At 35.6% G+C, this 122,477-nt stretch overlaps 1 protein-coding gene across 2 annotated transcripts; it reads right to left on the bottom strand.

The window, feature by feature from the left end:
* Positions 1–6,329: 6,329 nt before the first annotated feature.
* Positions 6,330–116,281, bottom strand: LOC128857302 (solute carrier family 41 member 1). Of its 2 annotated transcripts, XM_054093000.1 has the most exons (9): positions 73,685–74,002; positions 30,332–32,022; positions 27,181–27,527; positions 19,365–19,689; positions 16,325–16,471; positions 15,393–15,540; positions 10,216–10,421; positions 9,993–10,141; positions 6,330–6,648 (listed from the first exon to the last, which is right to left on the bottom strand). In XM_054093000.1, the coding sequence occupies exons 2-9, from the start codon at positions 30,837–30,839 to the stop codon at positions 6,445–6,447; spliced, it is 2,034 nt and encodes a 677-aa protein (XP_053948975.1). In that variant the 5' UTR covers positions 30,840–32,022; positions 73,685–74,002; the 3' UTR covers positions 6,330–6,444. The 2 variants fall into 2 exon arrangements, with proteins under 2 accessions (XP_053948975.1, XP_053948976.1); XM_054093001.1 differs by lacking the exons at positions 30,332–32,022; positions 73,685–74,002 and adding an exon at positions 115,262–116,281.
* Between the last annotated feature and the right edge of the window lie 6,196 nt (positions 116,282–122,477).

Raw genomic sequence — 122,477 nt, 5'->3', positions numbered from 1 at the left:
GAGTGGTGAGGCACACTAAATAATGTTTTCCGCCACCATTTCCTTAACTTTGTCGACTTTTTCTTCCGTTGAAGACGTTGATTGGCGACCAGATCGGGGCGAATCTTCCACGACTTCTCGACCCTCTGCAAAAGCTTTATACCACTCGTAGACTCGTGTTTTTGATAGAGCACACTCGCTATAGGCTTTCTGCAACATTTTCAATGATTCGGCACTCAACATCCCGTTTAAAACGATATTTTTATCCATAGAAAATCGCAAAGCACACCTGCGGTTGACTGATATAATTAAATGCCAAAAACAAGCTAATTGATGGATCAGGCTCAAACTCTGCGCCACTATAAAGGACAGTTGTACCAACATTCCAGCAAAAAAAATTTAGACTAATATGTAACGCGAGCTTTTTAAATGAACAATGCTCGATATTTTTTTGGCAGAATGTATTTGTGGGGTTATGTAAAGTCTAAATGCTTTGTGGATAAACCAGCTTCGAGTGAGACATTGGAAGCCAACATTCCTTAACACTTTATCGACCGGTTGTGGTTGAGGCTGCGACTCAGTAAGTACCGGCTAAATTTCCACTATGCATTGTGTTGTGCTTATTCCTTTTGTTTTAAAGTAATGGAATTTTATTGATATTTATACTTTATTTTGTATTTGTTTTATACAATTTATTGCCTGTTTCACTTGCATTCATGAAATAAATTCAAGGTAACAGTAATTAAATTTTTTAATATCTATTTAGAGTGTGGTATCTCTCGTAACAGTATCCCTTATGTAAGGGAATATTACAAAATTTACATACGAAACATGTTCGACTTCTTATCTTTTTCGATGCACATACTCTACATTGTTTTTGGGGGTTTTTGCATTTACCACTTGTCTCTATTCTTATCCGTTTGTACCTCTTTATGCATGATAATCTTTCTGGATGATCTGATTTTGATGCTCTTCTTGTAGGCTCTGAAGTATATTGGTGGTTATTTGAGCATCTAAGCAAAACTCTTCATCTGCACTTTCTTTATCCATTAGAAACGGTAAAAAACTATTATATTTGTAATTGATAAAAAATTGTAGAGGTCAGTACAAAGCTGCAAATAATTAACGACGTTGGCGCTGCATAGTTATAAAAAGAGCAACCCACTGACAAAAACCGTCGATAACCAAAAGCCGATTAATAGGCTACCGGTCAATAAGCGTTGGCAATCGAAAAGCCTATAAATAGGCTACCGGTCGATAAAGTGTTAAGTTATTCACGAGATACTGACCGAAGTCCTACAGCGAATTATTCAAAATTGGTGTTTACGGATGGCCGAGTTACGGTGCAGTTGCGGCCAACATTTGAAAGTGATTATCAGTACAAAATAAATGCCATGAATGGTTCTACACAAAAGTAATATATATTGCCCAATCAATTAGAGTTTTCGTTGTTCTATTTCAATTCAAAATCCGATACCTATAAATTGATCAACCTTTACTTGCATGATTTTTATGTCGTGTCGCTTTTGTATATTTGTTTGTAGTTGTTTTCAATGTTAAAACATCCATCTGCCGTTCGAAGTCGGTTTACACCTGCAGGTCGCTCCACTTGTGGAACAATATCAAGACGCACACCACAAATGGGAGGTCCGCGGCCAAACACCCACAAAGAAATTCATTATTTTGCGCAAATAGTTTAAAACTGTTTTATTTTCTTTAGCTTATTTTTAGCTCCTGGACAATGCTATGACTACTAACATGCCGGTCAATTTCGATTATTTCTGTGATTTTATTGACAATTTTTCACTTAATTCCACGTAATTAGCTGTTACAGTACGAGTATCAGCACCATAAACACCTTTCACAATTTCAGCGGCCTGGCTTGCATTTTCGCCTTTTTTGCCTTTATGGGGTTAGGGGTAGTCAGAGGCTCGAAAAAATGATGATGATTTTCAATAATTTTTTTTGCTAGTCAATTGCTTTATTTTACAAAAATAAAAACATAGCATTAATACATCGGGGGCTTGTTCGAGGACAAGAGAAATTAGTTTTATTAAGAAATAATTTTGTGTCCAATAGAAGCTTTTTTTCAAAATTAACAAAATGGCGGCCTCAGGAAATATTTTTCAGGTTTTCGAGAAAAAACCAACAATTAATTATTTAAAAAAATCGAAATTTCGGAAAAAATCCTTCGATCAGGCACAAGTTTTTTATGTTTTTCAAAAGTAGTATACATTTTATTGAAATCTATCAAGCGGTTTTTAAGTTACAGTGATCACCAGTTCAAAAAACACCTGAGCGCCCGAGCGCCCTTTGTTAATTGTTGAATAACTCGAAAAGTATTTGTCGGATTAATTTCAAATTGTGACACAATATTTTAAAGATATCATATTTAAGAATATGTAAAAAAAATCCAAGTTTTTGAAAATTCTGACTACCTCTAACCCCTTATCAAAGAAACACTGTAAAATGTATCGAATTTTCTCTTTGGTGGCTTCCTTTGTTAACGAACGACTGAATGGAACAAAAAAAAAACAACAAAATAAGTTTTTTAGTATGAAATGTCGCCTTTACAAGGAGCACAGACTCCAAATTGTTTGATCGATACTTTACGAGATATTGTTCACTACAGCGAGAAAATAATGGATTTATTTTTCCACAAACTAATATATACAAGGTGAAGTCTAAAATAAACAAGACTGAGCTAAAATAGAAACGACAGGAGTTTTGTTCTGATAACTTCGAGTTTATTTATTCATTTATTCGAAATAGTCCCTTCTGTCCTCGATACACTGTTTTGCACGATCTAAAAGCTTTTCGAAAGAGTGTTTCAGGTCATTGACCGGAATGTCCTTCAGGATGTCGGTACAAGCCTTTCGGATGGCCTCTACGGTCGCAAAACGTTTTCCATTCATGGCCAAATACAATTTTACGAATAGGTATAAGTAACTGGAAGCCATATCAGTCGAATACGGTGAGTGATTGATGGTTAAAATGTCAAAAAATCAGTCAACAGAGTCGACCGGTGAGATGGTGCATTATCATGCAATAAACGCCAGCTTCCTTCTTCGCGGTATACAGGGCGAATTCGACGAATGCGACGCAATAAACGCTTCAAAATGCCAAGATAGAAAACTGCATTGGCGGTTTGGCCCACTGCCACGAACTCCTTGTAGACAATTCTCTTGGAGTTTGATTTCTGGCTTCTCCAAACGCGATTTTTTGGGTTGTGGCTCGGCACTTGAACACTTAGTTTCAGGTTCATGTTGGAAACACCACGTTTCCTCACCAATTACAATGTTAGAAAGGAAGTTCTCGTCTTTTCTCGCCTCTTTATTAAGGTCTTTCGAATGTTGAATTCTAAGCAATTTTTGGTCCTCAGTTAACTTGTGAGGAATGAAACGTGCACAGACCTTTCGTTAGCCCAAATGATCAGATAAAATGCGATAAATCGATGTTTCGGAGATATTCAACTCTGATTTCATTTACTTCAATGATGATTTCGGTTCATTTTTGATAAATTTACGAACAATTTCGATGGAGTTTTCGGTGATTACTGCTTTTGGGCGGCCCGTCTGTTCATTGTCATTTATGTCCTCACAACCATCTCTGAAACGTGTAAGCCGGTTATGAACTCTGGCACGAGATAGACAATCATCGCCATAAACTTTTTTCATCAATTCAAATGTTTCGATAAACAGATTTACAGATTTTAAAACAATATTTGAAATTAGCTCTTTGTGCGAAACTTATTTTTGCACCGATGACACAAACATATATATATATATAATTGGCGCGTACACCCTTTTTGGGTGCTTGGCCGAGCTCCTCCTCCTATTTGTGGGGTGCGTCTTGATGTTGTTCCACAAATGACACAACATACTGACACTTTAAACGCAATAACTTCTTCTTCTTCTACTGAACCGAATGTCCCGAAGCTTTCACTGGAAGTCAGCTAGTGGTGTAACTTCCAACGCACTAACTAATTAAAAAGATGGCGTCATCAAAATATGTTTATGCACCAAAAACTTGTAAAAACAAAATAAAAGAATACAAATTTCTTAATCATGTTACGCTTACCGTATAGATCAAATTCCGATACTGCATGCTTTTCTGGCTATTCGATTCGTTATAAGAAAATCACACACAACCCTTTTAAAATGTTTTGCACTTTAATTTATTTCGCAATTTAAATTATTGTTCTAACATTTATAGTTTTATTGTTTTCGCATAACTTATTATATGTAAATTAAAATAATTACACAATAATACATAATTACAATTATAAATACATAATTTACATATACTATATAATTAATTAATATCGATCACATTTCCCGCAAATCGTCTCTAAATCACTCGCACACGCTTCACATACAACGTGCTAATCTGTAGTACAAACTAATAAATAACCAATACGAAATAATTAAATTAAAATACTAGGTGTTTAAGGTTAACTCTTTAATATAACCACATACACATTTACATACATACATATAGGAATTCGTACATGTATGGGAGAATTAGAGCGAAATTTTGATATTAACACTACCCGTACCGCGCCCGGTCAAGTGACCGGTTACAAAATTGAATTTAAAAATATAAACTGACTATTTGTTCCTTGGTTAATTTAGCTTTATACCTATAAATTTATATATTATCAAATTTAGCAATTTGCCTTTTTTGTGTTTGATTTATGTATTAGAAAAAATTGAAAAAAGTTTGTTTTGAAAAAACAATTATTTCATAACCGGTCAAAGGACCGGTTGCGGTAAGAATAGGTATACGTGATACACCGGTACGGTTAGTGTTAAGAATGGCAATCGAACTTTAAAAAACAAATAAATATTTAAGTAAATTTCACACTGTGAAAACATTTCTAGAACATTACATCTTTCTTTTGCTAACTTTTCGTTCACTAGTTTATTTAATTATTTTAAGGATATAATTGCAGAATTAAAAAAAAAAAATGATTTTTGGCGCTATTGGCATAAATTCTTAAATGAGCATTAAAAGTATATATGTATGTGTGTACGTATATGTATAAATAAAACTGGTACAGAATTATAAAACCTAAATCTCGCAGATAGTGAAATTAAGTTAAAATCGCCTAATTAAAATTTGATATATTTTTCTACATCAAAATTATGAAATTACAACTTAGAAATATCTTTAATCAATAAGTGGGAATAGGGGGAAGTGAAAGTTTCACAGCAAGCAATGGTTACCGATGGCTCGGGGCAATGTAAATTTAAAAGTGAAAAATTATTGAACTCTTATTAAAAAAACGCAATTGCAAGGCAAAAATACTTAAAGGCATATAAATTAAGGCTTTTGTATTATACTGTCCTTTTAAGTGAAATGTTTTTGTATTTTTATTTATCCATAAATTTATAATAGTTGAGTTGCTCTCCCTTCAATTTACTTTATTTACGTTATTTTGTGATTTTGCATTTCAACAAGGTGTAATGAACTAAATATTTATTGTTTTTTGTTTTTATTTTTTTTTTTAATTAATCGAAATCAATACAGCTAACAAATCATTGGAAAATTTATATTTTTTTTCAGTTATATGTAGCTATGATGCATTATGTATTTATAGATTATTTAAATATTTTGTATGACTATTTTTAATTTCGGTTTTAGTATTTGCTTTTTTCGCATTCATCATTAACAATATTATTGTATTCAATCATTATCGTTACCGGGGGAAACGAGTTCCTAATTGCATTTTGTATTACTTTACATATACATATGTATTTATTTAATTTTATGTATGTATACGCATGGCTTGAATTTAATACTAAGTATTTGTGTATATTAGTTTTGAGGCGTTTTAGTAGTTACGCTTTGAATACCAGAACAATTAAGAAGTTGGTTTTGAAATTTTTATAAAACACAAATTCGTACACAACTCGATCTTTATTGTACATGCCTTGCTATTGGTTTTTGCCTTTATTTATTAATCGATTTCTTATCTACATATTTTATTACACTTATTACAAATAGTCGCACATTCAATTTGTTTAATTTTGTACCCCTTTCGTTTTTCTCGTTTTGTTTCCTGTTTTATGCTCGCATAATTTAGCATTTCGTTTTAAAATAAATATTTTGAAATAACTTTTTACATATAGCATAGCATAATTATCGATTTTTAATGCTTTCATTTTATTACAGTATTATTATATATTTTTAATATTAATATTTATGGCTTAAAAAAATAATTTAATGCTCTTTAGGTACGTACTGAAGGTTGGTTGGTTGGTTGGTTAGTGTGTTTTGGTGGTGGCCTACCACGCCTTCGCTTTCATAATTTTTACTTCACTCAGCGTTGTTCTGTTTTCTTACTGTTTTTGTTTTTTTTGTAACTCTTTAAAGCCTTTTTTATATTTGTGTTTTTTTTTTTATTTATTTATTAGAAGCCTCACACGCTTCGCTCTTATTTTTCTCGAGGGGCTCATTTATTCAGTTCGATGCATTTAGTTGATTTAGATCAGCACCGTATTCTTGATTTATCGAAAGTAGGAAGAAGAACGCGATCGCTAATAAAGTCGAGCCGATCAAATCGCCAAGAGCAGTTAGATATGGAATCGATGAGTTGTCAGGATCGATTTTCCATTTCCACATGGTGTGTACAAGAACGTGCGCAATATATAAGAGTAACATAACCTATAATAGTAATAAACGAGTGTTATAATTATGAAATGATTCGAAAAATTATGTCACATCAGTTACGTATGCAATTTATTGGTTAGGGGTAGTCAGAATTCTCAAAAAATTTGATTTTTGTTTTGCATTTTCTTAAAGTATAAGAACTTTAATATATGGTGTGAAAATTTTAAGTGAGTTCGAGTTATTCAACAATTAACGAATTTCGCTCGGGCGCTCCGGAATCGATAGCAAAACTTTAAATTCTTTTTCTTAGAACTATGTTTTTTGAACTGGTGATCACTGTAACATAAAAACCGCTTGGTAGATTTCAACAAAATGTATACTGCTTTTGAAAAACATAAAAAACTCGTGCCTGATCGAAGGAATTTTTTTCAAAAGTTTAAATTTTTTTTATCAATTAATTGTCTGTTTTTTTCCCGAAAATCTGAAAAATATTTCCTGAGGCTACCATATTGTTAATTTTGAAAAAAAGCCTCGATCAGGGACAAGATTATCTATTAATAAAACTAATTTTTCTTGCCCGATTGATTTTAGATGAATCTTCAAGGACTTGTGATGATCGCCGCAAGGGACTTCTGGAGAAACGGGCTCCACACAAACAGCGAACTTTTACAATTATTAATTTTTTTTTAATTTTGCTAAAGTCAAGTCGAAACATGCTGCATTAATGCTGAGTTTTTATGTTTGGAAAATAAAGCAATTGACTAGCAAAAAAAAATTATTGAAAATCATAATTTTTTCGGGCCTCTGACTATCCCTAACCCCTTAATAATAAAGGCGGCCGCCGTAGTCGAATGGTTGTTGCTTGACTAGCACTCGAGAGTGCGTAGGTTCGAATCTTCGTGCATGCGCATCAAAAAATAGAAACCAATTTTATTAATAGCGGTCCGAGCTCATTTCTGTCATGAAAAAGCTCCTCTTAAAAACACAACTTGGCGTTCGGTCCCTCTATTTGTGGAACATCATCAAGACGCACGCCATAAATAGGAGAAGGAGCCCGGCCTAAAATCTAACAGAAGTATACGCGCCAACTATTTATTTAGTTATTATTTTTTAATAACAAACAAAATTTGCATTCAATCATATAAAGAAAAGTACTTGCCCTAAGCTATTTTTTAATTATTTTCAAAAAAAAGTGTCTACCTCTTTTGGTTGTGGCCTTCAACGCTACTAGGAAATTTAATTTCTTAAAGGATAAAATTTCAAAATGGGTACCTCGGAACGGTAATTTCAGTTTTGGGGAAGGATAAAAGTCATACGAGGCCAGATCTGGTAAATATGGTCGTCTGATCGATGATACGAGTATTAATGGTGTGCTTTGCTTTACATTTATTCACAATGTGCAAAGCTCTGGCCGGAGTATTAAAGAAAATCCTATCAAGAAGCACCGGACAGTCAACAGCACCACGGATTAAGTCGAAAATGAAAGATAAAGATAGGATTATTCTCCTGCTTTGCAATGATTTTATGTTGATCAATAAGCATCGCGCTTCATATGTAGGGATAGGATCCGAAAAGCATAAATTACGCAATGTAAGAATATTTTCTGGGATCGTTCAATGCTAGCAGCATTGCTGGAATAACACGGAGACCAAATGAAAGATGCATACTCCAGTTTGTAACGTACAAACGCCGTATACAAAAGCTTGGAGAAATCGAAACTATGACGCCTAATAAGAGCAACCATAGCGTAAGATTTGGCAATAACTAAATTTAAATGACTTTTACTAAACTTCGAAACAAATCTTAGACCCAAGTCTTTAATTTCATTTACACGTGACAGGGGTGTTTTCGATATGTGATAAGAGGAGTCAATAACAGTGGTACGCTTGGAAAAGGTAATTTGGAAGCATTTATCTATGTTGAGCGATAGACGACTATTGATACACCAGTAAATTATCTAAAACAATTTGCATCAATTCAGAGTCGAGGGAGCTAGTAATCGTCGAATAAATCTTAACGTCCTCTGCATAAAGCAGGAATCTTGCTGACGAGAGGCAAGAGTAAATATCATTGATAAACAGAACAAAAAGAAGCGGGCCCAGAATACTACCTTGCGGAAACCCAGAGCAAGTAACGAAAGGAAGAGATCTAACGTTGTCGACGACAACCAAACAATGGGATCTAACTTAAGAAGACTGATTTTTTATTAGTATTATATGGATAGACCGGGTAAAAACTACGCACATTTTTAATATATCAAGACTAAATGTCCGTTCGTTCCTGTGATTTTACAGGGTGGGCCATATAGCGTTCGCTTTTTGAACCACCTATTTTTTTGAGAATGGTAACACAAATGACATATCAAATGTGTTCATAATTTACTTAAAGGTTTGACATTTACGAAATGGGACGCTATACGCTTGAACAAAATTGGGAAATATTGAAAACCTATTTCCAAAGAGGTGAGTTTTCCTCTTCTTTTCTGATTTTCACATCGGTACCTACGTCAATAAGCCAAATTGTCGGATATGGGGCTCAGAAAATCCACACGTTACTGTAGAGAAGCAAATGCATCCACAACGAGTCACTGTTTGGTGCGGTTTTTGGTCTGGCGGTTACAGTAAATGGCGAGCGTTACCGTGACATGCTCAACGAGTTGTTTCCAAAAAATGGAGAGGATGACATGGACGACATTTGGTTTCAACAGGACGATGCAGCTTGTCACACTGCCAAATTTACACTCGAACTTTAGCTACCGTTTTTGAAAACCGAATAATCAGCTAAATTCCGATATCAATTGGCCGCCTCGGAGCTGCGATTTAAGCCTAGGACTATTTTTTGTGGGGAGCCGTTAAGAACAAATGCTATGCGAACCATTCAGAGACGATTGATGCTTTAAAACACAAACTCGAAGTAGCCATTCATGAAATTGGAGCCAAAACAATCGAAAATGTGCTTAAAAATTGGGTTGATCGAATGGCCTACTGTAAAGCCAGTCGTGGCAGTCATTTGAACGATATTATTTTTCATTCATAAATGACAATGTTTAATCTTCAAAATAAAAAAAAACTTTGAAATTATATTATTGTAATTTAATTAGTTTTTTTTTATAGCCGATTCAAAAAGCAAATTTTACATGGCCCACCCTATACAAGTAAAAACTATTATTGTCTAAGTCTGTTTGCTTCCAAAAATTGACAGCCTGTCCAAATCAAATTTTACTGAAATGTATATGGGTATATAAAGATTGGCCCGGAACGAATTCATGCTTCCCTTCCCTATTTGTTACATATATTGCAAAATTAATAAAGCATGTGAATATGTTGAAATATTTCCATTCTGACTAATATAAAGTTGCAAGGATACATTTTTTTAGTGTTTCTAGTTTTGGTACAAACCTGTATTAAGCTCGCCACCAGGTACGACATCACGAAAGCAAAGGAAACCGTCGATGTTGACATATGTATGTAATCGGCAACGAAAACGAATATCACATTACCAGGGATTGACATACCAAGGAGTATGCGCGCCGTTTTCGCGTATGGAACTAGAACAAAGCGAGAGAGGATATCGTGTTAGAGACATTTTTCATTTACATTTTCATTATATCATTCAACTCACCTCCTTTGAACAGCGCTTTCCATGGCCATTCGAAGATTTTCGTATGTGGTGGAATGATGCCAATAATCGAACTCTGATGCAGCATGGTTGAGATTTTACTGGCTTGCACTGACACCAAGTTACCACCAATGCCATTGATAATTGGTTGAAACACAACGAAACCGTCGAATATTTCCACAGCCGCATCGAGCACTAGACCGCCGATGCTGAAAAGTGACAAAGTATTGACATTGAGTATAAAAACGGGCTTACTGATTTATGTTGTGTTGTGTTCGTAATGTGAAATGGAATGGTGTGCGGGCAGAAGTCTACGCGAGTATGGAAGAGTTTTGATTGTTCTATTCACCCGAAAGTGGCCAGAAACAATTATTTTGCATGCGATTAAAGCAATTTATATTTTCCGACTTCGGTCAAGTATTCTTTGGGTATCAATTAAAAGCAATTAAAGTGAGAAGGCAAACCCTGATATGGTCCTTAAACATATGCAACTTAAGAGCACAACAGTAGGGGCATCTACGATCGAATGCCAAAAAACCCTAGAATCTGGTTGTACGCTGAGAGCCAACTCTCTTCTAAACAGGATAAAGAACGATGGTGGTGAACAAGCACAAAACGATGCATCTTCTGGAGAATAACTTTTTGCAAAAGTGATTCTTTGGACACAATATAAAAGTCAATGAGTATCAAAGTCACCTCTTGACGAACAAAAAGAACACTTTAATCTCTCTCAAAAATAACAATCCAAACAACTCTCTAAAACTCTGCCATCAAGTCCATCCAATTGTATGGAGGAGAAGTACGTACGATAATTGTGTGGGCGCGCCAATTGGAGTATCTCGGTTAAGCCATACCAATGGATAAATTGGTGGACCAACGTAGAAAGCATTCGATGGGGTGCCTGCTGATGGTGTTAGAGGGAGAGGAAATACTCCTCTTTGTTAGAAAGACAAAGAGGGGCTTGGCTTCACTTGGCATTTATGATTGACCCGAGTTGGTACTTTGTTTGCTAAACTCGATTAAAACTGCTTATGTTATTACGGGTTAAGTAAATAAGAAGAAGAAAAATGTTGATAATGTTTGAAATCTAAAGTGTTATTTTTTTTTGGTAGTCTAATCTCCTTATAAGCTCGCGATACGAATATACGTAAGCACTCATAGTAACTAGGCACTTGAGCTACTTGCAATATTTTTAGAAATCATTACTTTTATTAATAATTTTATTATTTTTAACTTTTTCCCATTAATTGCAGATGGATGATTTGCAGATTTTGTGAGTTTGCATTATTTTTACATGAAATATAACGCCGTACGACTTTTGCGCAAATGTGCCAAAGTACACACTCATGTATACATACGAGTACATACATCCTTACATATGTATTTACGTATTTATTTCAATGACGTCAATTTCAGTTAGAGATGCTCATAATTTTTTTAGTATTTTTTTACTCGTATGTTCAAATTATTTTTTGCTTGTTCTGTCGTCAATACACTTTTTTTGGCGCTCTAAAGTGTTATAAGCGATTCGGAGCACAGTTCTATAATATTTTAAATTTATGGCCACATTTATGACACGAAGGCTAAGAAAAAACATAAGTCAAGCTTATTTTAATTTTAATTGGAATTTTTCCGTGTGAATTTCGAAAGAGTAATTACAAAAGTTGTATATGCATATGAATACATTCTGTCATAAAATATCCGCAATAGTTCATTTAAAAAGCGCGCGTTGAACACATGTGTAAAGTTTTTTTGCTGGAATGTTGGTACAACTGTCCTCTATAGTGTCGGAGAGTTTGAGCGTGATCTGTCAATTAGCTTATTTTTGGCATTTAATTATAACAGTCAACCGCAGTTGTGCTCTGCGATTGTCACTATGGGTAAAAATACCGAACAAAGAATTTGTCTTAAATTTTGTGTTTTGAACGGGAGTTCGTTTGCCGAATCGTTGAAAATTTTGTAGAAAGCCTATGGCGAGTGTACTTTATCAAAAACGTGGGTCCACGAGTGGCCGAGAAGTCGTGGAAGATTTACCCCGATCTGGTCGCCCATTAACGTCTTCAACGAATAAAAACGTCGAGTAAATGGTGGTGGAAAACCATCATTTAAGTTTGTGGAAAGTAGCTCGTGACCTTAGAGTGTCTCAGGAATCAATTTGCAACATCTTACACCGTCAATTGGGCATGAGACGCGTGGCTGCTCGACTCGTTCCGAGGGAGTGGAATTTCGTTCAAAAATTTCATCGGAAGAAGGTGGCTGAAGACATGCCTGAACAAGTGAATTCCGACCCAACGTTTATCCAGCGCATCATAACGGTGATGAGACGTATGGGTTTGCAAACCACTCAATGGGTTTGATATGCGAAACCAGTCAACAGGCGACTGAATGGCGCTATCCACATGAGCCAAAACCCAAAAAACCACGTCAAAGTCGGTCAAAAGTGAAAGTCATCCTACTCGTTTTCTTTTATTATGAAGTTGTGCCCTCTGAACTCGTTCCAAATGGTTCTACGGTAAATAAAGAATATTGTTTGGAAGTTATGCGATGTTTGAGAGAGAATGTGCGTAGGAAAGGGCCCAATTAGTGGAAAGAAACTTCATGGATCTTGCACCATGATAACGCACCGTCTCATAAGGCTCATATTGTGAACATTTTTTTGACATTGATTTAACCTCCTGTGACTTTTTCCTTTTCCCAAAACTTAAATTCCCACTCCGTGGACGTCGCTTTGAGTTGATAGAGGCCATTAAGGAGAATTCGGTGAAGGAGCTGAAGAAGATCTCTTCAAATGGTTTTAAAAGGTGCTTTGATGTCTGGAAAAATCATTGGCATATGTGTATTGCTTCGAATGTAGCCTATTTGGAAGGCGACAAAATAAATTTTGATGATTAAACAATTATTGAACAATTTCCGGTACTTTTTTGACAGAATGTATATAAGTTGAAGTTGCAGTCGAATACAAATAATTCATATCGCAGCTTCTATTTGCGCCTCATCCTCATTAGCTTCGTAGTGACCAATTTTAGCTCATTTAAACATTTCCTAACGTACTAAGTTTTCGTTAAGAGAAAAGCTCTAGTTTTCCATATTTTATAAAAATTAGAAGGCAGAAATTTCGAGAGCGAAGAAGAAATTTCAGTTTGATAATTTCTATCACTTTATTAACCAATGGTTTGAGTGTTATGTTGAACAAAAGAAAAAACGAGAACAAAATAATAATAATAGGACTATGAATAAGTTCGTGCGGTTTTACAACAGATGGCGTAACTTGATTATTATTCCATCGATCCACATTTCCAAACATTCATTGGAGAGCTACTGTCGTAAGGCACAAACGTCAGTATAAGTTTTTTATTTGAAGCGTAAACAACAATATTTTTACCACACTTGAAAATGTCGAATTTCGTGCCAAATAATGTGTTTTTGCGGGGAATTCTTCTTCATTATTTTAATATGAAGAAAAAAGCAGCCGAAAGTCATCGTATCTTGGTGGAAGTTTATGGTGAGCATGCTCTATCTGAGCGAACGTGCCAGAAGTGGTTTGCACGCTTTAAAAGTGGTGATTTTGGCTTGGAAGACGAAGAACGCGAGGGTGCGCCGCCAAAGTTCATGGATACCGAATTGGAGGAATTGCTCGATCAAGATCCGGCTCAAACGCAAGAAGAGGTTGCAAAAACTTTGGGAGTTGATCAATCAACCATTTCCAAACGTTTAAAAGCCATGGGAATGATCCGAAAGGTAGGCCATTGGGTGCCGTATGAATTGAAGTCAAGAGACGTTGAACGCCGTTTTATGGCATGCGAACAACTGCTTCAACGGCACAAAAGAAAGGGTTTTTTGCATCGAATTGTGACTGGCGATGAAAAGTGGGTCCATTACGACAATCCAAAACGTCGGGCAACGTATGGATACCCTGGCCATGCTTCAACATCGACGTCGGCGCAGAATATTCATGGCCTGAAGGTTATGCTGTGTATCTGGTGGGACCAGCTGGGTGTTGTGTATTATGAGCTACTGAAACCGAATGAAACGATTACGGGGGATGTCTACCGACGACAATTGATGCGTTTGAGCCGAGCACTGCGAGAAAAACGGCCGCAATACGCCGATAGACACGACAAAGTTATTTTGCAACATGACAATGCTCGGCCACATGTTGCACAAGTGGTCAAAACATACTTAGAAACGCTCAAATGGGATGTCCTACCCCACCCGCCGTATAGTCCAGACCTTGCGCCATCCGATTACTATCTCTTCCGATCGATGCAACATGGCCTGGCTGACCAGCACTTCCGTAATTACGATGAAGTCAAAAAATGGATCGATTCGTGGATTGCGGCAAAACCGACCGAATTTTTCACAAAGGGAATCCGTGAATTGCCAGAAAGATGGGAAAAAGTAGTAGTAAGCGATGGACAATATTTTGAATATTAAATTTGTAACCATTTTACGTCAATAAAGTTTCAAATTTCGAAAAAACCGCACGAACTTATTCATAGTCCTATTATTATATTGTATAAGTATATATTTATAAATATATTTGGCGCCTACATCCGTTTTGGGTGTTTGGCCGCGTTTGGAGAGATCTACAGTTTTAAACGGACTCTGAACGGCAGATGAGTTTTTTATAAGAAGCTTTTTCATAGCACAAATTCACTCGGCGGCTTGCCATTGCCTGCCAAGAAGCGATCGCCATTAGAAAAAACGTTGTCTATCATTTGGTGTTTCGTGCTCTAACGTCATTTCCGAATGGTAGTTACGCACCAACACTTTCAGCTCCGGTGGCCGAAATAATAATAATAACAAAATAATAACGACAATGAAAATTTAACTTAACCTTAGTTTCAGTTATGGCTACAGAGATCTATCGCTAAAACTCTTGTTGAATTTCAGATTTTATATAAGTAGAATGGTAAAAAATGAGGACTCAAACCACAGGCCGTGTTGTGGATGTACAACGCAGTGGTTTTGCGAATTTTAACTTACGGATGCCTAGTTTTAGCTTCCCACGGAAGGGCTATAATAACACTAAACTGGGATGGGTGCAAAGAGCTGCCGGCATTGTTAATGTGAAATGGTTGAAGTGCCAGTCTGGCACTTCTCAAGTAGCACTGAAGCGCTATTTTGATACCATTATGAATATATAATATGTACATAGATATATATTTTTTTTTACTTACCCACTAATACAAAGCGCAGATAGTACCGGCACCCAGCCACTCTTCAGTATCGGACGAGTATATTTATTTTTGAGCACAATAGCTACCCACATAGGTAAAAGCACTAAATAACAAGCGACTATAACGAATGTGATCCACAAGTGAGTTTCTGCAAGATGAAATCAAGTAAATTGGTAAGAAAGTTCAATATTTTTCGTTTGATTATAATCAAAATATAGTAATACCCAGTCGACTTCAAATATACTGGCATATTTTCACTAATTTCAATTTACAGCAGATCAGTTACATCGTCACTTCGCAGTATTAACTTATGTATATATCATTTTTTAAGTTTTTTCCTTGTTTACTCCTGTTGGGAGCATAGGACCTCGACAAGACATTTGTATTGTTAATCTAATTGATTTCTGGCAGGGTAGGTGATTAGCCTGCCGCTACCAGGTCTAAACTTAGAAACAACGCCTTCTTACTGTTTGGAGCGCCATCTGTGTTTTACATTTTTCTGCCAAAAGGATCGCACAGAAGGTTGAGGACTTCGCTAAAGTTGATGTGTGTGCGCTACATTGCTGGCGCCACTGATACAATGTGTAACTATGTGTTTTTGCTTGTTTTAGCAGCCACGATGCAAAAAATTCATAATATTTACATTTTTTTTTTTTAAATCCTCTGATGCATGGAAACTATCAAGAAACGAATTGCTGTGCAATCAGGCTCGGAAATTCGTAATGCAATAACAGCAATCACCTGCTGCAAAATATTGCTTACCAGAAGAAAAAGCAAAATAAGTTTACACACTTAATATACCACATTTTCATAGTTTTTACCGAACTACCGTGTAAGGTATTGCCCAATTGACGCGTGTAGTGTGAATCCGACTAGCTTGTATTTTTGAAGTCCACTTTAGGTATACCTTAAGGAAACAAGTTTTAACTCACTTATGTGGTCGAAGAGCAGTGAAGCAATGAACGACAGACAGCTAATAGAAACGACATCACCGATAGATGCCGCTAACGGTGTTGCTAGGTTATCAGGATTCAAACGATATCTCTCAGATAATAATATCACAGCCACTAACACAAAATCTGTAAGGAATAAAAAAAGAAATAGTTAATGTAAGAATAAATGTATAAGTGCAAAATAAAGTACAATTTGTAGTTACATAAGCAAAATTAGGTAAAATTATAAATAATAGTGTTTACTTGCTTAACTCTTTTTAACCAACTTAACGTACATGTAGGCAGCCCTAAATGACATTACCGCCGTATTCAAGGTCAGCCTTATTTGGGTTCCGGGGCACAGAGATATTGAGGGAAATTCTCAAAACCGATGAGCTAGCAAGGAAAGGTACTGCTCTTCAACTGCTCAGTGATAAAAGTGCTAGTGGGATACCTATGACCATGAGTAAACTAATAATCAAAAACAACAATATCCAAGAGGCCAATAGGTCAGGGAGAGATGAAAATACATGTGTAACAGCTAGGCTACTATGGCCGTAAATGAGTAAGAAAAAGGCAAAGCAACTGCTTAGTCTCTCATGAGATGATATCTCGAGGGTCGTGGCTTGTCTAACCGGTCATTGGCTATTTGGCAGGCATTTCTCGAGACTATCAGTTTTCTCCCATGAATATTGCAGAAGTTGTAGAGACGAGCCCCAGCCCCAGCTAAAATCAGTGCAGGTTGTCTAGGTAAATACTTTTTCAATTCACTTACAGAGCTGTCTGGCGTGGGGATGGGATCAATTCTACGTTTCATAAGAGCCACAAAATGGTTCCACGAAGGGAAGCAAATGAGGTTCCCGTGCAGCACAGTGGGTATCACAACGGAGCAGGAGCTCGGCCGAACACCCAAGCAAAGGGTGCGTAGTTATGATCCTGACTTGGGTTTCAGTACATCAAAAACGTTACACAATTATTACTGTCCCTTCTCTTTTTCAAGTAAATTATAGACGCTTTATTTTGACAGCTTGCGTAATCGAAGATGAAAAATAATGAAACTGAGCCGCCTTGTCTGATTTTTCTATCTTAACGAAACGAGAGCTTCGAAAAAGTTCATTTACATATTAATTCCGGTGCAATTATCAAATCAAACGATTTAAGAAAAGTGAAGCGAAGATTTATTTATTTTTGTAAGCCGAAATGGCACTGAAAATTCGTTCCATGTCGATGAGAACTCATTAATAGACGCTTTCAAATACATATTACATATATCGGGTGTTTTTTTAGCTGCATGAGAAGTACGGATATCGATAACTACGGGTTAACAGCTAAGAATGGCAAACTGTATTAAGGGTTTCTGTTCAGTAAGGTTTAGCAAGTCATCATGAAACGTGTAACGCCACTCTTCCGAATTGTGTAAATTTACTTAAAAAAAATTAATCCGTTCGCGAAGTTCTTAGAGAAAAGTGTTGAAGAGGACGTCGAAATGTCGATTCATCGCCTTTCTCAATTTATTGGCCTTTGTCCTTCGGTTATCCGGAAAATTTTACGTAAGGATCTTGGTTCACGTGCCTACAAAATACAGCTCGTGCAAGAATTGATTTTGCTGATTGGGCTCATTAAGATTTATTATTTAGATTTATTGGAAAAAGTAATCAAAAATTTAACTGATCGAATGGACCATGTAACTCGTAGCCGCGGCGGACAAATGCCGGATATCATATTCGAAAAAAAATGTCATGAAATTATAATCTGGTAGATAATTGTAATTTTAGTAATGAAAAAATTTCATTCCAACTATATTTCTGTTTTGTGTTATCATTTTAATCATTTATACTTTTCGAGTTATTCAGCAATTAACAAAGGGCGCTCGGGCGCTCCGGAATCGATAGCAAAACTTTAAATGCGTTTTTCTCAAAACTATGTTTTTTGAACTGGTGATCACTGTAACTTATACTGCTTTTGAAAAACATAAAAAACACGTGACTGATCCAAGGATTTTTTGACGTGATAACGTCTTATAATTCGATTTAACAGGATGCACGCACGAAAAAATGTGTCGTTACCTTGCTCATTAGTGTTACCTTGCTCATATGTCGTTACCTTGCTCATTAGTGTTACCTTGCTCATATGTCGTTACCTTGCTCATTTGTAGTTACCTTGCTCATTGCCGTTACCTTGAATGAACTGCAAGAGAAAGCGCGGAATGAACAAAGCAAACGAACGGCAACGTTCGACATCTGGCTCTGTCCTACTTGAGTGAGCATATATATGTATGTATATGCGCATTTGTATATAAATTCACATACTTGTATTTGCATATGCCTTCTTCCTGTGTGCATGGTGAACCATTTCTCTGTTGAGAATAGGACGATGATAGAAAAAGTAGGAAATGAAAGGGAGTGTTTCGAGTTTAAAGTGTCTTGAAAAAGGCAAATCGATGATGGCGCCTCTTAGTGTTGTTGACTTATTAACGTCTGATGCACAATCGAAACTGAAGATATCTTTCATGAATTTGATAAATGTTTCGTCATTTTTCACGTTTGTGTAAATGTAACTTGACCTATTCCATTGCAATTCCATTTACCTCCTCCTCTATATCCATACAAAATATCTATCAAACAAATAAAATTAAAATTTTGTTTTGCAAATTGCAACCATTACATCAATATTTTCTTATGACGTTGTCACGTTAAACTATCGTCAGTAAACCGACTTTACAGACAACCTCTTTTTTCCAAAAATTTCGATTTCTTTTTAAAATAATTGTCTCGAAAATCTGAAAAATATTTCCTGAGGTCGCCATATTGTTAATTTTAAAAAAAAGCCTCTATCAGGGACAAGATTATCTATTAATAAAACTAATTTCTGTTGTCCGATTGATTTTAGATGAATCTTGGTGAATGAAGACTTGTGATGATCACCGCAAGGAGCTTCTGGAGAAACGGGCGCCACACAAACAGCGATAACTTTTACAATTATTAATTTTTTTTTGTTGAAATTTTGCTAAAGTCAAGTTGAAACATTTAAATAAACTTACCTAAAACAAAGCACGATGAGGTCGCCGTAAACATAGCGGACGCCGTCAGTAGCATAACATGTTCGAAATAGAATGTGCCATGCATCGCCGCACCCACAGCAATGGCAAACATAGCGACCAAAAAAGAAGCCACCGTCGCCTGCACTTGCACCAATGCAATATTGCCGACAATCATTTTGATAACTTCCTTGCGTGTTGTCATATTACCTAGATTGACCTGCGTCGATAGACGTGATGCGAGGCACATATCGAGATTGCCCTTGAGGCCCAGCAGTGATGGCACGAGAATGTATAGTTCGGTGATCTCTTTGAAGACACGCCATTTCTACGCATAAAATGTGAGCAGCATAAATAATTACGAAAATCATTGAATAATATTTATGTATATACGAAACACAGAAAGTAATAGTAAGTAGCAGTAGAGGAAAATACGGCAATTAAAATCTGTTAAGCAAAATTGTTAAAATGTAAAACACGTAAATGCCAAATTTAAATGCCTTTTTAATCTCACATAAATAGCCGAGTCGCTGTAAATAATGCTTAAAACTTTAAATATTTATTGTGAAACATTGCTAATTGAGTACAATTGAGCGAATATATTTAATCGTCACTTAAAAATAAAATAAAGAATCTCTTAAGTAAACATTTACCATAAATGTGCAAATAAATAACTTTATATGTATGCTACGATGTGCTATCAAAATCACAAATCTTATCGGCGTATCAGTAATGCAGTTGAACTTCTGTTGCTCATTCTATAGGTACATTTCAATTTACGCGTATTTATGTGAAATTCTGATATTTCTAACCTATTTTTACTATTAGCACTGCAATAATCGGTGTTTATATGTAATAATCTTATCGAAAAACTATAAAGTAACCAAAATTGCGTAAAGAATAAAAAGCGGGAATTCCCAATACTACAAACAGTCACTATTCATCATTTTAGAACATACATTCAATCCTCTACATGCCAACTTCAGTTTAAGTTAATACATATTTTAATACTAATACCGTTACGCGACCAAACGTTTTATGATGTCGCTGGACATAAAACCAAAAAACACAGTTTTTCGTAGTAAACTACTTACAGAGACTAACTACATACATATATAATATATAAAAAAAGCTTATGCAATTTCTCCCTTACTGAATAGACTCCAACAATTTAGCTAAAGCTGAACGGTTACATTTGCATGACCAATCGCAAAGAGTAAATAATGTTTAATAAACAAAACCAAAAACACGAATTCAACTATTATGAATTATTTATTGATATTATTTTGTTTAATTTCCGTTAGTCAAATCAATTGTTTGCCTAATTTTTGCGGCAGTCTTAATCTTCTTTCTGTAACTGTCGTTATTTCCCTGTATTTTCCCGTAATTGTAATGATTTGCAAACAAAAAAAAAAAAAAACAAAATGGCTTTCGATTTCACTTTCTGGATAACTTTTATTTGGCCTTTACCAAGTCATGTAAACCATTGCATAGTGTACGCAAAATGCCCGAAAATATTGTATGTCACTGACTGATATCATTCGTTTTTTAGTTGCATATCAAACACACAACCAAAAGTTATTTTACAGTGTTTGAACTTATGAATACCATTCTCAATAATAATATAGTGTAAGTGTACATATTGATGACCTGTATGAGCCTTACGACGACATATACCTTAGTGTACAGCGAATAAAGATCCAGCGGCTACGTTGGCTGGGTCAAGTCGTCTGAATGAATATAAATGCTCCGGCTCTGAAAGTATTCGATGCGTAACCAGCTGGTGGAAGCAGAGGAAGAGGAAGGCCTCCTCTGCGTTGGAATGATCAGGTGCAGAAAAATCACCACGAAATCAAGTAAGCGGTTATCGGGCCAATTATTTGCTTGTAATACATTACTGTACTATGGAGGCGCAGGAATAAGACTGCTGGAAAGTTCTTAACAAAACTCATTTCCTTCAACTATTTTACTACTAACTTTCAACTTAAGGCCGGCGGGCCAATTAGATGTCCTAAATTCAGTAGTTTTCGCGATGCGTTGTAGGATGAGAAAAAAAACAATTAGCCAAATGAAGTTTTGGGGATAGTTTAATATATATTTGAACTAAAAAAAAAAAAATTTGTACAATCTCGAACAATATATTGTAAGTCGAGTTATCAATAGATTCCCAGAGCGCCTGTATCCAACTTCTGTACAAGATACAACTTGCAATTTTCATCTGAAAACAAAAAAAAAAAAAGATTATTAATTTTGATGTAATTATCTTCTATGTGAACTAAAAAAAACATCCAAAAACTTTTTTTAAGCGACTTTTTTACCCAGTTGAAGAGTTTTTTTTTCCTTGAAAAACCACTTTTTTTTCTACCTTCCCCAAAAATTCGAATTTTACGTGTTTCTCCCAATTTTCTTAGTTCACATCGAAGATAATTACGTCAAAATTAATAATCTTTTTTTTTTTGTTTTCAGATGAAAATTGCAAGTTGTATCTTGTACAGAAGTTGGATACTTCAGTGGCAAGGCGCTCTGGGAATCTATTGATAACTCGGCTTACAATATATTGTTGGAGATTGTACAAATTTTTTTTTTAGTTCAAATATATATTAAACTATCCCCAAAACTTCATTTGGCTAATTGTTTTTTTTCTCATCCTACAACGCTTCGCGAAAACTACTGAATTTAGGACATCTAATTGGCCCGCCGGCCTTAAGGAAAATAAAGTAACTGGATTTTGGCCCTAGTTAGTGTACCTTATAATACTCCCCTTCCCGCTTAAAAGAGTGTGAGTGAAGAAGCGCACGCACGTGGCCAACGCAGGTTGTTCGTGACACTACAATCGAATCATTTAATGAATCCATTTGAGTGCCCGTTTACTACTGCTACTATTCCTAACCTGAAATATTCTAACTTAACGCTACCATTTTTTGTATTGTGGAGGAGGACTTGTCTTCACTTGGTGTGCCCAACTGGCGCCGGTTAGCACGAGAAAAAAACGACTGGCGCGCTTTTTTAAACACGGCCGAAATCGCGTAAGCGGCTATCGCGTCAATTAGGAAGAAGATAGGAAGTTCCAAGGACGGACAACAAGGCGACAAGAACTGAATTGTAGACGGGCAAACTGTCAAGTGCTAAATCTACCATAAAGGTTCTAAATTCAAAATCTACTGTGAACCTCGAAGTTATAGTTTCTCTAACGGCCATTACTGTGTGCAGTCTCATTACAAATCGTCGGCAAAAATAGGAAATGATTGAGGTTTGATGAAATTTCAAACTTAAGTTAATGGAATGTGAATGCGCTAATTTCAAAATTTCAAAAAAAAAAAAAAAATTAATTTCACAAAAAATTGTTTCTCTTATAATTAATATTATAATAAAGTATATAAATTAATACATTTCAACAAGTGCGACACTGGATATACAGCTGAGTTGTTTTCGCAAATAAAGTTTACACAATAGCCAACTTAGTAGCGAGCGCTACATGAAAATTAAGATTTTGGGTTTACACGAACACGAGCGTAAAAAGAAACACGATGGGTACTAAAGTCAAAACTTTATTGCTAAGTTTTCTTTCATCACTTGAGCAATAAATTTAGTTTTATTATACCTTCCAAATTGCTTTTTTAACAACCGAAAACTACCCGGCATAAAAAGAAACAAAATGTTGCGTTCTCAAATAAATTTATTATTATATTGCCACTAGATATATAGTATGTACAAGATGTGTTATTATATGAGAAACAGGCGCATAAAACGAGATAATTCACCTCTGCTTGGACGAATAAATTTTTTTTTATTATTTGGAATAATTTCACCGAAAATCGGCTTGCAACTGAAAGGTGTGACGCAAAAACAACGCCTAATTGAATTTTAAACCTGGACTAAGAAAATGATTTTCAGATTCTATTGCCCATTCAACAGTAGATTCAACTCATGTGCCCATACTACAAAGCCTTTCCCAGTACAGTTTAATTTCGTGGACCCATTCTGGTTTACTTGCCAGTATATTAACCCCTCGAACGACAATTTATTTTCAGTCAGCATTGCTGTGGCATACGATTTAATTTTTTTAGTTTTAAGGGAAGGGATTGATAGAGAAACTTACGGCTTTGTTGCTCAAATAATTGGTTATTGTTAAAAATAATATTTGTTTTACACATTTATATGAATGTTTATTGTTATATATTGTGTATACATATAATGTCAGTTTGTTCAAGAAAGTTTATGACGAGCTGGACTCGTTCAAGGGCTTAACAGTGCTGCTTAGTTTTAGGAAGGGATATATGGGCATGGCGTATGAGTAATTTTTTAATTGGTGGAAATGTTACGAGTCAATCTATACTTATGAAGTCGTAAGCGACCAGCTTTATTCATTTGTTCTTCATTACAAACTAAAACTGATTTCTAACATTAAAGGAATCCAAACTTAGAGTTCACACTTACATCAAACAATAACATAAGGATAATTAAGAATACTAATAATAGCGTAATAAAAGAGAGTGGTAGGTAAGATCAGTGTGCGACTATATCAAACTTTGAACCTCCACTGTTTCTCAGGGATGAAATACTGTCATGAGTAGAGTTGTCCTCCATGAGGTCGAAGTGCAAACCTCACACAGAATCTAATCTAATCTAATCTATCTTAACGGTTTTACCGGCAAATCTCTATCTAATAATTAGCCTGAGTGCACTGAATACAAAGGTTAAAAATATTTATTTACTGGGGCAGCTGGTTTGACATCTTGACATCTTTATTGAAAGTTCTATGCCTATTATTTTAATTTTATATCTACATGAATTTTGCTTCTTTTTTATATTCTCACTGCACCCAAAACGCAAGTTTAAAGTACAATATATACAAATTATTGTATTATTAAAAAGTGGAGTGCGTCAAGTGCGAAATGTGATAAACGAGTTCTAATGAAATTTTGCACTCTTAATGCGACTAACTCAAGCTAATTTGATTAAATTCAAACTTCCCGCGAATGCACTGCTACGCTAAATAAATATAGAGTGGTGAAGAAATATGTGATAAAAGAAAATTGTTTATTGAAGGCATAAAGCTGCAACTTAGTGCTTCTTAGAACTTCTGCGAGCAGTTTACCTTTTCAATGTTTGACTAAGACCTTTATATTGTGAATTTCCTAGATTTTTGTAAAACTTGCGTGAACTTCGTTAAATTATTTATAATATTATCTTGACTTGATATGATTACCAGAAAAAGTGTACAAACCTTTGGCGGAATTTTCCGCTCAAAAATCATACGAATTAGCCCCTGATTAGCCTGAATGCTGTTTATTTAACATTTTAGCATGCTGCCATGAAAATGTCAATAAACGAATTCATATACCTGTAAACATACCTACTTAATAAGATGTGTCGCAATCTCAGACAATGCATGGCATAATATGTTATGGCATTAAGTAAAAAAAGTAAGTAAATAAATATGAATTTTATACGCTTATGGTAGTCATTAAGTGAAGCTAAAACTTGTAAAAGTAATGTTTGTAGATAATATGCCGATTAATTTTGTCTAGATGTATGTATGTACGTGTACACTTAAATATATGCCAGCGCTTGTATCTTACAGCTGTTTGAAAATGTAGACGTTAATTTTATTGTTAGAATTTTTTTTCACAATTTTAATTACCGCAATTGCACTTAATGCATAATAATTTTCATTTGTCACAATTATTTGAATTTTTTTGTAGTTTTAATCATTTCTCTGACGATTGTCTCAGCGCGTCTTTTTCAAATGGGGAATTACCTTGTTGTACCCAATGTTCGTTTGCTTTTAGCAGCGACATAGAGATGTGACAATTAGACTGGCGCACACATCCTTGAAAGACATTCACGCCTAACCTATTGTGTCTTGATGTCCTGCCGCAAACTGAGGGCATTCCATTTATATTCTGCTGGTTTCATAAGTAACTGGTAAAAAACTGGTCACATAAAAACTCAATGACTTTAAGTTCAAGTTGTAGATTGATTCTAAACTTTACTTTGACTTTAGGTAAGGTTAGGTTAGGTTGTGCTTCGCTGAACCTGTAGATCATGCAGAAGCTCCAGCAAAGAAGGTGTTCGGTTGGCAAGTTAGAGGACAACGACGCAGGGGAAGACCATGTTTCTGATGGAAGGACAGGGGCGAGGGATCCCTATCATCGTTTGGTGTAACAAATTGGCGAAGGTGCGCGTAAAGCAGTGACGTCTGGCGAGACTTGCTGCAGTCGGCTTTAATCCGGTAAAGGGCTGTGATGCCTTGATCAGGTCATATAAGTAAGTAAGTAAGCTAATTTTTTTAGCTGCCACACTTTCTGAGGTTGAAAACGATGCAGATCCTAAACAGTTTATTCGTGTTTTGCTAACTGCAGGGCAGTGGCAGTGTAAGTGTTTCATAGTTTAACTTTAACTTCAATATTAATTAATAATGAGTCTCACTGCATGGATGGAAATGAATTTGGGAATTTTATATGTCCAGCGCTAACTGGGTCGCACGAAGTATACCTGTGCAGGTCCACCAAGTTAGTTAAAGGAACCTCCAAAGTCTCCTTTAATAAATAGTCTAGACTGACAGCGTCGTTAATCGGAATTACCGGCGCAGTTAATTCTGATTAAATTTTTAGTATGACAGGCGGTTGCTACGGGAATTAGTGAACACCTGAACAGTTCTTTTTTATTGGATACGAGTCATTTCGTAAACACCTAGGGTCGCTTTCCGTACTCGGCTACTTAAGTCGAATATTGATCTCTTTAATAGTATTAAGAGAACTCGATGCGGTACCAGCTGGTGATAGCAGAAGAAAGAAGAAAGCCGCCTCTGCATTGGAAAGATCAGGTGGAAATGGACTTGGTTTCACTTGGTGAGTCCAACTGGCGCCGGTTAGCACAAAATCACGTAAGCGGTTATCGCGCCAATTAAGAGGAATGGGTATTATAAGTTAGTTTATTGGCTGTTGGACGATGGCTAGCTTTGCTTGTAATACATTACAGTACTCTGGAGGCCCAGGAATAAGGCTACTGGAAAGTTCTTAACAAAACTCTCTTCCTTTAACAATTTTACTACTGACTTTCAACTTTATGAAAATAAAGTAACTGGATTTTGGCCCTAGTTAGTATACCTTATAATACTCCCCTTCCCGCTGAAAAGAGTGTGAGTTAAGAAGCGCACGCTCGTGGCCAACGTAGGTTGTTCGTGACACTACAATCGAATCATTTAAAGAATTCGCGTGAGTGCCCATTTACTACTGCTACTATTCCTAACCTGAAATATTCTAGCTTAACGCTGCGATTGTTTGAATTTTATAGCCTATAAATATGTACGTGGGGTAAAAAGTTTTAAATTTTACTCGAACTTAGACCTTTTTTAGTTGAATGGTATTATATATGTACATGTACATACACACAGGTAAGTGCATTAAGCAATAATGCCTGTATTATCCATTCAAGTGATTACGATTTTTTATCGCACTTTTAATTGCATTCCCTACAAAATCTGATTTGGTATTTATACCAAATGACTGCGCATTTAAATTAAAAATTTATATCAAATGCAGGAATCTATTGTAGTGTGTGAAAAATGAAAATAGGTAGTAAAAAAAAAACAACAAAAGAGAGTTATGACTATTTTATAGAGAAGTACAATAACTACTTGAAAAAATTGTACGATTAACTTTGCCACCAAACGCATGACAATGGCATTTTCCCACACAGCACCAGCAAATAAAAGTGACATTTAGCATTCACATGCAATCTTACTTAGTTGTAGTTGTAGCTGTTATTTTTTATGAGCATTTAGCAAACGCCCACATCACATTGCATAACTCACCTCCACACGTCCGAGTATAATGCCCGCGCCGATAGTGCCAACGCCAGCCAAAAAGAATGGTATTGACACTTGCAACAATATTGAGGACCATTTCTCCTGTTTGATACCCGGTCGATTTAGTGCCAGCTTCTCATCACTGCTACCAGGCACACCAGCAATACTGCTCGCGTCTAATGCACCGATGCTACTACCGCCACCGCCAGGGCCGCCGCCAGCACCACCACCACTTCCACGACCACCACCCGTGCCAGGATCTGGTTCTGAGGATGCTATGGACGTCGTGATGATTGAGCTTAGTGAACCAGTCGTCGATTGTGGTAGACCGGACAACTTGTCATTGTCGGTGTCTAAATATGAGAAAGAAAAAAGGTGCGGGAAGAGAGAATAGAAAGCGAAATTAATAATTAATTTATTAACAATTAATTTACAGAAATACCAAATGCAGGTATGAGTGCATTTGTAAGTAGGTAAGAAAATAAATTTATATATGATAAATATTTATATGCATACATATGTATGTTTTGTTTATAAATACTATTTATGGAATTCTGAATTGAAGCGCATACACATTGATAAAAATACGTTAAAAAAGGAGATATCGTGCATAAGCCGAACGTTGGTGCATGAGTAGCTCAATTAAACTAGATTGACTTATTGATGGCTCAATTAAAACTAACCCAACAGAGAATTCAACAAACATAGAAACAGTCACGTTCTAAAATTGTGCACTTAGGAAGTAAAAATGTATGTTTTTAAGTTACCACAAACTTCAGTATATATTACAACAATTTTACTTATGCACGTTTATCGATAAAATAAATAAAACATTTTGCAACTGGGCTGAGTCACGCGAAACTTTAATTAGTTACTCGTTTTCAGAAAAACTGAATCCAAACAAAAAAATAGTCACAAAAATAAATAAAGTAGTTACACTGAAAAAAATGTATGTTTGAACGTGTCTAAATGCCTATACATATGCGAGACGTAATAAATTAAAGAAAAAATGATTTAAAGGTAAAAAATTGTGAACAATTTTGCATTAAGTCATAATTTAGTAAATGCAAACATTTCTACTGATTTACACAATTTTGGTAAAATAAAATAAACCTTATGCATCTACTACTTATTTAAATTTTTGTAGATCTACAAGGTGGAGTCCAAAATAAGCAAGACTGAGCTAAAATAGAAACGACAGGAGCTTTGTTCTGATAACTTCGACTTTGGAAAATTATATTGATGGTTTGGCCCATTGGCACGAACTTGGACAATTTCCTTGGAATTGTAAAAACAAATGAGCATCGACTTGATTTTGGACTTCTCCAAACGCGATGTTTTGGGTGGTGGCTCGTCTGGAGCTTTCCATTCGGCACTTTGACGCTTAGTTTCAGGTTTATGTTGGAAACACCATTTTTTCATCACCGGTTACAATGTCGTAAAGTAAGTTATCGTCTTTTCTCGCCTCTTTAATGAGTTCTTTCGAATGTTGAATTCAAAGCAATTTTTGGTCCTCAGTTAACTTGTGCGGAATGAAACGTGCACAGACCTTTCGTAAGCCCAAATGATCAGTTAAAATGCGATAAGTCGATGTTTTGGAGATATTCAACTCCGATTCCATGAATTTCAACGATGATTTACGTTCATTTTTGATAAATTTACGAACAATTTCGATGGAGTTTTCGGTGATTACTGATTTTGTGCGGTCCGTATGTTCCTTGTCATTTATGTCCTCACAACCATCTCTGAAACGTGTAAACCAATCATGAGCGATGGCACGAGATAAACAATCATTGCCATAAACTTTTTTCATTAATTCAAATGCTTTAGTAAACGTTTTACCGATTTTAAAACAAAATTTGATATTAGCTCTTTGTTCGAAACTGATTTTTGTACCGATGATACAAACATACTGACACTTTAAACGCAATAACTTCGCTTCCACTGAACCGAATGTCACCAAGCTTTCACTGGAAGTCAGCTAGGCATGTAACTTCCAACGCATTAGCTCATTAAAAAGCTGGCGCCCTCAAAAACAATTTTATGACGCCAGCCTTATGTATTTTGGACTTTACCTTGTATAAGGTGGCGCAAAATTAATCAGAATTGAATAGATTTTGTTTTTGAATAACTTTTTTACTAAATAAAACAATATGATTATGATTTTGAGTAATGCTTGTTTGTTTGTGTAGTGCAGCTGTCTAGTTGCCAAATATCATATAACATGCGATGATTATTTTTGCGCCACCTTGTAGTTGTTTTAAAGGCGAACTGATACAATTACATGACTTTTCTCTTTGGAATTAACCCCATAATTTTCTTCCAGAATGTTGAAGATTGAAAATCACTGACCAAAACTAGCAATCATTCTAAATTTACAAATTGGAAACGATGCTTGAATTCTGAAGCTTAGAAATATAATATTTTTTTAATACTGTGTCCTAACTGAAACTTTGAAATTCTCAAGCTATGCTGAAAACGCAGATTTACTACCGTTGCGTAATAGCATCGCGCACATATCGATTTTCCCATGTGTGTGAAAAGCTCTGTTGTACGGTGTATTATAAACATTCCAACAAAAAAGATGATTATTTTTTCGCGGCAATTGCATGAATTTTGACCTACGTTTGAAAAATTACAGCCTTTACTGGAAAAATTCTGATGTGTGTAGACACGACGGTTAGGGCGTTTTTTAAATTTCTCAATCCTTTGTTTTTTTTATTATTTTCAGAACACTGTTTTTTAAATTAAATTGGTATACATCTTCAAGAATTGGAATTTTTTGTGCATGGAGTTGGTGTGTGTGTGTGAAATGTTTCACGGGAGTAGTGAATTGCCTCATTGCAGACACCATAAAAAGGGTACGCTATTCTACCTGGCACATTGACCATTAAGACAATAAATAAATTATCGAAAGATATAAATATTAGGAGAAGAGGTGGAAAAAGAAGCGTAGTAGGGTAAAATAGAGGAAAAAGTGAAGCATAGTAAGTATTACGAGAAAAGATAGTGATAAATAAGTAGTTAATAAGAATAGAAAATATTCATTGCATAAATATGTGGACAGAAAGAAAAAGTACTCATATATTGGGTAAATCATTTCATTTGTGTCCTGTTGTAGTTGTTGTTGTTGCTGATGTTAGCTTTTTCAACTCACCATTTCCATATATTGTATATAATCTAAATTTATCATCCTGTTGTTGAGTAGGATCTTTTTCTGATTGTTGTTGTTGTAGTAGTGTTTTTGATGGCGGTAAGGGTTGTGGCAATGGCACTGCCAGCGGTAATGGCAATGTATAGCGATAGTGTCCATGTGGTACGCCATTGTTACTAATATAGTAGGGTGTGTTGTCATTTGTGTTGTTGTTATTGTTGTTGTGGTTGTAAGATTTATTTTTGCTCAACGAGCGAATATTTAACTCATTTTTGGCATTATTTCTTAAAATTAGCTCATCATCATTACTTGAGGGATTAGTGTTGATTGTATTTGTGGAGGATATGAAATCGGAACTATCAATGATGTCTGTTGTTGCCGTTTGTGGGGTTGGCGGTGCTTGGAAGGCATTATTGATGGATCCACTATCCGATAATTTACGGTAATCATCGCTGTTGTTGGTCACCAAAGACAAATGCGGCTGCGATTGCTTCTTACTCGGCGACGGCATAATGTGTTTTTATTTGTTATTTTTATTATTATTTATTTAAAAAAATTAAAAATATATAAAATAGTATTTACTTGGTTTTTAATAATTAAAATGTGTGACAATTTGTAGGCAAGGCGTGAAATCTCCTAACATTTTCGTATGCTTATTTCCGCATTTTAATTATTTAAAAACAAAAATTAATTAATATAATCCAATTATAAAGTTTTGAAGTATCAGTAACTTAATTTAAAAGCACTTTACAACTACAAGTCAGTTGGAAAAAATGCTCTAGACGCTTGTGAACAAAAATAACTTGCTCTGCGTTGAATTATTTTAACTAGTTTCAAATAAATTAACTACTATACAGAAACCCTGTTTTTAAGTGGAAAATAATTTCAATTTGACTAAGAAATTCGGAATCTACCAAGTCTAATCTCTTAACTTATTTAAGCGTACAAAACGTAATGGGAGCGCCAATTACACGCGATTTATCTTATATATTTTTTTCGAAAAATTAAATTGTTTAATGGTATTTTTTTTCTTAAATTAAGAAATTTACATAATTTCACCAGTTAAACAATAATACTAAATTACAAATTAAAACAATAATATCACACAGATTTTTTTAACAAAATTTTTTTATCTATAACTTTAAATTAAAATAACAAAATTATTTTATAACTGTTTAATGTTTTTGTTTTTTTAATTTATATGGCGTAGGTATCCGTGCGTGCAGCGGTAGGCTCTGGCGACATTTGGTTTACATCTTCGTGGTGATTTTGTGTGGATGTCTCGTGCTGGAAGCGTTTCGTTGACAGACAGCTTCACGATTCGCAATCGGGAATTGTGTAGCAGAAGGCCTGATGCGCGCTGGTATCTGGTGAAATCTATTTTTGTAACTTAACTGTGGTTTCCCCTTTTTTCTGACTTTTCTGCTTACTGCTGTTACTGCGAGCTTTCTTGTATTTGTGGAGCTTGAGTTATTGTTGGTTTTTCGTGTGTTGTGAATTAGTAGAAAGGAGCGGAAAATTGTCGAGTGGTCGAGTGAAAAAAGTGTTGAGTGGAAAGTGTGTAGTTGGTAAGGTGTTTGAATTGATTTGAAACGCCTGTGTGTGTTTGCTAAGACTTTCTGATTTATTGGCTTCTATTCTGTTCGCGAGACAGAAGTGCGCCTTCGGCTTTAGTCACCGGACCGTTGATATGGCTAAAAGAAATAGATCAGAAGCAGAAAAAAGAAACGTTGGTTCACGGGCACATTTTTTATACTTTTATTTATTTTTTTTTGTTTTCTATGGCAAAACTCGTTTCTTGAGTTTTTCGGATATGTGTCAAAAATAAATAATTCATTTTGTATATTTTTGCATTGCGAAGTTCTTTGTTTTTAAATTTTTATTAAAAAAAGTTTAGTTTTCCATGTTGAGTTGAAATTAAAAGACCTTTGATTTTAAAACTTTTGCTTTTAAAAAAAATATTTTGCGATAAAAAAGTTTAGTTTTCTGTATTGAGCTGAAATCAAAAGACCGTTGGAAAGTGTTCCTGAGAGTATTTGTAGAAGAAAGTGTTATTAAAAAATTGCAAAAATTATTTGAAACTGAATAAAGTTCCGAATAATGCGTACATAAAACTAAAAACTGCCTGCAACTCTAAGTTAACAAAAAAAAAAAAACAAAGAAAAAAAAACCAAAAAAAAAAAAAAATAAATAAATAATAATAATAGTATTAATGGCATAAAAAATCACAACATTTTTATTTATTTATTCTATTATTTTACTTATCGCCTTTATCTCAATCCTAGCAATGATAAAATTTTGTTTTAAAGTTTACAAAAAAGCTAGAAAAACAAAAATGGTTTTATATTACTTTGTTATCGCGTTTAGCGCCCTTACCCTGCTCAAATATTGGTGTACTCGATTACATATACATTTTCTAAGAACCTACTTAACACTACGAGCCACCATGCAGTGACCAAATTATTAAGTATGCTAATGAAATTTCCTTTTTTAGCCACATATTTCTGGATTTTTGGCAAAGCCTCTTTAGATGACCTATTAGTCACTAATTTTTCGAAAAAAAAAGCAAAATGTAAACCTTAAAAATGCACAACTAAAGAGGTCCTCTTATATAAAGTTGAATAAAATGTTTAATTGCTCGCCCCATTCAGATAAGTTTATTTATTAAAGGATACATTTTTTAAGAAGTACAAGTTTTTTAAATATGTATGGTGTGCAGTTAGTGATCAAATAAATATTTTTTGTGATTATGTTAAACATTTGTAAGTATTAATGAACCCTGCACATTTTTATCGTCAAAATTTGAATGCCTAAGCAATGCTTATGGTGCTTACACTCACCAACGTAGACGTACGTCCGTATCAGCTGACACGATGAGACTAATAAGAGTCCCATGTAAATAAAATCTCCCCACCGTTCCGTTCCGTAAATTGTAGATCATTGTTCATCATGTCAGCTGATATGGGCGTACGTTTACGTTGGTGACCATTTTAGCAGAGCGTTGAACGTGTACAATATTATCGTTTACGTTCAGCGGCCTCCCTAGCCGTATCACTTTATACGAGACTACCATTCGGTAGGACACTCGCTCTCGATAAACCATGGCAAAACTCTGAGTGCATTCCTGCCATAAAAAAGTGGTTTTGCCCATGCCAAGGCAGTTTTTTTGGAAATTAGAAATTATCGTAAAGTCTTAAAAACACGTTCATCGTAAAGTGCCTTACAGCCGGTGATTTACAAACACAATCTTGTCATGCTTTAGGTGTTGTAAATGGCCGCACAAAAGGCTGTTTCGAGTTGGAAGGGAATTAATGTAGGGTACAATTTATTTAAAAAAGGGGATATTGATAAAAAACAAATGTTTTTTTTTTCTTTTTAAACTAATTTATACTTTGGAATATATATGACTTTATGTGCATTGGAAATTTTAACAAATATATAATATGAAGTCGTAGAGGCACTCTAATTATATTTATTTCATTTGTATAAGAAATATGAAATTAGTTATTCTTAATTGTTTAATTTTCTCATTATTTACTATTTGTATTTATGGCAATGGCCAAAATGGCATTCGGCAAGCACTTAGAAGCCAGAAATACTTCAGCAAAAGCTAGTATTAGTTGCATATGGAACGATTTTTTAGCGAAGCCATTCATTTCATTAAAATCAAAATGGAAGTTGTTCCAAGCGATATGCAGAGCGATACAAACCGAAGCAGGGCAAGTTTGGGGGTACGCCTTATTCGATGAAGTAAATAAACTTCAACGTTAATTTATTAAAAGAATCCTCAAACTACCCGAGTTCACTACGAATTATGCAATAGCATTACAACTAATTCATAAGATAGCCACATTTATTCTTTTGAACTACACATGAAGTATATCTGGAAAACCATTTATAAATAACTGCAATTCCAAAAAACTCCCACACAAACTAACACAACACATCTTAATTAAAAATGTGTTTTGGCTAAAGCATCTGAACGACATGGGAATGGTGTTCGGTCTGAAGTGTGAAAAAAATATCACCGCTACAAAATGGCAAGATCGCTGTGTGCAACTTCTTACCAAAATGAAAATAAAAGATATCAACATGGCAAGCCAAGAAGCACAGTCAAGCGCGTCGCGAAATTATAAACATTTAGACTACTCAAAAGGGGGATCATATATTAAAGAAGATATGCGACTAGCTGACATTACAACAATTTTCAGAGCAAGATGAAGTTTACTTAAGCTAAAAGAAAATTTGCACAATCTGCAATTTAAACGAGGAAGAAGATACACAGCACTTCTTAGGAAGATGTCCGGTACTAAAGGAGGAGAGAACCTAAACGCAGCGAACCTAAATGAAGCAGAAGTAATAGATATACTTAACATGTTCCCTGTCCCAATACAAAAATGCAAAATTGACCGACAAGTCCAAGTTTTTTGAATAATTTGTTTTTTTGTAGTCATAGGATAGCTTTAGTAATAATAATAATAAAAAAAACGGATGTAGGGTATTTCTACCTGAAACACATATGGTCCATGAGCGTAGAGGGACATTTTTGCTTCTGCACGTTCATGAAACACATGTGGTTCATAAACCCCCTGACGCACATATGGCTCAGGAACGTATCAGTGCTTATCAGGCGCACGTTTACTGAACCATATATGGCTCAGCGGACAGAGAACGTGTTAATGGCCACAATTGGAAAAGACCAACTTGCTTTATATACTCAGCCTTACGCTATAGAGAATTTCTTATTCAAGAGTTTAATTTTTGAGTTATTTTATAAATTATTGAAATGTAAGTTGCAATATTTATAAATACATAAAGAATTACTACTGCAATTTGTATTTATGATTCTTGCAGCTTTCGTGTGCTGGTAGAAATGCTCTCTAATGATATAAAATATGTGCATTATTGAAAATCGCTTCATACTTTCATCACTGCGTAAAAATACAATACATTTTTTAGCAGCTATTTAACTTGTTTTAGTAAACCATTTTATATTGCATGAGTTCAAGTGATAAATTTTGTGAAATGTTTTGACAAAATACTGCATTGATTATATACATATAATATTTGCTCGCAACTGCAGCTTTCAACTTTCTGGAAATTCTGAGAACTGAGTAATAAATTGATGCAAATAAGTTGTTATTTGTGAAAGAAAGTATTAAATAAAAGAAATATGCAAACTGAACTGATGCTACAATATATTGCAGCATTATTTCGTAAACAAACTGTAAACTGTAAAATACATACATTGAATTAGTTAAAATATGAAAAGCTTTAATTTAAAGCCGCCTCATTATTGAAATTATTCGTATTGGATCTGGGTTATGAACCTTAAAGCCAGCGAATAAGCCGTTGGCTTAGTAGGCGGCGATCAAATCAGAGGGCTGAACCGGTCACATATTCAAACAAATGTATTGTATTTATAGCCGTGACGTCATACAAACATACATATAAAAAAGTGAACACACTAACACAATACAGTCGCAACTAATCAAATATGAATAAATAAAATTTCGCAGATTCGCACGCTTTGAGTCTGTGCATGGGTCGAAAACGAAGATGCTAATAGGTATGTGACCGGTCTAGCCAAATGAACTGGTTTCAAAGTTGCAATCACCATAACTTATGGTTCATAAGTCAAACTACATACACACATACCAATGTTTGAAGCTAGTCGCTGCGTACGTTGGAAGAATCTTGAAATTTTCGCTAATTTCTTAAGTTACCAAGCGCGTTAGCTTAATGATGATGATAAAGCTAAGCAAAAAAAAGTAATGAATACGACGTAAAACAAAATATAAAATTATGTTAACTAAAAACAGAAAAGCAAGAACAAGAAATGCAGTTAGTCTTTTCTTATTTCAAGTCATAAAAATCAAACCCAAAATTCCAGGCACGTGTAAGTTTTTTGGTATACTAGTGATTTAAAAGTTCCAGAAGACATCACCTGAGGTCAATACATAACTTCAGAAATGTCTTTATTTAGTTTATAAATCAAATTACCAAATACCCGGCACGCTGTTCTGCCGTTAAGGGGTCCCGTTGGTCTAAAGCTCGAAAATTAAGGGTATTTTCAGTAATTTTTTTTACAATAAAAAATTAAAAACGATATATAAATTTTTTAGGCTTTTTATTTAACTTTTTTTACATACAAAAATGAAAAAGAAAATTTTAATTTTAATAATTTGAAAAAAACAGCGTTGAAGACCCCCCAGAAAAATTGCACCTTAATTGCAATTTTACTCGAAATTTTAATAAATATAATAAATAAATTTATTTATTTACTTTTTGATTTCTTATGCACAATATTTTCAATTTCTTAAATGCTTTGTTTTAAAACATTTCTGCCTGACAATTATTTTGTTTTTTTTTTCATTCGAACTGTTTGTTTGGAGTTTCGCTGTGAAAGACCTGTTTCAAAATACCAAGAAAATAATGTGCATCAAATATACACACACAGATGCAAATTGCTACCTGCCCGCATTGTTTTTATTAAATGTTGTTAATTTAATCACCAGAACAGCTTGGCTATCTTTATAACGAAGTAATCAATTGGTCGAGACAGCTTTAAATTTAAAAAGAAAAAAACGAATATAGCAACAGGCAGAGAGCTTTAATGAAATCAGTTGCACTAAAACCTGTTTGCATTTCATTTCTGACCTTCATTTTATATTTCTGGCCTAACAATGGAAAAATTAACAGTGGTGGTGGAAAATGGTTTCATTGCTTTTCAAAATCTTCTCCATGATGATCAATACCCCTTTGCAGTCGTTTGAAACAATTTTCGAAACACTTCGTCCGGGTACGATTGAGACAACTCTGAAATATGCATTTTGAATGCAACGCTTAAGGTGCCCGGTATAAATTTCTAAAAATCGATTTTTTGTTGATTCGATATTTTGAAAGTATAGTATCTTAAGAATATACCGTGAAATTTTCACGCGGAAATTCCCAATATTATAGCATGTACAGTCCATTAACTAGGTAGAGAGCGGTCCGCACGCTCCTGTACTTCAAATTCTAAACTCATCATCTCGAAACGACTTTTTGCGGCCTGGTGTTGTCAAAAAAAAAAAGCTAATCAAACAAATCGTCTGAAATTTTAATATGTTGTTCACAATATCAATGGCTATCACCCGTACTAGAATCATATTATTATTTCAATTACTTCGTATTTGTTTGATTAAAAAACTGAAAAGCTCGATTTTTTGGGTATAAAATTCAAAACCGCGCCATTTTGTCAATTTTTTTTATTCTAGTAGCGTGACCTAGCTACAGTTATATTGATTAATATTTTTTTTTGTTTTTGTGCTTCAGATAAATAGAAGAGCCAAAATGGACAATACCACAATTTGGGAGGACCATTTTTTAAATTATTAGAATTAAAAAAAAAATTGTTTTTGTATATGAAAGAAGTTAAATAAAAGGCCTAAAAATTTAAATCTCGTTTTTAATTTTTTTTATTGTAAAAAAAGGTTCCTGAAAATAACCTAGATTTTCGAGCTCTAGACCACCAGAACCCCTTAAGCGCTTCTTTTGGCGTCGAAAATCGTAGTTTGTTCTTGCAAAAAAAAAAAAAAGAAGTCAGTCGTGCCAAATTAGAACTGTACGGTGAATAGCCCATCAATTCGCTACTTTGAACTGTTAAAAATCTTTTTAAAAGATGTTGGTGAAAGATGATTCATTCCTTTTTGTTCTTTTTGATAATTTCTATAAATATTTGTGTCAAACAACTGGTTGTAACCATGAAAAATTAGACAATTTTGTTGGATTTGGCTCATTTTTATTGGCTCAGATTTTATTGATGTTTGTCATTCTAATGCCCAAGTAGGTATACCTCAATCTAACTGCATGTGGTATGGCGATCTTGGCGATCAACCATTTTGTGCACAGTGGCGACATTTTCAGGCACAACAACTCATTTTGGACGACATTTACGGTATTCGTCGGTGAGCGATCAGCAATCGCCGGGTTTTTAAGGTGCTAACGAATGGTGTCTGTTCGCTTTATAATGATTTTAGTTCATCGGTACATTCTTGCCACTTTAATCCACATCGAAAATTGTGTAATCAATCGCACGAAAATGTTCACCGTTTAATTTAACTTTTTTTAAATCGAAATGAGTGTTTAAAGCCACTATAAACAACACTAGTATGGCTCACACATCAAAACGTTCTGAGTGTATTTATGGTAAAATATGGCAAACTTTCCAACGGAACTGGCAAATGGCGGCTGCCAACACTAGAAGTGCTCAAGGATAGGAATATAAATAACTACCCTCGTATCAAATTAATTTGACATTAAAAAGTGTGTAGAGAAAAATGATTTGAAATTGAAAGTGAGAACGTTTTATGCATGCGAATATACGAGTATAATTTAAAGTCGCAAAAAAACCGGAAGATAACGTAATTTTATGTTTAACAAAGTTGCTGTTCCTCATTAAAAGCCATTTTTATAAGCTGAATTATAATATTTAAAAAGAAATAATAATAAATGACTGAAACTAATGGCTTTCAATGCTTCTGCTCCAGTTTGTGATGTTGTTCCATAAAAGTAGGTGAAGTGGTAATTCTAACACAATAAATCTGAAAATAACATAACCACTTTTTTAAATAAATTGGCTCTGTGGATTAAGTACTCATTTCGAAACAGTTCATAGAAAACGAAGTAAATTATATTCCTTGCTTTGAGACACAAATCTAAGCCAAATAATATAAAGCAAAGCATCTGAAATACTCAATTCATTTTAAGCTGATTAGGAGGAAACCCAAAATAAGAAGAGAGGCTGAAGCAGGCCTCATTGGTTACTAACTACTCCTATCGAAGGCAGTCTATAATTCTTCGAATATATTCCCTTTGTGATCCGCCTTGAGACTGATGAACAAATTTAATTACGAAACCTATAGAGTGGTCGCGTGACTACCATTTTGAGTACGTAGGTTCGAATCTCCGTATATATATATTATATGTTTGTTATTCCTCAACGTTACGAAACGATCATCATACGAGACTATCTGCCTTACGGCTATGCAATAGATTTTTGAAGAGAATTACTGCCATTATGCGAGTATGTACAATAAAAGTAGTTCTTTGGATATTTATCTGTATGTAGTACACACACACATATATATAGGTCATTGTCCTAGTGCACAAATATAGGAAGCCTACGGCGGCCGCCGTAGCCGAATGGGTTGGTGCGTGCCTATCATTCGGAATTCGGGGAACGTTGGTTCGAATCTTCGTGAAACACCAAAATTGCCTTCGGCAGGCAATGTCAAACCTCCGAGTGTATTTCTGCCATAAAAACACTCCTCATAAAAAATATCTGCCTATCGGAATAACATAACCATCATTCGCCTACTACATTAAATTGCGCCAAAATGCGTCCCTGGTTCTTACTCAGAGCATCTCAGTGCAAACCTTCCCACACTTACGTGGATTTCCTCTTAAATTATAGCAGGAAGATCGTAGATAGTGAAGTGCACATGTGCTTGAAATAGTGTTTGCCATAAGGCAATGTAAAATATGTGAACAGAGGAAGACTGTCATTAGCTGATATCTGCCAATTGGCAAAAGACAGAATAACAATAATAGAAATAATAATAATAAGTCCTTAATTCAGGGTCAGATAAAAATAATGCACTTTTAAATCTTACATGAAACTTGTATATCGAGAGTAGAATATTTTTCCTAACCACCTTGAGCGGTAAAAAAGGTGCTAATGAGCTACTGAGAAAAAGTGCCAAAAAAAAAAATAATGGAGTTCGATGGTAATTGGTAAGAGAACTTCAGATGGTCAAAAACTTAAGTAAAGCACGAACTGTATTTCATAGGCACGTAAGCCAAGATCCTAAGGTAAAATTTTCCACATAGTCGAAGGACAAAGACTAACAAGTTGAGCACGACGACGAATCAACATTTCGACGTCTTCTTCAAAACTTCGCTCTATAAACTTCGCGGCAGATTCATTTACTTATGTTTTGCAAAGTAAATTTCCACATTTGGAAGCATTGTTCTGAAGTTAAACGATTCATGATGACTTGAGAAAACTTCACTGAACAAAAATGTCAACACAGTTTGCCATTCTCAACTGAAAAACCATAGTTATAGATATCGATATGAGTGCCAAAAATTGCCTTAAATGATATTACAAAAAAAAAAATGTGCTGCTTTTGGATTATTAAACGATGATGTGTTGCAGAAAAGTGTGGAAATAATGTTTTAAGTCTATTCGTAAGCTAAAACTTTGAATAATTAGTAAATTAAATATGCCTTTAGAGCTTTAAGGGGCTATTCTAGTGTAGAATTTTGAAAACAAAAAATCGAATTTTTTGTTTTTGAATATTTGCAAACTTCAGGCATTTAAGAATATGCCAGTAAGAGGACTTTTTAAAATTCCTTTAATTTCATGAGTTTGGTGACATGACATCGGTTCCAATCTGTCTTTTTCTCAAAACTTCTTTTTTCGAGCCGGCGATAAAGATATCTCGAGTTTTAATGAATCGATTTACTTCAAATTTGGGGAGGATGTTCTTCGTACAGACCTTCATCGGATGACCTTAGCTCGAAACTATAACTTTTCATTTAGTATTTAAACAAAAAAATCGGAATTGTTGGAAAAATATGCAAAAACAAATGTTTTTTTTTCAAACAGCCGCCATATTGTGAATTAACTTGTATAAGGCTCATTCGATAATGGAATCTATAATAATTAAGAATCCATTTGGTTTTTATTTTTCAGATCACCAGAAGGGTTGCATTCATGCACGCCAGGACACCCTCTTTTTTGGACCCTCTACTTTGACTACGCATAATTTTGTGAATTTTAGTTTTTGTTCTTGGTTAGTTTTTAATGTAAGAATTTATAATCAATAAACAAATGGTAAAAAAATGCATAGTAAAATTATTGTTTGTTTCCTTTATACAGCGCTTCAAAAACCGAGCGAAATTCATGCCTCTACACTAGAATACCCCCTTAAGCTTACAGTCATTACAAAATTTCGTTATGTTTCAACATGGCGTATGAGTAACATTTCACTACACTACATTGCTGCCAAGACATTTATTTGAATGCTTGCATCGCTTTGCTTATCTAGTCATACTTAGCTAGCAGTTGTGCTTACATATAATTATTTTTTTTACTTTACCACCTTTTAAGTTGCTATTTGCTACAGAACGATTCCAAATATTGGAGAACAATAGCGACACTTAATTGTTTTCAGCTTTCAGGCGCTCAACCGTTTATAATACAAGATATTCTTTTATTGCTATTAAAGCTATCATTGTTATCAGTTATATTGTAAATTATTATTTTATTACGCTAAGTGTCAACTGCAGGCATATATGGGTATATATGCATGCTAATTACGCCAATGGAAATTAGTTTATCTCAAGCAGATAACTTCTGTCGGTATAATTGTCAGCTTTGGCGCAAATATGTGTATACATACATACATAAACAGCTAGAAGGTGTCTATATACATACATAAATACCAGTACGGATGATGACAATAATTAACGAAAAGTCAGCAATTAAAATGTTTAATTGGCGTACATATTTGCAGATATACATACATATAATATACAGGTACATTGGACTGACTACTTAAAAAGTAGAAAAAATTAAAAAAAAACTACTAAGGAAAAATGTTCTTTTTGAAGTGAAAACTTCTTTAGAATCGTTGGGAGTGATTTGAGACTCGATGAAACGAAAAAGCGACACCAAAAAGAAGAAGAAAAAGATATACGTATATATATGTATGTATAGAAAATGCTTCATTACCAGGCACACAGAAGGATGGCATAAGCAAATTTAAATTTGTGAATTTATATATGTATGTATTTATATATGCGGATATATGTATAACACAGCAAAACATACGGTAAAATTTCTCAAGAAATCCAGCGCGCATTCATAGGCACAGCATTGCATGTACAGTAGGGCGGGTCGATTTAAAAATCGCTCATTGCTCTATGAAAATCGTATTCTAGGGATCAAAATAAGAAACTTTGCCGAAGGAACCATACCTCTAAAACGAATTCTGATGTCCCCCAATTTCAAAATATCACCATTTTTGGCCTTTACATGAAAAAATCAGCTAAATGGCTATGTTTTTTCTTTATTTTTATTTATTTATAATATTATCTATTTTTTCTCTTAAGAAATTTATTTAGTCAGAACATATGTAAATGAAAAAATTAATTTAAGTGAGTTATAGAAAAGAAACTAAAAAGTACGACCCATATTGGGGGACATCAGAAATCGTTTTAGAGGTATGGTTCCTTCGGCAAAATTTCTTATTCTGATCCCTAGAATATGATTTTCACAGAGCAATGGGCGATTTTTTTGCCTCCCCACAAATCGACCCGGCCTAATGTACAGTAACCTTGAACAGGCAGCTGCGGTTGTCGAGCATTTAGAAACATATATTTACATACATATATGGGTGCAAACATATTTACGGAGCCGCGGGCACTCGACTTGACAAAAATTGAATATTGGCAAATAATTCTACGCGAAATATTCCAATATTGACTATTTTCGAATTGTCGAGAAAATTAGCATATGGGCGGCTCGTTTTATGAATGAAAGTACTTGCTCTTAGAACTATGAGCTCGAATTTATAAATCAATTTTTTGATGATGAGTTTTTGTTGCACAGTACAATAGTTGAAACTGTTCGGCGCCGCCGCGACTGTTCAGCGCTATGGCAACTAGGATGATGGCCGCTACGCCTGCGCCTATTAATGCATTTTGTTCTTGTAGTCGCTAGGCATAGAATTTTAGCTTTGGACGACATACGCATTTACAGGAATAAAGTGAGTGGCCTGTGTGTGCGGTTGTATGTAGATGCATATGTGTATATTAATAAGCATTGTTTTGCTGGAAGTTCAGAACACAAATATGTATGTACGTACATAGGCTAGGCCATAGTATAGCATACATACATATGTATAAAAAATTCAAACCAAGCGTCCTACGAATGTTTGCGTGTATGTTAGTACGTCTGTGTATTATACGCGTTACTCCGCTCATAATAGCATTCATTTTTAAATATTTACCGCAATTATGCCGAAAAATAATGCAGAAAAAGGTCGTGAATATCGACAGAAAAAAAACAAAAATAAAATAAAACTATAAACCAGATTGAGCAATGGAAAAACAGTTTTAATTGTGGCAATTTATATTTCACTGAATCAATCAATAAATAGCATCACGGAATTCATTCACGAAAATTTAATAAAGTACACACCAGAAGTATCGCGGATACTTAGAAGAGATTACGATAAAGTTCCAATGATTTTAAGTAGCGATTTTAACGTAAATTTTGCATTGGACACAGCGGTTCCTTTAATTGACTTTCTCAATACAACATTCAATTTAAAAATGTGTAACAATCGCACTGAATCGACAACACGATCAAAAACAACAATTGACGCGGTATTTCAAAGATATGTTGACAACATCGAAACCAAAGCATTTGTATCATATTTTAGCTATCATAAGCCCACTCGTATCATTTGTTGAAATTGAAAACATTGAGGATGAATAATAATAAAATGAAGAAAATAAAATCTGAACTTTATAGCAATATTATAATGAACCTATAATTATCCCGCTCCTAATGCTGCTTTCGTCCCATTCTCTCTCAGTTGGTTTTACGGAAGGTTTCACTTCTATCGCGTCTAACCGTTAGACTGGTATTTTTTTTTTTAATTTTCGCTGCTTGGAGCTGGAATAACATAAGAGAAAATTTGTAGTGGGGTAGCAAATTTTCCTCATTTGTTGCTCAGTGTTATTACCCTGATACACTGAACCTAAGTGCCTACGCCTACGTACTTGTGAATATATATATATATATCTATATGTATATATGTGTGCTAATAAATCAAATATTTATTAATTTATTATCACAAGAGACTGATTAATCTAATCGAATATTTTATGTGTAGAATAAATAATTAATTTTTTTCTTACTAAAGTTACTTATATACATAAATATGTAGTTATCATCACGGCATCACCGACAGCTGTCAATGCTCGTACATGTTATTTTTGAAATTATCAAGTTTTGCAAGCAGAGTAGCCGCTGTCAGAGGGGTAGTGGCTGGCTGTTCGCAAAACTTTTTAAAGAAATGAGCACTTAAGTATTCATACAAGACTTTGAAATCACTGACAATGCATTTGAATTTTTTTGGACCATAATTGAAAAGGGAAAGAAAAGGTCCGCTGTGCCATCTAACCTCCAGCAGCACAGTAAGCGCACACTTAATCCCTGAGGTGCAACGCAACAATATATTAGTACATATAGATCTGGGTGTACATATACCTTCTGCTCAATTATATATGAACGAGACGTTATCAATAAAACGGTCCGCGAATGACATATGGCAAAAATAAATTTTTTGTTTTTTGGTAGGACTGTTATAAGCTTACATGGCAAATTTCAGCGTGATATGTCACATAGTTTATTTTCTGTACTACTGTAAACAAGTCAAGCTCGAGTGTGTTCTTCGAATTCTCTTTTATGACTTCAATTGTCTCAAAATGTTTTCCACGGAGCGGCAACTTGAGCTTGGGAAACAGGAAAAAGTCACAAGCCATATCAGGCGAATACGGTGCTTGCGGAACGATATTAACATTATTTTTGTTCAAATAATCGTCATTCATCAAATATCAAATTCTTCTTTGAACTATCTGTAAAACGCCTTAAAACGACGTATTTCTCATAAGATATGAACATTCGAAGCAGAAATTGTGACTGATAATATCTACCGTATCTGTATGGACGACTACTTGTATGTGTAATTTCAGGTGGTGTGTTGCTCTATTTGATGTACAGGCAAACGAGTTTAGCTAAGTTTATTTTAACAAATTTTAATTAAGCTTCGATGCAGGTTAATTTAAATGTGGCAATAAAAATGGAAACATATGTACGTGCACGAGTAAAATTAAGTGTTCAATTGGCTGCACGTTCAATTACGAGTACATTTGTCAGAATGTACAATACAGTCAAATAAATTAGTTTGTATAGAAGTTAGGGCAGAGTTCGCTCATTTGGGGTATTTTACTGGATCTCGCTTTACCGCCACGTATGCTATACTTTTACATTAAGTGTTGAAGAGCATTTTTGCTAGTATGCGCATCTGCGACACCAACTGCGCCTTATAAATTATCTTTTATAAAATTTCAAACATGACCCGCAAACTTATGTATTGTAAATTTAATTTGAGGAAAACTACTTAAATTTAGGGGGTTGAGGATAGTCAGAATTTTCAAAAAATTTAAGTTTTTTTGCATCTTCTTAAAGTATGATATCTTAGAAATATTGTGTGAAAGTTTGAAGTGAATCTGACAAATACTTTTCGGCTTATTCAACAATTAATAAAGGGCGCTCGGGCAATCCGGAGCATTCAAGAGAAAGTAGCTAACAGCAGCTGCACTATGAAAGTGGCAGATAAGCCCGCTAACGATAACACTCGAGAAGGTAGAATGCTACGTAGGCAACAGCAAATTCATATTACCATACCCAGGAATAGATGACACAGTGTACATAAGTAATTAAATAATTCGCATAACTATACATAAATCGATAGCAAAACTTTAAATACGTTTTTCTCAAAAGTATGTTTTTTGAACTCGTGATCACTGTAACCTAAAAACCGTTTGGTAGATTTCAATAAAACTTATACTGCTTTGAAAAACATAAAAAACGTGTGCCTGATCGAAGGATTTTATTTCAAAAACTTAAATTTTTTTTAAACAATTAATTGTCGGTTTTTCTCTCGAAAATCTGAAAAATATTTTCTGCGGCCGCCATATTGTTAATTTTGAAAAAAAGCGTCGATAAGGGACAAGATAAACTATTAATAAAACTAATTTTTCTTGTCCGATTGATTTTAGATAAATCTCCACGGACTTGTGATGATCACCGCAAGGGACTTCTGGAGAAAAGGGCGCCACGCAAAAAGCGTTATTTATTTAAGCCAGATAGAAATTGTGTGGTGCTCATTCCCTCGAGCTTTTCTGTACACTTCTCCAGATAGTACAATTTGGAGATCGTTTCTGATGCAATTTCAGGCATTTTGAACTAGGGTTCCAACAGAACTCTTTTTCCGTATGCGTTTCATCAACTAGTCAGCCCAAGTATTAGCTATGCATACAGTTTGAGTAGGTATAGGTGTATAAATCGAACTCTCTGTGCTCTTCTTCGCATTCACTTTTTTTGTAAGAGTAGCCAGAATCTATAATTTAGTAGATTCCCCGAAAATATATAGTCATAACTTTTTTTGGTAATTGCGTGCTCTGTATCGAGTTACCACGCGAAATTTGAGGGCATCTGCACCCCAAAAAATCCTACAACCGCTGCTTTTGTTAATTGCGCCACTGAGCACTCCGATTAGAGTGCGATTGTGGCCTTCACTATCAGTTAATCAGTTATAAATGAGATTAGCCTTTTTATTGACTTAAACATTTCCTGTCTTGCAAATGAATGAAAAATCAAAGAAAAGTACCTGAAATCAGGTTGAAAATAAACCCAATTCTATACACTTATTTTAGTTTAATAGTCTTTGATAATGGGATTTTATTACTCAATCAAAATGTTACTGTGTTTAATCACATAAGCATAATTTGGTTTATTGGGGAAAAATCTTTGTGGTGAAAATCTAAATCATTTTTATTGTGCCAATAAATTTACTTTGCCATTTCTCACGCTACTGAACTGCGGCAACTTAGCACTTAAGTTATTTTTGTACCAAGAATTTTATTTAATTAACACTTGGTTAAAATACACAGTACAACATGGTATACACATAAGGTTCACATACATACATATGTATGCCCATATGTCATACACACACATACACGCTTGCATGGAGCGGCTATACAAATCTAATTTGCGTTGGGAGGCAGAACAATAAATTTTGTTCGAAAGTCGATGCTAAGAGCTAGCAAAGAAATTTATTAAACATATGTATGTACGTACTGTATGGTTGCATTTACGCATCGATGTTATAATCAGTTAAATTAACAAAGGCATGTTAAATTTATATGGTATCATATTTATAGGCGCACGCTTAAGGCAAGCTGATAAAACAAATCAAATGCCAAAATTTACGTTCAAATGTAAATAATATACAGAAGGTATACCTATATCGCAAAAATTGTGGTAAGATTATGATCTGCATGGCAATCATATATATGGAAGCATACAGTGGCGGTAATAAAATTCTAGTTAAAAAAGGTAAATATATTACAATAGTTTGCTCAAGCGCACTCCTTATATTTTTATTTTTTTTATTAAATTAGATTAGGTTTAGGTGGTTGTCTCAGAATAGGATAAACAAGACATTAGGTCTGTTCAAGAATCAAATAACTTGTAACAATTTTTACAAACTATCAAGTTTTGGTGTACATGAACTCCAAAAAACTTGCAAAGTTGCTGGGTAGCTTTTCAGAAGGGCTAGAACACCAATAAACTAGATAGAGTGCAGAGAACTGCATGTGTGCGCATCACTGGTGCTTATAGAACATGCCCCACTGCTGCCCTCCACGTCATTCTGCACTTACTTCTCGTGGATCTGCAAGTTAAATCCATTGGTGCTCAGAGCGCTATATACCCGCTAAAAATTTACTCAGTTGCTCGTAAAACTTACAAATTCTTACTGGTTTTGCGTTCATGTACTTTTCATCATATTTTTCTCTTTGAGAGCGAATTCTAGGATATTAAGTTACTGGCAAGGATCATTTTTACATGAACAGACCTATTTATGCCACTAGAAAGGTGATGGGAGTGAATTTAAGAGATAGTGAAATTTCCAGAAGGTACATCAAACTTTAACATGAAACCTGGTATGAAAGTGCCTACTGCAGACAACTGATACCCAAACGAGATAGCTCTTTGGGGGTATTGATTATAGGAGAGAAGATCAATGCAATATGTTTTTGAAGTAGTACTAGATTTTTCCCGACAATTGGATTTTTTTGGGTAGTACCACTATCAAGCCGTATCTAATCGAAAGTGCCAAAAATTTGTACTTTGCTTACTTATTTTATTGTTCACATTGTTTTTTAAAGTCAAAATATGTAATAGTGTTCATTCAAAATAATAATAAGTAAAAAACAAAGCAAATAAAAAACAAAAAAAAAGAAATATTGGTTAAAGAAAAATAAATCTATTATTTTTGCGTAAAATTTTTGCTCAAATGGCTTAAAACTGTTTTATGGGCGATGCTATAACTACTAACATGCCGGTCAACTTGGACTATTTCTGTAATTTTACTGACATTTCCTTTAACATCAAAAATGCCTACATCGCATTCAACATTTCAGCGATTTGGCTTGCATTTTCGCCTTTATTAAAAAGAAAAGCTGTAAAATATACCGAATTTTCTCTTTGTTGACTTCCATTGTTAATAACCTGCAATTCATAACTGAAGTTTTTTATAACATTTTTTTAAGTTAAACTTTTTTTATAAAAAATCTCAAAGAAAAGATTTCAACTTAATGAATAAACTGAAAATTTTAACATAAAGTTTGTTAAAGTGAAATATCTTTAATTATTTTTATGATTTCATTAAATTTATCAACATTTTTCCAAAAATTAAAATTCCCAAAAAATGTAATTTAAATTAATTTAATTTTTTTTTTAATTAAAAAAAAAAGAATATATTAATTCATAAATCTCAGAAACATTGAAAATTTTAATTTAAAGTGAAATAACTTTAATTCTTTTTAGGATTTCATTAAATTTATGAACATTTTTCCAAAAATAAAAATTCGCAAAAAGTCTAATTTAAATTAATTTAACTTTTTTTCAACTTCAAAAAAATTTTTTTTGTGAACTGAAAAAATGAAAAAAGAAATTAGTAAGTTTGGGATTTATTTAATATTGAAAATTTTAATACAAGTTTTTAAAGTTATATATCTTTAATGCTTTTTAAGATTTCATTAATTTTATCAAAATTTTCCAAACATAAAATCGCAAAAAATTTAATTTAAAATTTAAATTAATTTAATTTTTTTGTAAATTTTTTTTTAAGTTCAACTAATATTTTTTTTAATTTTCGTTAAAAGGTTGAACTTTTTTATACATTTTTTTAAGGAATATGTCTACCGAAATATTAAAAACAAAAATGTTTTTCATGTTTCAAAACGCCGCACGTTTTTCCTATCATTTACTAATTTGTTTTCTTTCTGTATAATTCGTACCTTGCCTAATTTGAAAATCGCGATTATCCACAGAATCTTGCATTGTTAATACCCTGTAACTCACAACTGAATGGAACAAACAAAAAGAGGCGAACGATTTTTTTAATGGGAAATCTCCACCTGTGTTGTGCGCGAAAGGAATGGAAGGAAAAATGAGTTTTTTCAAATACCCAAATTGTACACTTCTCATACATTCGCCACTGATCTATCCCAAATGTTAAATAAGTAATGTGCAAATAATAATTGCAGAAGTTAATAATTTTACTAATAATATTACAAATTTACTTCGAACAATTTAACGCGACACTCGATTTACTCGATTATTTACGTGTCTTTATTATTTATTACCCAATTCGCTTGGGCCAAATCGCTTAAGCGGTTATCGTGCCAATCAAGAAGAAGAATTTGCCTTGGAAATAATAATCATATTTTGATAACTGAGCCCAAAGAGCAAAAGTAAAATACACGTAACTTTTTTTTCTACTGCTATCACCTTGAATAGATTCACCTTGACCGCTATTAATATGATGAGTTGCGACTTTGCTAGCGTAAGAAGTTCTCTCACAATTAGGTGAGATCTTCAACCCCTTTATCAGTTAGTACTAACCTTTGAAACAGCTGTTAAAATTTCATGCTATTCTATTCACTAGTTCGTGAGTTATTGCGTTAAGAGTGATGCCACTTTTGTTATTTTTAAAACAATGGATCAAAGAGAATTTCGAGAAGAGAGATGGACTCCGCTCTATCAGAAACAACAATAAAACGATAGTTTGTTGACTTCAAGAGATACCGATGATGCATTTTAGTCGACGTCCAAATTAAAACATCAAAAAATTCCCAAAATCGTTTTGAATGATGGAGTAGTAAAGTTGCGTGAGTTAGCGATATGGGTAATTGACTATGAGAAAGCTCTGTTCAAAGTGGGTGCCGCGTTTGCTCACTGTTGAGCAAAAACAAGAACGTTGAAAAAACTAAAAAAAAAAAGAAATGTTTCATCAAGACAACGCACCGTGTCAGAAGTCAATCAAAACAATGGGAAAACTACATGAATTCAACTTCGAATTGCTCCCACGTCCACCGTATTCGCCAGATTTGGCTTCCAGACACTACTGGCTGTTCGCAGACCTAAAAAATGCTCGCCGGTAAGAAATTTCGCTCGAATGAAGAAGTTATCGCTGAAATTGAGGCCTATTTTGAGGCAAAAGGTAAATCGCTATACAAAAAGTGGTATTGAAATGTTAAAGCGACGCTGGAATGATTGACGTTGTTCTTGATGGAAATTACGTTGACAAATAAAGCTAATTTTGAACGAAAAAAACGTATTTTCTTTGTTAGGCTCGGGACCTTTCACCCATCTCATTCATTTGCTCACCAACATTACTACCCTTAAAAACAGCTAAACAAAATAATAAATTTTTACAAGAGCCTTGCTGGAGTTTCGGAACCACTAGGTTGGTGAAATGGTTGAAGTGCTGGCCCGACATTCCTCAAGTAGCACTAAAGCGCCGTTTTGATGCTATTATGAGACCTCCAACAGGCAGATATCTACAGCCAGCCAGAGCTGTTGATATAATGGAGAAAATTGATGGTATTTAGGTTGGCACACTGTCCCAAGCTGTCGAAGAAAGGAGCACCCAGTGACCTTAGTCGTCTAGCTGACAAACCCGGACATTTACAGAGAAAGTGGTCAACAGTCTCCTTCTCTGAAAAGTCCCCACAGCTTCTGCAAGGGGGGTTAAATGGTAAACCTAGCTTTTCCGCGTACCGATCGTCCAGTGACCGGTAAACACAGCTACGAGTCTGGAAATTGAATGGCGAGTAGTCCAAAGGACTTTCTGAGTTCTCCGTATATTGTACTGGGGCCAAGGGTTTTCGAAATAGCACATGAAGAAATGGAGCTTCATCTTTTCTGCGCTTTCTTGAGAGATAATTTGTGCAGTTCCCCTTTAACAACTGTCAGGAGGATGCCGATGACGGGGGTAGGAGGTCTCTGAGGCCAATTCAGTCCCCTTCCTGGCAAGCTCATCAGCAATTTCATTTCCCTCTATGTTCCTATCTCCTGGAACTACTAACAGGTATGAAATTTATTTTTGCTAAGCAGTTGATAAAAAAACCGATGGCCCATGCTGCTAGTGCTGCTGCCTTCTTATATTTGTATAACTTGTTATTATACAAATTTAATAATAATAATAATAATAATAATAATAAAACAGTTAAAGGGCACTTCAAATTTAGGAGCAGTTTATCGGCTCACTTTAGTGGTTGAATGAGAAAAAACCAATAGTTGTTATAGTAACTTTAAATTTGTATATCAAAAGTTAATTGGTTATTATTAACTTTTTCATATTTTTCACAAAGTTAAGCTAAAAAAAAACTAAGTTATAAAAAACATTAAATACGTAAATTATTAGTAATTACCACTGGTGGACAAACCTCAAGTCAAGTTCATTGGCACTGGCTATAAATTTATTAATGTCTATATTAAACTATTGCTAATCGTTTAGTAAATAGTCAATGTAAACCAAATTAGCTATGTGGTGATAAAAAACTGAATTCGGTCAACTGCATTAAGCTGTTTTTTGTTTGTTTGCTTTTTTTTCTTCTATCGCATTTTTTTTCTACTTCACGGCCTGTCATTTAGTTTATACTCAATTAGGTGACTTATTTAGTTTAGTTTTTTATATTAGTCACTTCCCAAAACACACATAATAATTAGCAACAACAACAGATTCAACAATTCAATTGTTTACTATGCACGTGGCGCTGTAACCCAGAGGAAGCGTAAAAATTAAGGCAAAGCAACAACTAGCGCAATAGATGTGTGTCAACAACACCTGAGTATATGTACTCGTGCATACACACATACATGCATACATACATACATACATATGTATAATGCTGGTGGAGGACTTGATTGAGTGCTTGCATAAATGCACATAATTTTATGCGAGTGTGTGTGTGCGTACAGCGGCTTCAAAATAATTTACCGCCAGTTGGTGCATATCTGAAAGGGTTTATTGATTGCACATACATACATTCATACATACATACATACATAAATGCGGAAATGTTTACTAACGTATTTTATTGCTAGGCTAGTACAACAAAATAGAAATTATTATTCGAATAATTATCTATATATTTCTTATACAAAATTTCCGTAATGCAGTTTATTAGTTAGTTTTTGTTTGATTGGCTTCAATTTGTTACAATTATTGTAATGATATGGGTAAGTTTTTTTTATTTTTTTTGTATGTTCATTATATTCCTTCCTTTGTGTAAATTCACACACCCCAGGTTACCTACGGTGCAAAAAAAAAAAAACCGGCCGACAAACGCTCTTTCAAGTAAATACATTTTTCTGTTCTGTTACAATTTTTCAATGTTCTTTCTAATCTTGCACTAAATACCTTGCAGGAAAAATCTGAGGTGGGGAAAGAATACATAGTAATCAGCAATAGAGAACTTCGATATCCATTTAATGACTGCCTGCTTCGTCTTGCAGCGTCTTTCCGACGAACCTAACACATTTTACTGGGGCCTTGTAAGAAATTCAATTACTCTTTCTCAATGGTTCCACTGGGAACACTTTCATTAATTTCATACAAAAATGCTATTTCGCTCTTTCAAGTAAATACAATTTTCTGTTCTGTTACAATTTTTCAATGTTCTTTCTAATCTTGCACTAAATACCTTGCAGGAAAAATCTGAGGTGGGGAAAGAATACATAGTAATCAGCAATAGAGAACTTCGATATCCATTTAATGACTGCCTGCTTCGTCTTGCAGCGTCTTTCCGACGAACCTAACACATTTTACTGGGGCCTTGTAAGAAATTCAATTACTCTTTCTCAATGGTTCCACTGGGAACACTTTCATTAATTTCATACAAAAATGCTATTAAACCCAATGTTAATAAAAATTACTTAAAACTTAGCAGAAAATGGATATGTAGATTACAACTTTCCAACTTCAATATGCGAGCCATATTTATTGAGAAATATATTCATTGGAATACGCAAGTACTATTTATGGAAAAGCCAAGGCGAATCTATTAAAGGTGGTATCGGATTCATTATTTGTTTTCTACTTTGCCAATACTTTCCTTTGACAATGAAATGTACAAAACATTGTTGTTGCTCTAGTGCTGCCACCCTTAATGAATGCACTTTGGGAAAGCTAAGCTTAATCTGTGCGCAGAGTGTGCAGAATACCTTAGCTTCACAAAACTTGGTTAGGAATGGAATTGAGGATGACCGGAAACTGTTCCAAACACTCAGCACTTAAGGCCAAGAGATAGTATTTGAAATGATAGGCAGGGACAAGTGGTGTGCGGATTCTTTACTCCCCAGCCAACTCCTCAGATTTCTTCAAAAATCTTAGCAGTTTGTCGAGGGGAAGAGAATGTAGCTCATCTATTCTCAATATATTCGACCCAAATATGTACCAATACCAGACAGCGGCAAAGAAAATGTACAAACTTCATCCTCCAAACGAGATGTACACAGTGAATTGTGACCCGTTAAGTGAGGTTGGAATGATTACCCAAGAAATAGGCACACATGGACGAAGATAAACGGATTCATTCTTTGTGATACCTTTGTGAAAAAGGTAAGGTGAAAGGGAAAACCTATGGGATGAAGGGAGAGGGCGGGGAGAGGTGGTGGTAGGATGGTTAAGAGGATGGGTTTAGAGTGTGTAGATTATGAACGCTGGCTGTGCTGTGTTTGCGTCAACCGCTTCGTGCTGCTGATGAAATTCATCAGATTTTTAAGGCGTAGCAAAGAAGTAAGAGCCAAGATGCCTAGATCTTAACCTCACCAGAGCAGGGCAGCGAAGAAGAAGATACTGAGATGATTCCACCTCATCCTTCATACATCCGACATAAAAAGGACTCGACGTAATTCCAAGTCTCACAACATGCATAGTGTCCTGTGAGAAAACTCACGAGATCCGAGAGCTGAGATTTTGGCAACCTCAGAAGCTCGCCCGAGAGCCCCGGATCCACACGTCGCCAGAGAGATTTCGCGACCTTACAAGTTTGTGCACTTGCCCATCGCTCGATGAATTGGAGCGAAGCCCATCTTTCTAGAATCATCTTGTGACCCGTACTTAATTTGGTCAGGGATCGAAGCTCACTCCCCGCTACCACTCTGTCAAGCCTTTCAGAAAACTATTGGATGTTTTGCAGGAGCCAGCACTGCACCAACGGTTCCCATGAGCGACTTGATGTAGCCAACTGTTCTCGCCATACTGAGTTCTAAAATTGCCTCCAGTCCAATTGGACGCTTCAAGAAATCGCAGTTTGCGAATTCATCAGCCAGTTCATTGTTGGCAATTGGATGCTACCGCGTCCCGGTACGCACATAAGTTCAAACTCAATGCTCCTTGCAACAGAGTTTTGTCTTAACTTATATTACTGAACAATTTTTTAAGAGGCACTACGAAAAACTAAACTTGGATGATCATTGACATGGCATACAGTTCATTTTCAACTAGCATAAATAAGAATATGTCCAGTATTCGGGCAGCTAACAGAGCATATATTGGCCATATCAAACTTATGAAATCTTCATTGATATCAAAGGAACAAAACAACAACTGTACAAAACTGTAATAAAATCGGTTCTCACCTACGGTTGTGAAACATGGGTCCTTAAAGTTAATGAATTTACTGATGCGATTTGAAAGAAAAATTCTTATACTATAGAAGTAGAAGACGGAACATACCGTATACGGTATAACCACGAGCTCAGTGTTTTAATCGCGGCAGGAAATGTAACGCGGTTTATAAAGTCCCAAAGGTTACGGTGGTATGGATACTTGTTAAGAATGAGCAGCGAAAGAACGACTAAAAGAGTATTTGAAGCAAACCCTGAAGGAACAAGAAGGAGAGACCGGCCAAGGAGACGATGGTTGCAAGACGTAGAAGACGATATACGAAAGCGGACTATCGAGAAGAATGAGGATACAATGGTCTACCCCGGACTGTAACGCCAAGATGATGATTAAAGGAAAGATCTTACCCAAGCAATTTGGATTTAATATCCTCCTTCTCTAAATACATATGTAGGTAGGTAGATGCCCAGTTTCAAGCTAAATTGACAAAGTATTGTAGTTTCTAGAAATTTTATAGGGAAAATACGTGCTTTAATAAATCGGACTGAGAGTAACTGTCGACTCCAGCGCCGCCTTATGCTAAGTATTGATAAAATGTTGGGAACCATCAGTGGCTCCGGCTGAAAAAATGGGACCTGGATGCAGGAACATAAGCATAGACCTTACAATGAGGAAGATGGAACGCCACTCTGAAGTAATGCGAAAGCGGTTCTACAGTGGGCGACGGTTCTAATGGAGAGGGAGAGTTTTAGTCCCGGACAGTAGCGACGTCAACTTTGATGATGCAATAGGCATTTGGAAACTGCTCATCGTCGAAAAAAAAAACAAAATAAAAAAATCCCCGAATCTTGACCTAGCGCTATCTATAGGTAAAAAATTTCACTCTTAAACATATATTTAATATAAAGCACAGTATATAGATTGCAAAAGTGGCTTCCGGGCGAGTAAGACTACAATTTTCATCAATCGTTGAAATAATTTATCGAATTTAAATACATGCGTCCGGTCTATTAAAAAATGAAGAGCATCAATACTAATTGGTAGATTTCCCTACAGGGTACTTACATAAATCAACTAAGCTATAACTGCATTTTCTGTTGTTTTTTTTATTGCTGGAATTTTAAACAATGGGTTATATTCAATAGATTTAGATTTTTTGTTGCAAAGTTGATTGGTTTGATGCATGACTACGGGCGTGCAATAAAGGCCTTACTATCAGGTCTGCATTTGTTATTTGTTTTTTGTATCCCGGGTGTTTGGTATTGTTTCCCAGAGTGAATTACATTTAGAAACATACGTAAGCAGTTGAAATTAAAAAGCGCTTATGCAAACCTGCATCAGCTAAGCGTTGCAGCTCATCGATCAGCAGATCATTACGAGCTCCGTAGATTAGATAGTCATGGAAAAGTGTATCATAAATTAAATGAGTTATAGGCACATGAATATATGTACATACATATATGTATGTATGTGAGTACATACTCATGCAACGAACTGCATTTAAATACTACTTTTTATTTAATTGAATTAAGATTTACAAAAAGTATCACGTGGTTTGTAACATTTTTTAAAGCAACTCAAGGCAGGCACAAAGTTTAATAACTAACTTTTTCCATGCATTTCTAAGAAACCCTCACATTAAGTTTAAATTGTTTTTAACGTATGCAGGTAAAATTACAAGCAGTAGAGTAGTTTGTTATTACATAGTGTTTTTTGTTTTTTACTAGGTTAAGGTAATTGTACCGCACAGAGGGCGCCACTCATTGAAATAGGAGTTATGTGTGTTTTGTGAAATGTGAATTTCTGTGTGCTTTTGTGCTGGATTGTTGCCTGTTGGACTTACGATTTATAACCAAAAATGATACTATGGACCAATTTTTAATCTCTGAAATTTTTCTGGTGAATATGTAACGTCGAGCTTTCTTTTTTCTTCCATGGGTGCACTTTCAATTAAAGGGAGATATACAGTTAGAATTAAAAAAATAATGGTTTTTTAAGTTTTTTTAATGTCTATATATTTAAGAATACACATAGAACATTTAATATCTTTCCGGTGAAAAGGCGTTTCAGGGTGCTTGAAAGTACGAGGCCGGAGCGCGTTTTTCTCAAAATGGTGCTTTCAAAGTCGGTGACCAACATTACTCGAAAACGGCCAAACCGATTAGTCTCAAATTTTAACTCGAGCTTCTTAAGTATATTTTTTAGTAATTAATCGAATATTTTTACCCTCCTATAAATATTTATTTTTTATATCCAATTTAAAGCCGAAATTATGGTCAAAAACCAATTTTTTTTTTTTGAGAAAACGCCATTTTGCCAAAAAAATTTATTTTGCTTATTCCTTCGATTAATTACTAGATTTAACATTACTTTAACGAAATCTGTTTGGTTTTTTTAATTTCAAAGGATACAGTTCAGAGATATAGTGATCACCGCAAAACGTCCTTTTTGAGAGGAGCTCCCGGAGATCAGTTGTAGCTCCTTTCCAAATAAATATTTTTACTAATACTGTTAAACGATAACATAGTATGTGTAAACATTTTTAGATCAATAAGTTTAAAGGTTGTCTCGGAAAAAATCATTGAAAATTCGCTTTTTTCGGCCTTCTAACTGTAACCCCTTAAAATTTGCTTAAAATACAAACTATAAACACAACCAGCTGTTTAAGCTTCTTCTACTCATATCATTGTTGCTAATAATTGCAAGATTTTCATTAGTCCCGTTTTACATAGGGAAACATTTTGTTCGTGGGAGAATGACGGTCGGGAAAGATTGAGGTGTTTTTGTTTCTCGTACTGGTTACACGATTGCTTATTAAGCGTACTGTCAAACTTAAAGTTGGCTGCAAAATTATTTTTGGTGGTGGTTTCATTATTTGCCTTCTTTTGTGTCAGAAAGTTCTGTGTTGGTCGAAATAGATGATGACAAACAGCAGAATGCTGCTTGGGGCAAACAGGCTGATTTTTGCTAGTAAAGTAGGTATGATTTAAGGGACATGTTTATATTGAATTCTGCATATTTTTTTCCATTTCTAGATACTCAAACGCCAAGAAAAGTTTACTGCATTGAAAACCATTCAATCCGTGAATTTTAAGTTGATGTAAAGTGAAGTCAAGTAAAGTATCTTAATATGAAGTATTTGTAATTAAATTCAAGTACAAAAATATGCAAACAAAAAACAGGAAATTATTTATTATTTAACCAATTCAGTTTGTCTTCTTCCTTGTCAAAAGAAACAACATTGAAAAGTCTGTTTACGAACGTTCTCCGCCTTTTTGCGGATTATGGAATATATCCGAACCAGTTGGGCGGTTTTGTTTACAGCTTCTGCATCACCTCTACCATCAGCGTACATTTCGCCACTGTCAATCAAATAATTGTGTGAAGTACAACAAATAAATTATTTTCTTTACTTCATAAAAATCACGGCTGCACGAATGATGGATATGTCAAAAGATGCTAGAGATATAAACGTTAGAAGCAACGAATGTTGCTGAAAATAATTCTGCTCGAGTGACCGCGAATGAAACATCAAAGGAGAATTTCCAGTGTGTCACTTTCAGATGGCTCTGTGTGTAAATCGGAACTTAGTTAAAATTGTTTGATATTCTTCGTTATGAGAGATAATTCTTGTTTACTCTCTTGATTTGCATTGCTAGCTGGTGTTGGCAGAGAATGTTAATGTTAATGTTAATGTCAGCATGTTATTAACATTAGCATTACCATGAGATTAACATTGCTATTCAACGCTCGAGCAACTGTTATTAGAAAAACCGTTTTCTGTCATGTTATGTGCCCTGTTAACGGTGGTTATGAACCCGGGATCAACCGATTGATATTCGCCTAATGTTGAAAATTAAATATTCAACGCTATTATTTTAGTGAACATATATGTAAATATCGAATCAACTTTTTTTAATTTTTTTTTTATTGTGCAATCGTCATCAGATTATACATCTACTAATATAAAACTTTGGTCATATCTTCGATTAAATGGTGTGATAAGCTCTCGAATACATTGGCCTTTAAGTGAGCCAGCAATCTCAGCAATCTTTGAAGCCGAAGAACTTGTTTTATGTGCTATGACCAGCAGAATCTCATATCATTTTCGCTGCAACCTAAGTATGAAGTGCTTTGAAACAAAGTTGGAGCAAATAAACTAATTAAGTATGACTAACTTCCTATGGCCTATAACGGAAATATAAATTATAAGCATGCGCGCGTTGCTTTGCGATAAATGTTTTTCAAATACTCCATAAATTATTATTTCTGCATCTATATGGCTGATAAACACTCGTTTATTTGGTCATTGGTTAGTAACACTTTTGTTACTGAATTCATTGATTATTTGATTGCCGAAAAAATAATCAACACATTTTACTACGAGTTGTTGAAAATAAATAATTTGAAAATTGTATGCGTTTAGTATTCATTTATTATGGATTCTCTATCGCTAATGATTGTGATTTAAATTTATAAATTTGGGAACTTACAAATTTATCTACGCATATGTACATATGCAGCAAAATATTATATTATAGTTGTGCATACATAATAAAAACATTAATGTTTGTCAAACGCACAATTAAGGTTAATTAACGACCTTCTCTGTTGCCGTTTTTAAATTGGATTTTGATTGGTAAGGTTGCACTTCCGGTCCAAAACAAAAAACGTAAGAAAAATCGTAAAATAACCATTAATAATTTAAATCAATCTTTCCCTTATTTTTTCCCCAATCTATTTTTGCTCAGCAAAAATACTATTACACCAATCGCGAGCAAATGCGCTACACTTATCACGCCACTCTCTCTCTTCCGAAAAGTAAAAGCACCAAATCGCAGTTATCTCAAATTGTGAATATTGCCTTGCGAGTGGACTACGATTTCATGCTGTTTGTTTCTAAGTGTCTGGTTCGAGGCGGGATGGTTGGATAACAACTGAAAACTTTGTTTTGCCTACATGAGAGAATTGAAAAATTATCATTAGTATTTGAAAATGGTTTTATTTATTGATGCATGATATATGAGTATACTTCTATGATAGAATGATCAATACACTTTTGGATTTGTTTGAACCAATTTTCGATTAGATTAGTATTCGCGCGATTTTTTTCCCAAATTTTCCCTCTTTATAAAAATACTTTTTTATCGTAACACGTATATACATATGTATATTTAAAACAAAAGAGCGACGCAGACGAGCGCAATTTATGAAAATATTGTTTTATCGAAGGCCAAAGGTCAATTTCATTCATTTTAAAAACCACAAAACTTCTATGGAACTTCAATTTTTTTTTTTTTTTCCAGCGAAACAGTGCTTGTTCTTTACCTATGCCTAAAAATATTAATATTTAGATAGGGCTTATTCATAAAAGGTAAAAAAAGTATATTTTAAAAAAAGTGCATAAAAGCGACCCTTCATCTCTGATAAAATTAAAAGTTTGGCGTGGCTCATGCGCGTGGGAGTGCCGGCATGCGTTGGCTCACGAATACAGTTCTTCTTTCTGTTGCATTATAGTGGAACAAATATGGACTGATATTCCCTAAAATGAAAATTACTATTAAACATATCTTTGTGTAACAATTTCAAATTAGGCCTACGCACAACCAACTACATTTCTTTACCAAGATACATTTTCAAACCCACGGTAAACACTAATGTGGCTCACACATTTAAAACGTTTTGAGTGCGTTTAGTGGATTAAAGATTCCTTAAAGATAAGTAGCAACCCTCGAACAATGAACTAAAATTGGGGCTTTTAAAATCGCGAATGTCCTATCAACTTTTGCGACAGTATTTCATAATAGATAATTTCATTAATAAATAAATACATTTTTGAATCGAACTTGTTTTGACAAACGAAAGAGGAATGCAGTTGATTATACAATGCCTAAAAATTTAATTGTATGCGAAAAAGTCATAACCTTAAAATCACTACACGCATACCACTTCGTAACTAATTTTTTCCCCTACAGGGGAATTTGCAGCAGGCAGGAGTTTATCGGAATTATAAAAGATGCAATCAGAAATGGCTTTACAACTAATCAGACACTGAGCAGTTTTACAAAGGCATAGAGTCCGCCAAAGGAGTGCCACGCCAGACGAGTTCCCCGAATATTTATAGGGCGTGTTTATGCTGTTATAAGAACAACAGAGAAATTCTTGCCTATACTAAAATACAACTCTGATAAATATATTGCAAACTTTAAGCAAAGTCGAATAATCAATTAATTGGCGAAATTGAATACAAATCTGAAGCGAATTGGTAAAAAGTGTAATCCAATTTATGCTCCCAATTGTATGAAACGAGCTTTGGGGCAATCGTATCGCAATGAATCACTATGCTATGCGCAAATGTCTATTAAGAGACAGCGTTTGTTTAGAGACATAAATTTCATGTAATATAGAATCTAATTTTTACATGTTTTATTTTAAAACAAAATCTACATCTACAACATCATAAATCTTTTACGAGTGTGTATGCTAGCGGAAAGTGGATGCAAAAAGGATGTATCTACAAGATTGCAAAACGCAAGAGATGCATTTGCAAATCTTCGATCGATGTGCCAGTCCAAGCAAATGCACATTAAAACAAAGATACGAATTTTGAACTTCAATGTTAAATCAGTTCTGCTCTACGCCTGTGAAACATGGGGCATGTCTACCATGTTTCACATGCGTAGAGCAGAACTGATTTAACATTGAAGTTGAAAATTCGGAAATTGTACAGAAGCTTCAAGTGTTCAAGTGAAGCGCTGCTTGAGACGCATTCTACGTATCTGGTGGTCAGACAACTGGATATCTAACACCGAACTACATCGACGATGCATCAAAAACCAATCATAACTGAAATAAGAGAACGTAAATGGAGATGGACCCTACGGAAAGGGGGCACTGAAATCAGCAGACAAGCGATGGACTGGAACCCCTAAGGACAGCGCAGAAGAGGCAGACCTAGGGGCTCTTGGCGACGCTGCATCGAAGAGGAATACAAAGCCGTGGACAAAACAATGACCTGGCAGCAAGTGAAATATATATCCGGGAATCACACAAAATGGAAAAATTTTACTTTGGCCCTATGCTGCGCAACGGAGACGAGGGAATGAGGATGATGACGATGCTGGCGCTTCGCTTCGATTTGATATCCGTATTTGAACATAGCACAAAATGAAATTTGCAGGAATTACTCAGCTATTAACACAAAACAAAAAATAAAAAAAAATTAAAAAAAAATAAAATAAAATAAAAAAAATATAAAAAAAAATAAAAAAATAAAAATAAAAATAAAAAAAAAGATTAAAAAGAAATAATAAAAATTAAAAAATCTGAAGGGGGAAGAGTATTTTACAAACAAAAATTTTTAACCAAATTTATAATATTTTTCCTACAATATTTTTTGTTATACTAAGACTCTTATCTTTTATCCCAAAACCAAGATACTTCACTTTAAAAAATTCTATACCAAAACTCTCCACACTGCATAAATCTCAAAATACATTTTATTTATTTATTTTAATTTACTTCTTTGTCAAGCTACAAATAAACGAAATTTTAGCAGCTTAATGGCAATGCCCAAAATATTTGGATCACTTAACAAGGAGTCGCTGTGCTGTCCTAATGGCAGTGATTATGCATGAATGGATTTACTATCATCGAATATCATGAATAAATAAATTTGCTGCTATTTTCGATAATTTATTGTTGTTTCCGATTTTTACTATAACAAAATTCGCGGAAACAATTTCAGAATAGTTCTTAAGTACATTAAAATAAGACCCAAATTTTTTGAGATTTACTTCTTTCTACTAAAACTATTGACAAAATAATCTCGTATATCAAAGTGTATCAATAAATAATGATCACATAATTACGAATAGCCCCAAAAAACCCAAAAACCCCAACGAAGGTGATTACATATTTCAATAAATTGACTACTTAGTATTTTGTGTTCGTCGCTATTAATTTCAACACACGTTGCACAGCTGTACGTTGTCAGAATTTTTAACTTTTTGAGTACATATGAACTACATGTTTGTCTTGTAGTTTCCCATTCTATAGAAGTGTTTATTATTGTGATTCTCAAAATTTTAGTTATTCAATTTTTTTTATTTGCAGGTGCAGGTGGAAGCGATTAACACCTAAAACTAATTGCTTAATATGCAAATAACTCTAGATTTTTTATTAGTGTGAATCACTCTGTACGACGCTGAAAACACTTTTTAACGGAGAGCCCATAGACTTACATTTGAACGAACAAAGGTTGTGAATCCATTTTCAAGTGATGAGGTACTCCACATACAGGCGTTACTAAATGGAAGTCCGCTTTTTGCGTTCACTAAATCCCAACCTTTATGGATGTCTCAAAAGTGGTCATTGGAACAGATTCTTGTAGATTTTCTAAGCAACTCACTCGGAGGGGGTGGGTTCTTTATATTTATAACTTTAAAAATAATTTACATATAGAAATCCATTCTTGTATGGCCGATCTTTAACTCCTGGACGCTGCTACGACTACTAACATGCCGGTCAACTTCGATTATTTCTGTAATTTTGTTGAAATTCGATGGAAAATCGACGATGGGAATGCCTGAACGGAATCGACGAAATCAGTATCGGCATCATAAATATCGTTCACATTGTCAGCGGCCTGGCTTACATTTTCGTCTTTATCATAGAAAAACTGTTAAATGTACCGAATTATCTCTTTTCTACACACAGAAAATTTAATATCGTTTTGGTGAATATTTTCGAAGTTATACGCAAATTTGAAAAGACGTTTCAGAGTGCTTGAAAGTACAAGGCCGGAGAGGCAGCGCGTTTTTCTCAAAATGGAGTTTTCAAAGTCGGTGACCAACATTACTCGAAAACGGCTCATCGGATTAGTCTCAAATTTTAACTCGAGCTTCTTAAATATGTATTTTTTAGTAATTAATCGAAGGTTTTTCCCGCCGACAAATATGTATATTTTTTATAAATAATTTAAGCCGAAATTTTGGTCAAAAATTATTATTTTTTTTTTTTTTTGAAAACCCGCCATTTTGTGAAAAAAATTTATTTTGCTTATTCTTTCGATTAATTACTAGATTTAACATTACTTTAACGATTTTTGTTTGGTTTTTTAATTTCAGCGGATCCAGCTCAGAGATATAGTGGCCACCGCAAAATGTCTTTTTTGAAAGGAGCTCCCGGAGATCGGCTGTAACTCCTTTCCAAATAAATATTTTTACTAATACTAAGTTTTCAAATACATTTAAAGGTAACATAATATGTGTACAAATTTTTAGATTAATAAGTTTAAAAGTTTTCTCAGAAAAAATTCTGGAAGATTCGTTTTTTTCGGACTTCTAACTGTATATAACCTCTTAAACGATTCAGAACGATTTTTAAATGTTTTTTGCTTTTTTTTTGTTTTGCTGTTCATGAAATAAATAGTATTTACGTATGGAGCTAAAGAGCCGCAGCTTCAAATCCAAAGAGCCGCATGTGGCTCACGAGCAGCAGGTACCTGACACCTGGTCTACGCGATATGCTATAATATTTCATTTTTATTTATAATATACAATTTGTTTTTTTTTTTGTATTTCTGGCGGTGTGATTTTTTTATTGACGCATTTTGTATAATACCTGTATAATTATTATACTGCACTGTTATTAAACTTTCAAAATGATTTTTTGCTAAATTCCACACATTAATTAGTATTACTTTTTATGCAAATATCCGGCGACAAAATGCAAAAATTTATATGAATTTTTATAACACTAATTTTCGGCATTTTGTATTCTAAAAAGCTTTCGTTAGCAAAAAATGCATAACGTTTATTAGACTTTCGTTGACATTAAATTTAAAAACATGCATGCATATACATAAACATACATACCTACCCACACACATACATAAAACTACATAAGTACATTTAATAATGCAAATTTTTACTTACTAAATAATAAACAAATTATCCGAATTGATCACTTGATTAACGATCACTTCGGATCACTGTGAATTCAATGATCGTTTCACATTGGTACCAATTTCTTTACCCAAATTAGAGTGCAAATCAAATTGTGTACCGGTTGTTATTTGACAAATAAATTCGTGTATTTGCATTTGAAGTGGACTTTCGTCACTTGGTATTTAGCGCTTCTCAGCGGAAAGTTATTGGCAGTGGCTAATCGGGAGTGGCATAGAAATGCTATAAAAATATTTACTTGAATCACTGTCATAGCTGAACAATTAGATAAGTACGTTTTCTACTTATACTTTTCAATATTAAAAAAAATAAAATAAAATAAAAAAATAGCTACATAAATTTTATTGTATTGCAATAATCAGTTTTTGTTTAATAAGATAGTAAGCGAATACCGTAGCACTGCCACTTCGCCACACTTAAGTGAGCGGTTATGACGTCAATCGATTGGTTGCCTTCTTTTCAAGAGTTAACTCTTGAGTTTTCAATAAATAAATTTCCCATTATTTACGCAAGTTGTTGCCCTTGAACCTTTATCTTTTTTGGCAAAAATGCTTTGTGCTTAATCAAATACTGTCTTAAAAATTATCACGTTTCACTTTCTTGCAAAAATATACTTTCTTACTGAAATTCGAATACTACGAATTTAAAGGACCTTTGCCGAAAATAGATAATTCTATCGTTCGGTAGCGTCAGCTGCAAAGCACACTGTGCGCAGTGTTACCGTTTTGGCTATTTTTAACCAAAGTTGGTTATTTACTTCTCTTCACAAGTATTTTGGTTATTTGCTTATTATATTTCTGAAAATTGGTTAAATCTCACAAAAAAGCATAGTTGGCATTTTTTGGCTACGTTATGAAATTGCAGCCGCCGTAGCGGAATGTTGGTTGATGCCTGACTACAATTCAGAATTCGGAGAACGTTGGATCGAATTTCCTGAAACACCAAAATGTAGAAAAAGTTTTTTCTAATAGTGTTCGCCTTTCGGCAGGCCTTCGAGTGTATTTCTGTCATGAAAAAACTCTACATAAAAAAATATCTGCCATTCGGAGTCGGCCTCTCCATTTGTGGATCAACATCAAGACGCTTGCCGCAAATAGGAGGAGGAGCTCTGCCAAACACCCAAAAAGGGTGTAAGCGCCAATTTATATATATATATATATATATATACATATGTATTTGTATATGAAACTGGGCATTTTCATTTCACACTTTGGTAACATTTTTGTACTTCGAATTGTATCGCATCGCTGTGAAATGTATTATATATCCAATGGTTAGCAGAATAGATTTAAAATTATGAACTCCTGAAGAATGGTTTAAATTTTCAATTTTTAACTAATATTTCTTTTTTATTTCCTTACAGTAATTTTTTTGTGATAATTTCTTTCATTTTTTAACCCTAAGTATGAGGCACATAAATATTTGTTGAGTGATTATTTTTTTGTTGCAAATACTCTTGCACCTCTCTGCATGAGTACATAAGAATATAAAAAAAAAAAGATTTCCGACTGAGAGTTTGGTTATTTTTATGGTAATCCTTATTTATCACTCGCGGCAACACTGACTGTGATTATGAAGCACGCAATGAGAGCAAAGGATTTTCTAGTAACGGTCGCTCCTTGACAGGCAATGGCAATTCTAAGAGTGCATTTCTGTTCTGAAAAAACTCCTCATAAAAAACCATCTACCGTTCGAAGGCGCCATAAAACCGTAGGTCCCTCCAATTCTGGCACAACATCAAAACGAATAGGAGGAGGAGCTCGGTAAAACTCCCAACAAAGGATGTACCCGCTAATTATACATATGTACATACACGCATAGTTTTTTTGTGGCTTTTGGTGCTATAGTTACATTTAAGGGGTAAATCTCTAACTCATATTTATCTGACATTGAAAGCTCGTGTGAGCTCGCGCTAGTGAGAGAGCCAGTGATAAGCATCCGTGTCAAGCGGCCTAACAGGCAGAGTTCAAAGAGGAGCCAATATGATTTGTCAACTCTTACTCTCGTAAACTGGTTGAGAATCGAAGAAAACTCAAAATTATTCATTGAGTATTCTATATACATATATACATAGTTTATAAGTAGTAATACATATGTATGTATATTTGATTCTTACTTCCTGTATGGGACATGGGTTCTACATATTTTCCGGCCTCACGGCCTCACTAGGCTTAACTAAAAATCCACTATTCTGCGCAACTATTCTGAAAGCTGGTAATGTTGGTAACTAAAATCAACTATTTTTATTTTCATTGCCTTAATTAATTTTACCTCACTTTAAATATAACTGCAAACTTTAAGCGTCTTGTATTAGCATTTAAATATTATATATCGTAGCGAGTGTTAAAAAAGATTTAGAAAAACAGGTTTATCGGCATGATAAAAAGAGATGAGAGAACAGCCGTTATTAAAAATAAAAATAAATAAAAATAATTGGCGCATAGACTTCTGTTAGGCGAGCATGGCCAAACCTCCTCCTATTTGTGGTATGCGTCTGGAAATTGCTCCACAAACAGCCGTTATTAGTTCCGAAATATAAACCAATTATTTTAATTAAAACAGTTGAATTCAGAGGAATTCTCAGGAGCACAAAATGTATCATTTTTTGGAAAAGCTTTGATTAAATTTTTGGAGTAACTGTGCATACATAAGCATTTCAGCATTTTTATAAATTTTTCTTCAATAATTCATCTTTTTATATATTAAATATGTAGCTACAAAAATAATTTAAAGCTATTTTAAGCAATTTGCAATGAATTTGAAGGTGTCATTTAAATTTTTATTAATGTTTAGATTTTTACCCAGTTTCGCAAAATTTTAATTTTTTTTATTTTCCGATACGAATTTAGGAAATTCAAGTTGATAATAAATATAGCGAATTATGGTATACAAATATTAATGTGTTCAGATGATTTGTGTTAAAGGTGTATAAGCGTGTTGAAATTAATATTATCGTCGCCTGTGAGTTACAGCAAGTTGCGTTTTTCCCTCACAACTTCATATGATTAACACAGAGGGGTCAATAAATTTGAGAAATGGTAGTTAGTCGCACATTTTGATATGCACTAACATGTCTCTCCACCTATAAAGCTGGTTATTTACTAGTTATCAAAAGTACCGCAGTCACTAGTCTCGCTCTCCTCTTAACAACGGCCGTCCACTCGCTCTCAGCTAATCAGTATAATAATAATAATAATAATAATAATAATAATCCATACAAGTTTTCGTTATGGAAAATAATCAAGTATCTATTAGACTTTTGAGTTTTGGTAGGAAAGTTTTTAGCGTTTAAAAAGTATGTACTCGAAGGCATTAAGAAAATTCGTGGAAACCATTAATATGAGTACACGGTTTAAGATTTTATGAGTTACAAATGCTTAAGTGTGCTATGTTTAAAAGAAAAAAAAAAAACACCCAAATAAATATGATTTGCTAAGTTAAGTTAGAAAAAATAGACACAGCAAAATAAATTTGATTTGCTCTCAAACAAATCCGTCTATTTTTAGAAACATTGAACTTCCGCAGAATGCAGTTCAAATACGCACATGTGAAAAAACAACACCAGCAATTTTGCGCTTGTACATACATATATATACATACATACATCCGCATTAACATATTTACACACATACAGTAGAAGTAATTCACGTGTTGCCAATCCGACAACCAGACACAGTCAACCAACAATACATACATTAACGCCGGCAACAGTGGCGTCAGTGGCGACAGCGGTGGTTTCAGCAACGGGCAATGCCCATTCACTGTTCATTTGCACTCTCTCAAGCACTCCCGCACTACATAACTGCACATGAGTATGCAAACAGACAATGACAATAACTCTTACTTACGAGTACAATATTCTTATAAGAAGTGCTTTATGCATTTAATTATTGCATTTTTGTGTTTTATTTTCCACAGAATTATACACTGCTTGCATGTGAATTTGCAGTAAGCAGGCAAAAAGGGGAAAAGCAAGCAAGCAAGCTAGTAAGCAAAAAAATAAGACACACATGCACACACAACGAATTATTTTGAAAATGATGACGTTTGGCGTTTTGATGGCACATTCGTATACATATTCTATTATGTATATGTCTGCCGGCACGCACGCGCCGAAGTGTAGCTATTAAGTTTATGCATAATTAGCAGAAAATGAAAATGAGAAACAAAATAAAGAATCAACATCGAGTTGGCGCTTTTGTTGAGGCGGGTGGCGACGTGACATGATATGTTATTGCATACATATGTGTGTATGTACAATAGTACGCATGTGCTGTGTGTATGCCAAAGAAGTAACGGCATATTGTACGAAATGTTTATTATTCATATGTTGGAGTATATTTTGCACAAAATTTAAAACATATATATAAAAATATTGTACTAACACAATTTGTAGCTTTTTAATATTAGCATTTTTGCAAATGTTTACATTCGTTTGTTTGGCACACTTCAAATAAAAATATTCTCATAATTATTGTATTTTTAGGCTGTTAAAGGGGTGTACGTTGGCTAATTTGACCTCACTTTGAATGTTGCTTGGGTTGCATTGAACTCGTTTGTTTTGATTTTTTATAACAATTTGTTCTATTTCTATTTCTACATTTATAATTCCATTCATTTGCACGCAATCAATCAGCGTACGCTACAATGCGATAGGTAAAAGCGCGCACGCATGCGCAAAGGCGCTTTGCATGCCCAATTAGTGCGATTGCCGGCCATAAAGGGTATGCATAAAGAAAAATATTACTAAATTGTTCTGTTGTATTATTATATTTAAGTGTTGCTTTTTATATCACCGTGCTTATAACAACAATGTTTAACCTTTGTTAATTTGTGTTTAATTTATACCAAATTCCAAATTCATAGTAAATAATTAGTTTTTATGAATAGCAGGCTTTTGTTAGAAATAACACTTTGCGATAGCTGAAAATAGTGAATTGCACTAAGCACAGGCGTTGTTTAAGACCTTGAGCGGTAGAACCCAATGGGCTAGTCAGTTTAAGTGTGTGCTTCGTGAGCAATTTTTATTAAATGAATCTTAAAAACTGTTTTATCATTTAATCAAGAAGCGAGCAAGCTTTAATTAAGCAAGCGTGATAAAATATAATATGTACTTCTAACTTGGGTTCTAGCTTTCTCAACTGCCTGACAAAGGTAAATTTAGTAGTTTGGCAAAGGTGGACTAATGGTGGCAGAGCATGGTGAAAAGATTTGTAGAGGTGTACTACCTAGCATACCGTTATTCGGCTCTGACCGAATTTGACAGATATGCCGACGTCATTCGTTTTGTGTTTCACGAAGCTAAAGCTAATTTTGTGAAACACAAAACGATTGACGTATAATCGATAGTTCCCCTCAAACAATTTGTATCTCCCCATACCTAACGAACAAACCTGGTATCATCTATCATCCTTGGTGGCAGACTCTGGGAAATTTCTCAATTTGAGGGATATTTTGAGACAAAAATTATTAAAACAGAAGAAGAATTATAAAAAGAGAAGAGATTAAAGGGATTTTCCTGTAACACAATCATCGATCCATAATTGATCAGAATTCATATAAGAATAACTGTTCATGGTGCTCACTTGTGCTGCACTCTTAATCAATATTTTCATTCGTAGTGTACTACGATGACAAGTACTCGTGTACACATCGATAAGAAATGCATTCAAGATGCATTCGAGTTTAATTTTCCGTGAAAATCTTATTAAAAACTTTGGAATGTCCATATGAATATTTATTTGCCGCTAATGATTCTAACTTTGGTTATGAATGTGAAAAGATTAGGTAAGATTAACCTGGTTAGCAATAAGCCACGCATAGACCTTTTGGTCACTAGCGATACCAAATGGAGATCGACCTCTATGAATACTGAAAGTAGACTTCATGTCAGCGCTTTTGGCGAATCTAAGTAGAGCTGGAGCTCCGCTTTTGAGACGTCTTCCAGACCCTCAAACAGTGGGGCTTCCAGGCATTTTAGTCGCGTTTTTAATAATGCCAGACAAACGCACAGAAGTAGAACGCCAAGTTTCCTCAACATCCTCTCTGCATTTCCTGCATTTGTCCGTGTTAGCAATCCCTTTCTTGTACGCATGTGCAGCCAATAGATTATGACCTGTTAGCATACCTATGATAGTTCTGCAGTCCTTTCGCGACAGCGTAAGTACGAATTGAGTCAGTTTTTTGTCGTTAGTTCTACACATGACTTTTGCTGTTTCGCATGTGGTCAGATTAGTCCACCTAGCTTCCACTCGCCTTTTCATGTGGCCATCCATTTTGTTATATATTGTATTTAGCGGTTTTGGTTTGTCGTTCTCTTGTTCAAATGGTAGTCTAACAACACTTTTTGCTATCTCTCTGCTAGCTCCGCGGCTTTTTCCTACAGCATAAACTTCCGCTTGAAAAATACTGCTGTGGTCTGGCTACTTGATAGGCTGCCTTATCCCTAGTTTTGAGCAGTAAATACCCGCGCGAAAAAATCTTGTTAAATTTAAGTTTGATGCATAGAGTTGTATTCAAAGAAAAGCAATAGCGAATAGCTGTTTGCAACTAAAGAACATGTATGCATACATATTATGCATAGATATTTAAGTGTTTTCGCGGCAATGTGGACTCTTTGTGAATTTGAGGGATTTTTTTTTTGCGAAGCGGTTCATTGAGTAATTTTCCAATTTTTGTGGTAAATTTTACTCAGAATGTCCGGCATCACTAGGCTTAACTAAAAATCCACTATTCTGCGCAACTATTCTAAAAGCTGGTAATGTTGCTACTAAAATCAACTATTTTTATTTTCATTACATTAATTAATTTTACTTCATTTTAAATATAATTACAAACTTTAAGCGTCTTGTATGAGCATTTAAATATTATATATCGTAGCGAGTGGTAAAAACGATTTTGAAAAACATTAATGTGTTTATCAGCATGATAAAAAGAGATGAGAGAACAGCCGTTATTAAAAATAAAAATAAATAAAAATAATTGGCGCATAGACTTCTGTTAGGCGAGCATGGCCAAACCTCCTCCTATTTGTGGTATGCGTCTGGAAATTGCTCCACAAACAGCCGTTATTAGTTCCTAAATATTAACCAATTATTTTAATTAAAATAGTTGAATTTAGAGAGATTTTCAGGAGCACGAAATGAAAAAAATTTTGGAAAAGCTTTGATTTGATGGACGCATTTATTGTGGCATTCCTTGGTAAATATGCCACAAAATGTTTGGATTGCTTGAAAGTGGCGTTCAATTGTTGGAAGTTCACTTTTTACAAAAAACAATATTTGAATACTTTTCTGTGCTCTTACTTTCTTGACTGACAGGAAACTCTAGGCAAATGTAAATTCTGTTTCAGATGGCAATGATATTCGAGTTAGAAGCGTCTGGACAGAGACAGCACGCCCTACCAACGACCTGGCTTGCTATAAAAAAATGTTACAACATACATTTTCGTTCTTCATTGCCTTTTTTTGAAATCTTGTTTGAGAATTCGAACAAGTTAAACAGTTTTTTTTTCGGTTCTTATTATTATTTTTATTATTAATATTATTGTGAATAATTAATTTATTGCTACTATTTGTATTATTATTAATTATTTCAAGTTTAAAATTTTTTTTGAGTTCTTATTATTATTTTTATTATTAATATTAATTATTATTATTATTATGAATACTAAATTTATATTTTTTTATTATCGTATTATTATTTTGAATAATTAATTTATTGTTATTTGTATTATTATTAATTATTTTAGTTTTGACAGTTGCAGTTATGAGTATTCGGCCACTCAATCACGCTACATTATTCTCTTCTTTTATTAAACTGGTCCGTGACTGCAGTGAGGCAAATTTTAACGCATGAACTATATTTAATTAAATCGAGTAATTTGCTTATAATCACAATTTACTGTTAAAACTAAATCTTAGCTCGACTGTTGAAGAAAGAAACTCAAATTATTTGAGACAAAACAAAACAAAAAAAAAACCGTAGAAGTAGGCAAAAATGGTTATGCGTATATGAAAGTCACAGAACCAATTTATGATATCGTTAAATTTTAGAATAAATTCTAAAAATAGCCACATGGTCATTATGATAATTTTTGTGATTTATTTTATTTTTTTTTTTTTTTTTGGTTTGGTAACCTTTCAATGTGCATTTTTTCTACTTTTTTGTTTTCGTTTTTTCTTTAAACGTATATTAAAGGTTAGCAGCGCGGCCTTTAGGCTGTCAATCGTCTTTGGGTCGCTGAATTTTCAGCCAAGTTCGCCCTCGACGTTTGCGACTCGCCTGGCCAGTTAAGTGGCCAATACGGCCAAACATGTCTGAGGTGCTGTTGAGCGATATAGGTTTTTTTTATTTTGTTTCAATTTGTTTCTTCAAGCTTGACTCTTTAAACATTTGTGTACCAATAAGCAATAAAAACACTTAACACAATTCAATTCATTTCAACTCAACAACTTTTGAATTTTTTTTTTTTTACTCTTTTCGTCTTCCAGCAAAAATATGCAAAATTTATGCACGTGTCGACTTATTAAGAAAATTAAAAAAAGATGTCTGCTTACATTCAACACAAACACTTTGGAAACTTAAAATTAAATAATAATTTTACTAACGCATAAAATTATACTTAAGCCACGTTAATTATTTTGGAATTTCAAATATTCACTCAATTTATTTAAATTTTAACATAAAAAACGCTACACCATCAATTAGTTATTTTGGTATATGCATTCAAAAAGTTTTGTATCTACGCGTATCGCACAACACTCAACGAATAGAAACTCGTCTAAACGGAACCGAAATTTGGTCGAAATTCGAATTTTTGAAATTTCAACCGTCTTAACCGTTCACCGGGATATCGTACACTGAGTAGTCGATGGCGGCTGACACTCGGTATTATAATAAAGCACTAGCAGCGATCGCTATAACTTTAGCTAGAGCCCAATAAACGACCAACAATTCAATCAGCCAACAAATCAACGAGCCCAGCCAGCCAGCTAGTCACCTCTCCAGCTGTCGCTCAAAATTATCACACATTCACATACATACATACACCCACACACATACATCCATGCCCAACGCACGAAAGTGGCAAACGGCGAAACAATTAAAGCCGCAAATCAACGAAAATAAAAATGAAAGACATCAACTTAAAACCTTATAAAAGATGCAACAATAACACTCAACAAGCAATTCGAAAAAGCATTTCGAAAAACATATCGTTCCACAGTTCGGCGGTACGCATTACCTGAGCACAGCACGGATGTATGTAGGTATGTATATTACATCGTTTACTCGAAAATTCACGACTCGACCACTCACTCACAACTTGGTCGTGTGCTCGTAAGCACCTGGCACCCAACAGGTTGATTGCATGTATGTGTATGTGTTAACTCTCTCACATCTGTCTCACTTATCGATCTCGTTGGTAGTGCTGCTGTTCGGAAATCTTCATTTAATCAGTGATAGTGGTCGCCGCTGATAAGAATCATGAATGAATGCATGAATCATTACGGATTTTAGTTCATTAACAAAGAAATCGCTGGTGGTTTGTAATGTTATTGTGGCGAGACAACAACACACAAGTACATACATACATACATGTTGTAAAAGCTTACGTAGTAGTCGCAGTCAACGTTAGCGTTGACGTTGACGTCGAAGTTAACGGTGTCGACACCAAACACCTGTATGGTTCACGCTATGAGAACGCAAACACACATAATCTCACCAGCAGAAAACTCTTTAACTGACTACGCTCTCTTCATTCTTCCGCGTGTTTCTACATTTCTCTTTTACCCTACTTATCGACGATCACTGACCGTTGAAGCTCACTCCTGGTTTTTGCTTTTGTTTTTACACTTAATCTAGTTTAATTAACGACAATTTGCCTTTTGCGATTTCTGTGATTCCACTTGTTTGCCTTATCTTAAGATTAATTAAAAGATATTACATAGCGGCAAAATGAAGAGCGTTAAGAAAGTATGAAAAAGAAGTTATCAAGCCTACTATATACACTCCGTTTCATAAGCATACAACCACAATTGATATCAATGCAAAATACAGTGAACCATAATTTTAATTGCTTTCACTTAATTACTTTTATGATCTAATTTTGTTGTTCAAAAAAAAAAAAAAACTATGATGGACTTAAATTTTTCTATAGAAAGCTCATTATTTCATTGTTTGTATTGTATTTGGTGAAGACACCCGAACGATGACTGATTTTCGGTGGTGTTAGCCGCTGCATACTAATAATGAAATTCATCGGCTTTTTAATATTATATCAATGCCTGCTATATCATCAGGCGTAGCAAAGAGATAAGAGCCAAGATATTTAAATCTTAGCAGTTAAGGAGTGCTAAGTGCTGATATGAATCCACCTCATCCTCCATACAACTGACGCAAAAAGGACTCGAAGTAATGCCGAGTCTCGCAGCATGCATACCTCGCGGCTAGTGTCCTGTAAGTTTACTACTATACATCCCTCCAGTTTTCAGGAGCATTTTGAGAATCTTAAAAATTAAATAATAAAAATAAATAATTGGCTCGTACACTTCTGTTAGCTGTTTGGCAGATCTCTTCCTATTTGTATCGTGCGTCTGAATGTTGTTCCACAAATAGATTAAGCCGACTCCGAACGGTAAATAGTTTTTTATGGGGAGCTATTTCATGGCAGAAATACACTCGGAGGTTTGCCATTGCCTTGCGAGGAGAGGCCGCTTTTAAAAAAATCTTTTTTTTAATTTGGTGATTCACACCTACTGTAGGTTTAGATTTCCAGACAATCGCATGGCAGTCACGCAGAGACCCATTCGGTGACGGTAATTCAAATACCTACGAGTATTATAAATAGAATGAATGAACATCTGCGTTTGGGTGTAAAATAAGTCTCCTTCTCTCTTAGCTTCACAGTATGTGGTGGACCATAGCTTCATCAACAATACTTCTCCAATTTAGTCTCTCTCTTGCCTCATTTCTCCAATTACGAACGTTCATCCCTTTTAAGTCTGCTTCTACGTCATCAAGCCATCTCTTTCTTGGTCGGCCTCTCTTTCTTCCGCCAATTGGCCGCAAAGTAAACACTCTTTTTTGAATTCTTTCCTGCTGTCTTCAAGCCGAATAGGACCGTAGATTCTTCTCATTATGGTTCTTTCAAATCGCAATAGCTGGTTTATATCATTAACTTACCGATTTCATTAACATTTCATTAACTAAGATTTCAGAATTATCTATAGCTATATTGTTGGCATCCATATTACGTGCTGAGCGAAGCAAAAACTTAGTTTTTTCGGCGTTGACATTCAATCCTATAATTTTTACTTTTGTTTCTAGCAGCCTGAATATGCGAATTAGTTTGTTTTTGTTTTTTGCGATGATGAGAACGTCGTCAGCATAAGTCCATGTGATCCGGCCATTAACTTGCAGCTGTTGAAAAGGTTGAAAATCAGAGCGTCTGTTTAACACCAGACAGGATCTGGAAGGATTCAGACATTTCGCCTTGTACTAGCACCTTGCTAGTAGTATTATTCAACGTGCAGAGAACCAGTTCAATCAGTTACAACAAATCAAACGCTGGTTTAAAATCAATAACTTGGCAGAATATATCGAAATTTTTTTCAAAACTTTACCAGGAAACCTTGATCAATTGTCGATCGATTGCTTTTAAAGCTACACTGGTGTTCATCTGTTATTTCATCAGCATAGACTTTGATACGCTCGTACACAATGTTTGTGAACACTTTGTAACCAACGTTCAATAACGGTATTCTTCGATAATTTCGACATTCAGTCTTATTGCCCTTCTTATGTATTGGCACTATTACACTTGTTGGCCATTTATTTGGTATTTTATTATTAGGTGCGGAACTAAGTTCTCGCTGTTTGTCAATAGATGCCGCCAGCAGTGTGTGCTAATCGATTCTAACATAACCTAAACGTCATAAACCAAGCTTAGACATATCGTAAACAAACTGCTTCGACAAATTAGTGATTTTGTTTTGGTATAATATACTTTTGGTTTTGTGAAAATGCCTGATTTTGTGCCGAATAATCGTCATTTGCGGAAAGTGTTGATTTTTCTCTTTCATTCGAAAAACATGACAGCTGAAGCGCATCGAGAGCTACAAAAAGTTTATGGAGATGCTGCTTTAAGTCAAACAACGTGCCAAGATTGGTTCCGTCGCTTCAAAGACGGTGATTTTAATGTTGATGACCGTCCTCGTGAAGGAAGGTCAAAAACCTTCAATGACGTTGAATTGGAGACATTGCTCAATGAGGATCCGTGTCAAACGCAAGAAGAGCTTGCTTCAGTATTAGGAGTTACCCGTCAATCCATTTCCAAGCGATCGCATGCTTTGGGAATGATTAAGAAACAACGAACTTGGGTTCCTTACGAGTTAAAACCAAGGGATGTTGAACGTCGTTTTTTTGCCTGTGAACAACTGCTCCAGCGGCAAAAAAGGAAAGGGTTTCTTCATCGCATCGTGACAGGTGATGAAAAATGAATTCATTACAGCAATCCAAAGAAAAGAAAGTCATGGGGACTTCCTGGTCATGCATCTACGACGTCGCCTCGGTTAAATATTCACGCTGCGAAGGTTATGCTATGTATTTGGTGGGACCAAGTTGGTGTTATTTATTATGAACTGTTAAAACCAAGCGAACCATCACTGGGGATCGGTATCGACTTCAATTGATGCGATTGAGCCGAGCACTGCACGAGAAACGGCCGCAATATGCGGAGAGGTATGAAAAAGTGATTCTACAGCATTACAACGCTTGGCCTCACGTTGCCAAACCCGTTAAAACCTACCTGGAAACACTGAAATGGGAAATCCTACCCCACCCGCCATATTCTCCAGATATTGCGCCGTCCGATTATCACCTGTTCCGATCAATGGCACATGGTCTAGCTGACCAGCAGTTCCATTCATATGAAGACATCAAAAAATGGCTTGATCCGCGGATAGCCTCAAAAGATGAACAGTTTTACCTCGGCGGTATACGAGATCTACCAGAAAGATGGGAAAAAGTAGTAGCCAGCGATGGACAATACTTTCAATGCTGCACTTGTAACAATTTTTTCAGAATAAAGTTGTATTTTCATGAAAAAAACAGCGAGAACTTAGTTGCGCGCCTAGTATTTTCGCAAATGCTTTTTACAATAGAATAATAAAATATAAAACAATAAAATACAATAATAAAATATAAAATAAAATAAGTCGCAACTTTGAATAATGCAAATATTTTGGTACTCGTAAAACCAACAGCCAAAGCAAAAATAACCTTGTTATTAGCATATTTATTTTCTTTTGATATTTTCCGCCCTTTACACATTGTTTATGGTTATAAGCCTAAATATTTATATATATGTATATGCGTGACCAACCAACAAATCAGAGGAAAATCACTCTATTTTTAAAAGCTACAATAAGTTTCATCAAGGTTGCCTTGCTCGAGGTATGCAGAGTAATTAAAACATAATTAAGTTCCGGACTAAAAATAACTTCTAAAGATTAGTCGCTTTATTTTTACTTAATTTCACTTGAAGTAGCTCAAAACAATTTGCTTACATATAAACATTTTTTAATTTTTATTATTACATTTTTGGTATTTCAAAGGAACGCCCTTGCTGGTGATTCTTCTCTTCCTCCTGCTTGGCTTCGAAAATCATGTACGTAGCCTCATAAAGTAACATAATTTACAATGTGGATAATGTGTAAATAATCGTGTCCCAATGAAACAGTTTTGTAAGAACTTGAACTCTTACAAAAGCAACACAGTAGAAAAGTAAGCAGCTGCGTGAATGAGTTAATCGATATGTGGCAAATATTACATTTTTGCCCTTATCAGGCAATCCAAAATTCACCTTGAGTTTGAAATGAATTTAACGAAAATAACAAAAACAAAAGTGGAAAGCGGAAATGAAACACTTCAGTTGGAAATATTTGTGTGAACACATAACATATCTGGCAATAATAAAGTTTAAGTAGCTTGAAATATACATATCTACATACACACTCACATGCATATGAATGTAATATATGTTAATCCAGAAGGACATAAACTCTAAGATCAAAGACCCACATATGTAAGTAGAAATGACGCAGATAATACCAAGTCTCTTATTGAATGTCTATATCTCAGCTTACCACCACTCGAATCTCATTGATTGTACGTCTGCGAATGCGTGACTTTCCCTTCAATCTCATCCGAATATACTTCGCTATCGGGTTGATATGAGTAGCCAGTTACAGGGCATTACGGGAAACTATAAGGTCAATGAGTTGTCTAGGCAGAGCTTTCTTTAGGTGGTTTCTTCGCACATAGAGTGTTAGGTGGTTCCCTTTGTTGGTTACCTGTAGGCTGCTCTTAGCACTGGCATGTAAACTCTTACTAAAGTCCAGATGAATCAGCAGCAATCGAGCAACCGCATTGTTCATTGTGAGCGCTTAACAGGGCACTGTCCATTGGAAATCCATGCCGTGTGTCTCAACATAGCTGCGCGTCGCTTCTGCGCCTTCGGGCACTAAGGCTCACTTATCTTCCCACTCAATGACTCAAAAAAATGGTACACAAATGGTTCCAAAACGCTCCAAGGAGTAGGAGCAGGAATAGTGGGGCCTAGCCAAGCACACAAATCCTTAACACTAAGTACAGATACCACAATTTTCCATGCGGAGCTCCTCGCCATAATGGAAACAGTGGAAATCATATACAAAAGAGGGTTAGAGAAAGTAAAAATTAAAATACTTTCAGACAGCCAATCGGTTCTCCGTATGTAAGTACGGGGAATGTTTATGCTGCTACAACAACAACGCACTGTTGAGATTAACGAACGAGGAACCCATCCTCAGGTAAATGAAACGCAGAAATGGCACTGGAGAGAAGAAAAGTGCACGCGCCAATTATTTATTTATCTATTTTTAATAAATTCCATGAAATGAATAGTCATCATCATTAGCTATAATGGGTTCACATCTTGGATTTCTGCGCAAGTTGTGTAGGTAATTGGTTTCAAATCAGTCGAATATGCCTTGATAACTTCGCTTTATCATAAACACGAATGTACGAGTGGTATAAAACTTTTGCAGAGGGCCGAGAAGTCGTGAAAGATTTGCCCCGATCTGGTCGTCCATCAACGTCTTCAACGGATGAAATCGTCGACAAAGTCAAGGAAATGGTGTTGGAAAACCATCATTTAAGTTTAAGAAAGGTAAACAACAACAAATTCCACTCCACTTACGCCCTTTTGAGTGGACAGAGACCATTAACGAGAATTCGCTGAAGGAGCTGAAGAAGATCTCTTCAAACGCCTTTAAAAGGTGCTTTGATGACTGGACTAATCGCATATTTTGAAGGCAACAAAATAAATGTTGATGATTAAACAATTATTTTGAGTTTTATTGAACACTTCCCGGTACTTTTTTGACGGAATGTATGTAGGCTTTTTTTCACAGTTTTTCTACAGTAAAGTTAAGACGGCGGCCGTCGTGGCCGAATGAGTTGGTGCGTAACTACTATTCGGAATTTAAAGAGAGAACGTCGGTTCGAATCTCGGTTAAACACCAAAATTAAGAAAAATATTTTTCTAATAGCGGTTGCCCCTCGGCAGGCAATGGCAAACCTCCGAGTGTATTTCTGCCATGAAAAAGCTCCTCATAAAAATAACTGCCGTTCGGAGTCAGCTTGAAACTGTAGGTCCCTCCATTTGTGGAACATCTTCAAGACGCACACCACAAATAGGAGGAGGAGCTCGGCCAAATACCCAAAAAGGGTGTATGTGCCAATTATATATGAAGTCAAATTTAAAAGAAATAGCCTGGGACCATTTTTCAGATATTTTACTAAGATATATGTAATTCCTCGACTTAAGCAACAATTTTACGGAAGCGTCATATTTAAGCAGCAATTTTACAATTTGTTAGACTTGCAGAATGAACAGCAGTTACGTCTGCATGAGAATGTGCAATTCAGTAATTAACCTGCTGCTTTAGGTAACGTAATGTAAATATGTGTAAGTATATTGTCGTCATCAATAAGAAACACCCTAAATGAGGCTACAATTAAATGACAGACAGTGACTTTGTAAATGATGACGCGGATATATGGAATGCACATATTTATGTTTTTATATGTATAATGCATGGAATTCTCAATTTTCTAGTCAAGCTATTTCAATTTAATGAGAACGATTGGTATCATTCATTAAGAAAAACAGAACATCGAATAATATAATAATAATAAAATTTCCTGTATCATAAAGCGATTAGACTAAGTAGTATTCAGAGTCAAGGGCAAAAAAGTTCCAGATTTGTAATTTCAAGAGCTCTTTTCGCTTCGTATTGACTTTAGCCAGATTCATAATAAATGAAAAATAATAAATAATAATAAATATATTATTTAACTACTTTGCTTCAAAATGTTTCTGACTTCTCATTTATGTAGGTACGTAGGCCACACCATTTGTAGGGGAACATCAAGACGCACACCACAATTTCGAGGAGAAGCTCGGCTATACCTAACAAAAAATATACGCGCGAAGTTTAGCATTTTACCGCCTCTCGTCTTTTTTCTCCTTTTCTTTTCCATTCTTGCTATTTAACATGTTTTCTCCCTCTTATATTTTAAATGTGCTCATTTTAGAAATAAGCTTTAGATTTTAAATTTTTTTATATTCAATACTGAAATATGGAGTCTCTAATGCAGCTTCTCCTGGAATGGCATATAGCGCGGAGAAGGCTGAGACATTTTGGGCAACTGCAGCCAGGAAATCCAGCTCTATCCTGAGTTTAATCACTCAGTTCTATCCTGAGCACAATGGACCATTAGGCCGAAGTGCAAACCTCATTCATTCATTCATTCATCTATACTAATATTATAAAGAGGAAAACTTTGTTTGTTTGTAATGAATAGGCTCAAAAACTACTGGACCGATTTTAAAAATTCGTTCACCATTTGAAAGCTACATCATCCACGAGTAACATGGATTATATTTTATTTTGGAAATAGGGCTCGAGATATAGGTCAAAACGTGGACCCGGGTAACCTTCGGATGTGTATGTACAATATGGGTATCAAATGGAAGCTGTTGGTGAATGCTTTAGTCCAGAGTATTTTTCATGCCGCTCCGTGACTAGGGTCTCGATATAGAGACCAAAACGTGGACCCTAGAATGTGTTTGTACAATATGGATATCAAATTGAAGCTGTTGGTGAATGCTTTAGTACAGAGTATTTTTCATGCCGCTCCGTGACTGGGGTCTCGAGATATAGGTCAAAACGTGGACCCGGGTAACCTTTGGTTGTGTATGTACAATATGGGTATCAAATGAAAGCTGTTGATAAGTGCTTTAATACGGGGTAATTTTCATACCTATTGATGACTAGGGTCTCGAAATATATACCAAAACGTGGACCCGCCGTGTCTTTGCACCGAATTAAACCAAACATATGCACATTGTTAAGTAAGTATTGAAAATGGGTTTCGTAAAGTTTGGTTGTAATTCGGAGCAGTGGCAACGGGTACAGCGTTCTTTTGAACCAGCCATAATGTCGCTTACTTTTTTAACGCTTGGGGCGGAACTGAACTGTCAAATTGACAGTGTGAGTTACAATGTGTCAATATTTCTTTCTGATTTGGATGCCATAAGGAAAAAACGTAAGTGCAACATGTAAAAATTGTTTGTGAACTTTTTTGGAGTGGATTTTGGAACAGTGAATAATTTCTTACGAAATGTGTTCGTGGAAAAAAAATTTTTTTTCGTTTTGTTTTTTTGAAAAATATAAATGGATAATGGTTAAAAAAGCTCCAATGCTTAATAAAACATATAAATTGAAACGAAAAATTCATGGATGATCAGGAAAAAAGACGATTGTTTATTCATATGCGTTGATTTGAAATTTAAAAACAATCTTCTTTTTCCTGATTTTCAATTTATATTTTATAATTATTTACTCAAAAACAAATAGAAAAACAAAAAATATTGTTTATGCCAAAGCGCTTGAATAAAGAATAAAGAAATAAATAATATGAAAACCATATATTTCCTGTTCTAAACCATATCTATTCTATTTTAGTGTGCCCAGCGAAGGGGGCCGGGTTTGCTAGTACTGTTCAACATTTTTGTGTTGAATATTTTTTTTTCCTTGTTCACTCCTCGCAGGAGCATAGGGTCTCGACAAGACTCAATCTTGGGTTGGTTTCGTTTAGGGGTTACATCGGTTTCGTCGGGTAAAAAAAGCCCTATTTTCAATATATTTTTTTTCTATGTAAAAAATTATTTATTTAATTCAAACTTTTCTTTGTCTTATAGATACATATTTAAAGAATAATTTCTGAAATTTTCAAAAAAAAAAAAATTAAAACTCCTCCATTGTGACGTCATTTCCGGTGACCCCTTGAAAAAAAGGTGCGTCCGCGTTGTCAGCATAACTCCTGACAGACTCATCAAAAATGAAAAAACACAAATAAGTGCTTTAGTTAAGACCATAAACTCGTGCTTGAACGAAGGAAAGAAAAACAAGTAAAAATTGGAATTTTGGCAGACATTTTTCCAAAAAAGTGAAAATTCCGGTCAAATTTGCTTGACATTTTGTTTTTTTTACATAATTGTAATTGAAAAAAAAAAAAACAAAATCCTTCGTTCAAGCAGGAGTAAATTGTATTTCAAACACCTTTGTAAAATTTCATCAAGATCGATTGAGTAGTTTTCGAGAACATTTGACAACCGACTTTGAAAACACAGTTCCGAGAAAAACGCGTTTAAAGTTTTGAGTAACAATAAAAATGGCTTGGAGCGCACACCTTCCAAAGGCTGTATCTCCGAATTTATTATTCGGATCGACTTGTAAATTTAGGATAATATTACTGAGATGTTGTAGAAATTAATAAGCCAAAAAAATAAATCGATATCGAAACCCATGTAACCCTTAATCTATTTTGATTTCTGGCAGGTAGCCCCCCGCTACCAGTCCCAAGTAGTGGGAATGCCCACCTGTCGTTGCTTAGGAACAACGCCTTCTTACTGCTTGGAGCGCCATCTGTGTTTCGCATTTTTCCGCCAGAGGGATCGCACAGATAGTTGAGGGCTGCGCTAAATTTGGTGTGTCTGCGCTATTAGCGCGGTTGGAAGCTGCAGTCAATGGGAAGCGTAAAAGTCAAATTAAAGATTTTCGTAACTCAAAATCATTTTTTTTTAATTGGTAAAAAATGTGTTCAAAAACAAAATTGGATGATTACTTTTGCAATACAGCTAGAACGTCAGCCTAGAGATTAAACGAAAGAAAACTCTTGCCAACAGGTGTCACTTGAGACTCAGTAGGCAATTGGGAAATATAGCCCTCTCTCGAAAAACAAAAAGACACTGTACAAAACCCTAATCACCCCTGTCCTTGTATTTGGCGCAGAAGCTTTGCCGATGATGACAACTGATGAGAGCGTTCGAGAGACAAATTCTCCGAAAAATCTTTGGTCCTCTTCGCTAGGCGAGAATGAGTGTCCGATGGAACAGTGGGCGGTATGAACTATACCGAGATGTGGAAATAGTGAAGCGTATTCAAATATAGCTGCAGCGCTGGCATGACCATGTCGCGAGGATGAACGAAATTGCTCCGTCACGGCAGTCCTTCGAGAGGGAGCCCACTGGTGCACGCCGAAGAAGAAGAAAAAGAAGAAGACCTAATCAACGTTGGGGAGATGAAGTGAGGTATAACCTGCCAGCAAACCGAGCTAGATGGCGCACACATAAAAGTTCCTTCCAAATGAGCATCAAGTCGTCTTTAGGTGCCAAAACTGGATACTTACAAGTATATTCCTTAGTTATGAAATCCATATTTTTGGCTTTACCGCGGCACATGAATAGTATTTTATCATTTAAGTAGTGCCCCCCACACTCTTAACTTTTCCAGCTCGCCATTGTTTAGAATAACTATAACTACGTAAATCTTAAGTAAAATTCACTCAATGTACCCACATCCACATGCCCTGACAAATTCCACCAGAACTGGGCATTTCGCAAAGCTTGCTGATTCTTTGTATGCGTTCGTTTGTATGTAACATAGGCATATGTAGTGTAATTAATTTTGAAAGCAACAACTGTACACGACAAGACACTTAGCAAATTAGGAAATCATCAACGTGCGCATGGATGACGTGAATATGAAGAATTGACAAGCTCCGTTCGGTGGGATGAGTTAAGTAATAGGCAATACATTATACAATACATTTCAATAATTTTTGATAAATATTAATATTTTACTTACATAAGTAAGATGTTTTAAGATCTATAGGAAAGTTTTTCAAAAAAACACACGTAAAATTCAGAAAATGCATGCAATTTTTATTTAAATCGATAGTACAGTCCATATAATTTAATGTTTGAAGATTATTTCATGCAAATGTTGGCCGCGACTGCGCTACAAATGGTCCATCCGCTAAGTCCAATTTTGGCATACTCTTTCCAATGCCTCGGCCGGTATCTCACATATAAATGCTTTAATGTTGCCTTCCAATGCGTTAATTGAAGCAGGCTTGTCTGAATAGACATGAGCTTTAACATAGCCCCACAAAAAATAATCTAAAAGCGTTATATCGCACGATCTGGGTGGCCAATTGACAGGTCCCGAACGGGAAATAAAATGTTCACCGAACTCGCCTCTCAACAAGTCCATTGTTAAGCGTTCTGTGTGGTATGTGGCAGCGTCTTGCTGAAACCACATGTCATGCAAGTCAAGCTCTTGCATTTTGGGCAAAAAAAGTTGGATATCATTTCACTGTAGCGCTCACCATTCACAGTTACGTTACGATTCGCAGCATCTTTGAAGAAGTACGGTCCAATGATACCTCCAGCCCATAAACCGCACCAAACTGTTACCTTTTCTGGATCCATTTGTAGCTCTTGCAATTCTTTCGGGCTGATCTTCACTCCAAAATCGACAATTCTGCTTATTTACGTACCCATTGATCCAAAAACGAGCTTCGACGCTGAACACAATTTTTCGATAAAAAAGTGGATCTTAAACTTTCTTAACAGAACACGCATTTTTACAATAAAATTCAATGATTTGCAAGCGTTGTTCGTTTGTAAGACGATTTATGGTTAAATTATAGACCAAAGTAAAGATGTTTGACAGTGAAACAAAACACGAAACGTGCGTCAGCTGTTTAAACCAACTGTTTAAAAAGATATGAGCAAAAAAATCACCCGTTATAAGTACCTATACTCGTATATGCTTTAAGTATTTTTCCTTTGATATAAAACACAATGCGTCTAGGTTAAAAAATGCATTCAGGCATTTACATATGTAAATATGAAATTTATCGCAGTGTTTCCTAACTTTTGTTCTTTTGGCAGATAATGAAAAATGTACCTTTATTCGAAAACGAATGGGATTTACCGCAAGCTGTTGTCTCAAATTTTGTGCTGATAACATGGCTGTAGAGTACAACAAATAAGTAACAGGTATTTTCCATTTCTGGGATGCTCATACGTAGCTGTACATACGGAAGTAGTGAGTGTAAGTGTGTATGTATGTGTATGTATATGTGCTTAGGTGCATTGTGCATTAAGTACGACAAAGGTGCCGCTTTCTGGCTTCCATGTTTTAATTATCTTGACTGTCTTCTAGGGGATTTACACCGTTCTCCGAGCGCTGTTAAGACAATCGATTAGTTGCATAAGGCACTATTTTGAAAAATAGAGCTGCAGTTAAAATTGTCAATCCACGGATGATAATGAAGTGCATGCGATAAACTTGTCACTGGAGTTGTGCTTGTAATTACGGAAAGACTTAATAGAATAGTTTAAATGATTTACATTTTCTGCAATTACTTGAAATCAGCGGTTGCATTCTATATAAAAAAATTTTGTAATTAAAACCGGAACTAAGAATTTAATTTTAAATACAATTTTAGCTATGTTTTAAAGCCTAACGATTTGAAGTTTAGCAGCGTAGATTTTTATATAGTAGGTAGGGTGGCTGTCGCAACGACACACTTAGACCTTTCGCAGGTCCATTGTGATATCACTGGAGCTTATCCTTACCCTATGGGATCCTTTTCAAACCATCCGCTAACTTTAATAAACGAGCAAAGCTTCGTTAGTTTTAGATGCACTATGTCCGCTAAATCAGTTAAAAATGCCGGATCAAGAGTGCGCAACCTCCTCATAGCTAAGCTTCCACACTCACATAAAAGGTGTCTGACTGTTTCCTCTTCTTCTGTATTAAGACAGCTTCTACAGAAATCGAAGTACGGGAGTCCTAACCTTCTAAGGTGGCTGCCTATTAAACAATGACCAGTTAATACCCCTAATAACAAAATTGAACACTTTGTTATTATGAATGCTGTAACTTCTTGCTCAGGAGTAAGTAATAATCCTAGTTGTTAATTATTTTTGTTATCAACAACACAAATGTACTTCGAACAATTTAATGCGACACTCGAAAAACTTTGTTTGCGTTTAATTACTATTCCTAATCCAATTCGCCTTGGAAATAATTATTTTGACACTTGTGACAAAAAACCAAGAACAAAATACATGTAATTTTTTGTTTTTGTACACCATTCGTCTGTAAATTCACACTCACTGGCAAGTGGTGTAGAGCCTGAAGTAGTTCATTAGTAAACCTCGCACAGCGGCGGAGCTAATCCGAAGTATACTTATAAAGATATTCATATATTTTTATAAATTTTTCCACTAGTGGTCAAAGTGCTCCCTAATATAATGACATAATAGTATCGGGTGGGAACATCGATATCGATAGCTATGGTTTGACAGCTGAGAATGGCAAACTGTATTGACATTTTTGTTCAGTAAGTTTTGGCAAATCATCCTGAAACGTTTAACGCCAAATTGTGGAAATTTACTTTGAACAAAATGAATCTGTTCCCGAAGTCCATAGAGGGAAGTGTTGAAGAATACGTCGAAATGCCCCGACGCCATTCTCATCTTGCCTGTCTTTGTCCTGCGACTATATGGAAATTTGAATGTAAGGATCTTGGCTTAAGTGTCTATAAAATTCAGCTCGCGCAAGAACTGAAGCCAAATGACTTTCGTTCGCGTCGCGGTTTTGCTGTAAGTAGGCGAAAAAATGGGCTGATCGAATGGACCATGTAACTCGTAGCCCTGGCGGACATATACCGGATTTCATATCCAAAAATAAATATCATGAAATTATCTACCAGATTATAATAAAATTATATTTCTGTTTTATGTTTTCATTTTAAGTTGTCAAGCTTAAAAAAAAACTTTATAATAAAATAAGGCGTTTTTCAATAGGTGCGCTTCAACTTTTTTCCGATAGGGTGGGCGAACGACGCAATATTTTTTTTTTCGCTTGTCATTTGTAAACTTCATTAGTATACATTTCATCATGGAACGCTACACACTTGAGCAACGATTGCAAATCGTGCAAATTTTTTATGAAAATAATCGTTCTGTTGCTGCTACTTTAAGAGCATTACGGCCGAAAAATCATCTTCAGTGATGAAGCTCACTTTTGGCTCAATGGCTTTGTCAACAAGCAAAATATGCGTTACTGGGCAGAAAGCAATCCACACGTGATTCATGAGGCACCGTTGCATCCCGAAAAAATCACTGTTTGGTGCGGTTTACATGCCGGCGGCGTAATTGACCCATATTTTTTCGTTGACGAGAACGATCGCCACGTTACTGTGAATGGAAATCGATACCGTGACATGATAAACGATTATTTTTGGCCGCAATTGAATTTTATGGAACTAGACGACATGTGGTTTCAACAGGACGGGGCCACAAGCCACACAGCACACGCTACAATTGATTTGTTGAAGAGTAAGTTCGATGAGCGCATTATTTCCAGAAATGGACCGGTCGAATGGCCGCCGCGCTCGTGTGATTTGACGCCTCTAAACTATTTTCTTTGGGGTTATGTGAAGTCATTGGTCTACAGTAACAAGCCGGCGACGATTTGTGAGTTCAGAGCCAATATTGAACGCGAAATTGCTGGAATTTCGGTCGATTTATGCAAAAGAGTGGTCGAAAATTGGGTTCAACGATTGGACTTCGTAAAACGTGCACGCGGTGGTCATGCAAAAGAAATCGAATTTCATACTTAAATGTATATGTTCAAACTCGATAATAAAAAAAAAAAATAGTTCTTACTGAAAAACGCTTTAGTAATAAGAATAGTTGCTCAACAAAAAGTATTTATTTACTATGAACTAAAATATTTTCTCGCTGTAGCCACTTAAAACCACTCTAAACATATAGGTAGGTAGGTAGGTGAAATGGTTGAAGTGCACCTGGCACTCTTCAAGTAGCACTGAAGCGCCGTTTTGATACCATAATGAGACCTTCAATAGGCAGATATCTGCAGCCAACCAGAGCTGTTAATATTATGCAATGGAGAGGATGGATGGAATTTAGGTTGGCGCACTGGGGGTTTTCGAAATAGCACATGAAGAAATGGAGCTCCATATTTTCTGCGGTTTTCTTAAAAATAATTTGTGTAGTTCCCCTTTAAGAACTGTCAAGGGGATGCCGATGACCGGGTAAAAGGTCTCTGAGGCCAATTCAGTCCCTTTCCTGGCAAGCTCATCAGCAATTTCATTTCTCTCTATGTTCATATTTCCTGGAACGCAGATCTGATTATGAATATATACCAGGTGGCGCAAAATTAATCATCCAATAATCAATCCAACAAAAACAGGAACAAATGCAAGATGTGCCCTACCAAAAAAGGGAAGAAATATTATATGTACTGCCATCTTACAAGACTTTCACTTATGAAGAGTTTTCCAATAACAGGTGTTATTTTGATTAGCCCGCTATTTCGGTATAGTATGTCACTTTTGAAGCTGTTACTTTATGATATTTGACAAGTTGAAACTACGGCATTAATAAAAATGGAGCGATACACGCTTAAACAACGCATTGAAATTATTACAATTCACTATAAAAATGGTGAAAATTTGGCAGAGACGGTTCGTAAAACTCGAACATTTTTGGGTCATCGTGAAGCACCTTGTCGGATCGCAATACAGAAATTGGTAAAAAAATGCGAGCTTTTGGGGCAAGTCAGTGATGGGAAGCATAAAACCCGTGCACGTCACTCAAGAACAACCGAAAATATTGCTGTTGTAGCCGAAAGTGTTGAAGAAAACCTAGGTTTGTCCATTCCTCGTCGTTCTTTGGAATTAGGCATTCAACAAACGTCATTACACCGTATTTTGCATAAAGATTCGGGTCTTAAGGCTTATAAAGTCTAGTTAACACAAGAACTCAAGCCGGTCGATCATCAACAACGTCGTGTCTTTGTTGATTGGGTCGTTGAAATGCATGAAAATGATCCGGAATTCCATCGAAAACTCATCTTGAGTGATGAGGCCAATTTCAACCTCGGTGGCTTCGTCGACAAGCAAAATTGTCGGAGCTGGGCTCAGAAAATCCAAGAGTTATTGTCGAAAAGCCTCTCTATCCTCAACGTGTGATTGTTTGGTGCGGTTTATGGTCCGGTGGAGTCATTGGACCTTACTTTTTCGCAAATGAAGCTGGAGCAACAGTTACGGTGAATGGATTGCGCTATCGAAAGATGATTAACGATTTTTTATGGCCGGAATTGGATGGTATTGATCTGGACAACGTTTATTTTCAACAAGACGATGCTATGGGCCATACAAGCAACGAAACCATTGCTCTTTTACGGGAATAACACCTTTTATTGAAAAACCCTTTAGTAACATATGTATGTCGAAAGGCTATGCTTCGAAGATGTTGTAGAGGACGCCAGAATAACAGTCAAGAATAAACTATTTATTATTTTCGCTATTACTGAACTGAGTAGAAGCAGACTTTGGTATATGGGAACAGCATTCTTCGATACTCTTCATTATTACGATGATATTTGTTACGTACTAAGGAAGGTGGGCTAGCAACGTATGAAATCAAGTGCAAGTTTTAAAACTTAGTTTATATAATGGCAAGTATTTAATAAGTACCTACACACTTTTATAATACAACAACAACAAAAAACAATAACAGATAAAATATTTATTTAAAAATTGTGATTATATTCATAAATAATATGCACACTAAGTATCAACCCTCTCGCCTCGGAACTTATTAATAATTTAAAAAATATTAATTTGGAAGAAATCGATTGCCCAAACTAATTCGCAAATGTCAGGTATTTGATTCAAAAGTGATTGTTATGGATTGATAAATGTAAGATATTTCATGGTTTTGACAATTAACTGTGACAAATCGTCAAATAATTATAGAAAAGAAAAAGTAGAAACAATCAACATTTCAATCAGTAAGAAATGTGTGATAAGTATTGAACTTGAGTGGAATTGTTCGCACTAACCAACATAAACTAGAACGCACTTTAAAACTAAACAAAAAAATCCCAGTGTGACGCAAAACGTCAAAATTGAAGATATTTTATAACAAAACATGCCAAAAATACCCAGAAGTACTTATGTATGTATTGTAAGGTACTAGACCTAAGTGACAAGACACGTGATTTTAATGAAATATCATAGGCATAGATTTCTGCAGTACTTTAAATTGCTTGTAAAGGGTGATCAATTTAGAGGTATCGGATTTAAAATTGAAATAAAACAACGAAAATTCAAATTCATTGCGCAATATTTATTATTTTTGTGTAGAACCATTAAGAGGGAACACCACTGTGATTTTTCAAAAAAATGTATGTTTTTTTGAATTTTCTTAAAGTAGATATATTCAAAAATATGTAAAAAAATTTAACTTAAAATCTTGAAAATTGACGAAGTTATACCCAATATAAAAAGTGCAGGTAGTGAGTTCCAACGGCCAATGAAAACTTTAAACTCGTTTTTCTAAACACGGTGGGCTCGATTTCTCGAAGACTTATGAACCGATTTTAATTTTTTTTTAATTTTTGTACATATATTGGCTACAGTCGTTTTTAAAAATTCCAAAAATTAATAGTTTTCCAAGCCTTTCGAAAACAAAACAAAGGGTAAAAACACAAACAAAAAAAAAAAAAACGCCACATACGACGATAGCCATTGATGTATAGATTAAGAATTTTTTTGGTTTTTTGCTTTCAGATGATCTTTCACCACTGTATTGTGGCCACCAGGGTCCATCAGTTTTTTATGACGTCATTGCTTTAATATTGGGTGGTCTCAAAAGTCTTTTCGTATTTTGTCAATAGATGTCGTTGGAGTCATCTATCTCCAGTGCTACCAATCACATTGTGTCATATCATATGGTGTTAGAAAGGTGACATTTTAAGCTTCATTTAACCAAAAAAAAATTAAATTCGGAGAAGTTGAAAAAAAGTTATAGCTGTTCAAAAATGAGTGAAAATAATGAAGAAATTCGCTATATTTTGAAATTTTTGTATAAAAAAGGGAAGAATGCCACGCAAGCCACCAATGAAATTTGAAGTTTACGGAGACGATGCTGTATCAGTTCGTGTAGCACAAAAATGGTTCGTTCGCTTCTGTTCTGGAAATTTCGATGTGAAAGATGCACCTCGCTCCGGTCGACCTAACGTTGAAAAAGTTAATGAAATTATGGAAAAGATTGATCAGGACCGTCACATAAGCTGCCATGACATCGCCAAGGCACTAAACATTCATCATCAAACGGTTTTGAACCATTTAAAAAAGGCTGGTTACAAAAAGAAGCTCGATGTTTGGGTACCACATGAATCGTCTGTGAAAAATTTAATGGACCGAATTAACATCTGCGATTCTTTGCTGAAACGAAATGAAATCGAACCATTTCTGAAGCGAATGGTAACAGGAGGCGAAAAGTGGATCAAATACGACAATAATGTGCGAAAAAGATCATGGTGCAAGGGTAGTGAAGCTCAACAAATGGTCGCAAAGCCAGGATTGACGCCTCGAAAGGATATGCTGTGTGTTTGGTGGGATTGGAAAGGAATCGCTATGAGCTGCTCCAGGCTGCTCGAACGATTGATTCTACATTTTACTGTCAACAACTGATGAGATTGAAGCCAGCAATCGAAAAAAACGGCCAGAACTGATCAGCAGAAAGAACGTCGTCTTCCATCAGGACAACGCTAGGCCACACACATCTTTGATGACTCGGCAAAAACTGGGAGAGCTTGGCTGGGAAGTTTTGATGCATCCACCATATAGCCCTGACCTTGCACCATCGGACTACCATTTGTTTCGGTCAATGCAGAACTCTCTTGATGGAGTAAAGTTGGCTTCAAGAGAAGCCTGTGAAAATTACTTGTCGTAGTTTTTCGCCGAGAAACCACAAAAGTTTTACACTGATGGAATAATGTCTCTAAAAGAAAAATGGCAAAATGTGGTCGACCAAAATGGTACATATTTGGTTTAATAAAGTTCATTATAAATATAAGAAAAAATTAGTGAAGTGTGATTAGAAATACGAAAAGACTTTTTCAACTACCCAATATTAATAACAATTGTAATTTTTAATATTTTTTAATAAAAATTTGTGTCAGTATAGTTTAATATATGTTAAATAAATTATAATTTGTCCGATCGTCAAATAATCATCCCTACTTATAAAAAAAAATTCATGAAAATCACTTAATTTTCACGCGTTCACAGTGGTATTCCCCGGTAAAGGGTTATATACGGCGGATCCTCTAAAATTAAAAAACCAAACAGATTTCGTTAAAGTAATGTTAGATCTAGTAATTAATTGAAAGAATAAGCAAAAACAAATTTTTTTGGAAAAATGGCGGTTTCTCAAAATAAAAAATCGATTTTTACCCAAAATTTCGGCCTTAAATTGTTTATAAAAAAAAATATTTATCGGTGAAAAAAACCTTCCATTAATTACTAAAAAATATATTTAAGAAGCTCGTGTTAAAATTTGCGACTAATCGGTTGAGCCGTTTTCGAGTAATGTTGGTCACCTACTCTGAGAACACCATTTTAAGAAAAAACGCGCCTTCGCTCCGGCCTTGTACTTTAAAGTACTCTGAAACTTGCGTATAACTTCGGGAACATTCACCGAAACGAAATTACACTTTCTGTGTGTATTCTTAAATATATGTGCAATAAGAAAAAAATAAAAAAAAGATCGATTTTTTGAAAATTATAACTGTATATAACCCATTAATCGCTTTCCAATTTTGCTGTTTTAGCATGTGAGCTTACCTTTATCAAGAATAGCAACCAAACATGGAGAAACGGATGGACGTAGGTGGCGAACGCGTTTAACGTCCGGTTTAATGAATTTTTAATGTTGAAACCAGATGCAGTTTGCTAGAGTTTTAATGGGATTTTTTAGAGATATCTCCGCAGGTATATTTACTGAGAGTGGAGGCGGTGCCATACCGATTAAAAAAAAAATGTTTAAGTAAATGTAAATTTTCTTTTCAGGCCAGAGTTTCTAAAGAATTTGAGGAATTTTTCTTTATTAGTTACTGAGCTATGACTCAATTGCCCAAATAGACGGACATGTCTAAATTCATAACTCTCGTCATTTTCAACATTTTCCATATTTTGTAATATACTTACATATATGTATGTGCATATGTGCATATGTAGTTGTATGCACGGGTATGAACACTTGACGTGAATTGATGCGTCATTTGTTTTGGTTTTTTGTTTGCTTGTGGTATTTCCAATTGCAGTGAAGTATCAATAAATAAAATATTCTTCAGTTGGCTTTATGTCGATGAAGAATTGGTAAATTTCGCTAACTGTTTATGTTCAATATATCAGTGTTTGATTAAAACGAGTTATTGTTCCATTTTTCATTCACAAACACATTTTGCACTCTTAAAAGTAAGAAAACCTGCTTTTGAAATTTTGCGAATATCAGATAAAAGTATGAAAAAAAATTATTTTTAACCAAAACTTGTGTCAATGCAAAATCTTGGTTTCAAAGTTATTATTGGTAAAAGCTCAAACATTTGTTAAATCCGAACGCCAACAAATGTGTGTATACAATCACATGTGCATTAGGGTAGGATTATTTGTATGGCAGAAAAAGAGCATTTGTATATACTTCCATGTATTAGTTCCTGATGTTTTTCTATATTTTTTTTATTTTACAACGATGTGTTTGCTGTTTGGCAAAGGGTTAGTATTCGTTCTCTACAAAACTATGTATGTTAATTGTATTTTTGAGTTATTTAAATTTTTATTAGTTTTGAGGCTTAGAAATGTAATACCCAGGAGGCAAAAATCAACATTTTTCGTTACCTGCTCTTCTTTCCTTTTCATTGAGGTCAAAAGGCTGCCGCAGCAGTGCGCGGACATTTGCGACGTGCACATATAGAGAATTTCCCGTAGGCGAGTCTACAGCACGGATATGATTTGCATAGTTCAAACATGGCGACTTTGACGTCGATGACTCGTCCCGCAGCAGAAGACCTTCTGAATTCGATGATAACAAATCACTTTTGAAGGAGAACGGTCGCCAAAACAGTCTTGAATTGGCGGAAAAAATGAACCGCGATCATAAAACGATTCTCAATCATCTTCATTCAATGAGATTTACCGAAAAATTAGGTGCCTCACGAGCTCAACGGAAAATACAAAGAAAATCGCCTTCAAATTTCTTCTCAGCATCTCGCCGGCCATCGAGCAACACGCGGGCACAGACAGCGTCACGGAAGATGAGAAATGGTGCCTATACATCAATATGAAGCAAAGAAAGGAGTGGGAGATACGCTAAAGCGGAGAATCAATCCAGCTTTTCATCCAAAGAAGATCATTATATGCGTTTGGTGGGGCTGGGAAGACATGGTGCACTGGGAAATACTCGAAAAGAATGCCACGGTCAACAAGGAGGCTATGAGGCTATAAGGCCGCATGAATGAGGCTATACCTGATCGACATGGTCAAACCATACTCCTTCACGACAACGCCGGGCCCCATGTTGCACAAGTCGTCAAAGCCACACTCCAGAGCTCGAAAGGGAGGTCCTTCAGCATCCGCCGTATTCTCCGGACCTTGCACCGACCGATTACGATCTTTGCCGCTCGCTGTTAAACCATATGAAGAGCGTTACCCACGATAACAAAGAGGTCCTTAAAAACTGGCTGAACAACTTGCTTGCTTGCTTCTGTAATTACTGTAAAGAACGTAAATATCTACTCCGATAGCCAAGTGGCAATTAGGACCTTGGACTCACTGTACATGCGTTTGAAATTAGTCAGAGAATGCCCGTCTTCTCTCTCGACTGCATCCGAATACTTCGATATTAAGCTCATCTGAGTTCCAGCTAGTTCATAGCAAGTACATCTGGGACATAAAAGTAAGCCGCTGGGTTGATGAGCTGGCTGAACAAGGGATCCTGGAGACGGTTTCATTGCAAAACGAGTGACTTAGGGTTCTTTTGAGAACGTGTGGTCTACTCCTGGAAAGATGGGTCTCGCGTCCACTCAGCGAGCTTTGGGTTAATCCGCAAACGTACAAAGACATGAGATCTTTCTGGCCACGTGTAAATCGGCTAACAAAGTCGCAGCTCTCTAATTTGGTAGGTATTCTTAGCAGACATTGACCGTTAGGTGTCCATGCGATGAAATGCCATATACTTCGTTGCTGATTTTAATTTATATTTCCGTAATTGAAATATACTTTGATAAGTTCATTGATTTATTATATCTCTTGGGGTCTTTCGCTGAAAATTACAGTCTGTGTCAGAAAAAAGGAACCGTGATTATTCATGAAGTCTAAAAGATATATATTTAAAAATTGTTCACATGACAAATATGTACAAAACTACGAGTCGCAATTACTCAATAAGCCGTGTAGTATCCATCGTTGTTGGGTATAGCCTGGCCTTTTCTCGCTGCTTTGAAGGAGCTTTTCTCCGTAGCTCGTCGACAACGAAGCAGATTTTGCGAACTTGACGCACGAGTTACTTTAAATCGCGGACTGGATTCCCGGTAAGATGCGTTTTCGTAGTTCCCCACACATTTTCAATGGGGTTGGCGTCTGAGGACTGGGAAGGCCAGTCCATTACTGTGACCATTTTCTTGTTTTGTTGTTTCTCAATGTGTTTTTCCGAGAGGAGTGGTTTTGACGATGTAGGACGGTGGGATATGTTCACCCCCTTCAGTCGTCGTTCGATTGTGTTGATATTAACATCTATTCCCTTTTTAGCAAGAACTCATCGTGCTTGGCGTTTCACAAAGAAGGGTCCCGCTTAAAAAGTTGGACGATCACTTTATCCTGCTTTTTTGTAGTCACTCGCTTCAAGCCCCACTCGGAAAAGTCATTAAAATTTTTGTACACCTTATACCGCTGATTCCACATCACAACAAACTTTTTTGATTTTTTAATTACTTTTGCAGCTGCGGCGTAAAATAATTTCCGCCCTTTCGTATGCGTGCATAAAACTACCGCCTCAAAACGTTTCGCGTACTTCTCCCTCATTTTTGTTTGGTTGCGTTTACGGGAAAGTTTCGAACGACACTAACCTGAGTTAGCACTGGCGTCATAGCCCTTGAGTGGGACTATTACGCAGCAAAAAGCAGAACGAAATATATATTCAAGTAACAAAAAACACCGGTTCTTTTTTTCTGACACAGACTATAGCTACAGACATTTTTTTAACCATATGTTTGGCCTTTACAAAGACCATCCCATCCTAATGTACGAGTACCAGTTATGTGCACTTTTGTACATAAGTTTGTTTAAAATTGTATGCCTTTAAATTTCTTCATTTGATTAATTTTTATTGCTGTTCTACATCGCTAGAAGGCATCAATCAAACAACAAACTTTAATTTCCAATACCAGTGTAATACGGTACTTGTGTGGATTTGTTTGATTAATGAGATGTCGTTTTAATATACATACATACATACATACATATATTCGTACATTACGATCAAAGTAAAAGGCTTCAAACATAAACGTAATGGAATGAATATACTTATACATACATATATGCATGATTACTTCAGTTTCAATCCCTATTAAAAACCATTGGGCTGTGACACCTGCAATTCTCACTTAACCCACTCGGGATCAGAAAAACGGTTAAATGTTTTTGAAAGCTAAGTAATTCCGAGAAAATGTTTGGTATGAATTGAGTAAAAGTAATTTTCCAAACTAAATTTATGACATATTTAATTGGTTACATTTCGTTACATACATACGTCCTGAATAATCAAAAATGTCAGTCTAAGAACTATTGATATTATAAAGACGCACAATAGATATAAAAACACAAATCTTCGTCTTGAGAATCATTTGGTAAAAATATATATACACATTTTTGTTTCAAAGTAAGTTAGGCTAAATTGAAATGATTGGAGAGTGTGGCTTCCACAAAACACATAGACTGGAAGGAGATCCATTGTGATGCCATATGCAGTCGTTGTTCCTCTACATTAAAAACTAACCCAAAACAAGAAAAATTAAAATTTACAAAATTATACGCAGTCAAAGTAGCGGGTAAAAAAAAAAAGAGAAAAACATTAAGCGGATTATTAATTATTATAGATGTTGCTATCGAATGAGCTTTGGACAAGATAAAATAAATTGTTTTCACACATTTTTTTTGCATATTTTTTCAACAATTTGAATATTTTTTTCAACACTAAATGAAAAGTTATAGTTTCGAGCTAGAGTCATCCGATGGGGGAATGTATAAAGAACATCCTCCCCAAATTTGAATAAATCGGTCTGTTAGAACTAGAAATATCCTTAGTGTCAGCTCGAACAAAATAGTTTTGAGAAAAACGCGTTTAAAGTTTTCAGACAAGACAGTTCCGAACCGATGCCATGTCACCAAAAAGGCTATAACTCATGAAATAATAAGAATTTTTAAAAATCCTCATAATGACATATTCTTAAATGTGTAAACTTTGAAAATATGCAAAAAAAACTTTAATTTTTTCAAACTTCTACACTGGAATACATTACCTATCCCTACTGGAGAGCGCTTGGTTTGAATGATGAGTAGAGGGCACAAAGGACCGGATGCATCTCTCATTTTCATTCAAATTACAAATTATTATTACATACATATGTAGATATAATAAAATACAGTACAAGATACTTGTGAATTTATATAAGTCGCCTGCCGTTATGTATAAAGCAACAACTCTTAACTTTAAAATAAAGACGCAGTTTTTTTAATTTTTGTTTTTATTGTTTTTTAGATTCGGAATGATTCATTGAGGCATATGTAAAAACAGTATATAATTTTGGCATAACTTTCCCATTTTGTTATTGCACCACCCGACGTAGTGAGAATTGTTGTTAGTGTGCAAATTAGATAAAAACATCCATAAAGATTTTTTAGTACTTTAGTAGCAAGAAGCCTGTAATTAATAGCACTAATGTAGAACCTAAAAACAGTTAAGTGCGGTAATATAAACGGAAATGAATCACAAAAGTAATAAATTTATATATTTTGGGGCATTCCCAAGGGTATCTTAAGTGTCGTATTGTTGCATGTCGTGAACTTTCTACGATGCAAAAATATATTTAGGGTATTCTATGGTACCGAAAAGCACATATTATGAATTTTCGCGCATTCGAAAAATATGTGGTTATAGTTTCGAGCCCTCTAAATATTTACTTAATTTTTAAGATCGATTAATTTGAATGTGGCATGGGTTGTGTGGCATGACGCAATAATCCAATGTCCACCAATAGTCGTTCAAGTCGGTGTGTTCACAGCACTCTCCGATGAGCGAAATTGCGTAACCAGCAGCACTTTCAAAGAAAAATGTGCCATTAATGCCACCGCTCCAAAATCCGCATCAAAGTGTTACGCACTGAGCGAGCATTGGCTTGTCGACGAACACAGGCGAGTTTTCCGAACCCCAGATGAGACAGTTTTGCTTGTTAAGCCGCTGAGCTGAAAATGCGCTCCATGAGAAACTTTGAGTTTATGAGCAAAATCAATCAAGCCACTCTAAGGCTCAAACTGAGAAGCGGATGATATGCCTTTAAGTGCTGAGTCAATTAAAGCGAGCTCTTTGTGCAAAATTAGTATCAGACTGGTGTGTAAAATGGATTGCTGAGATCGATGACGAGTCGAAGCTCCCGCACTGAGTCGTACGCACTAGGCTATGGCGCGATATTCTCGTCAGAGTGCACCGTACGACGATGGGGGCCGTGAGTGTTGCCCACTAGAATGCCTGTCTCACGACCTTTTTGCACAAATTGACATACATCAGGCGCAGTGGATGACTTATTTTGGCCAAAACTCTTTTCCAATAAGCGGACTATTTGGGCCACACGACATTGATGTTGGAAATAAGTTGGTAATATTTCCAAACGATGTTCAAGCGTAAAGCGATTCATTTCGTTACGAGGAAATATGATACAGACTTTTTGTTGAGATTTCGAGGGGGAAAGATCTGTCACTGTCAAAATAATATCTGATGCAAAAAACCCACTATATGGATCCCCCTGTAAAGCATCCAACAACTATTTTTTAATATCCATCGCTCCCCCAGGCAATGACGAAGCTCTAACTGTTCTACTGCAAATAAAAGCTTCTCATGAAATTCATCTACTCTTCGGAGATGGCATGGCTCTTTTTGCGCTACAAAAGTGAGGCAGAAATGGAGTTTACAGTGGGCATTTTTAAGTAGTTTTTCCTTTCATTTTTGAACTCTAAACTAATAGAAATAGCATCCTTCCCCGGGCATAGCAAAAAAGGCATCCGCGAATTATTACGCCCAAAAATACTCTTCTTATGCCGAAATCCATTAAATTTGTAGTGACAGTAAAGCTGCACTGAGACCTCTTGCTAACCCACGCTGTTCTTCCAAATTAGTGGGTGAATGTGAAACAAAACTGAACACAACGAAGTTTATTTTATGAGAGTGTCTGGACATTGCAGTGTTGCAGCTAACGAGTTGGCTGGCAAACTGGCTCATGAACGCTTTGCAAGCATACCATTAGGCCCTGAATCCTTTCTATGTGTCAATTCTGCTTCAACTCAACTATGGATTGATGGCTTCATGACGTCTGCATAGAAAACGTAGGTCAGAGTTCGGTTCATGCATAGTAGCCAAGTGCTTTGTGAAAGAACCGAACAGAAAATTAGCGACCTTTCTCTTAAAACTTAGTAGGAAGGACCAGAGATTACTGGTGGGTGTAATCACAAGGCACAATGCCTAAGGTCAGCATATGGCTACCATGGGAATCATTGGTGACGCAATATGCCTAACCTGTCTGGAGAATGAGGACACTGCAGAACATTTTCTCTGTAGCTGTTCGACGTTTTCTAAAATCAGACGTAGGCTTGTTGGCTTGCGATGTACTGAGTATGGATACGGTTTATATTCTTTCGCCTCCGGATCTCAATGAATCTAAAAAATTGGCGGAAGAATCCAAAACCAATTTTTCCTTCCTACCATCCATACTATATCTATCTTGTCTCATTATTATTTCTACTATAATCTACCTGGGTGTAGTACAATGATATTCCTGACTGAGGGCTTGGACTTGTCCAACCCCCACAAATCTAATCTTATCTAAACGAATCCATTAAATTTGAATCAGTAATGCGGATTCTTTTTTTTGAAATTCATAGACAATTTTTTCATGGAACTAAATGACTTTTTGTCATCTTTCAGACAGCATCATAATGCCACGTTCATAAAAGTTCTGGTTTTTATTAGCAAAAAACTGAATCGGGTACGATTTGACATCATCATCATTATTGAAATGTTTACCATTCAAGGAGTTTTCTGAAGATCGAAACAAAAAGTAATCAGATGGTGCAAGGTCAGGACTATATGGTGCATGTGGCGAAACATCTCAACCAAGCTCCAATAATTTTTTCCGAGTGACCAAAGATGTGTGAGGCCTTGCATTGTCATGATGGCATACAATACTTTTTCGATTTGTCAACTCGGGCCGCTTTGCTTCAACTGCATTGTTTAATTTCGTTAGTTGTTCAATGTAGGCATCAGAATTGATCATTCGGTTGGTTGGTAAGCGTTCCAAGTAGACAATTCCTTTGTAATCCCACCAAACTGATAACAAAACCTTCTTTTGATGAATATCAGTTTTTTATGTTATTTAAGTTTGTTAACCTGGCCTGCTCCACGATCTTTTCCGCTTGATATTGTTGTAAACAACCCATTTTCCATCGCCAGTTATCAGTCGGTTTAAAAATGGATCATTTCCATTATGTTTCTTTAGCAAATCGCAGCTGTTAATGCGTTTATTCCAGTTCGTGAGAAACCCATGTATCGAGTTTTTGAACATAGCCAAGTTGTTTTAAGTGATTTTCAATGCATGGATGTGACACATGAAGCTTCTCTGCAATCTTACGTGTTGTACTGTGACGATCCGAATCGATTATTACGTTGATTAGGGCGTCATCAACTTCAACTGGGCCACCAGAGTGTTTTGCATCTTTGAGTGAAAAATCACCAGAACGAAATTTGGCAAGCCAATTTTCACACTGCCGTTCTTTTAAGGCTTCGTCACCATAAACAACACATAACTTTTTATGAGCTTGCGATACGGTTTTCCCTTTGCGGAAATAAAAAAGCGAAATATGACGAAAACCAAACGAAAACTACACAACCGATCAAAAAACTGTTTTTTACTGATTCACAGCTGAATTGCCACCTATCAAATAACAAAATGTGTTTTCATTTGTAACCTAAAAACCTAATGAAAACCTAAAAATTCAACTGAAGCCATCTATAAATGAAATCCGCAATTATTTACTTGCCAACCCAATATAACTCCAAGCTACATACGTATTTGTGGGTATGCCAAGCAGATCCACATAATTCCTATAGATTTGTCATTTAATTCCAAACAATAAGTACATTCGGCACGTGCCACGGGATATGACTGGGGAATTCCATGCCTTCGTCCTATTGGCAACGATGCACTGCGACGCACAGCAGGAAACGTACAAGTGCTTCCTAAAATTCACCACTTTAAATTCTCTATTTTCCAATTCCAGTGTAATTCCTATGTTTGTTTAACATTCAAGTGGACTAGTTGAAGGGAAGTCATACAATAAGTCTAGGCAAACACTCTCCCAGTCAGAACGTGACTGATTATAATATTAATAATATTTGTTTACAATTTTTGTGATAGTATTCACCCCACCTGAGGCCCAAATGCTTTGTTGACATGACAACAACAGTGGCGCATTTACTGCAATGTTATCTACAAGTGGCTATTCGTTACTGTATTTTGTTGCATTTCAAGTGGTATATCAATGACATTAAACATATTTCTATGTACTCGAGTGTAGGCAGTTGAAGGTTTGAGGAATTATTAGGTGCTTTCGACGTTGACATGTGTTCAAACATAAAATATGGGAACTTTTAAATTTTTAGGCACCATTCGATTAAACAAAAACAATAACAAAAATTTGTAAGTCAAAATTTACAGCTAATTTATCCCCACGTGAGAAGTACAATAATAAATTCGAATATTGACTGAAGGTCACTGATACTAAATACTTCATTTCAATAAAAAAAATTTTATTCATTTTTAATACTTACATGGACATTATTTCAGCTAGTAAATTGTGGCTAAACTTTTTTAAAATTGTCCATAAATGTAAAGTTCTGCATGTAAAACACATACAGTGGGCATCCAATATAATGAATCTTATGTTGTGCGCTTAATTCGTAAAATCGAAAAATTCGTTCAATCGGGCAACTGTTTTTTACACACAATACCACCATCTTTTCAATTAAATTAGTAAATGCATTAATTAAAAAAAAGTATAGATTGTCTTGAATTCAACGACAGCAAAAACACGAACATTTTATGTATTTCTTATGGAGAAAGTCTTCGATTCGCGTCTGCTTTTTCACAGTTTTTAAGCTTTTCTCCTTCCGCCTATCGGTCGCCGTAGCCGAATGAGTGGGTAAGTGGCTACCATTCGGGAGTGCGTAGATTCGAACACACCATCTTCTCGTCGACTTCAAAGCTGCATTCGACAGTACGGAAAGGAGTTACTTCTATGCCGCGCTGTCTGAATTTGATATCCCCGCAAAACTAATACGGCTATGCAAGATGATGTTGCTCAACACCAGCAGCGCCGTCCGAATTGGGAAGGACCTCTCCGAGCCGTTTGCACCAAACGAGATTTCAGACAGGGTGACTCGCTGTCGTGTGACTTCTTTAACCTGATGTTGGAGAACATCGTAAGAGCCGCAGAACTAAATCGCTCAGGCACAATATTTTATAAGAGCGTACAATTGTTGGCGTATGCCGATGATATTGACATCATCGGCCTTAACAGTCGCGCTTTTAGTTCTGCCTTCTCCAAACTGGATAAAGAAGCAAAGCGAATGGGTCTGGTGGCGAACGAGGACAAAACGAACTACCTCCTGTCTTCAAACAAACAGTCGGCGCGCTCGCGTATCGGCACCTACGTCACTGTTGACAGTTATAATTTTGAGGTTGTAAAAGACTTCGTGTATTCGCCCTCTCTCGACGAACAAAACTAACACTCTACAAGGCTCTCATCATGCCCGTCCTAACGTATGGCGCAGAAGCTTGGACGATGACAACATCCGATGAAGCGACGCTTGGAGTTTTTGAGAGAAAGATTCTGCGTAAGATTTTTTGGATCTTTGCACGCTGGCAATGGCGAATATCGCAGGCGATGGAACGATGGGCTGTATGAGCTTCACGACGAAATAGACATAGCGCAGCGAATAAAGATCCAGCGGCTACGCTGGCTGGGTCATGTCGTCCGAATGGATACAAGTGTTCCGGCTCTGAAAGTATTCGATGCGAGGAAGAGGAAGGCCTCCTCTGCGTTGGAAAAATCAGGTGGATAAGGACTTGGCTTCACTTGGCTCCGATTAGCACGAGAAAGACACGACTGGCGCGCTTTGTTAAGCTCGGCCAAAATCGCGTAAGCGGTTATAGTGCAAATTAAGAAGAAGAAGAAGGTTCGAATCTCTGTGCATGAAGCACCAAAATGTTAGAAGAAGTTTTTTCGAGTAACGGTCGCCCCTCGGCAGGCAATGGCAAACCTTCGCGTGTATTCTGCCAAGGAAAAACTCCTCACAAAAAAACCATTTGCCGTTCGGAGTCGGCGGCTTTAAGCTGCAGGTCCCTCCATTTGTCGAACATCAAGACGCACACCACAAATAGGAGGAAGAGCTCGGCCAAAACCCAACAGAAGTGTACCCGCCAATTATTTATTTTTTTAAGCTTTTTTGTACAGTGCGATTTCTTGCAAATAACTAAGTACTAAAAGTTTGGACAGTTCAACATTGTACCCTGGGAACGCATTTTTCTAAACAATTTATTACATCCTTCGGATCTCCATAATTCGCGGATATGGCCTTAACTGAAGACCCTTTGGTGAAAGCGTCCAAAATCTTCAATTTAGTTGCGAATGATAAACGCTTTCGATTTGTCATTGCCCCTCGCACGAAAAAATACTTGGAACATTCAAAGTCCATGGTAATTTGTAGCTAAAACAAACTGCATCCGTACATACATATTTTCAGCAGTTAACCCTCCGATGTTCATATGGGTCTGGCCAGACCCATTCGATCTTTAAATGTATGTAGATCTTTTATTTTTAATATCTGAGGCTTCTTAGTCCATGACTTCCTAAAATGTAGTGTGCTAAACACAATGAAGTAGCAAAATTAAGATTTTTGCTATATTTGTTGTAAAAATAATAATTTTAAACTAATTTCGTTAATTAAGCTCACATGGGTCTGTGCAGACCCATATAAGCTTCTCATGTAAATTGGTTAACCGTTAGGTGTAAACAACTAAACTGTTAGCGGAGGCAGCGGCAGAGATAATTTTTTAGTTGACATTTGAAAATTAAAGTGAACACGTGTTTTTTAATTAGTGGGAAGTGTTTTTTTAAATAAAATGGAACAAGTAAATATGGATGAAGTTGATGTGATGACGCGTTTGCTTCGTAAGCTAAGTGCAGCAAATCTGAGTCCGGAAGAACGTCAGCGACTTCAGGCACAAATTGAAGAAAGAACGTAGAAGATGATGAATATTTTCCAGATGAAGATGACTTCGGTGAAGCATCAGATATAGAACAGGAAATCGAGCTAGAGGCTGTTCTGGATGAAAACAAGCCCTTCAGGCTTCAACCACAATGGAATCATGCAGCACATCTATTACCCAGGGCCTTATATACAGGTCGAAAGGTGGTAAGATGTGGAATTCAAATCCTCCACCACCTGGAAGGCCTCGTTGTCACAATGTTACAACTTTTACTCGTAAAGGGCCACTGCGAGGAGCGTCACCGAGTCATAAAGCACTTTTCAAGCTATTGCTGTCTCCTGAAATCGTAAGTATCATTGTGCGGGAAACCAACAGAAAAGCCGTTGAAGCGTTTCGTCTATGGAATGAAAAGCATCCCAGCAATAAACAGCGTTCTTGGGTAATGACTAACGAAGACGAAATGTATGCTTTTTTTGGGATGCTACTGGTGTATTCCACTCGAATTCTCAGCCAGCGAAAGAATTGTGGCCCAGTTACAATATGCCAATTTATAAGGCCACTATGTCATTGAATCGGTTCAAGATCTTAACTACTTTCATCCGTTTCGATAACAGTGGTACTCGTGCGGAGAGGTTGAAGCAAAGCAAATCTGCTGCCCTGGACGATGTATGGCTCATGCTGATGGCCAATTTAGAGAAAACATACACTCCGGATTGTCATGTAACCGTCGATGAGCAGTTATTTCCATATCGTGGGCGCGCTCGATTTACCCAATATATTCCGAGTAAGCCGGCAAAATATGGCATGAAAGTGTGGTGGATTTGTGACTCTGTTTCAAACTAGCCTTTGAAAGGTATAATTTATATCGGAAAACCACCAGGTGGCCAGCGAGAAACGAATCAAGGTGAACGGGTCGTCATGAAATTGATGGAAAATTATATGGACAGCGGTAAGACTGTTTATGCTCACAATTTTTTTTCAACATACAACTTGGCAGAAATGTTGATGGATCGTAGAGTGGCTTTCGTCGGTACCGTAAGAAAAAATAAGATCTTCATTCCGCATGAATTGCTTAACCCGAAGCGTGATGTTAAAAGCACTTTATTTTGTTATCACAATAATAATATCGCTCTGTGCTCGTATAAGGCAAAGCCGGAAAAGCCAGTAATTATGTTATCCACGGCTCATTACCGTCAAAGCACCGATCCATTGAAAGGATTCAAGCCAGATCAAATTTTGGACTACAATAAATTTAAAGCGGGGGTAGATACAATGGATCAAATGTTGACTGGCTATTCGTGCAAACGCTCGACAAACCGTTGGCCACTGGCAATGTTTTATAATATGCTTGATATTGCCGGTTTGGTCTCATTTATCATCTATGACGAGCTGAATCCGGCAAAGCAGAGTGATAAGAGGCGCTCATTTACCATTGAATTGGCACGGCAGCTAGTTATCCCACATATGACGAAACGGGCGATTAACCCATTAGTATGGAGGTTTGCTCATATAAGACAAGCAATGAATCTTTTCAATATCAAGGTGAGTATGAATTATATACACACCTACATATATCTTCGCGAATAAAGATATGTGTATGCATGTATTCATATTTAATAATTTAAAATAAATTATTTCACTACTTTTAGGTACCGGAATCATGTCCATCGACATCAGATGCAGCACAGCAAAAATCATATGCTCAAGTTGCTTCAACACGGTCATCGTACTACCATTGTGCTGCTTCTTCTTCGAAAAAGCGACGTAAAACTCGTTATAACTGCAGCAAATTTAATCGTCCCATATGTCTTAATGAATATTCCATGCAACTATATATGTAGTTGTAAACCCAATTGCTCTTCGTAATTAATACTAATCCGTTCAAATAAATAAATAAAATAATTTTTAAAACCGTTTTTCTTACATTATTTGTATGGGTCTGGGCAGACCCTTATGATGCACTTACCGCATCATAAGGCACCGAACATCGGAGGGTTAAACTACAGTTGGCTTAACGAAGCTTTTTTTTCTTGTTTTCTGCAAAGGACGCCAAGGTTAAGCTAAAAACATAAACAGCTTCGTTATATCGAATACAAAAATTTATTAGCGTTCGTAATATAGAAATATCAGTGAGATAATTTTTGTTATTCCGAAAGTTCATTAAACCGGATGTTCACTGTATATGTAAAGCTTTGTGTTAAAGCGTCTTAATGGCCTCAACTGTTTTTACGGTGAAATTTTTATTAACCGATAAAGTAATTGCCGCTTATCAAGGTTTACAATTCGGTGGAAAAGAAAATCATAAATATACACTTGCAGTTGAACCCATAGTAGATACGACGAAGTTAATGGGGTTAGGCAAATAGTCGTTGCATGCATATATGTACGTATGTTCGCATGTGCTAAAATAAAATCTAAATAATTTTTAATAAAATTCCTTCAGCTCGTCATTTTCTTAGTTTTTTTCTCCAAATTACAATTGTAAATAAAATATAAACATTGTCACCCATTCATTACACACACGTCTGGTAGAGGATATTTCATTTCATGATCATTTCACTTCGTAGAGACTCTTCATGAGGGAACTCTAATTATTTGCTTTCAGTTATGATACAGTAGGTGAGCGCTAAAATTTCACTAACTGATCTCTATATTCAAATTTTTGTTGTTGTATCTGTCGTATTTGTGCAGAATTTTCGTTTGAAAAACTTCAGAAAAAAAGAAGTTCTGCCAAACAAACGGTAATGAGGTTCGTTAGAGCAAAGTTTCGCCGGATGTTCATTTTCTGCGTACTAATGAAAATGCCAAATTGAACTGTAAAACGTATTTATCTAAAATACGGATATACGAGTATTTACAGTAAAGTTTACGACAAAACTACCGAAACGTATAATAAACTCGATGTTTGCTTTTTTTTCTTAATATGGCTTGAAAGGTTTTTAAGAATGGGGATCATTAAATTAAACAGAAAACCAAATATTCACATTTTCCAGCAATTTCATGCCTTCTATGTCCTATAATTGGCTGTTGAACTGGAAGTTCTGAAAGTCCAACGGACAATAATTGAAGAGCTTAGCTATTGAAATTTGAAAAGAGGGAGCCAAAAAACACAACCAAGAATGATAACTCCTAAAACACTCAAACTAAAAAGCCCATTGTATTCAAAGCACTGGAAAATAAAAGGGTTGATAGTCTAGGAGGAAAGGATCACTTCTCATGTGAGGAAAGGATAGATCACTTCTCTTCGCCCTTTCGTCCTAGACTTTCAACCCTGAGAGAGAGAGATAGGATAGAACTAGACAGAGATAGCTAGTCTTGTGAGAATTTTCCAGATGCTTTGGCAAATCTGAAAATGTCCTCTAGTTTGAGAGAACGAATTTTACTCATACTCCTGACATCGGATGCCACAATTTGTAGCCTTGTTCTAACAAAGGCAGGACACTCGCAGAGAAAATGCTCAGTGCTATCCGCCTCTGTAAGCAAGTCAAGTAAGTCGGGTTCGCAATGATTCGAATGGTGATCTTATGCTGATCCCATGGGTTGTGTGCTGTAATAATACCGACTATTAACCGAACGCCTTTTTTACTAAGTTTTAGAACAAAGTTCGGCAGTCTCCTGTTCGGGCTTGTCACAAAACACTTTGCAGTTCTGCAGCATTCTAGACTGTAAATTGCATACATAATCGGGAGTCATGGAATCGGGAGTCGGAGCAGATGTTTTCTCTAAATCAGCCAATTTTTCTCTTTCTTTAAAACTGCCGAATACTGCTAGTGTTTTTCGGGCAGAAGTCTTGGCGATCCTGAAGGCATGCAGAATGTTTAGGGAACGTGGGAGCGAGGGAGATATGAACATTGTCAAGCTGCAATCAAGGGACTGACGACGCCATGATGCAGATCCAAACTGGTCAACTCCAATAAGGAGGAGATAAAATCTCTTGAGTGTGCTGGTAACATTTCTCTAATCTAAATTCCAGGACAAAGGAACATACAGGGAAATGAAATTTCTGATGAGCTTGCCAAGAACGTGTCGACTGAAATGATCTCAGAGGTCTCCTATACGGTCATCGGTATCCCCTTGAGTGCTATTAAAGAGAAATTACACAACTTACATATTTCTCAGAAAAGCACAAACCAGAAGGAGCTCCAAACAATAGACGCAGGACGCCGAAAGTTCTAAGGACTCCATACCATTCGTTTTCTAAACTCGTAGCTGTGTTTATCGCTGGGTCTACCTTTTACTCCCCGTTGCAGAAGCTGTGTGGACCTTTAAGAGAAGGAGACTGTAGAGTACTTTCTCTGTAAATATCCGGTCTTGGTAGCTAGACGAATAAGGTCACTGGGTGCTCCATTCTTCAACAGCCCGGAGCAGTACTCCCACGTAAGTCCCACCAACCTTTTCCATTACATCAACAGCTCTGGTTGGTTGTAGGTATCTGCTCGTTGGAGGTATCGAAATGGTATCAAAATGGCGCTTTAGTGTTACTTGAGGATTGCCACTAAACCATCTCATCTACCAACCTATCTACCTACAAAAACCATATAAATGAAAAATTGAAACGTTGTGCAAATTAAAATAAATTCTTCAAACTGCACAATGGATAAAAGGTTTGGAAAAAGTTTGAAATTTTGATATAACTTTTTTTAATCTTAAGCAGTTTAGAAGGCGTTTATCGTGTTTGCTGCGACATAAACTGTCTTCTGCGCATAACGTAGGATTTATACCGGAGATCTTCATGGACAACTCGACGGATACGACACTCAGAAACATTAAGCTGCCTCACAAAGACTCTCCACGATCATCATCGCTTGCACTTATGAAATAAAGTCGGCAGATCGGACGGTGTCAAAACGTTTCTAAAGTTTTATGGAATGAATGAACGGGCGCACTTAAGAAAATTTGAGATTTGTGAATCGGTGTGATTCGCAGTTATAGCGACGTCGACTGCATGTCTCTTCATTTCTTGAGTTAAGTTGTAGTGCTCCATGTCTTATCTGAAACAGAGCATTAAGAAAGTAATGATTTCGGGAAGTTATAGCCACATATATGCATGACCATAACTAGAGTGTGCAGCCTGTATAATTGGCGCTTACACCCTTTATTTGATGTTTGGTCGAGCTCTTCCTATTTGTGGTTTGCGTCTTGATGTTTTTCAGCAAATGGAGGGAACTAAAATTTTGTACCGCCTCCTAACGGCAGGAGAAGGAACTTTATATACTAAGGGAAATAGCGGCAGGCTAGTCAGCTACCCTGTCAGAAAGCAAATAGATTAACATAACCAACGCAAAACAAATGTCTTGTCGAGGTCCTATGCTCCCGAGAGGAGGGAACAAGGAAAAAAAAAAATACTAATGGAAATGTTGACATTGAAAACCAATTTTACAAGCACAAAATATGTGTAAATGTGGTAGTTGCTCAAGTGCTATTACCCTTAACAGATTCACCTTGGTTTTTGTGCTATATTTTGATAGAAAAAGGTATTAAAATTATGTATGCTGTAGTTATTAAACGCACTGTAGTATCGCATATCTGCGTTTTAAAAGGTCATAAACCCAACCAAGTGATAACTGTAAGCTTTTCTGATTGGTTTGATGCATACCTTATATTGACAAATATAATGCATTAATTTTAATCAACAACGTAATTATTTTGTTTTCATAACAACTCGTACTTTTATACGGATATTGAGTGTTTGCAAAGCGGTTGAACTGATTAGATTTCATTTTCATGGAAAATGTTGACAAATGCCTTACTAATTGCAATAAACATTAAGAACGAATATACCATACACATATCACATTTAAAAATAGCTTCAAATTCACTTCTTCCTGGAGGGCTATTCAAAAATTTTATTTAGTATAAGAACACACCATTCGCGGAGAAACGAAACTAGAATAAAAAAATATCTCATTTAAGATCTTCGAATAAAAATTTTGCTCAAAGTACTTAAAGATAGGGAGCAGAGCAAAAAATTAACGTAAATAGAGTTATCATGTTAATAGCTGACAGCTCAGGCAGAAACATACATACCTACATATTTACTTATCTACATATACTAGTATAAACTCGGAGGTAGGAGGGTATTACCAGTTTCTTATCATGAAGTAATAATATTGATTGCAATTTTTCGTTGAGCTACTTCAATACACAAGCATTGACAGGTGACACTCAAAAACGCAATATACCTACAATGCATTAATGTGTGGCAAACAATAACATTAATGTGTGACAAGATGAACAAAATGAAAGTAAAATTGAGGCTCTTTGCAGAATAATCCTGAGAGATAACCAACAGAGGTTCAGTACATAGCTTGCTATGCAGTGAAATAAAAGTAATTCAAATAACTTAATCCTAGGCATTAGCTGGAAAGGAGAAGGGTTGGGTACAAATGTCTAATAGCAAGACTGATAGAATTCATCGTGGTCTATAATCATTTAACGCGGCACTTCGTTTTCATTAGTTTGTTTACTTTACATGTCACAAATCACAGCCATTCACTGAATTTTTGCAAACATGTAATTTCTTCTCCTTTTGTTTGTTTTGTATTGGTAAGGAGCCTGACGTCAGACTTGTAAAAATCGCGAAAATAAAGTAACTGTTTAGGGAATATGCCACCGTCAGTATTCAATTCGTCTTGGAGAATACGTGTGAAATGAGCGGACAAAATTCTACTGGCGGGTCGCCAATGAGGTTACCGCCAAAGTTACTTGCTCAATTTCGTTTTTCACCATAGTTGAAGGCCAAAACTGGCAATCTATCATAGTTGATTGATTACGTATAAGTTAAACTATATAGGGTCCGGCACTCGAACTGCACAGGTATCAGCTGTCTGTTAGTTGGCTTTGGCTAAATGACAGTCCAGAGTATTGTTTACAAGCGCGCGGTATCATTTTGCCGAGAGACCCGAAAGGAAAATCAGTAATGGATTTCAAACGTAATAGTGTGATTGCATTATATTTGGCTTGAAAATCACAACCAGCGATTATTCGTGAATACGAGCACCTTCAATAAATATAGTTTTTGTTTATCGGACCATTACTCCTTACAATGGTACTGGTAGCAACGCGAAACGTCATGAAGGTGGTCATCAAAAGACTACAACGTCCCGTGAAATGGTTGAAAAAGTGAAGAAGCGACTTGAGCGAAATCTCCGGCGAAGTGTCAATCAAATGGCAAAAGAACTGAAAATATCTAACCGTAGCATCTGCTGCATATTGAAAAATGATCTCAAAGTCAATCCTTACAAGATCCAAAAGGCACATGATCTCACACCAAAGCAGCAACAAGGCAAACTTGAGAGAGTGAAGGAGTTGCTTCACTTGGCCGAAAGTGGAAAATTTCCGAACATTGTGTTTTCTGACGAGAAAATTGTGCAATTCGTAAACTCCCAAACGAAATGGGTTTATTTGACCGATTTTATTCGAGTCATCACTTGGCCACCAGGAGGCAGACCCGCCACTGGTAATGGTTTGGGCCGCTGTAACCGCAGATGGGCGCTCTCCAATCGTTTTCATCGAGCCTGGTGGCAAAGAAAATGCGAAATATTATCGGGAAAGTATTCTGGATGTTGCTTTGAAGTCGTGTGCAGACAAACATTTCGGTGGCAGACCATGGAGGTCTCAACAGGACTCGGCACCATATCACAAAGCTCGAGTGAACCAAGAATGGCTAAAAAAACAACGTTCCGAACTTCATAACATCCACACACAATGGTTCTCAAATTCCCCAGACCCGAATCCGATGGATTATTCTCTTTGGACCATTTTGGAGAGCGAGATCCGAACTAAAAGATTCACCAATCTCGATGCGCTGGAAAAAGACATTGTCCGCGAGTGGACCAAAATACCTGCAAGTCACATTCGGGCAGCATTCTGAAGCATCTCAAGGCCATATTCGAGGCAAAAGGTGGTCATATCGAGCAAAAGTAAATTGATTCTTGATTTTATATTATTTCACACATTTCTTACTTTGAAGTGAATAAAAGAAACTAAATTTTTGGTCTTTTTAATTGCTTACACTTCAAGTGCCGTACTGCGGGTAAAGACTTTTAATAATTGGCGTTTTGCACGGAGAGTTACTGAAGAGAAATTATTTAGTAGGAAAGTGAGTTGACGCTTTAGAGCAAATGTTTCATTCTACTTTAAGTTTAATAGCATTTGCATACATATGTAAACTTATTTGAAACTCGTTAAGGTTAATGTTACATATGTTGTTGCGTGGTATTTCGTTATGCCATGTTAGGTTTTGTTATGCTATGTTATGTTCAGTCATGCTATGTTTTGTTATGCCAAGTTATGTTATGTTTTCATTTTAGTCTATGTTTAGTTTGTTTTCGTATGCTACCAGGTTATATTTTGTGATGCTATGTTCTGTTAGGATATGACATATTTTTACTGTTATTCTATGTTTTGTTTCTTTTCACATGCTACTGCGTGTTATGCTATGTTGTGTTATGTTATATGATGCACTATGTGGAGCATTGGTATATTATGGAACTAAGAAAAAATACAATATAGAAATTTAGAAAGTTTATTGAAAATGTAATATAGAAGCAAAAGATATTGAAAATGGCGATCCGGTCTCAATACAATGCAAATACGTAAACATAAACTCATAACTAAACATAATATAGTTAGTTTGCTATGTTTACTATATTCAGCGGTGCTTGCTGCAGCTATGTTATGTTGCAAATGGTGTAAAGGTAGGGCAGTAACTCAACAATCAATTAACGACACGCAGCTGTTTTAGTACTACATTCACTTCAGTTACGCAAAAGTTAATATTCCACATAATTCTGCATTTGGCGGATGACGCATGGCACAGTTTAGTTTTGGGAAATAATATTTCTAAGTATAAATACTCAGAATTTTAGCGAATATTTAGGAAAATTAATTTCAATAAATCCCATTGACTCAGATTTGTGGAGTTTTTATGTGTAAGGACTTGGTTTTTATGTCGCCTTTATTTCTGTCATTCACATTAGACTGATCAAAAATAGTCTGAAATATATTAACACTTTAAATTTGCAGACTTAAAGCATTTTTTGCAGCACTAAAACGATAAGAAATATCAGAAAATACACATTTTTAAGCAGCACAAAATACAATTTCCCCCAAGCCTTTTTTATTCTTAACCTCACATAAAATCTCTGGGGGTCAAGAACCTATAATTTTTGCATCAATAATCTAATACTGCAATTGTACGTAGATATGCGTACACATAAATATGTAATTATGAAAAAAAAAGTTTCACTTTACCTTCATCGCTTGAGCCAAGCGGCATATAGCCACGCGCTGATTGCTTGTTAAAGCAGAAGACTTCGAAATTTCTAAATGCACTCATTTCCGAAACACTTTTGATGTCTGCGCTTTGACCCCCAATAATAATAGTAAACTTGCGGCAGGTTAAAAGCGTCTTTCTGAAATTTCGCTTCACATTTGCTTTTTTCGACTTCTTGCACACTACATCTTACTGGCTAGATAAAACAAAAACTATTTAGCAAAGTAAATTCAAAATTAAATTATACAAAAGAGTTTCATTGGCACAAAAGTATGCACAAAGAGTACGCGCACCGCGAAATAGTTCGATATGGCGTTATATTCCACTGACAATCCGATCGCGTTTACTGACACCCAAGCCACAAACAAATGCGAATTTGCTATAGAATTTGTTAATAACTAACTTGCGTGAGTAAGTGTGTGTGCGTATTTATAAGATTTGCAATAACTATATATCACTGATGGGTTATATTATTTTTTACAGCTTTTACGTGTTTGCTGTTTTCTTTTCTTTTTATTTTATTTTTTTTAATTTTTCTCGTATTAGTAAAAATGTTTTGTATGAATGTAAATGTATGTATGTATATGTATATCATTGTTACATGCACGTACAGGCATACATATATTCTAAGGCATTTTTCCTTTTGTTTTGTGTTGAATTTTCAATAATTGCTTGCAGCCTATGTGAATATGTATATCTGAGACCGAATGTGGTAAGATCGCTTGCCGTAAGTGTGAGTGTATACTGCGCGCGTTTATTGCACTCGCACGCCAAAGGTAAATCGATGAGCGAACCGCTTGATGGCACCGACGGCAGCACTACCAATTTTAAACCGTCACATCACAGTTTGCACGCCCGACTAACAATATTCCAAACCCAATATTTGAAGTTGTGCAGTGGGTGTCTCAGTTAAAAGGTGTCTCAAGTCGAGCTTCACATTTATAGAATTTAGCGAAAGAGTTGCGAGTAAATTTTAATTTCTTCATTTTGCTCAACACATTTTTATTTGTGTAGTTTTGTAGCCAAATATGTTTGTATGTATGTGCATATGTACACATTCGAATTTTGAATTTTGACAGGTTTATTCCATTACTCGACATTCACAGCTGTTTTTGTAATCTCGTTTCAGTATTCCCAACAATTCAAATAATAATTTAATTGAAATTCATACATACAAACATAAGTAGGAATACACATAAGTGCATACTGGTACACACACGAGTATGTATGTTTAAACAAGCCGCCTTATTAGCTCTCAAAACGTCAAGCTCACGAGTTTCTGCAGACACGTTCGGAATATTTTTTGGTACTGGTTCTAAAGTAAGTATGCACACACTTCAATACATTGGTATGCATTAGATATGTACATGCGTATCAGAGTACGAGGTGTGGCTATTGAATAACCAGACTGATGCTGCCATGGAGCGAATACGCATGTGTTAAATGCTACCGACCGCCAACTGTTGAGCGCAAAGTTTTTCCTGCGAACTCAGCATCGCTCGCTGCTATAAACAAAGTTGTGTGGCTTTAGTATTCGTTGGTATTAGACCCTTCTTAGAGCTCATTCCGCATTGCTTATCAAGAGGTTTCTAGTTGATTTGTGTAGGAAGTACAGAGTCCGGCACTCGAAGTGTAACCAAGTTCAAACCGCTCGCGCAAATGATGCACGGACATCAGCTGTCTGTTAATTGACTAACACTTGCCGAGAGTAAACGCCATTAAACGAAATCAGTAATGGATTTCAAACGTAATAGTGTGATTGCGTTATATTTGGCTTGAAAATCACAACCAGTGATTATTCGTGAGCTCGAGCATCTTAAAGTAAATAAATTTTTTGCTTATCGGACCATTACTCGTTACAATGATACTGGTAGCAACGCGAAACGTCATGGAGGTGGTCATCAAAAGACTGCAACGTCCCGTGAAATGGTTAAAAAGTGAAGAAACGACTTGAGCGAAAGCCCCAACGCAGTGTCAATCAAATGGCGAAAGAACGGAAAATATCTGACCGTAGCAGCCGCTGCATACTGAAAAATGATCTAAAAGTCAAGCCTTACAAGATCCAAAAGGCACATGATCTCACACCAAAGCAGCGACAAGTCAGACTTGAGAGAGCGAAGTGGTCAATTTCTGAACATTGTGTTTTTTGACAAGAAAATTTTTCAAATTGAGTAATTCGTAAACTCCCAAAACGATAGGGTTTATTCAACCGACCGTTCATATGGGAATTTAAGGAGGCAGCACCCGTCACAGGTAATGGTTTGGACCGCTGTAACCGCAGATGGGCGCTCTCCAATCGGTTTCATCGAGCCTGGCGTCAAGGTAAATGCGAAATATTATCGGGAAAGTTTTATGGAGGTTGCTTTGAAGCAGTGGGCAGACAAACATTTCTGTGGCAGACCATGGACGTTTCAACAGGACTCGGTACCGTCTCACAAAGCTCGAGCGAACCAAGAATGGCTAAAAAACAACGTTCCGAACTTCATATCGTCCACACAATGGCTCTCAAATTTACCAGACGCGAATCCGATGAATTATTCTCTTTGGGCCATTATGGAGAGCAAGGTCCGACCTAAAAGATTGACCAATCTCGTGGCGCTGAAAAAAGGCCATTGTCCGCAAATGGGCCAAAATACCTGCGAGTCACTTTCGGGCAGCTTACGATTCGTTTCTGGACCGTCTCAAGACCATAGTCAAAGCAAAAGGTAGATATATCGAGCAAAAGTAAATTGATTCTTAGTTTTGTATTATTTTCACACATTTCTTGCTTTGAATTAAATAAAAGTAATGTTCCAAACTAAATTTATGACATTTTTCATTGGTTACACTTCGCGTGCCGTACCCTGTAAGAGTGTGTGGATATAGGAGTGTACATTGAATGTGATAACATAATAAGTAAATTCTATTAAATAAAAAAAATGTGTTTTTAGTATCAATCTCATTATTTAATAGTCACACCTTGTACTTACATACTTTCATATACTTTTTATCAGCTTAACCCAGTTCAGTGCCATCAGTGTGCCGGTTCGCTTCTTCTGCTTCCGCAAAGAAACTGTCCATTATTGTTTTCAAATGCCCGCTTAAAAATATTTGTATTGATGCCTGTACACATGTGTATGCACATGTGAATGTATCGCGGCGTGGGCGTGAGTGAATAACACGTGACGTTTGTGAGTGACCACCTACTTATAGTTATACCATTGACCAAGTAGTCGAACGCCGAGAATAATGATTATTTTTTCTTAAGTCGCTGTGCTCAAGTAAGATGCGGATTTAAGTAAGTAAGGAATGCTTGAACCAGTACACATGTGTACATGTGTGAAGTGTACATTCACCGACAAAATAAAAACGCCGGCGACAATTTTCTTTCAGCTTCGGTACTTTTTCTGACATATATACATATATGTATATATATACATATATATATACATATTTTTTTTTTATAAATATCACGAAATAAATGCTTTTTGCATCAAAGCTCATAAAAAAAACGAAAATGTTCCACTACGCACCTCGAACGTCAGAAAAAGTACCATAGGTGGATGGATTCTTCTTTAGTGAAATATGTTATTATTTTGGACTCTTATTTTTAATCTCTTACTTTCCTAAGTACTTGTAGTTAATTTAGTAATAAACTTTTTATTTACCCATAGTCTATAAATTTATATGAATAAACAAATGAGTAAAATAATTAACCCCTTGCCTTATGAATCGAGCGACGATTGTGTGTGCCACTTTCGCTTAAAGCTTTTCTTGTGCGTAAAAACAGCCTCATTTTTGATACGAGCTTTTCACTTTTGAACAGAAAAAGTCATCACGTGTCTGATACGAGATTCTCATTTTAGGAATGGAAGTAGAATCACGTCTCTCACCGGTTATTTAAGGCAAAGAGTTAATGCGTTTCACATGACGGCGGTTAGTCTGGAACTTATGGGTTTCTGGAACTTATGGGTTTAAATTGAGCAACTCAACATTAAAGAGTTTCTGGCCACCCGTAAGCAAGGGCGAAGCTTCGAGCATATTATAAAAAGGATTTCTCATAATAATCAAGCGAAATAAAATTAAAGAGCAGTCTCTGGGTATACACACAACACAAACCGAAGTTCATTTTAAACTGTCAAGAGCTTTTGTAATAATACTTTATTTTATAATTTATTGTAACAATACTTTAACGACGGTATGCACCTCGTAATAGAATGACATTTTTTAATGCGATATACATCAAAATATATTAATATTTGCATTTAGTTTTAAGTCCCAGTGTACTAGCCTTAGAAAGAGTGCCAGTGACCAAACATTATTAAATATTTATGTAGTAAAATATCTTTTATACACCCCAATACTCTCACAAACATCACAAAAGCTATTATACTCTCCAAGATCGACTATGGTTGGTGTGCAAACACAAATATCAAGCAACAGGAACCTATATATCATGCTGTTATACGCGTAAAAGCATTCCCGACATCACCCGTGAAATGCATTATGGGCGAAACTGGTTTATCTTCATTAAAAGAAAGGATATACGACACAATGATCCAACTGATACCCAAACTACTATATTCTTCGAACTCTAGTCTCCATAAAATCGTAATTCATGCATCTAAAGGCAGAAAAAACTATAAACTTAAGTCTACACTTCAACGCTTCAACACTTCAAATTTTTCGATATAAATATACCACCTAAATGCCATAAAATAAATATGCAACCCAAGTGGCTGATAAGTGAATTCAAAATTGATACATCTCTGCACGTTTTAAAGAAATCCAACATTACCATGAAAGTTGCTTACAATTTTTTTGGAAATCGTCAATAACTACAAGCAAGGAAATTTTGTAACTTTTTTACTGACGGCTCTAAAGCAAAAAACACTGCCTTTGCAGTTACCTCATCGAACGGCAGTACCATCAGAGGTGGTACGCTCCCTCTACACACATCTGTATTTACTGTCGAGGCTTTTGCTATCCACAAAACTCTAGAATATGTCATTCACCAAAAGGGCAAATTCGTTATATGTTCTGGTATTTTTTCCTGCTTAAACGCAGTTCAAATAATACGCAACAGCATAACAATAATAGTCAAGATCCGTGACCTTTGCATTAAATATAGAAAAAAAAATACTTTGCTCTGGGTACCTGGCCAGAGGAGGAGAGAGTACTCGCCCTTGGGGACAAGTAAAAACGAAGTTGCCATTTCAAACTAACTGACGGTTAACAAACCTTGGATTAAAGGCAATATTAACCAGGCATTGGGAAGCGGTTCTAAGAATTTTCTACATCCAAACTAGTAACAAACTGGCTACGAATCCTATAGGTACTTATAATAGATTAATTCGAGTTTTTTCTAACAGCGGTCCCGCCTCCGAGTGCATTTCTGCCATGAAAAAGCTCCACATAAAAAATATCTGCCGTTCAGAGTCGGCTGCCATTTGTGGAACAACAGCAAGACTCACGCCACAAGTAGGAGGAGGAGCTCGGCCAAACACCTAACAGAAGTTTACGCGCCAATCATATATTTATATATTTCAATTCAAGTTTTACTCGTGCACTGCTCTACTTATGCCTGTTAACATTTTCTACCGGGACTGTAGTATTTGTGTTGATGACAATAAACTTCGGTAGCTTGCTTGCAATTAAACGAAATAAATAAACAAATATGCATCTCATGCACATATATAGGGTGTCCCAACAAGGGAAATGGAATAAAACAAGATAAGCAAAAATCTTGTTTGAAAGGCCCATGTGTGCCATTTTGTACTGAATATGAATGATATCGTTCTAATGTCCACCATGACCTCGCAGAGCAGTTTTTGGTGTATTAGCATAGATGAGCAAGTTCAGAAAATTCGTGTCACTTATTATGTTGATTTGCCATAACTGACTCAGTAATAAACAATAGATTTGAGAGACGCCACCAAAATAGTGTTAATATCTACCGGCCCCTATTAGAAACCCCTTTACAAATAAATTAATATATAAATATTTACATACATATGTGCATATGCATTCTCATTGATATGCTGTGAGACTTCCAACAGAGAAATACGTCACCATCACATTGTGAATGAACTTTTAATCGGTTCATTAGCCGTGCGATATGTTGCTCCAGAACAAGCACTCTCCTTCTCTCAACAACGCTTTTTGTATTTCATCTTTATATGTAAAGTATGTAGTTACATGCTTCATACGCCTCGCGCAATATTCAGCTTGTCAGAAAACATGCAACACGTGACTTTTCTTTCAAGGCTTTTATGTATTTGTAGTTCAGTGTATTTTAGAAAAAAGTCACAAGGTGTTAAATCACAAAATCTCGGTGACTAATTGTGATCACTTCTTCGAGAGATAACACGATCCGGAAACTTTTCCCGTAAAAGATCAGTGGTTTCGTTGCTTGTGTGGCACGTAGCGCCGTCTGTTGTTGTCAAGATTAATACCATCCAATTCCGGCCATAAAAAATCACCTTTCGATGGTGCAATCCATTCACCTGTAACACCTGTTATTGGAAAACTCTTTACATATGTATGTATGTTTGTAGTAAATACCTTCCCCCTTTGTTGACATGCAAATACAAATTTAGTTTTTTTTTAACCAATACTGCAAAGTTACCAAGCTGCCAACTTAGCCGACAGCTAAAATTATGAAAAAAATCAATTTTGTGCTTTCATTTTAACTTTGAACAGCTGGTTTGAGGTTTAACTCCACACAAAACACATTTAAGAACAAATTTCAGCTTAATTCAAGATTTCTATCGGTATAGAAAAAACGTGTGCAAACAGCTTGAGTAGACTTGCCAACTAGGTTTAAAAAGGTAGTCATGATGCCATTAGTTGCCAAAATCCCGAAAAATAAAGCAGCGGTTTCCATCTTCTGTATACTGTGCACCACGGTTATGTATGAATATGTACGAGTATGTATGTATGTATGTATATGCGCATGGATTGAATTTATCCCTTTTGAATATAAAAGCTTAATGAGTAGATGTGAAGCGTAAGTAGTAATAGTAGCCAGACAGGACTTAAATGTCAATACATGAAAGCTTGACCTAATAAGGGTAGCTCAATTCTCTCCCTTCAATTCACCAAACATTTGGTTATTCTCACCATTCCAAATAGTTACTGTTCACTTCAGATTGACCCAATTTTTAATTCAATGTAAATATGCATACACACATATATATGTAAATGTGTGTGTAA

Source organism: Anastrepha ludens, chromosome 3 (genome assembly GCF_028408465.1).
Source record: "Anastrepha ludens isolate Willacy chromosome 3, idAnaLude1.1, whole genome shotgun sequence".
Classification (NCBI taxonomy): domain Eukaryota; kingdom Metazoa; phylum Arthropoda; class Insecta; order Diptera; family Tephritidae; genus Anastrepha; species Anastrepha ludens.
The sequence above is the reverse complement of the archived record's forward strand: the minus strand, read 5'-3'. Positions and strand labels throughout refer to the sequence as shown.

Bases quoted from the DNA above. Each gene is read 5' to 3' on its own strand.
- LOC128857302 (XM_054093000.1), bottom strand. From the start codon at position 30,839: ATGCCGTCGCCGAGTAAGAAGCAATCGCAGCCGCATTTGTCTTTGGTG. The intron at 16,472-19,364 runs GTAAGTTTATTT...TATTCCTTACAG, and splicing joins CTCATCGTGCTTTGTTTTAG to ATTTTGTGTTAGTGGCTGTG. The intron at 6,649-9,992 runs GTTTGTACCAAA...TTACTATTATAG, and splicing joins TGGTGGCGAGCTTAATACAG to GTTATGTTACTCTTATATAT.